The 117821-nt window shown below is 49.5% G+C and overlaps 5 protein-coding genes and 3 non-coding genes across 14 annotated transcripts; 7 read left to right on the top strand and 1 right to left on the bottom strand.

Moving 5' to 3' along the window:
- Window positions 1-12157: 12157 nt before the first annotated feature.
- On the top strand, window positions 12158-12300 carry LOC122695905. The gene has a single exon (XR_006341641.1).
- A 74-nt stretch (window positions 12301-12374) lies between these two features.
- Window positions 12375-12457, top strand: LOC122695885. Its single transcript, XR_006341622.1, has one exon.
- A 5569-nt stretch (window positions 12458-18026) lies between these two features.
- On the top strand, window positions 18027-50562 carry PRPF8 (pre-mRNA processing factor 8). Of its 2 annotated transcripts, none has more exons than XM_043903347.1 (43): window positions 18027-18155; window positions 18344-18454; window positions 18997-19165; window positions 21312-21476; window positions 21563-21781; window positions 21917-22129; window positions 22342-22467; window positions 22562-22667; window positions 23779-23969; window positions 24102-24221; window positions 24305-24494; window positions 24628-24747; window positions 24858-24992; window positions 25336-25465; window positions 25842-26038; window positions 26137-26343; window positions 26470-26633; window positions 27062-27188; window positions 27290-27482; window positions 27736-27923; window positions 28076-28314; window positions 28525-28671; window positions 28850-29060; window positions 29257-29373; window positions 41491-41738; window positions 41838-42017; window positions 42219-42354; window positions 42437-42606; window positions 42942-43071; window positions 43184-43330; window positions 43526-43686; window positions 43994-44185; window positions 44807-45044; window positions 45181-45309; window positions 46124-46237; window positions 46320-46493; window positions 46744-46937; window positions 47898-48137; window positions 48235-48376; window positions 49344-49484; window positions 49609-49748; window positions 49851-50053; window positions 50227-50562. In XM_043903347.1, the coding sequence occupies exons 2-43, from the start codon at window positions 18355-18357 to the stop codon at window positions 50379-50381; spliced, it is 7008 nt and encodes a 2335-aa protein (XP_043759282.1). In that variant the 5' UTR covers window positions 18027-18155; window positions 18344-18354; the 3' UTR covers window positions 50382-50562. The 2 variants fall into 2 exon arrangements, with proteins under 2 accessions (XP_043759282.1, XP_043759283.1); XM_043903348.1 differs by having other exon boundaries at window positions 18081-18169.
- LOC122695780 lies at window positions 30447-30553 on the bottom strand. Its single transcript, XR_006341534.1, has one exon. It is a non-coding gene; the product is annotated as a U6 spliceosomal RNA (small nuclear RNA).
- Window positions 50563-51045: 483 nt separating the features above from the next.
- Window positions 51046-54582, top strand: LOC122694513 (Rab interacting lysosomal protein). The gene is made up of 8 exons (XM_043903349.1): window positions 51046-51553; window positions 51627-51720; window positions 51807-51913; window positions 52002-52247; window positions 52500-52645; window positions 53017-53139; window positions 53765-53854; window positions 54106-54582. The coding sequence occupies exons 1-8, from the start codon at window positions 51317-51319 to the stop codon at window positions 54248-54250; spliced, it is 1188 nt and encodes a 395-aa protein (XP_043759284.1). The 5' UTR covers window positions 51046-51316; the 3' UTR covers window positions 54251-54582.
- Window positions 54583-54985: 403 nt separating this feature from the next.
- On the top strand, window positions 54986-66016 carry SCARF1 (scavenger receptor class F member 1). 3 transcript variants are annotated; one of them, XM_043903343.1, is made up of 11 exons: window positions 54986-55788; window positions 56026-56087; window positions 56357-56458; window positions 57306-57831; window positions 59569-59787; window positions 60167-60295; window positions 61194-61297; window positions 61918-62038; window positions 63333-63457; window positions 63542-63688; window positions 64347-66016. In XM_043903343.1, exons 1-11 carry the CDS (start codon window positions 55400-55402, stop codon window positions 65201-65203), a joined length of 2781 nt encoding a protein of 926 aa, XP_043759278.1. In that variant the 5' UTR covers window positions 54986-55399; the 3' UTR covers window positions 65204-66016. The 3 variants fall into 3 exon arrangements, with proteins under 3 accessions (XP_043759278.1, XP_043759280.1, XP_043759279.1); XM_043903345.1 differs by having other exon boundaries at window positions 63579-63688; window positions 64347-64867; XM_043903344.1 differs by lacking the exon at window positions 56026-56087.
- Window positions 66017-66205: 189 nt separating this feature from the next.
- LOC122694511 (transcription factor BTF3-like) lies at window positions 66206-67067 on the top strand. The gene has a single exon (XM_043903346.1). The coding sequence runs from the start codon at window positions 66340-66342 to the stop codon at window positions 66823-66825; it is 486 nt and encodes a 161-aa protein (XP_043759281.1). The 5' UTR covers window positions 66206-66339; the 3' UTR covers window positions 66826-67067.
- A 5482-nt stretch (window positions 67068-72549) lies between these two features.
- Window positions 72550-115730, top strand: SLC43A2 (solute carrier family 43 member 2). Of its 4 annotated transcripts, none has more exons than XM_043903340.1 (14): window positions 72550-72637; window positions 73513-73726; window positions 81972-82179; window positions 83971-84026; window positions 85148-85224; window positions 97715-97807; window positions 99258-99391; window positions 99475-99677; window positions 100073-100219; window positions 102982-103120; window positions 104756-104885; window positions 107749-107822; window positions 109034-109157; window positions 109842-115730. In XM_043903340.1, the coding sequence occupies exons 2-14, from the start codon at window positions 73567-73569 to the stop codon at window positions 110001-110003; spliced, it is 1707 nt and encodes a 568-aa protein (XP_043759275.1). In that variant the 5' UTR covers window positions 72550-72637; window positions 73513-73566; the 3' UTR covers window positions 110004-115730. The 4 variants fall into 4 exon arrangements, with proteins under 4 accessions (XP_043759275.1, XP_043759276.1, XP_043759274.1 ...); XM_043903341.1 differs by having other exon boundaries at window positions 72603-72699; XM_043903339.1 differs by lacking the exon at window positions 72550-72637 and adding an exon at window positions 72752-73121.
- The last annotated feature ends 2091 nt before the right edge of the window (window positions 115731-117821 follow it).

Genomic DNA, 117821 nt, shown 5'->3' with positions numbered 1-117821 from the left:
TTAGCTAAATTTATCCTGAGTTAACAAGAAAATCAAACAGAAAATATCCATAACTGAGTTGTCAAAGCCTTGTTATATGTAAAATCTGGATTTGTTCTGCTGAAGGTTAGGAGCCCTCACTCTGCAGGTGATTACACAAGGGAAGTTATTCTCTAAAGAGCTGCTCCTTCACTGAAGTGCAGTATTTGTTCAGAATCATTAACGAAAGTCACACCATCCTAGGCTGAACATGTGTCATGAGCCTTCCACGTGAGGCACCTTTGATACCTTCTCTCATTTAACCCCACACAATAGAGACACATCCTATATACATAAATATATATATATATATATATATATATATATATTTAATTTCTGGCTGCACTGAGTCTTTGTTGCTGCTTACAGGCCTCCTCTAGTTGCAGTGAGGGGAGGCTACTCTCTAGTGGTGGTGTTCGGGTTTCCCTTTTTGGGGAGCACATATTCTAGGTGCGTGTGCTTCAGTAGTTGTAACCTGTGGGCCCTAGAGTTCAGGCTCAGTAGTTGTGGCACATGGGCTTAGTTGCCCTGCAGCATGTGGGATCTTCCCGGACCAGGGATGGAACACATGTCCCCTGAAATGGCAGGCAGATTCTTCACCATTGTGCCACCAGGAAAGTCACCATCCTATTTTTCAGGTGGGAAAACCAAGATGGCTTACTTAGGATTACCTAGCTGGTTGGTAACAGGGCCTGAACTCAAGCCCATACATATGTTTGTTTTCTGTTATAGCGCCTGTGTCCAACACCTGCTATTTTTGCCTGCCTAGCTCCTCTGTCCCTCTCCTCTCATTGGGCATGTGACTCAGGGCTAGCCAATCAGAACACAGTATCCTTTTTCCTTGAGATGTCCCTGTGACTTGGGCAGAGCCTCCACACCTTGCCTTCTGCTGGAACTTTTGGCTGAGATGCACTATGTGCTAACATCGTTAGTCCAGGTTGATATAAGATAACTTCCCTGAGCGTGAAGCCAAGACAGAAAAAAAAAGGATTCAAAATACGGAGAGAGATTTCTACCATCATTTAAATATCTGGATCAAGCTCTACCTGAAGCAATAACTCCACCCCCCACCCCCGGACCATTCAGTTACACAACTCTAAAAACTCCCAGATTTGCTTTAGTGAGTATGAACTAATTTCTTTTTCACTTGTAACAGTGAGTCTTTATTAATATATCACCTTCAAGATTATCTTTCCATTTAATTTCTTAATCCTTTTTTATTCATATTTTATTTATTTTTGACCGTGCCTTTTGGCTTGTGGGACCTTAGTTCCCCAACCAGGGATCTAACCCATGTCCTGGCAGTGAAAGCACCAGGTTCTAACCACTGATCTGCCAGGGAATTCCCTTGCAGAAAATTAAAGCCTAGAAAAGTTAAGTGAGGGGACTTCCCTGGTGATCTAGTGGCTAAGATTCTGTGCTCCCAATGCAGGGGGCCTGAGTTAGATCTCTGGTCAGGGAACTAGACCCCACATGCTGCAACTAAGAGTTCGCACACAGCAACTAAATATCCTGAATGAATGGCCCAACTAAATAAATAAATATTTTAAAATTAGTTAAAAACAAAAAAGAAAAGCAACCTATCCAAGCACACCCAACTACTTTGTGACACAGCCAGAAGAATCCAGGGAACATTCTGATACACTATTTTGCCCCTTTCTTTATAGGAAGCCTGAGAAAGAGAGAAACCTGTAGAAAGTTGACAACTGAAGATCAATCAAATCAGACAAATTGCCTCTGAAGTGGTATTTATAAGTCAGGATGCTTCTTCAGCTGGAAAGCCAGACTTCTATTCATCAAGTATGGATCTCTGCACTTTTCAGGAATGCAGTCATTGTGCAGGTCAGAGGTCCATTTCGGCATTCCCCTGGCAACACAAATATCACTTAACTCAGTGTTGAGAGCACGTTCTTCCCCTCCCTCTAACCATGTGAATATCTATTTCTGCTTTATTGACTATCCCAAAGCCTTTGACTATGTGGATCACAATAAACTGTGGAAAATTCTGAAAGAGATGGGAATACCAGACCACCTGACCTGCCTCTTGAGAAACATGTATGCAGGTCAGGAAGCAACACTTAGAACAGGACATGGAACAACAGATTGGTTCCAAATAGGAAAAGGAGTACATCAAGGTTGTATATTGTCACCCTGCTTATTTAACTTCTATGCAGAGTACATTATGAGAAACGCTGGGCTGAATGAAGCCCAAGCTGGAATCAAGATTGCCGGGAGAAATATCAATAACCTCAGATATTCAGATGACACCACCCTTATGGCAGAAAGTGAAGAAGAGCTAAACAGCCTCTTGATGAAAGTGAAAGAGGAGAGTGAAAAAGTTGGTTTAAAGCTCAACATTCAGAAAACTAAGATCATGGCATCTGGTCCCACCACTTCATGGCAAATAGATGGGGAAACAGTGGAAACAGCAGCTGACTTTATTTTGGGGGGCTCCAAAATCACTGCAGATGGTGATTGCAGCCATGAAATAAAAGACGCTTACTCCTTAGAAGGAAATTTATGACCAACCTAGATAGCATATTAAAAAGCAGAAACATTATTTTGTCAACAAAGGTCCATCTAGTCAAGGTTATGGTGTTTCCAGTAGTCATGTATGGATGTGAAAGTTGGACTATAAAGAAAGCTGAGCACAGAAGAATTGATGCTTTTGAACTGTGGTGTTGGAGAAGACTCTTGAGAGTCCCTTGGACTGCAATGAGATCCAACCAGTCCATCCTAAAGGAAATCAGTCCTCGGTGTTCATTGGAAGGTTGAAAGCTGATGTCGAAGCTGAAACTCCAATATTTTGGCCACCTGATGTGAAGAGCTGACTCATTTGAAAAGACCCTGATGTTGGGAAAGATTGAAGGCAGGAGGAGAAGGGGACGACAGAGGATGAGATGGTGAGATGGCATCACCAACTCAATGGACATGAGTTTGGGTAAACTCCAGGTGTTGGTGATAGACAGGGAGGCCTGGTGTGCTGCGGTTCATGGGGGTCGCAAAAAGTCGGGCACGACTGAGCAACTGAACTGAACCAGATGGGGGACAAACCTTCCCTGGTCAGATCTTCCACAGGAAGTAGACGCTGAAATGAAAGTGATTCTCAGACTGAGTGAGCTCTTTTCATTGAGATAAGAATGCAGGCCATGTGGGCTTTAAGAGTAGAAGAATAGGATGTCATTCTTTTTTTTTTTTTTGGTCATGCAGCGTGGCATGTGGGACCTTAGTTCATTGATTAGGGATGGAAGTCGTGCCCCCTGCATTCAAAGCACTGAGTCCTAACCACCAGATCCCCAGGGAAGTTCCTAGGAAGTCGTTCTCACAGAGTGAAATGAGAGGTTCCTGCAACGGTTCTTCCACCCTGTCACCATCCAACCCCCACACAGGCTCTGGCATAGTAGCTGACATTCAAAGGATGGTAAATGATTCCTTTGGATTAGACTCTGTCCTGTCACTCTGACCTGCCAACCTGTGCCCTTGGAAGGGCTCCTTCACCTCCTTGAACTTCACTCGTTGGCACTGCTAATCCCTGGGGCTGAGAGACTGGCACAGAGGCTCGCTGTGCCCCAGATCCCAGATCAGGGCACCACTAGAGGATGGAGAAGCCAAGGAACAAGGATGCCACAGATTCCTGCTGCCATGTTGGCCTAGAAAGATACTGCCCGTCAGCCCTTCCCTAGCTTCCCTAGGCAGCTTGTCCAGACGTTGTTTTCTTCACACTCGTGACCTTCCTTCCTTAACCCCAGCTCTTCCTAGAATCCAAATGTTTCCACCCTGGCAGCAAGCAGGGGTGGGGAGCTGGGAGCATGGAGGAAACAGGGGGAGGGAGAGAGGGGGGCCTAGCCTAGGGTAGCTGCTGCAGGCCTTCCTTGACATATATTGAATTTTAAAAATTCATGTGAACTTTGCAGTCTGCTTCAAAATCTTTTCCCATCTCTTTTAATATAAAATAACACTTGAAATCACTTAAAAGTCGTAATGCTTGAAAAAAAGTTTTTTTTTAAATTTTACTAAATGTCAAGTGAAACTGTTGGTGTTAGGATCCACGAAAATGTGCCATTTTATTTTGTGGCTCTGACTATGATTGGCACACACCACTCTATTTTTCCTTTCAGCAAGTATTTATGAAGGTCCTACTATGTGTTTGGAACATAGGTGATGTAACAGTGAGTAAACAAGACAGAGACCAGGCTACAGGGAGATACAGGGAGGATATCATTAAAGTGGGAAATTGAGGGACTTCCCTGGTGGTCCAGGGACTAAGACTCTGAACTCCCAATGCAAGCGTCCCAGGTTTGCTCCCTGGTCAGGGAACTAGAACCCAGAGGCCGAAACTAAGAGTTCGCATGCTACAATGAAGATCAAAGATCTCGCATACCACAACTAAGACCCAGCACAGCCAAACAATTAAAAAAAAATTTTTAAGGTAGGAAATTGAGAAAGTAGAAGTCACCCAGAGGAGGGAAACCAGAGGTAAGGGATGTAGAAATGGGTCATCCACAGACTGAGGATGACCTGACGACATGTTGAGGAAGGGATTGTTGCATTCTGACATTCAAGGGCTTGTCCAAGATGTTTCCTCCCAGACCTGCACCCTTTGCTGTGTTCCTGGTCTGTGCACAACACTGCCATCAACTCACTGGTTAAGACAGGAACTTAAGAATCAACCTCAAGCCATCCCACTCCCCCACACACACATGTCCAATTAATCATCGAGTTCAGAATGGCTTTCACATTCATTCCTTTCCATTTCTTTTATCCCACCCTGGCTGGAGTCACCATCATCTCTACCCTAGGTGACATGATGATGTCCTGGTGACTGCTTTCCACATAGTGATCAGTCTATGGTTGTTAAAATGCAAATTGGATCATGTCATTCTCTGCTTAATACATCCAGTGTTCCTCCTTTTTCAGATAGAGGCAGAATTTATGATATGACCTGTAGGCTTCTGCATGGTGACCCTTGTCTACTGTCCAGATTTGTGGTACTGTCTTTTTTTTTTAAGATTTGTTTATTTCTGGCTGTGCTGGGTCTTCATCACTGGCAGGCTTTCTCAAGTGACGGTGAATGGGGGCTACTCTCTAGTTGCCATGTGCAGGTTCCTCATTGCAGTGGTTTCTCTCCTGTTGGGGAGCACAGGATCTAGGGCTCATGGGCTTGAGTAATTGTGGTGCCCAGGCTTAGTTGCCCCTCTGTATGTTGCAACCTCCCAGACCAGGGATCGAATCCATGTTCCCTATATTGGCAGATGGATTCTTAACCACTAGACTATCAAGGAAGCCCCATAGTATTTTGTTTCACTCCCCCCACCTCTTTTTTTCCCACCCTGCCATGAGACTTAGTTTCCTGACCAGGATTTGAACCCGGCCCTGGCAGTGAACGTGCTGAGTCCTAATCGTTGGACTGCCAGGGAACTCCCTCTGTGTCACTCTTTGTGTTGCTTTATTCAGTTTATAAAATGTGCCATGCTCCTTCCTTTCTCAGGACCTTGTGCAGACAATGCCCAATGCCTGATAGGCTTTCCATTCTCCCCTGTTTCCGTCTTCCTGGCTCCCTTCCTTCTACTCCACCCCCTTTATCTTATACATTCTCACTTCTCATTGGAAGTGCTTATTACAAGTTTAATAGGAGGACTGATTATGAGCTCTTGAGGAAAGCCTCTAACATGAAAAATGTAGAATGGGAAAAACAAGGGAAAACACAGCAAAGACTATTCATGGAAAATAAAATTTCAGAAAAACTCATTATTTTCCTCAGAGAGATAAGGGAATATATTGTAAGCATGAAATAATGTGCTACCATAATTTTTTAAAATCCAGTCAGAATTAAAAGAGTATTTAGAAGTGTGATATTGGAAATGAAAACTTCATGGAAGAGTTGGAAGATAAAGTTGAGAAAATCTCCCAGAAAGAAGATATTAGGGACAAAAATGAGACAATCATGGTACCCGTCCAAGACACCCAACATCAAAATAATGACGAGAAAGAGAAAACTGAGAAAAAGGAAGGAAAAACAGAAAAGAAAAATGAAATCATGAAAGAAAAATTTCAAAACCAAAGAACATGAGTTGCCATACTGATGGGTCATTGAAATTCCCAGAAGAGTGAAAGAAAACAGATTCACATTGAGCAACAACAGAATTAAATTTCAGAACATTGAGATGAATGCTTCAGAGGGGAAGAGAGAAATGTTACATACAAACACCAGGAATGAAAATGACATCAAACTTCTAAACACCACACTGGAAGCTAAAAGGCAATCAAACAACTTCACCAAAAATTTGAAGGAAATAGAATAAGATATCCAGTCAAACCATCAATCAAGTACGAGGGCAAAATAAAGGTATTTTCAGGCATGCAAAGTCTAAAAACATTTATCTACCATGAATCCTTCTCAGAAAGTCACTAGAAAATACACTCCATCAAAATAAGGAAGTCAACCAAGAAAGAAGACCCAGACATATTAATAGAAAACAGGAGATCCAACTTAGAAGATAGGACTTCCCAGGCTGATGGTGAAAGGGGATCCTAGGAAGACAGCTATACAACAAATAGAGAGGGAAACTTGGATATGCTGCAGCAGTTGATGAAGCTCTGGGAAAGACTTTTTTTGCAGGGGAAGGTGAAATTGATAGACTACCTTATATGTCTGAACATTTTAAAACAGATTTAAAAACTAACAAACAGCCAGAGCAGGAGTTGGCAAAGAATCCATTAAAAAAAACAACAAAGAACTAAGCAAATACAGCTACTAACTATGGGAAAAATAAACAGTTGCTTAGAAAAGGAAATGTAATCAAAGTTTACTACTTGAATAAGTAAGCTGCAAATCTGTGGGTGCCTGTGAACAGAGAGGCATAATAAAGTTTTTGTGTGTAACTGTTTTTATTTTTTTCAAGGCTTTTTTTAATGTGGACCATTTTTAAAGTCTTTATTGAATTGTGGCACTATTGCTTCTGTTTTATGTTTTGGTTTGGTTTGGCTTTTTGGCTACAAGTCACATGGGATCTTAGCTCCCTGACCAGAGATCGAACCCACACCCACCGCATTGGAAGGTGAAGTCCTAACCACTGGACCGTGTTTGTTTTACATTTTAACTTCATATATAGTAGTGACGATAGAAGCCAGCTGGAAGTGACTGCATTTGACAGAGGGGAGGGAGAGAGGACAACTTTGGGGAAGAGGGAAGGAAGGTGCAGTTTCCCTCCCTATAGCCTGGATCCTTAGCAAAAGGGCGATGTCTGCCTAGGAGGTAGGACTGTACTTGAAAACTTAGGGAATAGTTGAGCATCTCAGAGGCTGGGCACTCACTCCAGTACTGCTGAGTCCTTCACAGAAAGCCAGGGTGGGTACAATAGGTCCTGGCTTCTACAGCCAGAATACTTGGATTTAAATCCCAGATTTTCCACTTACTAGTTACATGGTCTTGGGCAAGTTACTTGACCTTTCTGTGCCCCAGTTCCCTTATTTGTATAATGGAAGGACAAGTAATAGGATTATCAGGAGAATTAAATGAATTAATGTTAACGTGCTTAGAAAAGTTCCTGACACAGAGTAAGTGCTCTATAAGGACTAGCTATTACTACTGCATGCACAGTTATGGAACCCTTGATTATTAATCTCACTAAAGTTACAATCATATTGGGAGTATGGGGTAGTGGGAAGCACATACAAGCACATGAGAGGCTAAGGGGAGAGTTGGAGCTCCATTTTTTTATGTGTGTGTGGTTGCTCTGTGGGTTTGCGGGATTTTAGTTCTCCAACCAGGGACTGAACCTGTCCCCCACCCCTCACCGGCATGAAAGTACAAAGTCCTAACCACTGAATGGCCAGAGAATTCCCAGGATCTTCATTTTGTACAGTGGAAAGTGAGTAGATAATGCCTCAAAGTAGAAAGTTGAGAAATAGCAATATAAGTTTATTGCTTGGTGAAATGGAAAAACAGGCCAAAATAATCAGCTAAAATTGGTAAAAATGATTTCTTTTGGGGAGAGAGAAATAGAGGGAGCATTGTTGGCTGTGCTTTGGAACAAACCGTTGGAACAAGTTCTATAAGCCTCTTGTAACGTCGTAAAAACTAAAAATCTTCCCTGGAGAAGGAAATGGCAACCCACTCCAATATTCTTGCTTGGAAAAGTCCATGGATAAAGGAATCTGGTGGGCTACAGTCCATGGGGTCACATGACTGAACACGCACGCTTGAGGAGGGTGGAGGGAGATGGGTTGGTAGCAATAAACTGGTAGAACAACAACAACAACAAAAACTATGAAAATCTTAAATGTATAACCAGCTATTTAACATCTGTGTTCCCATCTAGAATACAAGCTCCCATCACATATGGCCTCTGTTTGGTCTGCTCTCCTCTATATCTGGGCACCCTGGCAAGGCCAGCACCGGGAGGTGTGCATTAAGCCTTTGTAGAATGAAATCTTTTCAGTGTCAAGTATACTTTGCAAAGACATACTGCATTGAACAGGAGTTTGGGCACGATAATCTCTTATGTCTTTGTTGGTTCTATGATTCTAATCTACCTTCTTTCTCATCTCAATTTCTCTTCACCATCTTGCTTCTGGTTTAAATTCTTGTCTTTTTTCATGTTCAAATTTTCAAATGAATGGTGGATTCCCATTTCCTCCATTGTTTCATGATCCTCCTTGGCAACTGAGAAGCTTCCTATCCCCTTATTTTTATGACACTGCTCTCCTAGGTCAGAAAACTCTTATCGATCTTGTATCCTTTCTCAGTCTTCTACTTCGTACATCATTTCACATGACCGAGGGTTTCTTTTTCTTGAAAGTTTTCCCTCCTGTGTGCCTCTTTCAATTTTTCCAGCTGTGCCTTCCCTGGGTTTTTCAGGCCTTTTCTTATTCCAGACCATGTGTTTCTCCAGCCTTCCTCATCACTTTTCTGTTATTCTTTTTTCTATGTACTGATTCTTTCTCCTGGCTTTCTCATGAACTGATGGTTCAACCTCTCTTCTGTGTTCCTAGACTGCCACTTGCGTATTTGAAGCCAGAAGACTCCTTCACCTATATCAGGGGTCCCAAAACTCCAGGATCTGATGTTTAATGGTGGTTCAGATGGTAAAGAATCTTCCTGCAATGCAGGAGACCTGGGTTCAATCCCTGGGTTGGGAAGATTCCCTGGAGAAGGGAATGGCTACCCACTCCAGATTCAGACTTCAATTGAAGAAAGTAGGGAAAACCACTAGACCATTCAGGTATGACCTAAATCAAATCCCTTATGACTATACACTGGAAGTGAGAAATAGATTTAAAGGACTAGATCTGATAGACTGAGAGCCTGAAGAACTATGGACGGAGGTTCATGACATTGTACAGCAGACAGGGATCAAGACCATTCCATCAAGACCATGGAAAAGAAATGCAAAAAGGCAAAATGGTTGTCTGAGGAGGACTTACAAATAGCTGTGAAAAGAAGAGAATCGAAAAGCAAAGGAGAAAAGGAAAGATATTCCCATTTGAATGCAGAGTTCCAAAGAATAGCCACGAGAGATAAGAAAGCCTTCCTCAGCAATCAATGCAAAGAAATAGAGGAAAACAACAGAATAGGAAAGACTAGAGATCTCTTCAAGAAAATCAGAGATACCAAGGGAACATTTCATGCAAAGATGGGCTCAATAAAGGACAGAAATGGTATGGACCTAACAGAAGCAGAAGATCTTAAGAAGAGGTGGCAAGAATACACAGAAGAACTGTACAAAAAAGATCTTCACGACCCAGATAATCACGATGGTGTGATCACTCAGCTAAAGCCAGACATCCTGGAATACGAAGTCCAGTGGGCCTTAGAAAGCATCACTATGAACAAAGCTAGTGGAGGTGATGGAATTCCAGTTGAGCTCTTTCAAATCCTGAAAGATGATGCTGTGAAAGTGCTGCACTCAATATGCCAGCAAATTTGGAAAACTCAGCAGTGGCCACAGGACTGGAAAAGGTCCGTTTTCACTCCAGTCCCTAAGAAAGGCAATGCCAAAGAATGCCCAAACTACCGCACAACTGCACTCATCTCACACGCTAGTAAAGTAATGCTCAAAATTCTCCAAGCCAGGCTTCAACAATACGTGAACCATGAACTTCCAGATGTTCAAGCTGGTTTTAGAAAAGGCAGAGAAACCAGAGATCAAATTGCCAACATCCACTGGATCATCGAAAAAGCAAGAGAGTTCCAGAAAAACATTTATTTCCGCTTTATTGACCATGCCAAAGCCTCTGACTGTGTGGATCACAATAAACTGTGGAAAATTCTGAAAGAGATGGGAATACCAGACCACCTGACCTGCCTCTTGAGAAACATGTATGCAGGTCAGGAAGCAACACTTAGAACTGGACATGGAACAACAGATTGGTTCCAAATAGGAAAAGGAGTACATCAAGGCTGTATATTGTCACCCTGCTTATTTAACTTCTATGCAGAGTACATCTTGAGAAACACTGGGCTGGAAGAAGCACAAGCTGGAATCAAGATTGCCAGGAGAAATATCAATAACCTCAGATATGCAGATGATACTACCCTTATGGCAGAAAGTGAAGAGGAACTAAAAAGCCTCTTGCTGAAAGTGAAAGAGGAGAGTGAAAAAGTTGGCTTAAAGCTCAACATTCAGAAAACTAAGATCATGGCATCTGGTCCCATCACTTCATGGCAAATAGATGTCAGTGGAAACAGTGTCAGACTTTATTTTTTTAGCTCCAAAATCACTGCAGATGGTGACTGCAGCCATGAAATTAAAAGACGCTTACTCCTTAGAAGGAAAGTTATGACCAACCTGGATAGCACATTAAAAAGCAGAGACATTACATTGCCATCAAAGGTCTGTCTAGTCAAGGCTATGGTTTTTCCAGTGCTCGTGTATGGATGTAAGAGTTGGACTGTGAAGAATGCTGAGCACCGAAAAATTGATGCTTTTGAACTGTGGTGTTGGGGAAGACTCTTGAGAATCCCTTGGACTGCAAGGAGTTCCAACCAGTCCATCCTAAAGGAGATCAGTCCTGGGTGTTCATTGGAAGGACTGATGCTGAAGCTGAAACTCCGATACTTTGGCCACCTCATGCGAAGAGTTGACTCATTGGAAAAGACCCTGATGCTGGGAGAGATTGGGGGCAGGAGGAGAAGGGGACAACAGAGGATGAGATGGCTGGATGGCATCACCGACTTGATGGACACGAGTTTGAGTAAACTCCGGGAGTCGGTGATGGACAGGGAGGCCTGGCGTGCTGTGATTCATGGGGTCACAAAGAGTCGGACATGACTGAGCGACTGAACTGAACTGACCCGCTCCAGTATTCTTGCTTGTAAAATCCCATGGACAGTGAAGCCTGGCAGGCTATGGCCCACAGGGTCACAAAGCGGGGCGACAGGGGGTTGGGGGGTCGCAAAGAGTCAGATGCTACTGAGCAACTAACACACATAACACACAATAAATATCATGTGCTTGAATTATCCTGAAACCATTCCCCTCAACTCCGGGTCGTGAAAGAATTGTTTTCCATGAAACTGATCCTGGTGCCAAAAAGGCTGTGGACCACTGACCTAGATGACCCATAGTTCCCTCCAAGTCCAGTTTTAAACTTCTTAAACAATGAGGAGACTGGTTTGGCTGCAATTAATAACAATGGCAGCTAATATTTTCTGTTCTGATCTGTTTCTGGTTGGTCACTTTCCTACTCAACTGAACTTCACAGATTAACTCAAGACACACTGTGTTTGAACAGTTACAAGACATTAAGAGAAGTTCTTAATTCTTTTAGTCTTAGTTTCTTCATTTGCAAATTTTGTTGGCACAAGTGTTTTTCATCTCTAAAAGAAAAAGTTTGGAAAACGTTGGCAATTAGGTAAAAACTCTGTGTGGAATTCAAGACCAGCTTTGATTTGGCCCCAATTTTCTCATCTGTATCATTTATGTTTCTTGAGAAGAACATAGAAGATGATATAGCAGTACAGTTAAGAACAGAAGTTCCAGGGACTTCCCTGGTGGTCCAGTGTTTAAAAATCCACCTTAGAACAGCCCAGGGGGAGGCCCCGGGCAGCTGGACTCGCCCGGGAGGTCCGGGCTCGCGAAGCGGGGCAGGGAGGTTGGGAGCTGTGGGTGTAGCGAGTGGCATAGGGGACAGGGCGCCCCCGGGTCCACGATGCAGCCCCCGGATGAGGCCTCAGTATTTTCCTTATATGATCGGGCCCCGTGGCTGGCTGCGCCGCCGGCCCGGAGCCTGAGAGGATTATGAAAACGTGTCAGGCGAAATGGGGCCAGGGACCCGGGGGCTGGGAGGTTAGGGGGAGGCAGGTAGGCTAAGGTTGGGTGAGGTTAGGGTGGCCCCTGCCGCTCTGTGAGCCCTGGTCGATGATGACGTGACCACTGCGCAATCTGAGTTCTGGGAACTAGGTGATGGAGCGTGTTCTGAGAACGGACTGAGACCGAAAAAAATAAATAAATTAAAAAAAAAATCCACCTTGTAATGTAGGGGACGTGGGTTTGATCCAAGATCCAACATGCTGCAGAACAACTACTGAGCTTGCACACTGCAACTAAAGATTCTGACAACACAGCCAAAAAAAAAAAAACACCCCACAAGCCTCAGATCCATTATTTACCATCTCTATTATTTGCTGTCTGTGCAGCCTTAAGCAAGAAACTCGGTTTCTCTGAGCTTCAGTTTGTTCATCTACAAAATGAGGCTAAATAATAGCACCTACCTCACTGAATTATTGTGACAATTAAATGAACAGTTGCATATAAGTTAGAGAGAGCCTGACACATAGTTTATGCAATTAATCAAGTGCCCCAAGGCAGGTTACTCAACCTTTCTGAGTCTGGGTTTCTCATCAGTAAAATGGAGATATAATATCTATTTCATAAGGTTGTTTTGAGGATTAAGTTAGCTGATTTATTAACTGTTTTGAAATACTTTTTAGGCTCACATGGAAGTTGCAAAAATAGCAGAGAGAGCATAAAGATAAACATATAGCTCAACGGGACAGAATTAAGAGTTCAGAAACAAACAAATGGTCAGTTGATTTTTGACAAAGAACAAAGAGTAGTCTTTTTTAAAAAGGGTGCTGAAACAATTGGATATCTACATGCAAAAGAAAGAATTTGGACCCCTACCTCATACCACATGCAAAAATGAATTCAAAGTGAATCATAAATAGGTAAGAGCTGAAATTATAAAACTCTTGGAAGAAAACATAGGATTGCACTATTGTGACTTGGGTTAGGCAATGATTTCTAAGATATGACACCGAAATCATAAGCAGTAGAAGATTTGATAAGTTAGGCTTCATGCAAATTAAAAATGTCTGTGCTTCAAAGAATATCATCCAGAAAGTGAAAAGATAATCCAAAGAACAGGAGAAAAATTGTGCATATCATATATATAACAGGGAACTTGTACCTTGAATACATAGAGACAGCTCCATTTTAAAACAGGAAAAGGATCTGAAAGGACATTTTTCCAAAGAAAACATATATGTGCTAAAATAAGGATGAAACTCAAAAACATGCTGAGTAAAAGAAGCCAGTCATAAAAGTTTAAAAGTCACTATCTTTTTTTTTTCATTTATTTTTATTGGTTGGAGGCTAATTACTTTACAATATTATAGTGGTTTTTGCCATACATTGACATGAATCACCATGGATTTACATGTGTTCCCCATCCTAATCCCCCTCCCATCTCCCTCCCCATCCCATCCCTCTGGGTCTTCCCAGTGCACCAGCCCTGAGCACTTGTCTCATGCATCCAACCTGGGCTGGAGATCTGTTTCACTAAAAGTCACTATCTTATGATCCCATTTATATGAAATGTCCAGATCAGGCAAATCTATAGAGACAAAAAGTAGATTAGTATTTGTCTAGGGCTGAGGAGGGATTTGATTTAGGTCATACCTGAATGGTCTAGTGGTTTTCCCTACTTTCTTCAATTTAAGTCTGAATTTGGCAAAGAGGAGTTCATGATCTGAGCCATAGTCAGCTCCTGGTCTTGTTTTTGCTGACTGTATAGAGCTTCTCTATCTTTGGCTGCAAAGAATATAATCAATCTAATTTCGGTATTGACTATTTGGTGATATCCATGTGTAGAGTCTTCTCTTGTGTTGTTGGAAGAGGGTGTTTGCTATGACCAGTGTGTTCTTTTGGCAAAACCCTATTAGCCTTTGACCTGCTTCCTTTTGTACTCCAAGGCCAATTTGTGTGTTACTCCAGGTACCTCTTGACTTCCTACTTTTACATTCTAGTCCCCTATAATGAAAAGGATATCTTTTTTGGGTGTTAGTTCTAGAAGGTCTTGTAGGTCTTCACAGAACTGTTCAGCTTCTTCAGCATTACTGGTCAGGGCACAGGCTTAGATTACTGTGATATTGAATGGTTTGCCTTGGAAACGAACAGAGATCATTCTGTCATTTTTGAGATTGCATCCAAGTACTGCATTTCAGACTCTTGTTTACTATGAGGACTACTGAAGGAAAGTTTCATGGCTCAAAATAGCCTGGAGTTAAAACTCCCCTCCAGGTCCTCTCCACCATTCTATGCAAAATAAAGAACTCTCACCCAAAGAAAAAAAATGGACTCTAAGGTTGATTACACCCAGCTCCCAGCCGGTCCAGCCTCTGGCCGATCTCCAGAATTCCTTGCCCCAGCCGTTTAAGAGATAACTACTCCGAACAACCTTGGATAAGAACAGGCCCCCTTAAGACAGTACAGTTCCACATATATGCCTAATATACTTACTCTTTTCTTGGGTTAGTGCAGCAGCTCACTAATCTGACTGCTGCCTCTTCTCACCTCATCAAAGGTGATCTGTTCCTGGAAAGTGCCGGTCTCATTCTTTTTCCAAACCTTGCCTTCTCTAACTCCTTTACCCTACGTCTACTCCATTTCTTCTAAGGGATTCTTGCTCACAGTAGTAGATATGATGGATCGTCTGAGTTAAATTCACCCATTCCAGTTCATGTTAGTTCACTGATTCCTAAAATGTTGATGTTCATTCTTGCCATCTCCTGTTTGATCACTTCCAATTTGCCTTGATTCATGGACCTAACATTCAAGGTTCCTATGCAATATTGCTCTTTACATTGTCAGACTTTATTTCCATCACCAGTCACATCCACAACTGGATATATTGTCACCCTGCTTATTTAACTTATATGCAGAGTACATCATGTGAAATACTGGGCTGGATGAAGCACAAGCTGGAATCAAGATTGCTGGGAGAAATATCAATAACCTCAGATATGCAGATGATACCACCTTTATGACAGAAAGCAAAGAAGAACTAACTAGCCTCTTGATGAAAGGGAAAGAGGAGAGTGAAAAAGCTGGCTTAAAGCTCAACATTCAGAAAACTAAGATCATGGCATCCAGCCCCACAACTTCATGGCAAACAGATGGGGAAACAATGGAAACAGCAAGAGACTTTATTTTTTGGGGCTTCAAAATCACTGCAGATGGTGATTGCAGCCATGAAATTAAAAGACGCTTACTCCTTGGAAGGAAAGATATGACCAACCTAGACAGCATATTAAAAAGTAGAGACATTATTTTGCCAACAAAGGTCCATCTAGTCAAAGCTATGGTTTTTCCAGTAATCATGTATGGATGTGAGAGCTGGACCATAAAGAAAGCTGAGCGCCAAAGAATTGATGCTTTTGAACTATAGTGTTGGAGAAGACTCTTGAGAGTCCCTTGGACTACAAGGAGATCCAACCAGTCAATCCTAAAAGAAATCAGTCCTGGGTGTTCATTGGAAGGACTGATGCTGAAGCTGAAACTCCACTACTTTGGCCACCTGATGTGAAGAACTGACTCATTGGAAAAGACACTGATGCTGGGAGACATTGAATGTGGGAGGAGAAGGGGACTACAAGGATGAGATGGTTGGATGTCATCACCAACTCGATGGACATGAGTTTGAGTAAGTTTTGCAAGTTGGTGATGGACAGGGAAGCCTGGTGTGCTTCAGTCCATGGGATCTCAAAGAGTTGGACATGACTGAGTGACTGAATTGAAGGGCTGAGGAGAAGGAGGTGGGAAGAAATGGGGTGTGAATGCTAATAGGTACATGGTTTCTTTCGAGAATGTTTCAGAAATAGGTAGTGATAATTGCACAACTCCGTAAATATATTAAAAGCCATTGGATTGTATAATTTAAACAGGTGAACTTATTGGAATTCAAATTATTTCTCAATAAGGCCATTTAGAAAATAGTACAGTGAGTCCCTGTGTACACTTCACCCACTTGAGAACTTCTTACATAGCAACAGGACATAACAGTAGTAGGACAATCGAAACTAGGAAGCTGACATTGGTACAATACCATTAACTAAAACAGACGATATTAGAATTTTAGCAGGTTTTAGAATAGTGCCTGGCACACAGTGAACCTTATACAAGTTCTAAGGACTTCATGACACTGACGATGAGGAACATAATAAAGATGATACTGGACTTTCTATTGCAGCCAGGTTGATTTGTTGGTTGCTTTCATAAAATGCCATGTTTCTTTCTTTCCAAACTCTAACCTTAGCAATTACCACCACCTGGGATTCCTTTTTCCTTTCTCTTTCTTCACCTCCTCAAATCCCTTATATCACCCATCTCCAACACATCTCTAATACTGCTCCTCTCTTCTTTGAACTACGTAAACCTTCACACCAGCCTGCAATGGCCTGGACTCTCCTTTGCATAGGTGTCACTTTCTCCTGTGAGTCCTAAATTCCCATCTAGATGAAGAAGCTGTAAGGATTACAAGTCCTCTGCATCCTCCGCAATAAACTTGGTGAGTGTTTGAACAAACTAATCTAAGTCAGATTCAAAGTTGTTACCAAAAATGGAGCAAGAGGGATGAAACATAAAACAAGGAAGGCAAGATGTAGGGCAATTCAAGCAGAAAGACATAACTAAAGAGCCTGAGTTAAGAAGCAGTTATAGGGTATTCATTATGCACTCCATAGGGTTGCCAGAGACAGAAAATAGCAATGAAGAGGGAGGGGGAAAAAATTTTCTGCAATGTAGTTCCCCACCACCTTTTATTTTTGACGGTTCATTGACTAACTCCTCCTTGACAACAAAGGGTTAAATACCCTCCCCTAGGATTCCTATCGCAGAGCATCACAAGAGCTTGGGTTCTTGTCTACCTCAGGGCTACCTTTGAGCTCCTTGTGGTTGGCTTTTCCCTCTCCCCACCCCCCTGATACATTAGTGAGCCTTCAATAAAGGATGGCTGAATTAACGACTGAACGCATGAACAAAAGACTGACTGACTCGGAGCTAATACTGCACGTCAAGTCTAAATACAGAAGCCTAGACACAGAGCAAAGTTCAAATTTCCACGTGCATGCGTGTTCGGTCGTATCTGACTCCTTGCGATCCCATGAACTGTAGCCCGTCAGGCTTCTCTGACCATGGGATTCTCCAGGTAAGAATACTGGAGTGCGTTGCCATTTCCTCATCCAGCGGATCTTCCCAACCGAGGGATCAAATCCGTGTCCCCTGCCAATCCTGCATTGGCAGGCGGATTCTTTACCACTGAGCCACCTGGGAAGCCCCAAATTTCGACAAATTGATTAAAATTCTGGAAGCTTGGGTTTCCAGTGGCCCCAGACGAGTCGCAAAGTTGCTTCCCCGGTAGTTCTGACGGTAAAGAATCTGCTTGCAATACAGGAGGCCCGGTTCGATCCCTGGGTCAGGAAGAGCCCCTGGAGAAGGGAATGGCAACCCACTCCAGTGTTCTTGCCTGGAGAATCCCATGAACAGAAGTGTCTGGCGGGCTACAGTCCGTGGAGTTTCAAAGAATTCGACACGGCCGAGCAACTAACACTTTCACTTTCGGGTCACTAGCCGCTGAAGCCCTAGAAACTGTTCCAAAAAAGCGGAAGGAGGGGCTTGCATCCATTCCGACCACACCCCCTCGCGCTCAATACTTCCGTTCTTGGTCCCGCCCCTTCCTGCCCGAATTCCAACTCTAATTGGTGAGTTCGCCAAACCGCCTCAGTACTTTGGCGCCTATTGGGTCAACCGCTGAACCTGGGTTACGTACTTCCTGGCTTTGGGAACGCGGAGCGGACGTAGGCTTGCCGCCATTGCCTTGCTGAAAAGCGGCCGTCTGTGTGAGGGGCTGTAGGGGTGCGTGGCGGACTGTAAGGGCCAGGCTGCGGGAGGGGAGGTTAGGGTGGGGTTGAGCGGCCGGACGGACTGGGCCGGCGCACTCTGAGCGAGGCGGAACTGCAGGCGGGGGTTTCGACGTGTTTCTGCGGCCCCTCTTGAGGGCCTGGGCCCTGTTCGTTAATTTTTTTTCTTCCGCTGCTCCCCAGATTCTCCGGGCATGGCCGGAGTATTTCCTTACCGAGGGCCGGGTAACCCGGTGCCTGGCCCTCTAGCCCCGTTGCCAGACTACATGTCGGAGGAGAAGCTGCAGGAGAAAGGTGAAGAAAGCATACGGGAGCGGCGCCGGGGGGGGGGGGGGGGGGGGGGGGGCGGGTGTGCCGGTGTGCGCCTGCGCGCAGCGGGTTTGCCCCCTTTCCCTGTTTTGTCAGGTGTCAAAACATTAGATGTTAGTGCACTTATTAGCCCCCATTTATTTTTTCATCGAATCGAGTTTCTGAAACCATCCTTTTTTTTTTTTTTTAAGTGCCTATTACTTGTAGGCATTGATCCAGACAATGGGGATACAATAGTGATGCAGACAAAACCCTTTCCCTTACAGGGTTTAAATTGCAAAGGAACATAGATAGTTTAAAAAAAAAGATTTAATTAGTTGTACCAAAAATACTAGGCATTGATAAATAGCTGGCAAAGATAAAAAAAAGTAAAGCAGAGCAAGTTGACAAGAGAATTTGTCAGGAGTGTTCCTTCTGGATGCCCACCCTCTGTCAGTCATCCTGACAGAAGCTCAGCTTAGGATGAGAGGTGGGGGTGGGATTAAGCTAATGATGTGCAGGTCTTTTAAACTGAGGTGTTTTTGCAGCCCGAAAATGGCAGCAATTGCAGGCCAAGCGCTATGCGGAAAAGCGGAAGTTTGGATTTGTGGATGCACAGAAGGAAGACATGCCTCCAGAACATGTCAGGAAGATCATCCGAGACCATGGAGACATGACCAACAGGAAGTTTCGGCATGATAAAAGGGTGTACTTGGGGTAAGGAACATCCTGGAATTACTTCATTTGGAATTTGGTCCCTTTTCCTTCTTGTCTCTTATGTTTCAGTCCTGGAGAGCTGCTGTCATTTTGGGACTTTTAATGTTCTCACACAGCACATCTGGGTGGCTATACATTTTAAATAAAGTTCATTTGTATCATTTGTTGTTTAATTCAGTCACTCAGGCTTCTCTGTCCATCACCAACTCTCAGAGCTTGCTCAAACTCACGTCCATTGAGTTGGTGCTGCCATCCAACCATCTCATCCTCTGTTGTCCCTTTCTCCTCCTGCCTTCAATCTTTCTCAGCATCAGGGTCTTTTTCAGTGAGTCAGTTCTTCACATCAGGTGACCAAAGTACTGGCGTTTCAGCTTCAGGACCAATGACTATTCAGGACTGATTTCCTTTAGGATTGACTGGTTGGATCTCCTTGCAGTCCAAGGGACTCTCGAGAGTCTTCTCCAACACCACAGTTCAAAAGCATCAATTCTTCTGTGCTCAGCTTTCTTTATAGTCACTCTCACATCCATATATGATTACTGGAAAAACCATAGCCTTGACTAGGTGCACCTTTGTTGGCAAAGTAATGTCTCTGCTTTTTAATATGCTGTTTAGGTTGGTCATAGCTTTTTTTCGAAGAAGCAAGCGTCTTTTAATTTCATGGCTTCAGTCACCATCTGCAGTAATTTTGGAGCCCAAGAAAATAAAGTCTCTCACTGTTTGCATTGTCTCCCCATCTGTTTGCCATGAAGTGGTGGGGACCAGATGCCATGATCTTAGTTTTCTGAATGTTGAGTTTTGTTTTTTTTTTTCTGAATTTTTTTTTTGAATGTTGAGTTTTAAGCCAACTTTTTCATTCTCCTCTTTCCCTTTCATCAAGAGGCTAGTTAGTTCTTCTTTGTTTTCTGCCATAAGGGTGGTGTCATCTGTGTATCTGAGGTTGTTATTTCTCCCGGCAATGTAGATTCTATTTGTTGTTAAATTCCACATATAGGGATGTCATACGATATTTCTTCTTCTTTGTCTGACTTCACTCAGTATGACAATCTCTAGGTCCATCTGTGTTGCTACAAATGGCATTATTTCCTTTTTTATGGCTGAGTGATATTCCACTGTATTAATGTATATGTACTACATCTTCTTTATCCATTCATCTGTTGATTTGCATTCAGGTTGTTTTCATGTTCTGGCTGTTTTAAGTAGTACTGCAGTGAACACTGGGCTTCATGTTTGTTTTCAAATTATGGTTTTCTCTGTATATATGCCCAGGAGTAGGATTGCTGGCTCATATGGTAGCTCTGTTCTTTAGTTTTTTAAGGAACCTCCATAATCTCCTTAGTGACTAACAATTTATGTTACTACCAACAATGTAGGATGTTCTCAGTTATGTTCTTTGTTGTTCTGATTCTTTTCCCTGATCTGGGACAGGAGTTTTTAATTTGTCCTGTTGATACAATGATAAGACATCTCTATATTTGAGTGAAGTAAAGCCCAGAGCAGGACACCTGTACATTCTTGTTGCCTGTAACTCCTAAGTGACAAGAATTTTCAGGTTCCAGGGTAGCTACGTCCTGAGGTTTTTGTATACTTTTGTTTTCCCAAGGTGGGTGAGTACAGGTACAAATACCTTAGCAGATCCTTTTTCATTTTTACACAGAAGTGTTAGCCACTTAATGAACTAATCCAAGACAGCAATGGAAGTTGTGTTTATTTTAAAAGTATTTGCGAACTGTGCTAGGTGGCAGGGATATAGCAATGATCGGGAAGTAACGGCCTTTCTGGAGCTTATGGCCTACTGACATAACAGACAAATGGTTAAAATAAAGTGTAGTGAATATTTTATTATTTAGTGAAAGGTACAGAGAATAGAATGTGAGATAGCTTAAAAGCTGTTTTTAGGGAGATCGCTGGTGATTTAGAGGGACTGAAACCCAGTATTGTGGGACAGTGATGTTTAAGAAAAAAGGTGGCACTGTTGGAGGTGGGGAGGCAGAGTTCCTGGTGACAGAGGGCCTGTGTACTATGTTTAGGAGTTTAGACTGTAAGGCCAGTTTTGTGTGGAATGTGATACCTTGTTACTTCTCTGCATGGCTCAGGTAGCAGAACACCTTGTCATTTCTAATCATCTCTCTTCCTGTTGTTACAGTGCCCTCAAGTACATGCCGCATGCAGTCCTCAAGCTCCTGGAGAACATGCCTATGCCTTGGGAGCAGATTCGGGATGTGCCTGTGCTGTACCACATTACCGGAGCCATTTCCTTTGTCAATGAGATCCCCTGGGTCATTGAACCTGTCTACATCTCCCAGTGGGGGTGAGAAGGACTGGAATGTGGGGTTTGGTGGTGGCAGTTGAGGGGGCACTATGCAGAAATGGTTGCATGACATTGTCGACTTCCAGGTCAATGTGGATTATGATGCGTCGGGAAAAAAGAGACAGGAGGCATTTCAAGAGGATGCGTTTCCCCCCTTTTGATGATGAGGAGCCACCTTTGGACTATGCTGACAATATCCTCGATGTTGAGCCACTGGAAGCCATTCAGCTAGAGCTGGACCCTGAGGAGGATGCCCCTGTGTTGGACTGGTTCTATGACCACCAGCCATTAAGGGATAGCCGGAAGTAAGTGATAGTTGGAGTTACCACTCCTGTGAGGGTTTGGAACTCCAGAGGGGGTCCTGTGAGACCAGTAGGTAGCATGACCTGGCTAGCTGGTACACCTACTTGGACTTACATGGGCCTCTCTTTTTTTCCTAGGTATGTAAATGGTTCCACTTATCAGCGCTGGCAGTTCACATTGCCTATGATGTCTACTCTCTACCGCCTGGCCAATCAGCTCTTGACAGACTTGGTTGATGACAATTACTTCTATCTGTTTGATCTGAAGGCTTTTTTTACATCCAAGGCACTTAATATGGCCATTCCTGGAGGCCCCAAATTTGAGCCTCTTGTCCGAGACATCAACCTACAGTAAGTTGGAGAGAGTAGAGTATTTTTAAATTAAAAAAATAAATTTTAAATTTACTTTTTAATTGAAGGAGAATTGCTTTACAGAATTGTGTTGGTTTCTGCCCAACATCAATATGAAACAGCCATTGTAAAATCTAATCTTGATCCTTTAGATCCCGTTGTAGTTTCCAAACTGCCCAACCCAGCTGCTCACCCTTGATTCTGTGCCCTAGGGATGAAGACTGGAATGAATTCAATGACATTAACAAGATCATCATCCGGCAGCCTATCCGCACCGAGTACAAGATCGCGTTTCCTTACCTGTACAACAACCTGCCGCACCACGTGCACCTCACCTGGTGAGAGAGCTGGAGCCCAACTGGGTGAAAGGGGTGGCAGGCATTTCAGGTGGGCCCGGGAGGAGAACCTTGGCTGGCTCTTGTTTCATTGCAGGTACCACACTCCTAATGTTGTGTTCATCAAAACTGAGGATCCTGATTTGCCAGCTTTCTACTTTGACCCTTTGATCAACCCAATTTCCCACAGACACTCTGTCAAGGTGAGAGGAAGGGACATGCTCAGCTCTTCAAGAGAGATTTCCTGACTGGGCGGAAGCATGACTAGATGAAAGTTCAGCTAGAGGGAGACATGATTTCCATCCTTAAGTGTTCCCCTCGAGCTGTAAGAGGGGAACTGTAATGTGAGAGTTTGACACTTGACTCAAACCAAGTAATTGATATTATCTTGGTTTCTGTGATGACCCATCTGGGCTTTATTGTTTCTCCTCTGGGACTCTAATCTTATTCTGGTCTGTTTCTAGAAAAATTTTTTATTTTTCAAAATATTTTGTTTATTATTTATTTGGCTGTACCAGGCCTTAGTTGTGGCATGTGGGATCTAGTTCCCTGATCAGTGATCACACCTGCGTCCCTTATATTGGAAGTGCAAAGTCTTATCCACTGGACTGCCAGGGAAGTCTCTCCAGTGTGTTTTTAAATCCTTTTTTTGAGCTGTAATTCACTACCACACAACTCATCCATTTAAAGTGTATGATTCGGTGGTTTTAGCTTATTCACAGAGCTGTGCAACCATCACCACAGTTATTAGGACATTTTCGTTTCCTCAGGGAGAAACCCTGCACCCATGGTAGTCAGTGTCTATTTCCCTTGAATTGTCCATGTCTAGGCAATTGCTAATCTGCTTTTTGTCTCTATCGATTTGCCTATTTTGGACATGTCGTATAGATAGAATTGTACAGTATGTGGTCTTTTATGGCTGGCTTCTTATACTTGGCACAGTGTTTTTGATGTTGATTCATGTTCCATCATGTTCTTAACGTAAATAGATCTCCTTCCCCAGGCCCAGTTTTTGGAGCTTGGACAGGAGGTGATTGCATGTTTACCTCTCCCTGGTATTGGGGGCTCCTCTGGGAGGCCTTTGGTAGAGAGCCAGTTGGGGTGAGAGGAGTGCTGCTTATTTGCCCAGTTGGCCCTGCCCTGTTCTCTGCTCCCTTGGCCGCCTTTGCTCTGGCTCTTCAGGGCTTCTCTTGTCAGGCAGCCTAGTTTCCATAGTAGATGTAGCCACTGTGTTTGGCCCCAGAGAGTTTCTCTCTCATCCCAGGTCTCTGCCCAGTTCAGCGGGAGCTAAACCCTTGGGGGTTCTTCTTTCAGAGCCAGGAACCATTGCCAGATGATGATGAGGAGTTTGAGCTCCCAGAGTTTGTGGAGCCCTTTCTGAAGGACACACCCCTCTACACAGACAATACAGCCAATGGCATCGCCCTGCTCTGGGCCCCCCGGCCCTTCAACCTACGCTCTGGTCGCACTCGCCGGGCCCTAGACATCCCCCTTGTTAAGAACTGGTAAGGCTTCTACCTGGGGAGAGGAGTGGATGTATAGGATTAAAGACTCCAGCTTTAAGGGTGGGCATACAGCCTTTAGCAGGGCTGCTGGAGGGAGAGGTGGGCCAAGCTCTAATGGGTGTGTTTTTTCAGGTATCGGGAGCATTGTCCTGCTGGGCAGCCTGTGAAAGTGAGGGTTTCCTACCAGAAGCTGCTTAAGTACTATGTGCTGAATGCCCTGAAGCACCGGCCCCCGAAAGCCCAAAAGAAGAGGTGAGGTGCCCTTGGGGCTCTGCTCAGCCTTCTGTTCCAGAGGTGATCAGGAGGCTCACTCTCACTCCTTATTCCCATCCCAGGTATCTATTCCGATCCTTCAAAGCCACCAAATTCTTCCAGTCTACCAAGCTGGATTGGGTGGAGGTGGGGCTACAGGTTTGCCGCCAGGGCTACAACATGCTCAACCTCCTCATTCACCGTAAGAACCTCAACTATTTGCACCTGGATTACAACTTCAACCTTAAACCTGTTAAGACGCTCACCACCAAGGTACCTGCATTGGACCTTAAGAGGGCACTGGGCTGAGGGATGGACTGGTTTTGCCCTGGCCTCTTGGGAGGGCATGCATCTAGTCCAGAGCATTTCTGACTAGTGTTGTTTCTGTCCTTGGCATTTTTTCCAGGAAAGAAAGAAATCTCGTTTTGGAAATGCTTTCCACCTGTGTCGAGAAGTTCTGCGTTTAACTAAGCTGGTGGTGGACAGTCATGTGCAATATCGATTGGGCAATGTGGATGCCTTCCAGGTGAGGCTAGGAATCCCCAGGCCCTGCCCCATGTGGGGAAGCTGGGTGAAGTCTGGGCTGATCATGGAGCTGGCTCTAGCTTAAAGCCTGCTGGGGCCACTATGTTGCAGCTGGCAGACGGGTTGCAGTATATCTTCGCCCATGTGGGGCAGCTGACGGGCATGTACCGCTACAAATACAAGTTGATGCGGCAGATTCGTATGTGCAAGGACCTGAAGCACCTAATCTATTACCGCTTCAACACGGTAGGAGCCTGCCCTTGTGTACTCTTATTCTCAGATCCATCTTAGTCTTTACATCGGTCAGGGTTCTTTCCAAGGACCTATTTGGAGAGAGGCTCTGAGTGTTATTACTGCTGTTCTGTAGATCTCAACACTTCTCCCCGGACGCTAACAGCGTCTAAATAGAAAATCTCAGTTGCTGGTTTCTTCATTTACTCCATTTTAAATATTGAGATCTTAAAAGAGTTTGCTTTTTTTTCCCCCTTTATTGCCATACCTGTGCTCTTTGCTCCACCTCTGCCCAGTGTTCTGTTGTTGTCTGAATGAATTACTAACTTGTGTTCTTGACCTTTGCTTGGGATCCTAGGGTCCTGTAGGGAAGGGCCCTGGCTGTGGCTTCTGGGCTGCTGGCTGGCGGGTCTGGCTGTTTTTCATGCGTGGCATCACCCCTTTGCTGGAGCGATGGCTGGGCAATCTCCTGGCCCGGCAGTTTGAAGGTGAGTGGTTTTCTCCATGTCTGACTTCTCCCATTCAAGAATAGAGGTCACGTGTGCTCCTGATCCTTCCCTTGTCCTTGTTTGAGACTGAGCATCTCTTCCTGTCGGATCACCTCTAAGGCCCAGTATCTAATGAATCTGACCTAGTGTTCTCTTTTCTTGGGCTTCATTGTGGGGCCTTAAGGCCAGCGAGCATCTACAGGATGGAAATGCCTTAGAAGAATTGTTGTGAATCTTTTCAGACATATTGTGTCTTGCATGTGCTGGGCTTTATTCATGCTTACTGATTTCACTGTAACCATGGTTATCAACGGACATGAAAGCAGAGACTTTAGTAGGAACTACAAGTCTTGCTTTTAACCACTTTCACTTCTAGGCCGGCACTCAAAGGGGGTGGCCAAGACAGTAACAAAGCAGCGAGTGGAGTCGCATTTTGACCTTGAACTTCGGGCCGCTGTGATGCATGATATCCTGGACATGATGCCTGAGGGGATCAAGCAGAACAAGGCCCGGACCATCCTGCAGCACCTCAGCGAGGCCTGGCGCTGCTGGAAGGCCAACATTCCCTGGAAGGTGGGTGGTCTCCCCGGCTCATGGAGGGGCCTGGAGATTACCACCCCTGGACTGTTTTAGCCCCTGTCACTTTTTCATCGTGCCTTTTGCTCTTTCAGGTCCCTGGGCTGCCAACACCGATAGAGAATATGATTCTTCGGTATGTGAAGGCCAAGGCGGACTGGTGGACCAACACTGCCCACTACAACCGAGAACGCATCCGCCGCGGGGCCACTGTAGACAAAACTGTGTGCAAAAAGAACCTGGGCCGCCTGACTCGGCTCTACCTGAAGGCAGAACAGGAGCGGCAGCACAACTACCTAAAGGTTAGGCGGAGTAGGCTGGGCTAGGGGCACGGGGGTGAGCAGGAGGGCAGACTAAAGTTGGGACCATGTCTGGCCCTGGTGGGATGAGGCTGCAGTGGGAAGCTGATTCTCATGTCCACCTTGCAGGACGGTCCTTACATCACAGCAGAGGAAGCTGTGGCAGTGTATACCACTACTGTGCATTGGCTGGAAAGCCGTAGATTCTCGCCCATCCCCTTCCCCCCGCTCTCCTACAAGCATGACACCAAGTTGCTGATCTTGGCTTTGGAGCGGCTCAAGGAAGCTTACAGGTGAGGAGTAGAGTAGACGGTTCCTGTAGGGAGGTGATGGACGCAGAGTGGCATCATCTTTAGAGTCCAAAGAAGGCCTTTCTGGGGATGGCTTCCTCTTGGTTTTCCCATTCAGACTTTTTAAATTTAATATTTGGCTGCACTGGGTCTTCTTTGTTGCCCTTGGGCCTTTTCTTGTTTCAGGAAACAGGGACTGCTCTACTTGCAGTGTGTGGGTTTCTCATCATGGTGGTTTCTTTTGTGGAGCATGGGCTCTGGAGCTCGGGCTCAGAAGTAAACAGTCCATGGGTTTAGTTACCCCCATGGCATGTGAAATATTCCTGGCCAGGCCAGGGATTGAACTCATGTCCCCTGCTTTGGCAAGTGGATTCCTAATCACTGGACCACTAAGGAAGTGCCCTCATTCACCTTTTCTTCTGCCTTGTCAGTGTGAAGTCTCGGTTAAACCAGTCCCAGAGGGAGGAGCTAGGCCTGATCGAGCAGGCCTATGACAACCCCCATGAGGCGCTGTCCCGCATCAAGCGTCACCTCCTCACACAGAGAGCCTTTAAAGAAGTGAGTGAGATGCCCCACATATTTTCTTTTGGCTGTGTGATTCATTCATGGCACCCAGGGTGTTTGGTGGGTTGGTGTGAGCCAGCTTACTTGTCCCACAGGTGGGCATTGAGTTCATGGACCTCTATAGCCACCTTGTGCCAGTGTATGATGTGGAGCCACTGGAGAAGATCACTGATGCCTACCTGGACCAGTACCTGTGGTACGAAGCTGACAAGCGCCGCCTGTTTCCACCCTGGATCAAGCCTGCAGACACAGAACCGCCGCCTCTGCTTGTTTACAAGTGGTGCCAAGGTAAAAGGAAGGCAGATGCCTTGATTTTTACATTGAGATTCTCATCCAGGTAGCATAATTAATTTACTCTCTTGATGCCTGGTACCAAAGAAATGGTGTTGATGTTACACTGAGCAATTTGACTCTGCTAGCAGTCCAGGTGAATGAATGGAGTGGTCGTATGATCTGGATAGGAATGTGATGGCTACTGTAGGCACTAGTCCTGAAAGGGAATTTCTAACCTGCTAGAGCTTTGTGTTTCTTCCCCCCTCAGGCATCAATAACCTGCAGGATGTGTGGGAGACAAGCGAGGGCGAGTGCAATGTCATGCTGGAGTCACGATTTGAGAAGATGTATGAGAAGATTGACTTGACCTTGCTCAATAGGCTGCTGCGTCTCATTGTAGACCACAATATAGCTGACTACATGACAGCCAAGAACAACGTCGTTATCAATTACAAGGTGTGTCTTGGGGCAGGGTGGCAAGGAATTATGGAGGCAGGGGGTGGTCTGGCCCACTGAGTTGGGATTTCCTTGGTGGGGGGAAGGCAAAAGAGAATGGGCCCTGAAAACCCCGAGACTTGGCTGTGGTTAAGAATTGTCTTTCTTTCTAGGACATGAACCATACAAATTCATATGGGATCATCAGAGGCCTGCAGTTTGCCTCTTTCATTGTACAGTACTATGGCCTGGTGATGGACTTGCTTGTGTTGGGGTTGCACCGAGCCAGTGAGATGGCCGGGCCACCTCAGATGCCAAATGATTTTCTCAGTTTCCAAGACATAGCCACCGAGGCTGCCCACCCCATCCGTCTCTTCTGCAGATACATTGATCGCATCCATATTTTCTTCAGGTGAGGACTTGCCTGGAGTCTTACCCTTACAGGGTGTTGAGGTCCATGCCCAGCTTCTGAAGCAGCTGTTGTCCCTTAGTTGACTTGCTGCCGGGTTGGTGCTCTGAAATGGGATGAGGTCCTGTGAGTAGGGTGGGGATTGGGGTGGAGCCGTAGGCCTCACGAGATCCCAGTGTCCTTGGGCCTCAGCTACTCACCTTGTCTGTGTAGGTTCACAGCAGATGAGGCTCGGGACCTGATCCAGCGTTACCTGACAGAGCACCCTGACCCCAATAACGAAAACATCGTTGGCTACAATAACAAGAAGTGCTGGCCCCGAGACGCCCGCATGCGCCTCATGAAGCATGATGTCAACCTGTGAGTCTAAGTTGGGGCTGTGGGAGCTGGAAGAGTGTCAGCTTGAGGGACCAGAGGACGATTAAAGGGAACTGATGAGGGGTGTCCTAGGTGGGAGGGTGTGCTCTGTCGGGACGTCATCAGTCTGGCTGGCCTTTGAAGGGAAGCTCGGACGTGACCCTGTGCGCTCTGTGGGCAGGGGTCGGGCAGTGTTCTGGGACATCAAGAACCGCCTGCCGCGCTCAGTGACGACAGTCCAGTGGGAGAACAGCTTCGTGTCCGTGTACAGTAAGGACAACCCCAACCTGCTGTTCAACATGTGTGGCTTTGAGTGCCGCATCCTGCCTAAGTGCCGAACCAGCTATGAGGAGTTCACCCACAAGGATGGGGTCTGGAACCTACAGAACGAGGTACAGTCTGGAGTGGGGCCGGATGGTGGGAGTAGGCCCACCTCCATCCTCAAGGATGAGGGGTGAGAGACGTGGCACATCTTTTCATCATCAATCCGCTGGGCCTTACTGGGAGGCTAGGGCTTAATGGTGGTCAGAGTTGTTTCTTATTCCTCTGGCATTTCCAGAGGTAGTTAACCTTGAGCTTGTGATTTAGGTTACTAAAGAGCGGACGGCTCAGTGTTTCCTGCGTGTGGATGATGAGTCAATGCAGCGCTTCCACAACCGCGTGCGTCAAATTCTGATGGCCTCCGGCTCCACCACCTTCACGAAGGTACACATAGCAGTCGTGTCCTCTGTCCATCTCATCCCTTCAGCCCTTCCCTGCTTTCTCCTTCTTTTTTCCTAGCTGTGCTCAGTGTGCAATCTCCATGCTTCATGGTACAGCAGCTTGGAGTGTCAGATCAGCTCACAGTGGTTTCCCTAGAATTCCCTGTAGGAATTCTGTAGCCTGCATCTGTGTGGTTGCAATGCTTCTGAGTTAAGGTGAGAGTAGAAGTGGGATTTTTAAATTTGGACAAAAATCACCATTTTTGCGTCTTCCCCAGGCTTGTTATCCGGGCCATACATTTAATCTTTTGCATGTTAAAAAGCAAGTATAACAAGGTATCTTTGTTTATTTCTTCTTCAGTTGCTTCCAAAGCCCCCCACTCCACCCATTTGGAAGGCAGCTGGAATTGAGAAAGAGTAATCTGAAGATTACTTAACTGTGTGTGCTTAAGTTTTTTCAAGGTTTAAAAAGTCGTCTTGCTCTTTCTGCTGTTTTCCCATTCTAGAAATGGTGCACGTGAATGTCCTGGCTTTTGCTCTCAAGAGCATCAGTTATACCAAAAAGAAAGGGAAGTCTCGGTTCTTATTAGGTTGTGTTTCAGAGTCACTGTCCAGTTTCTAACTGTGGTGATGAGGCAGGGTGATACTGGTGAATTTGAAATCACTAGTGATCACAAAGCAGGCAAAATTGGGAACTTCACAGGCAGATTAAACAACTGTCGTGATGTGATCAGCCCCAGATTTGCTGTGCGACTCAAAAATTTAGAAAGACGGCAGAATATTCTGCTCTTGCCCCATCAGATTGGATTCATTATACTGACAACTCAGCTGGCATCGTGGACCACAAAGAAGCAAGACATAAAAACACATGGGGGGATAACCTGGGATTCTTTTTCAATGCATATAATATATACATAGAAATAAAATGCCCCAGTGGATTAAAAAAAAAAATCACCTCCTCCTGACTTGTCTTAGAATAACTCTTAGCTGTAGCATTTTCTCCCCTTCTGGCTTTCCTATCCCTTTAAATATGTAATAAAGAAGGCTTTCAGTTTTTTAGTATACTTTTTTTTTTTTTTTAATATGGAACGCTTCACGAATTTGCGTATCATCCTTGCGCAGGGGCCATGCTAATCTTCTCTGTATCGTTCCAATTTTAGTATATGTGCTGCCGAAGCGAGCACTAGTATACTTTTTTAATAGTTTTGTTAAGGATACTTTTTTTTTTTAATGATAACTCCTTATCTCAAAACCCTCAGGATACATTTTTTTGGGGGGTATAGTGCAAGGTAAAACTGTTTGTCTTCTTAGGTTGGTTTATATCATCTAGAGTCAGATGACAGGAGTTATATAACTCATTCATTCCATGTGTTCAAGGCATACACACACACTGCCTGTGAGAGAGTCTCTGCCTTCCTAGAGCTCACTGCCTACTTGGAGAGACATGCATAGTCAAGAGAACTATAGTACCGTATGTTTTTAGAGCTCTCATGTTGTTTGGGGATCAGTCACAGTCCTCGAGTTCTTGACTCTAGCCCAGTCTGGGAAAGGGAGAAAGACTTCCTGAAAGAAAGAACGTGTGAGAGACAGGTGAGGGAGGGCATTCTTTCAGCCAGAGGTATGAAGAGGTAGCAAGCACAGTGTCTGTGGGGCCATAAAAAGTTTGGGGCAGTAGAATTGTGGAAGAGGTGGAGGCTGAATAGATAAGCAAGAGCTAAATTATGGAGGTCATCACCGCCTCATTAATCCCATAAGGGTCCTGAGCATGGGAGTGACTTTCAGGTTTCTGTGTTAGGTGGTTCACTCATGCAGCTGTGGGGAAGATGGATTCAGAAGAGTAGGAATAAAGATGAGGTTTGGGGACTCTGCTGAAGACCAGATAAAAATGATGGGAACAGTGAATGTAGAGGGACAGAGGGGGAAGAGATTTGATAAGTAGTTAGTAGATAAAAGTCAGCAAAGCTTCATTGTGGTGACATGCCAGAGGGAAAGGAAGTCAAAGTAACATTCAGTTTTTGGTATGGGTGACTGGATGGATGATGGAGCCACCAACTGGAAGACTACAGGAAGAAGAGTGTGTTTAGGAGAGAAGATAAATGGATTTGGTTGAGGGTGTAAGAAGTTTGATGTTCTTGAAAACATCCAGATAGAGGTTCTAGCAGACACTGAAATCACATTTCTTCAGTTCCAAGGTAAATATATCCATATATAAGTGTATGTATTTTGTCCCTCTTAGTGGTATCTCTTAGATTTGATGAAAAAAAGTATTACAGGTTTGAAGCTCCAGGGAGAGAAATGAAACGAGAAAGTAAGAGGTTAGGGGGAACTTAGAGGTTCCTATAGGATGTCCAGGTGGAGATAACTTTGCAGCCTGGAGCTTGGAGAAGATACCTGGATTGCAATGTAGGTTTAAGAGCCTGTCAGCATGGAGAAGGAAATGGCAACCCACTCCAGTATTCTTGCCTGGAAAAGTCCATGGACAGAGGAGCCTGGCGGGCTGAAGTCCATGGGGTTACATGACTGAGCATGTGTGCACAAGGGTGGAGGGAGATGGGTTGGTAGCAATAAAGTGGTAGAACTTAAAAAAAAAAAGAGCCTGTCAGCATAAAGGCGATGGTTGAAAGCTCAAGATGAGCAAGATTATCTGGGGAAAGTGTAAGGAGCGAGAAGAGCAGAGGGATGAGCTTGAAACCTTAGGGAACACGGAGCAGCAGTGTGGCCAGACTGGGCAAGTGCCGGGCTCTGGGCGCCAAGCCTGTCAGGAATCGGGACAGGCACTTAACAGTGTCAGTTGCCTAAAAGTGTTTCAGTCAGATAAGGCCTGACAAGTAGCCATTGGATTTGGCAGTCAGGACGTCATTGGTGACCTTAGGGAGAGCTGTTTCAGAAATAGTGGGGAGAGATGCCAGATTGCAGTGGGTGAGGCTTTATGGGAAGTGAGGGAGTGGAGTCAGCAGGGACTGTCAGTTTGCCAGAGCAGCTGGAGGAGGAGGGACAGGAGACGCCACCTAGAGGGAGAGAGAAGTCACGGCAGGTATTTTAAATGGCAGTGATGGGAGTCTGCACAGTAGGGAGCCAGCAGCGTTCTGAGCGCAGCAGAGACGTGTGATAAGTGATGGAGTGGTGTCCGCTTAGCCGGAATAGGTAGAGGGAAGCATCCTCTGAACCTAGTAGAAAGAGGTCGGTATTGATGTGAACGTAGATAAGTGTAGTGGGAAGCTGTAACAAATCTTGCTTTTTTCAGTTTTGCCAGGGCTGGAGTGAGGGGCATAGGATGTTGGACTTGAGCACAGCAGTGAGGGTGTGATTCAGTTGTTGAAGAAACTGTGCACTGAGGGTTTTAAGAGAGTGAAGACAACTGTGAGTGAGTACCTCTTCCCAGAAGGACTCAGCTATTCAAGCACTCAGCGAGGGGCTGGAGAAAGTAGATCAATTCTAGTGCTGATTTAGGATTGGGGCTTTGTCAGAGGGCTGTTGTGGAGTCATGAGGGACCAGAAACAGGGAGTCAAAGGTGCTGACCCCTTTGGAATCTTAGATATTGGGAGGGGGGAGAAGGAAGAGACCAGAAGAGATGGGTGGCCCTGGGGGAAAAAGGCAGTGTTCGAGGGAATAGATGTGTGAGAGGTTAGAGCCAGAGGTCAGGGGGGCAGTGTGATGTAGTTGTTAGAATAATGGTTTGGGAGTCAAACTAGGTTCAGTCCTAGCTTTCCCATGTTACTAGTTGGGATCTGAGTTAAGTCACCTACCCACTGTGGGCCTCAGTTCCCTCATCTGTAAAATGGGGGACTCACTTGTAATCATTACTGATGCTACAGCTTTAGGTGCACCATTCATTCTTGCTTTATGTAAGGGCAGTCTGCTCGCCCAAGCTTGGAGCCAGGACGCCTTTAGTCCTAGTCAGTCAGTTCAGTCGCTCAGTCGTGTCCGACTCTTTGCGACCCCATGAACCGCAGCACGCCAGGCCTCCCTGTCCATCACCAACTCCCGTCGTTTACTCAAACTCATGTCCATCGAGTCGGTGATGCCATCCAGCCATCTCATCCTCTGTCGTCCCCTTCCTCTCCTGCCCCCAATCCCTCCCAGCATCAGGGTCTTTTCCAATGAGTCAACACTTCCCATGAGGTGGCCAAAGTATTGGAGTTTCAGCTCCAGCATCAGTCCTTCCAGTGAACACCCAGGACTGATCTCCTTTAGGATGGACTGGTTGGATCTCCTTGCAGTCCAAAGGACTCTCAAGCGTCTTCTCCAACACCACAGTTCAAAAGCATCATTTCTTCCGCACTCAACTTTCTTTATAGTCCAACTCTCACATCCATACATGACCACTGGAAAAACCAAAGCCTTGACTAGATGGACCTTCGTTGGCAAAGTAATGTCTCTGCTTTTTAATATGCTATCTAGGTTGGTCATAACTTTCCTTCCAAGGAGTAAGCGTCTTTTAATTTCATGGCTGCAGTCACCATCCGCAGTGATTCTGGAGCCCCAAAAAATAAAGTCTTCCACTGTTTCCCCATCTATTTGCCTTGAAGTGATGGGACCAGATGCCATGATCTTAGTTTTCTGAATGTTGAGCTTTAAGCCAACTTTTTCACTCTCCTCTTTCACTTTCAGCAAGAGGCTTTTTAGTTCCTCTTCACTTTCTGCCATAAGGGTGGTATCATCTGCATATCTGAGGTTATTGATATTTCTCCCGGCAATCCTGATTCCAGCTTGTGCTTCTTCCAGCCCAGTGTTTCTCATAATGTACTCTGCATAGAAGTTAAATAAGCAGGGTGACAATATATACAGCCTTGACGTACTCCTTTTCCTATTTGGAACCAGTCTGTTGTTCCATGTCCAGTTCTAACTGTTGCTTCCTGACCTGCATATAGGTTTGTCAAGAGGTAGGTCAGGTGGTCTGGTATTCCCATCTCTTTCAGAATTTTCCACAATTTATTGTGATCCACACAGTCAGAGGCTTTGGCATGGTCAATAAAGCGGAAATAAATGTTTTTCAGGAACTCTCTTGCTTTTTCGATGATCCAGTGGGTGTTGGCAATTTGATCTCTGGTTCCTCTGCCTTTTCTACACTTGATCTTAGCCAAAAGGCCGAGAAGTGATTCTCTGCCTTTTCTAAAACCAGCTTGAACATCTGGAAGTTCACGATTCATGTATTGCTGAAGCCTGACTTGGAGAATTTTGAGCATCACTTTACTAGCGTGTGAGATGAGTGCAGTTGTGCGGTAGTTTGGGCATTCTTTGGCATTGCTTTTCTTAGGGACTGGAATGAAAACGGACCTTTTCCAGTCCTGTGGCCACTGCTGAGTTTTCCAAATTTGCTGGCATGTTGAGTGCAGCACTTTCACAGCATCATCTTTCAGGATTTGAAAGAGCTCAACTGGAATTCCATCACCTCCACTAGCTTTGTTCATAGTGATGCTTTCTAAGGCCCACTTGACTTCACATTCCAGGGTGTCTGGCTCTAGCTGAATAATCACACCATCGTGATTATCTGGGTCGTGAAGATCTTTTTTGTACAGTTCTGTGTATTCTTGCCACCTCCTCTTAATATCTTCTGCTTCTGTTAGGTCCATACCATTTCTGTCCTTTATTGAGCCCATCTTTGCATGAAATGTTCCCTTGGTATCTCTGATTTTCTTGAAGAGATCTCTAGTCTTTCCCATTCTGTTGTTTTCCTCTGTTTCTTTGCATTGATCACTGAGGAATGCTTTCTTATCTCTCCTTGCTATTCTTTGGAACTGCATTCAAATGGGAATATCTTTCCTTTTCTCCTTTGCTTTTCACTTCTCTTCTTTTCATAGCTATTTGTAAGGCCTTCTCAGACAGCCATTTTGCTTTTTTGCATTTCTTTTCCATGGGGATGGTCTTGATCCCTGTCTGCTGTACAATGTCATGAACCTCCATCCATAGTTCATCAGGCACTCTGTCTATCAGATCTAGTCCCTTAAATCTATTTCTCATTTCCAGTGTATAGTCATAAGGGATTTGATTTAGGTCATTCCTGAATGGTCTAGTGGTTTTCCCTACTTTCTTCAATTTAAGTCTGAATTTGGCAATAAGGAGTTCATGATCTGAGCCACAGTCAGCTCCTGGTCTTGTTTTTGCTGACTGTATAGAGCTTCTCCATCTTTGGCTGCAAAGAATATAATCAGTCTGATTTTGGCATTGACCATCTGTTGATGTCCATGTTTAGAGTCTTCTCTTATGTTGTTGGAAGAGGATGTTTGCTTTGACCAGTTCGTTCTCTTGGCAAAACTTCTTATTAGCCTTTGCCCTGCTTCATTCCGTACTCCAAGGCCAAATTTGCCTGTTAATCCAGGTGTTTCTTGACTTCCTACTTTTGCATTCCAGTCCCTTATAATGAAAAGGACATCTTTTTTGGCTGTTAGTTCTAAAAAGTCTTATAGGTCTTCATAGAACCATTCAACTTCAGCTTCTTCAGCGTTACTGGCTGGGGCATAGGCTTGGATTCCTGTGATATTAAATGGTTTGCCTTGGAAACGAACAGAGGTCATTCTGTCGTTTTTGAGATTGCATCCAAGTACTGCATTTCGGACTCTTGGTGACCATGATGGCTACTCCATTTCTTCTAAGGGGTTCCTGCCCACAGTAGTAGATATAATGGTCATCTGAGTTAAATTCACCCATTTCAGTCCATTTTAGTTTGCTAATTCTTAGAATGTCGATGTTCACGCTTGTCATCTCCTGTTTGACCACTTCCAGTTTGCCTTGATTCAATCCTAGTAGTGGCTTTGAAATAAGACTGGAATATTTAAACAAGACTGGTAAGTGCCAGAAATAACAGAAGGAAAATAGCAATATACCATGCTCAAGCACCTGACCTATGAGGTACAACCTACTTAACTTTAGCTTCTGGAGGACCATCAGAAACTCCTGTCGAGTTCCCTGTCTTCTCTCCCTCACTAGGGAGTCCCTTTAAGCATGTGTAGATGACTTAAAGTCTAAAGCCAAGAAGAAACAAACATCTTTGCCCAGCAGTAGGTGTATTTCGCTGTTCTTTTTTGTTTTGATTTTTATTTTACATTATTTATTTTTAATAAACATTTTTTAGGGCAGTTCTAGGTTTATAATAAAATCAAAAGGAAGGTACCAACATTTCCCATAAAATCCCTGTGCCTGTACATGTAGAGCCTTCCCTATCGTTAGCATCCCTCACCAGAGTGGTACATATTTACCACAGATGAACCTACATTGACACATTGTGACCATCCAAAGTCCCAAGTTTACCTTAGGGTTCACTCTTGGTGTGGTATATATTCTCTGGGTTTGAACAAGTGTATAAGAATACTTGTGCTCAGTCACTTAGTTGTGTCTCACTCTTTGCAGCCCCATGGACTGTAGCCCGCCAGCCTCCGTTGTCTGTGGAATTCTCCAGGCAAGAATACTGGGGTGGGTTGCCATGCCCTTCTCTGGGGCATCTTCCCAACCCAGGGGTTGCAGATGGATTCTTTACCACTAGTGCCACTTAGGAAGCCCGTAAGAACACACATCCATTGCTAAAATAACATACAATTTTCATGCCGTAAAAAACCCTCTCTTCCTCTTTGTCTCCCCTGTCCCCACCCCAGCCATATGTTTAGTTTTAAATAGAAAAAAATTGTTCTCTACTGTATCATGGTTTAAAAGGATACAGTAAAAGTTATTAATTTCTCTAATAGTTATGTTTTCATTTACAAGAAAATGAAATTAAATACTAACAAAATCCAGAAAACACCAACAATCCCATTGTCCTAACATCAGTTTTATTTTTCCCCGTTACACTCCAAGTTGGTCATGTATTATGATGGGCAGGTTATGTACGTTGAATTTATTTCATTTATGAAGACATAATATGTGTGAAGTTCTTAACCATGGTACATAGAACATGGAATCACTCTGTTATTTCCTTTTTGCTTCCTGTCATCCCCGGAAACTTTTGCTGTTCTTAAAGGAACATGACGCTGTCTGGGAATTCATACTTATTCCCTACCGGAAATACAGCACTAGTAGCTACAGCAGAACTGGGGTGTTCTGTGATACAGACCGTGCAGCTTGTGATTCCAAGGGCCAAATACAGTCAGAGAACTTATTACTAAGCGTCAGGTATCCTGTTGAAGTCTGTTTGCTTTACTCCCAGATCTAGCCCGTTCTGACCCCCAGCTGCTTCTATAATGGGTCTATTGCTCAGATGCTTGGTTTTGCTTCTGTGACTTGGTTCAGGCTGTTACCTCACTCTGGGGTCACTTCATACTGCCTGTCCTGAATACTGTTTGCTCAAGGCTGATGCCTATGATGACTCCAGCCAGTGTGATCTTTCCCTTCAACAATTGCCTGACAAACTTTCCTTACCTTAAAACCTTGATTATATCTTTTGATGTTTTGCAGTTTATTCTCCTTTTTTATTGATCTTTTTCAAAAATTGCTTTTGGTTTTGTTTAATTTTATTTTTCTCTTTCCTATTTCATTGGTTCTGCTCTTTGCTTACTTTGGGTTTAGTTTGCTCTTCATTTTCTAGTCTGTTAAAGATTAAATGACAATTTTGGACCTTTCATTTTAATAGACATATTCAATGCTGAAAAATCTCCTTTTAAGCACTGCTTTAGCTGCATCCCTCAAATTTTGATAGGTTTTCCTTTTCATTCAGTTAAAAATGTTTTCTGATTTCCCTTGTGAGTTTTTATTTTACCCATAGGTTACTTACAAGTATGCTGTTTAATTTTCAAATACTGAAGTGTTTTTCCAGGTGCTTCTATGTTATTAGTGTCTAGTTTAATTCTGTTATGGTCAGATCTTTATGATCTTAGTTTTTCAAATGTAGACTTGTTTTATGGTTTAGCCTATATGGTGACTGTCTCCTGTGTACTTGAAAAAGAATCTGTATTCTGCTATTGTTGGGTTTTACAGATGTCATTTAGGTTCTGTAAGTTCTGTTGTTCAAGGCCTTTAATTAGTCTTTTTTTTTTTTTCTTTTGTCTATTTCTGTCAATTACTGAAAGAAGAGTGTTGGAAGTCGTGGATTTATTTTCCCTTCCAGGTTCCTCTTTTTATTTTTGGCTTCAGAGATACCATTCACTTTATTAAACTCATCTAAGCTTATAATATAAAGACACATGACATTTTCCCAGAAATTTATACTTTTTTTGAGCATCAAAGGATGTCTGAAATTCATACTGCTCTGCTATCTTTTAAATATTTAGTGAAAGTTGGACAAACATACTTGGCTTGCAGATGGAAAACCAACGAGTCATCAGGAGATTAGCAGGTTTAGGGGAGTAGGGAGCCATCTCACTGAGACAAACTTTTTTCTTCAGAAACCTGCATATGAGTGATGATCAAGGAGTGTGCCAGGTGGAATGCTGTTATCATGTACCTGAAGATAACAGCTGGAATTAGAAATTAACTTAACAACTAGTGCACACAGACACTTCAGTAGATGGAAACAGCACTGTTGACACTCTCACAAGGAATATATATAGTTCATACCCTTGGGCATAATTATATGCTTTGTGTTTTTTTTTTTGAGTCTTAATGTTTCAACAGGTCCATCATTTTTTTTGCTTCATATCTTTTGAGGCTGTGTTATTAAGTATGCAGTATGTTTAGAATTATCATATCTTCTTAATGAATTGACTCCCTTATCATCATGAAATGTCCTTTATTCCTTGTAATATTCTCTGCTCTAAAGTCTACATTGTCTGGTATCAGTACCACCCCTTTAGCTTTGTTTTGTGTGTGCATGGATGTCTTTTTCCATCTTTTTACTTTTAACCTATGTCATTATAATTAAAGTTAACTTCTTACAGATTGCACTTAGTTGGTTCTTGCTTTTTAAATTCACTTGAACAGTCTTTGCCATATGAGTAGTCTAAACACTCCAATTAAGTTTGAGATAACTATCCATATGGTTGAGTTTAAATCTGCCATCTGTTCTTTGTTCTGGTTTTTTTCCTCTTTTCCTGCCTTCTTTTTAACTTATTTTTTAAACATGAGAAAAACAAAGGTTTCATAACATAAATCTGTGAAAGAGACCCAGGAAAACTTGAGTAACTAATTTTCCAAGTTTCTTTTGGATTAAGTGGGGATTTTGGTATGATTTTCATTTAACTCCACTCTTTGATTATTAGCTACGGTTCTTTGGTTTTTTTGGTGGCTCTAGGGTTTATGGTGTACACCTCTGTCTTACTATGACCACTAGTCTATTACATTACATATTGTATGATAACCTTACAGTAGTTTACTTTCATTTTTCCCCTTATTCTTTGTAGTTTTAACTGTACCTATATTATAAATACAGTGATACATTGTTGCTCTTTTGGCTTTAAACAGCCTTTTAATCTTCTATAGAAATTACAAAATGAGAAAAAAATGTCTTTTTTATCCACATACTGTTTCTGGTGCTTCATAACTTTATGTAGATCCATGTTTCCATCTGGTACTTTCTTTCCACTTGAAGAATTTCCTTTAACATCGCTTGTAGTAAGTGTCTACTGGCAGTGAATATGCTCTGCTTTTGTTTGTCAGGATAAGTATTTATTTTGCCTTCATTATTTTCTTCTGAAGCTTTACAATGTTGTTAATCCCATCAATATATTTTAAATTTTCAGATACTGAAATTTTTATCTCTAGAAGTTTTTTCATTTGGGTCTTTAACAACTATTTCTCTCCTCATTATGTTCATGTTTATCTTATATATTCAAGCATAATTATAAATGCTATAGGTCTTTGTCTACTAATTCCATCATCTGTTTCTGTTTAATTTATTTTTGGCTGTGCTGGGTCTTCGTTGCTCTGTAGGCTATGTTTAGTTGCAGTGAGCGCGGGCTACTCTAGTTGAGGTGGGTGAGTTTCTCACTGCAGTGTCTTCTCTTGTGTGGAGCACAGGCTCTAGGGCCCGTGGGCTTCAGTATTGCGTCATGCAGGCTTGGTAGTTACGGCTCTGGGTCTTAGTTGCGGCGCATGGCATTTGTTGCATCATGCGGGCTCTTCGTGTGGTGCACGTAGTTACATTCTGTGGGCTCTGGAGCATGTGGCCTCAGAAGTTGTAGTACTGGGACTTAGTTGATCCACAGCATGTGAGATCTTAGTTCCCCAATCAGGATTCAGACCCTCATATGCAGCATTGCTAGGTGAATTCTTAACCACTGGACCACCAGGGAAGTCCCTCTATTTTCCGTCTATATGGATTTGTTTATTCTGGACGTTTAATGTAAGTGGATCATGTATATGACCTTTTTCATCTGGCTTCTTTCACTTAGCATGTTTTCAAGGTTTATCCATGTTGTAGCATGTATGAGTATTTCAGTCCTTTTCATGGATAAATATTTCGTTATATGGCTGTACCACATTTTGTTTGTCAGTAGATGGACATTTGGGGTTTTTCTATTTTCTGGCTATTATGAATAATGCCTTTGTGAACAATTTGTGTACACATTTTTAATGTGACTTTTTAATTAATGTATTTATTTAGGCTGTGCTGGGTCTTCACTGCTGTGCATGGTCTTTCTCTAGTTGGAGCAGGTTAGGGCTACTCTGGTTGTGTGTTAGCTTCTCATTGCGGAGACTTCTCTTGTTGCAGAGCTTGGGCCCTAGAGCTCAGCCTCAGTAGTTGTGGCCCATGGACTTAGTTGCCCTGTGGCATGTGGAATCTTCCTGGACCAGAGAGCAAACCCTTGGGCCCTGCATTGGCAGGCGGATTCTTAACCACTGGACCACCAGGGAAGTCCATGTACACATTTTTGTGTGGACATAAGTTTTTATTTCTCTTGGGTATATACCTGGGAGTAGGATTATTGGGTCATACAGTTACTCTGTTTAACCTTTTGAGAACTGCCAGGCTGTTTCAGTGTGGCTATACTATTTCATATTCCCACTAGTAGTATATGATAAGTGTATTTCCTCCACATCCTTGCTAATACTTGTCACTCACTCATCGCCTTTCCAATGGGTGTTAAGTATATCTCATAGTGATTTTGATTTATACACACTTCCCTAATGACATTGAGCTCAACTCTTTCTTGAGAACTAAAAAGAATATAGCTAATTGTATCTAGTGGTTCCCAGCCACACACCCTCTCCCTGCAATGACTTATTGATAATTTACTTTCTTCTCACTGTCTTCAGATTGTGAATAAGTGGAACACAGCTCTTATTGGCCTTATGACATACTTTCGAGAGGCTGTGGTAAACACCCAGGAGCTCCTGGACTTGCTGGTGAAGTGTGAGAACAAGATCCAGACACGAATCAAGATTGGCCTCAACTCCAAGATGCCGAGTCGATTCCCCCCTGTCGTTTTCTACACCCCTAAGGAGTTGGGTGGACTTGGCATGCTCTCAATGGGCCATGTGCTCATTCCCCAGTCTGACCTCAGGTAGGACTTTGCTAAGAATCTTGCTAGACCCTGAAGGAAAGGGGATGTTTATTTTTAGCCTTTGTTTTTCTTCTAATCTTGGTTGTGCCCCCCCAACAGGTGGTCCAAGCAGACAGATGTAGGTATCACACACTTCCGTTCAGGAATGAGCCACGAAGAAGACCAGCTGATTCCCAATTTGTATCGCTACATACAGCCATGGGAGAGTGAGTTCATTGATTCTCAGCGGGTCTGGGCTGAGTATGCACTCAAGAGACAAGAGGCCATTGCTCAGAACAGGTGGGCATCCACGAGGGTATAGCAGTTCTGTCAGGGGAGGAGGGGTGACCTTTGAGCCCTGCCTAAAGGTCAGGGGAGATCATGCCGTATTGTGTGGAGTCAAGGAAGTGGGTTCTATATCTGACCATATTTATCCTTGGGTAGGGAAGAATGCTGAACTTTTCATATATGTATTTAAGTTTGATCTTTTTCCCTTGGCAGACGACTGACCCTAGAAGATCTGGAAGATTCATGGGATCGTGGCATTCCTCGAATCAACACTCTGTTCCAGAAGGACAGGCACACACTGGCTTATGATAAGGGTTGGCGTGTTCGAACTGACTTTAAACAGTACCAGGTACTGGAGGGGACTGTGGCTGTTCTGGGAACCTGGGGCAGTGGGCTCCTGGAAGCTTGACTGGACCTGCCTTGCCTTCTAGGTTTTGAAGCAGAACCCTTTCTGGTGGACACACCAGCGGCATGATGGGAAGCTCTGGAACCTGAACAACTACCGTACTGACATGATCCAGGCCCTGGGCGGCGTGGAAGGCATTCTCGAACACACCCTCTTCAAGGGCACTTACTTCCCTACCTGGGAGGGGCTTTTCTGGTGAGGATTCTGTTCTCTCCTTACAGTTGCTAGTTGGTTTTTATTCGTTAATTTATTTTTTGGCAGTGCCACGGGACTTGCAGGATCTTGGTTCTCTGATCAGTGATCAAACCTGCACCCCCTGCATTGCAAGTGTGGCGTCTTAACCACTGGACCACCAGGGAAACCCCTTTTCTCTCTGCAGTGATCTCTCACATATCACAGCTCTCTTGAGTTCATCCCTCGTGTGCCTTTGTTTCCTACTGTGGTGTTTCCCAGACAGCCACCCCAGGAGGTCAGCAGTGCTCTTGGGGGATGGCAGGACATCACTTTACCTGATCTCTTCTGTTTCCCAGGGAGAAGGCCAGTGGTTTTGAGGAGTCCATGAAGTGGAAGAAGCTCACCAATGCTCAGCGATCAGGATTGAACCAGATTCCCAATCGTAGATTCACCCTCTGGTGGTCCCCAACCATCAACCGAGCCAACGTGAGTGTGATTGGTAGACATGGGAATGGGAAGCTAAAAGCAGGGGTTTCTCCCTCCTCAACTACGTCTTGAGAACCAGAGTCTCAGTCTCTCCCTCTCTTTCTCGCGTCAGGTGTACGTGGGCTTTCAGGTGCAGCTGGACCTGACTGGGATCTTTATGCATGGCAAGATCCCCACGCTGAAGATCTCTCTCATCCAGATCTTCCGAGCTCACCTGTGGCAGAAGATCCACGAGAGCATCGTTATGGACTTGTGTCAGGTGCGCCCGAATTGAGGAGAAAGGATGCCACAGAAAGTCCAGTTTGCTCGCTTTTTTGGGTGTGGAAATCCACCCTTAGCTCCAAGGATGAGACTTCTGTTGTGGTCCCAGCTGCCCCATTATCTTCAGTTCTGTCAGCCCCCATTCCAAGCGGGCTTCCATAATCAGTCATAACCTTTCCACCTTCGCCTCCAGGTATTTGATCAGGAACTGGATGCACTGGAAATTGAGACAGTTCAGAAGGAGACAATCCACCCCCGAAAGTCCTATAAGATGAATTCTTCCTGTGCAGATATCCTGCTGTTTGCATCCTATAAGTGGAATGTCTCCCGGCCCTCATTGCTGGCTGACTCTAAGTAAGTGCCTTCTGACCCAACACTGGGCATCTGGGAACCTTCATTTTACTGTTTTTCTAGCAGCACTACTTTTGAAATTGTCCCTGGCTGCCTTTCTTTCTAATTAGAAGCCAGTGCTACCCCCTGATTCTGTCAACACTTTCAGCCAGGTCTGCTGATTGTCTGGTGCATCTTGCTGATCTGGAATAGAGGAGGAGTTGGTTTTAAGATGTAGACGGAGCAATTGAGAGTTCTTGATTTTCTGGGGATATTGGTTGTGCCAGTGTCTTCCTGGAAGCCTAGACTTCTGACCCCTCTCCACTTTCAGGGATGTGATGGATAGCACCACCACTCAGAAGTATTGGATTGACATACAGTTGCGCTGGGGGGACTATGATTCCCATGACATTGAGCGTTATGCCCGGGCCAAGTTCTTGGACTACACCACAGACAACATGAGTATCTACCCTTCACCCACTGGTGTGCTCATTGCCATTGACCTGGCATATAACCTGCATAGGTAAGTTGAGGCTCAAAAACATGTGTTTTTCATCAGCCCCATACTTTGTTTTAATTTTTAAAAGTTATTTTTAGTTGATGGGTAATTGCTTCACAGCATTGTGTTGGTCTCTGCCATCATCAGCATGAATTGGTCGTGGGTGTATCATGTGGCCCCTCCCTCTTGAACCCCTCTCCCACCCCATTAATTAATTTCTATTTTCTGTTGTAGTCGATGGACAGTGCTGTGTTCATGTCAGGCGCGCAGCAAGGTGACTTAGTTATACATGTGCCTGTGTCAGCTTTTTTCAGACTCAGATTCCATATAGGTTATTACAGTAGGTCCTTGTTATTTATCTGTTTTATGTACAGTAGGGTATATATGTTATCATCAGCTTCCTAATTTGTCCCTCCCTCCACCCCATACTTCAGTATACATGTGCTTTTTGGTTTGCCCAGGTGAGGTGGAGGTTTGCTGGTTTGCTCATCTGGGTCACTGACTCTTCCTTGCCTCTGTGTACATGAGCAGACACTTTCATCTCAGCCTGGCGAACAGTCTTTTCTTCCTCTGTAGTTGCATTTTGCCTTGTTCCTGAGACTTCTCATCTGGTCTTAATCTCTCTTGCCTCTTCCCCCTTTACAGTGCCTATGGAAACTGGTTCCCCGGCAGCAAGCCTCTCATACAGCAGGCCATGGCCAAGATCATGAAGGCAAATCCTGCCTTGTATGTGTTACGTGAACGGATCCGTAAGGGGCTGCAGCTCTATTCATCTGAGCCCACTGAGCCCTATCTGTCCTCTCAGAACTACGGTGAGCTCTTCTCCAACCAGATTATTTGGTTTGTGGATGACACTAATGTCTACAGAGTGACTATCCATAAGGTGAGAGTCAGACGCATGTGGATGTGTGGGGCTTTGTATATGCCTATGGGAGGGTGACTGGGCAAATGTGTGCATACTGGAAGGAAGGCAGGCTGATTGTGTCTAGACTGTGCTAACTGATGTAACCATTCTTTAGACCTTTGAAGGAAACTTGACCACCAAGCCCATCAATGGGGCCATCTTCATCTTCAACCCACGCACAGGGCAGCTGTTTCTCAAGATAATTCACACATCTGTGTGGGCTGGACAGAAGCGTTTGGGGCAGGTGAGCCTGTTAAAGGGTAGAGAGGCTGTAGAACCTTGCTGCCTCTTATTCTTTGGTATTGGGTGGATGTGTGAGAGAGAATCTCCCTATTTCTCTTTTTGCTAATTTGAGGGTATCTCATTTACACTTTCCCCCCTGAATTACTTAACTTGAGAAGTGTTCTTCTTGTAGGAAGTCCAAGAATAATTGGTCTCTAACCTATCTTGAAGAGGGCTATGGGAAATCATCTTTCTAAAGGGAACACACACTCTTAAAATGTCGGTTTCACCAAATCTCTTCTCTACCTCAAAGCCTTTGGTAACCCCTTACTTCTTACTAAGTTAACTCTTTGGTTTTCTAGATCCTTAATATCTAGGTAGGCTGTCATTTGTCCAGCCACAGTTTCTCTTCCTCTGTAGCATGTGCCCTCTGGCAGTCAGTCCAGGATCCTGGTATCCCAAACCCTGGTGAACATCTCCGCCTCTGTGGCTTTGCTAGAATGAACTCTTCTCTTAGCTCTGTTAATCACTGTCTTACTCGTTCCTCAAGACTTCTTTCTTTGTGCAGCTTTTTGTGACCTTTAGCCTTAATTTCTTTTGTTGCTGACATAGTGTATGTATAGTCAAACACTAGGCTTGTGTGAGTTTTGTCTGGCCAGCTAGGTTGAAACATCCTTTGGGGCAAGACAATTGGACAGTTTTCTATAGCTCTTGAGTACCTAACAGTAGCATGCAGTAGAGACATAGGGTAAGTGTTTCAAGATTGGGATGTTCTGTTCTAGCTGACCTAGGAGGGCGGAGACTCAGTTTCCCTGTCCTCCTCTCTTGTTTATTAGTTGGCTAAATGGAAGACAGCTGAGGAGGTGGCTGCCCTGATCCGGTCTCTGCCCGTGGAGGAGCAGCCCAAGCAGATCATTGTCACTAGGAAAGGCATGCTGGATCCACTGGAGGTGAGGTGGTGAATGAGGTAGAAGGAAAGAGGGCTGAGACCTGCTGGCTCTGTTTCTAAACTTGGACTTGATCTTGTCTCAGGTGCACTTGCTGGACTTCCCCAATATTGTGATTAAAGGATCAGAGCTCCAGCTCCCCTTCCAGGCTTGCCTCAAGGTGGAGAAGTTTGGGGATCTCATCCTTAAAGCCACTGAGCCGCAGATGGTTCTCTTTAACCTCTATGATGACTGGCTCAAGACTATCTCATCTTACACGGTATGAAACCACCTTGCTAGGAGCGCCACTCTGAGAGGAGTGGGTTTGGAGTCACAAGAAAGTCCTGTGCCTTAACTTTCTCCACAGGCCTCTTGGGGGGCTGTTTTCACCTCATCCACCTGTGGATGGGCCAGTGCCCCTGCCTGCGGTGAGGGGGACACCTTAGTGTGTGAGTCTCCAAAGGGATGGGCTGGCGGAGAGGGAAGAATGTCCAGTAGCTGACCTCCCTTGCCACCATACCTCTCCCCAGGCCTTCTCCCGCCTCATCCTGATTCTGCGCGCCCTGCACGTGAATAACGACCGCGCAAAGGTGATCCTGAAGCCAGACAAGACTACGATCACAGAACCGCACCACATCTGGCCCACTCTGACTGATGAGGAGTGGATCAAGGTGGAGGTGCAGCTCAAGGACCTTATCTTGGCTGACTACGGCAAGAAAAACAAGTGAGTGGTGGTGGGGGCTACCGATGAGAGCTGCAAGGGGTGAAATAGGTGGCTCAGTATATACTTTCTGGGATTTTCGAAACATTTTAAGCCAAGACGATTCTCAAGAAATTGTCATGGAGATGCCTATAGGTGGTGTCTTCTGATGGTGTAGGAAGTGTCCATGTCTCAGGGCTCAAGCTGACTCTTGGGCACTGTTCCTTAGCAGAGGCACTGTTGGCATTTTGAGCAGGGTGTTTCTTTACTGTCCATGCAGTCCAGGGAGTTCTAATATCCCAGACCCCTCAGTACCACAGCTTATCACACAGACACACACACAGTCCATGCAGTAGAGGGAATTCTAACATCCCATGCCCCTCAGTACCACAGCTCATCACACACACACACACACACACATATGCACGCACGCACGCACACCCACATAGTCAGTAGAGAGAGTTCTAACATCCTAGACCCCTCAGTACCACAGCTCATAACACAACACACACACGGAGTTCTCACATCCCAGACCCCACAGTAGCACAGCTAATAAAACACACACACACTTTCCTTCTTTCTCTTTCCCTGTCATTTTTGCAACCAAAAATGTCCATAGATTTCCAGACATTGGTAAGGGTGACTGACGTGTCAACTCTGAGAACTTGTTCCAGCATTTTCGTTTTTGAAAGTTTTTCCAGTTTCAGGGCACTTTTTGTTGAGGTAGAGTGGGAGGTGTGGATGCTAAATCTGGTTTGAGCATGATCAAAAGGTGTACAGGCATAGGGTCAGCCTGGGATGTGACAAATCTGATCCATATTAGTGTATTTCCACTTCACACTTGCTGTATGAGTATCACTTAGGATTGTCTGGGGTCAGGGTACGTATGGGCTCTGTTTCTCACCCAGTTAACAAACTTGCAGTTAGGGGTATAAGTGACCAAGGGAAGGGATCATTGTGGTGTGACTCACACTGTCCCCACAGTGTGAATGTGGCATCGCTGACACAGTCAGAAATTCGGGACATCATCCTGGGGATGGAGATCTCAGCACCATCACAGCAGCGGCAGCAGATCGCTGAGATTGAGAAGCAGACCAAGGAACAGTCGCAGCTGACTGCAACCCAGACTCGCACTGTCAACAAGCATGGTGACGAAATCATCACCTCTACCACCAGCAACTATGAGACCCAGACTTTCTCCTCTAAGACTGAATGGAGGGTCAGGTAGTGCACAGGGCAGAGGGGTGGGGATGGGAAGGCCTGTCGGTGCTGCATGAGGTGCTTGAGTTGAGAAATGCCAACATTCCCTGCCTGTTTTTAGGGCCATCTCTGCCGCCAACCTGCACCTAAGGACCAATCACATCTATGTTTCATCTGATGACATCAAGGAGACTGGGTACACCTATATCCTTCCCAAGAACGTGCTTAAGAAGTTTATCTGCATATCTGACCTTCGGGCCCAGGTGAGTATGTTTGTCCAACTAAGCCACAGTGTGTGCTAAGCATTTATGAGCCTAAAACTCACCTGAGATTTCCTGGAACTGGAGGTGATGTTTTGAAATTCATGGATGAGTAAAGTATATATAAGGATAGCCAAAACAGGGAGGAAGCTTTTGGCCCCTACCAGATACCAAAGCATTATAAAGCTGTGGCAATGAGAGGATGATGTGTGATTGACCTAGAAGTTATTGGAAGAAAGTATCATATAGTCAGAACCAGATTCATGTGTATACAATAAATCAGGTATATCATTTGAGGATTCCACTTCATCTGTGGGATTGTGTTTTATGACATTGAAATAATCAGCAAAAGGAGACTTGATCCCTACTTTGTAGCACTTACAGAAGTAAAATCCAGGTGGAATAAAAATCTGGATATAAAATACTAAACTCTAGTATAGTATTAGAAGAAAATATTTATTGTCTTAGTGATGGAATAATCTTAAATAAGATACACAGCACAAAAGCATCATCAAAATGATTAACTTGTGTGTGACAAAGAGTACCACAAAAGACAAAAACAGGAAGAAATAAAAGATAACTAAAAGATTGAGCAAAGAGTTTCAAGGTAGTTTCAAAGAGAAACCGGTGGTAGAAACAGTGCTGTGGATTTACAGACATGTACAACTTGTTGAATGCCTGAGCTGTGTGCTTGTGTGCTCATTTGTTTATGGATACTGTACTTAAATACTTAAATAATCAACTGGGGAATGTGTGAGGAGTGCCGATTCCTGGACCCCACTCAAGATTCTGATGTGATTAAGTCTGAGATGAGGTCCGTGTTTAACATTTTGAATAAGCACCCCCAGGCTTTTTTAATGCAGGAGATTCTGGCCACATTTTGAGGAACTCTGTCCTTGTCCTGGAGAAGGGAATTAAGCACAAAGCTGGTACTAAGAATCTCTTTGGTTCCTGATCCCCTTGTCTCCAGATTGCAGGATACCTGTATGGGGTGAGCCCACCAGACAACCCCCAGGTGAAGGAGATCCGCTGCATCGTGATGGTGCCACAGTGGGGCACGCACCAGACGGTGCACCTGCCTGGCCAGCTGCCCCAGCACGAGTACCTCAAGGTTAGTGGAGGAAGTGGGAGGGCTGCGGCTTCCTGCTGTCTATGTGGTGAAGGGAAGGCAGAGGTTTTACTCTCATGGGTGGGATTCCTGGGCCCTAAATAGCTTTCCTTCGCTATTCCTGTAGGAGATGGAACCTTTAGGTTGGATCCACACTCAGCCCAACGAGTCTCCCCAGCTGTCACCCCAGGATGTCACCACCCATGCCAAGATCATGGCTGACAACCCATCTTGGGATGGCGAGAAGACCATTATCATCACCTGCAGGTGGGCTTGAGCCCCCTTGGGAGGAAGGGTGACGGGAGGCATTGCAGGCCAGGGCCCAGAATGGTGGCCTTAGCTCTGACTCTGTCCTCATTCCTCTTCCAGCTTCACGCCAGGCTCCTGCACCCTGACAGCCTACAAGCTGACTCCCAGTGGCTATGAATGGGGCCGCCAGAACACAGATAAGGGCAACAACCCCAAGGGCTACCTACCCTCGCACTATGAGAGGGTCCAGATGCTACTGTCGGATCGCTTCCTTGGCTTCTTTATGGTCCCTGCCCAGTCCTCGTGGAACTACAACTTCATGGGTATGTGGGCCAGGGTGTGCGGTGGGGGCAGGGGTGCACAGGAAAGTGGGGATGAGGTTAGGCCACCACCCTTAGCACTTGGGCCCAGATTCTGGTTTAGAGATGGCCTAGGGGCCCAGGCTGGGTGAGGCAGGTGGACCTTGTCAACGCTGGCCTCTTCCTTCTACTCCAAGGTGTCCGGCATGATCCCAACATGAAGTACGAGCTGCAGCTGGCAAACCCCAAAGAGTTCTACCACGAGGTGCACCGGCCCTCCCACTTCCTTAACTTCGCTCTCCTGCAGGAGGGCGAGGTCTACTCTGCGGACCGAGAGGACCTCTATGCGTAGTCGTCTCCTCATCTCCTGCTCCAGCCTCTGGTCAGGGCTAAGAGCCTTTGACCCCACAGACAAGCTGGTGACATTCAGCAGCTTGGCCCTTTTTTCCTCTCTTTTGTGCTTGTGATGTTGTTGACCTCCTGGTGACTTGTAATTGTGAAAAAGTATAATAATAAATTTTGTATAAATAGGAGGTTTTGAAGCTTCTTTTCCCCTGAGCTCAGATTCTGGGTGTAGGGATGGCAGAGGCTGGACATGTTCACAGCAAGCTGCTGGACTGAGCCCTGAGGCCCCCTGTTCGGAGCTGTGGGCATAAATATCCTCTAAGCTCAGTGAGCTGAAGGGGAGTTGGGTTTTCACACCCCTGCTGCTGTGACCACATTCGCCAGTTTTCCCCCAGATACTTGTAAACCCTCACCGCTTTTCAGCATCTCTTGGAGCAGTCACTCTCTTGAGTGTAGAAGCTCCTGGCTTGTTCTCGGTAGCTGTAGAGCCCAGCTTAGCCCCTTAAGCTTTGTGTCACTCTCAGCCTGTCCTGGAAACAGGCACGTGGCTGGACAGCTGGCTGCCACTGGCTGAGGTCAGTGACAGCCCTCCTACCATTCACCTCTTGGCGGAGAGCTGGCAGCCAAGTCAGGCCCCATGACTCTAGACACAGGGGTGGAGCCTGGTGTGGACACTGGGGAGGGCTTGACAAAAGTGACCACTTACAGACCTGGGCCTCAGCTCCTGGACGCCTGGCCGGAATGTCCTACTTCCTGTGACCTTGGGGGCTTTAACAGGACAGGGTCCAGAGCCCTGAGTCTCTTCCAGCCTTTTCCCTGAATCGCTCCTCCCTTGTCGCTTCTACCCCGCCCTCGACTGTCCTAAGCTGCTTCCTGGGCCGGGACTGATTGGCTTTTTCCTGCCCCAGTTGAGGGAGGAGGGTGTCGCACCCCTGGTCGCCTATGGCGGACATGGAGCCCAGAAGGGCGGTGCCTGGGGCGCATGGCTGGGGGTCTCGGGTGGCCGCGGGGTCGGGGACGGCAGCGGAGCTCGTGTACCACCTAGCGGGGGCCCTGGGCGCTGAGCTGCAGGAGCTGGCGCGCCGCTTCGGGCCGGAGGCGGCGGCCGGGCTCGTGCCGCTGGTGGTGCAGGCTCTGGAGCTCCTGGAAAAGGCGGCCGTGGGGCCCGCCCCAGACTCGGTGAGTCACGGCGCCCTTCCCCAGCCGCCCGCCGGGCCAGCGGGGGCTGACCTTAACAGCGTCACCTCCCCAGCTGCAGGTATCCGCGCAGCAGGCAGAACTCGAGCTGCGGCGGCTACGAGAGGAGAACGAGCGCCTCCGCAGAGAGCTGCGCTCTAGACCACAGGGTGAGTGCCGGCCTGCGGGGCTCCGTGGTCGGGGCGGCTCAGCGCTTCCCCCTGCGGGCCCGCTGTTGAGAACTCCCCTTCCTCAGAGGAGCACGCTCTGCTGCGGCAGCTCAAAGAGGTGACCGACCGCCAGAGGGACGAACTCCGGGCGTACAACCGCGACCTGCTGCAGCGAAGCCAGGAGACCGAGGCGGTGAGGGCGGGGCGGGGCGACGTGCGGGGCGCGGGGCCCTGCCGGCCCTCGGGCGCCCCGCCCACCAGCCCCTTGGCTCCGCCCACAGTTGCAGGAGCAGCTGCAGCGCCTCCTGCTGGTGAATGCGGAGTTGCGGCAGAAGTTGGCCGCGGTACAAACCCAGCTGCGCGCTGCGCGGGACCGCGAGAGCCAAAGAGAGCAGCGGCGCGAAGCGGCCGTGGAGCCGCCTCCGGAGCCGGTGCAGGGCCAGGCCGCGGGGCCCGGGTGCGAGCAGAGGCGGGAGTCCGAGCGGGAGGCCGCGGGCACAAGAGCCCCGGGGACCCCCGAGGACCCGGTGAGTGCCCGATGAGGGACCAGTCCGGCTCTCGGTGGGCACTCGGGAAAGTTCTGCTGTAGGTAGCAGGGCCAACAGGCTAGCTGGAAGGTGGTTACGAGTGTGCGCCGCCAGCCGGCCTCCGCCCCTACTCTCAGCCAGAGCCCCGGCCTGGCACCCATGGTAGCGCCCTGGCCTCCCAAGTCTCCCTGCCAGTCCTCTCGCATCGCTGTCCAACCGAGGAGCCCCCTGACCAAGCCTGTCCTTCCACAGGCGGATGCCCCGCCGCCGCCAGGGCTCCCCGCCAAGGCAGGGCAGTGCGGCTTCAGTCGAGAGGAGGTTCAGCAGATCCTTCAGGAGCGGAATGAGCTCAAAGCCAACGTATTCCTGCTGAAGGAGGAGCTGGCCTACTTCCAGCGGTGAGGGCGCCGGGCAGGGCCCGGAGGCGGGGGCGCCAGGTGCACCTGTTCCCTGGCTTCGGTTCACCCGCCTCATTCTTTGAGTGGTTGATATGTCCAGGGTGTCATGTGCCACCCACCGTGCTGGGCACTGGAGGACGTGAGTCATATAGTCCCTGCCCTCCCGGATCTTCTTCCACACAGGGGAGGGCCAGTGCTGAGGGTCAGCAGCAGTGGCTGTCAAGGAAGAACTCCGAGGAGAGGTGACACCTGAGCTTAGGGCGGCAATGCAGAGTGTTCCCAAAAGGGGCAACAACATGCACAGTACTTGGGTCGAGACCTATTCTTAGCATCCCCACTGCTTTGTCTCTGCCCTTCCTCCTCCTCTGTAGGGAGCTGCTCACAGACCACCGGGTCCCTGGGCTTCTGCTTGAAGCCATGAAGGTAGCTGTCAAGAAGCAGCGGAAGAAGATCAAGGCCAAAATGTTAGGGACTCCAGAGGAAGCTGAGAGCAGGTAAGGCCCGGCCTCCGTTCCCACCGAGCCTGGTCACCTTCTGAACCCACTGCCTCAGACTGTGCTTGTCACCTAGCTTAGCCACCTCTGGAACCTGCTAACCTGGCCTGGTCACCCCCCCAAGCCTGCCGTCCTCAGCCCACCGCCTTCTCCCTGGATCACAGGTGCTCCCACCTGCCCTGCTCGCTACACATCCTGACTCTGCTTCTCCACAGTCGGTTTTCACTTTCTTTGGTTTCTTGTCTTGGCTGCATGTTTATTCTCAGACAGGTAAAGGTAAGGCTGTAGCTACAGGCCCTGTCCGCGGCCTGCTATGTATCTGGCTAGAAAATAAAAGCCTCAAGATGTCCTCTGTCTCCCCAGATTTTACTTCTCTCCAGCTTTCCTTAACTTTTTATGTTGGCGTATAGTGGTTTAACAGTGTTGTGTGATGGTTTCAGGCGTACAGCAAAGTGATTCAGTTTCCCTCACTCCAGCTGTGGGGGCCCCAAAGTCGCTCTGTCCTCCCCTTCCTGCTCCTCGGGGCTACATGGAAGACTGAACACAGTGGACTCCCCTTGGCCCTCAGGGCCTTGATGAAGGACCCTCACTTCTCCTCTCCTCTCTTCTCTCTTCTCTGCCTCAGTGACGATGAGGATGGCTCATGGCTCCTGCTCTCCAGCGATAAGGGAGACCATTCTGAACCCCCAGCCCCTGAGTCCAGAATACGGAGTTTGTATGTTGAGGGAAGAGGAAGGACGAATGTGGTCGGGGTGGGGGTGGAGGGGCCCACCTTCCCTCCTGCTGCCCCAAGCGAGTAGCATGCCCATCCCCTCCTGCTCCTCTGGTGGCCCCTTACCGCCCCCTGCCTCATGCTGCCCTTTCTTGCTCTGGGGCCCCTTTTGACAGCTCTCCCTGCCACCCTCAGCCCCTGTCCTTGACCTCCCTGGCAGCCAGGCTCAAAGCACCTCTTGGCTCTCCCCCCAGCTTTGGCCAGTGGTATCGGGGTGAAGCAGAGGCCCCTGGGACTGAGACCAGCAGTGTGGCTCCCAGCCAGCTACAGGGAGGAGAGGAGACCCCGCAGCCACCCCACCTGGAGCCGGTGGGCAGCCCAACAGCCCCCAACTCCTGATGGGTCCTGCTGTGCTCTCAGTGAACATCTTTGTCTGGGGTCTCAGCTGCCCCAGAGGCCTGACTTTGGAATCTGTCTATGGTTGGATGTGTGACCTCAAATGAGGACTGGGCTTCCTCCTTCCCTGCCCTTCCCAGGCTCTTCTCTAATCCTGGTCTGAGCCGGGGTCTGATGGGAGCTCAGCCTACTTTCCTTCCTATCAGTTCGGCTCAGTTGCTCAGTGGTGTCCGACTCTTTGCGACCCCATGGACTACAGCACACCAGGCCTCCCTGTCCATCCAGGAGTTTACTCAAACTCATGTCCATGGAGTTGGTGATGCCATCCAACCATCTCATCCTCTGTTGTCCTCTTCTCCTCCTGCCTTCAATCTTTCCCAGCATCAGGGTCTTTTCCACTGAGTCAGTTCTTCCCATCAGGTGGCCAAAGTATTGGAGTTTCAGCTTCAGCCTCGGTCCTTCCAATGAATATTCAGGACTGATTTCCGTTAGGATGGACTGGTTGGATCTCCTTGCAGTCCAACAGACTCTCAAGAGTCTTCTCTAACACCACAGTTCAAAAGCATCAATTCTTTTTTTTTTTTTTTCAGTTCTACCACTTTATTGCTACCAACCCATCTCCCTCCACCCTCGTGCACACATGCTCAGGCATGTAACCCCATGGACTGCAGCCCGCCAGGCTCCTCTGTCCATGGACTTTTCCAGGCAAGAATACTGGAGTGGGTTGCCATTTCCTTCTCCAAAAAGCATCAGTTCTTTATAGTCCAACTCTCACATCCATATATGACTACTGGAAAAACCATATCTTTGACTAGATGGACCTTTGTTGGCAAAGTAATGTCTCTGTTTTTTAATATGCTGTCCTTCCTATACCTCTGTGCCAAGCCTCGGGGGCCAGATAAAAGTGCTGCTTCTCTGAGTTTGTTTCCCCATCCGTGACACGGAGAGCTGACTTCCCCCCTCCCAGGTGTTTGTACAGATGGCCTGAGCTATTGGAATAAAGCAACTGCCCGTGATACCAGAAATGGCTCCACATCTGTCTGTCAGGGATCTGCCCCTGCCCAGCTCTGCCAGGACGGCCCCCTTGGTTGTCACTGGTGGGGGGGAGGGGTGCTTCTCCCCTCTCCGACTTTCCTCGGGGAATGTGACCTAATGGATTTCCGTGACTTACCCACTCGCCTGTCCGGGACCCAGGACTTAGAGCCTCACCTTCCTGCCCCCTCCGGATTCAGACCTGCCCGGAAGCCTCCACTGAGCCCATTGGCCTTCCCTTTCCTTTCAGTATTCTGGTGTCTGCGCCTCAGCGCCTCAGGGAGGTGCCTCGTGGCAGCCCGCCCCTCTAGCCTGGTTTCCTCAGGAAAAGCCTGGGGAGGAAGCAGGAAGGGGGTTGGGAGCTGTGGGGGCCAGACTGACCCAAGCCCTCCCGCTGCACTGGCCGCCATGGGGCCGGGGCTGCTGTTCCCTCTGCTGCTGCTCAGGGCTCTGGGGGCCCCGGGGTCTGAGCTGGACGCCGGGGGGCGGCACGTCTGCAATGCCAGCAGGTGGGTCTTGTGGGCGTCTGACGAGGAGGGAGGAGGACAGGAGGAAAGAGGGGCCAAAGCCAGAGGGGTCCGGGGACAGCCTGGAGGGCGGTAGGATGGCCAGGGACAGAGTGGAAAGGGTTTGCAGACGTGGGGCTGTGACCCTTGGCCAGGCCCACCAGATGGGGCTGAGGCCAGCGACAGTGATCCAGCTGCAGGGCCAGGCTGCCCCCCGGCTGACCCCTCTCTGCCCCACAGCCCCTCTGCTGAGCTCCAGTGCTGCCCAGGCTGGAGGCAGAAAGATCGAGAATGCACCATCCGTGAGTAGCCAGGATGGTCCCACCCACCCTATCCCACCCGCCACTGGAGGAGAAAGGAGGACAGAGCCCAGTGACCCTTCCTTCCTACCCACCCTGGGGTCTATTTGCCCTCCTGAGTCCTTGTGCCAGGGTGCCTCCTGTGACCCAAACCCCCCCGGCCCCAAGGAAACAGCTCTTGAGGGAGGCAGGGGCAGCAGGAGCCAGTGAGAGGGACTGAGCGTCCCCTGGCCGCACCCCTGTCCTTCCAACCTGGGTGGGGTGTTTTTCAGCCATCTGCGAGGGGCTGGACGCCTGCCGGGAAGACGAGGTATGTGTGAAACCAGGCCTCTGTCGATGCAAACCTGGATTCTTCGGCGCCCAGTGCAACTCCCGTGAGTCCTGAGTGTCTCCTGAAGGATGAAGGCGCCGGGCAGGACTGGGGGAGAGGGGAAGAGAAGCAGGTAGCAAAGAAATCTTACAAGAGCAGGGCCAGAGTCCTTCCAAGCTTTGCTGAGGAAACTGAGGTCTGGAGACAGGAAGTGACGCACTCCCGGGGATCCCCTGAGTCATCTGGTTTCTACCCCATCTTCAAAGTCCTCCCACAGGTTCAGTTCTGGGCTGTTCATCTTCCCTTTCAACTTCCTGAAAGACGCTGGAGATCCCGGTTAACTGCAAAATGAATGCGCTCTTAGTCTCATACACCTTATGCCAGTCTGGAGGGTGACTGGAGTGTCCACCTTCTCTGACACAAAGAGGGACTTGGCAAAGTGGTTGGTGGCCAGTTTAGCCAGAGGGCAGCCAGCCGCCAGGGGTCGGGGTTGAGAGGAGGCGCTGGGGGGTGTGGCTTCTTCCACAACCCCAAGGGCAGCCTCCAGGCCTGGACAGACACAGTTGGGGGTGGGGGGGAACCCAAGGAGAGGGAGGAGGGGCCCGAATGCAGGCCCACCCACTTCGGTGTGGCTCTGGACAGGCCCTTTCCCACTCTTAAGTGTGTTCTGGAATGTGGAAGTGGGAGGCTGGGCCAGTGCTAAGGAGCCTTGTGGTTCAGAGCCGGGGGCAGGAAGTGAGCTGTGCCCCAGAGGACAGGCCGTCCCGGCTCTTGGAGGGTGGGCCGGCTCCCCCCACACACACTTCCTTGTCCCAGGGTCCCTCCTGGCACACAAGGGGGCGCGCGGCGAGCATCCGTGCCCAACCCCGAGCCCGCTGACCCTCTTCTGTCACCCCCCTGCCCTGCCACAGGCTGCCCGGGCCAGTACTGGGGCCCCGACTGCAGGGAGGTCTGCAGCTGCCACCCGCACGGCCAGTGCGAACCGGCCACCGGGGTGTGCCACTGCCAACCCGACCGCTGGGGCGACCGTTGCGAGTTCCCGTGCACCTGCGGTCCCCACGGCCGCTGCAACCCCCAGACCGGCGCGTGCCGCTGCGAGCCCGGCTGGTGGTCGTCCACGTGCCGCCGCCCATGCCAGTGCAACCCCGCGGCGGCGCGGTGCGATCAGGCCACCGGCTCCTGTCTGTGCGAGCCGGGCTGGTGGGGCCGCCGCTGCAGCTTCCGCTGCGCCTGCCACGGCTCGCCGTGCGCGCAGGAGTCGGGCCGCTGCGCCTGCCGGCCAGGCTGGTGGGGCCCCGAGTGCCGGCAGCCGTGCGAGTGCGTGCGCGGCCGCTGCAGCGCCGCCTCCGGCCAGTGCGCCTGCCCGCCCGGCTTCCGCGGCGTGCGCTGCGAGCTGCCCTGCCCCGCCGGCCGGTACGGGCTCCAGTGCCGCGACAGGTGAGCCGGGCGACGGGGGTGCGGGTGAGAAGGGAGGGAGGAGGGCGTGCGAAGGAGGAGGAGAGAATGAGAGGGCAAGTGGGGGAGGTGGGGGCCGCTGGAAGAAGGTTGCGCAGAAACAGACAAGGGTGGGGTGAAAGGGGGCAAAGAGACCCTCGACGCCCCTGAGTCCAGCCTCGCCCACCACTTTCATCTGGTTACTGTTAAACAAAATACTCCTAGCAAGCCGTAGAAACAAGACGAAAGAAACACAAGGAATCACATGGCAAAAAGGCTATTGCAGGGTCTCTGCCTCTCAGGGGCTTTCAAACTTTGACCAGGTCCACCCACTTTAAGAAACGTTTTACATTCTATCATATATGTATTCAGTTCAATTCAGTGCTCAGTCGTGTTCGACTCTTTGGGACCCCATGGACTGCAGCATGCCAGGCCTCCCTGTCCATCATCACCTCTCAGAGCTTGTTCAAACTCATGTCCATCAACTCGGTGATGCCATCCAACCATCTCATCCTCTGTCATCCCCTTCTCCTCCTGCCTTCAATCTTCCCCAGAATCAGGGTCTTTTCCGATGAGTCAGTTCTTCGCATCAGGTGGATAAAGTCTTGGAGCTTCAGCCTCAGCCTCAGTCCTTCCAATGAATATTCAGGACTGATTTCCTTTAGGATTGAGGGACTCTCAAGAGTCTTCTCCAAAAAAAAAAAAAAAGAGTCTTCTCCAACACCACAATTCAGAAGCATCAATTCTTAGGCTCTCAGCTTTCTTTATGGTCCATTTATTTCTTTATTAATACATATGATATACATATATATCATACATGTATATGATGGGCTATATATTAACTGAAGTAAAAAGTTAAGCTGACAGCACACGCACATACGCATATATATACACCCAAATGTTTTCTGTTCTCTCTTTTTAAGTTTTAGTCAGGATCTGTTAAATTGGTTTTATGAACTCCTCTTCTCCCACTAACGAGTCTGATCCAAGTGAGTGATCCCAGATAATTAAGTCTCTGGAGGGAGAAAGTTCAAATAAGGATGAAGGCGATATTAAGATAAGATAAGCCTTACTGGAAAAGTTGTTAAAAGAGTAGATCCTAAGAGTTCCTGTCACAAGGGAAAAAAAAACTTTTTATTTTTTGGTATCAATATGAGATGATGGGTGTTAACTAGACTTGGTAATCATTTCACAGTATATATATGTCATTATGCTGCACACTTTGAATTCATAATAGTGCTGTATGTCAATGATAACTCAGTAAACCTGAAAAAATCTAAAGATAAAATGCTAGTGGTGAAAACACGCACTTGATGCATTTTTATAACGCATTAAATGGGATAGGAGCTAAACTACGGAGGCCTGTTCATGCCAGACCTCTGAGGTGGCAAGGGTAGAAGGGAGGAAGGGGAAAGGGGAAGGGAGGAAACCCTGGGCAGAAGGGAGGCAGAGGTAGGGGTGGTAACTTGGTTTCCCTGGCTGGGCTGGGAACTCCTGGGGACCCTGGGATCCAGGGAAGGATGGGGCTCAGAATGGGGGGCGGTTAGGAAAGGGCTGGAATCCTACTAGAGCCGCAGAGATGGTCTGTCCAACCTCTTTGTTGTACAACATGGGGAAACTGAGGCTCAAATCTGCCAGAATGGCCCTGCTGGAACCAAGATGCGCTCTAGACCCGGGAGGCCTGGGTGGATGCGACATCCGTCCGCCTCTCAGGGCTCCCTGGACTCCTTCTCTTCCCAGCTGTGGCCACTGCAAGCAGAATAAACCATGCTCTGCAGACACAGGCAACTGCGAGGCCTGCGAGCCGGGCTGGAACGGGACCCAGTGCCACCAGCCCTGCCCTCCTGGCGCCTTTGGCGAGAACTGCAGGCAGCAGTGCCCCCGCTGCCGGCTTGGGGAGGCCTGTCAGCCAGACACCGGGCACTGTCAGCGCTGTGAGCCTGGCTGGCGGGGGCCCAGGTGAGGAGCCAGCCTGCTCAGGGTGGGGCATCCCTTCCTTCTAGATGCTTGTCCCAGCTGCTCCCTCTCCCAAGCATACCCCATGGGGCCCACCTCTGGGTGAAAACCAAGGCAGGAGAAATGGGTGATGATGGGGCCCTGGGCAGGCCCCCCCACTACTCAGGCTTCCCACTCTTACCTCCCTCCAGGGATCTATAGTCTGTCACCTATTGGGTCTGACCTCAGATTCAAGGCCCTGTTTGCACCTGAGCTTCACTGCTGGATGAGTAGATGCTGGGGTCTCTGAATCTAGAAGTATGGGGGGAAGATGGGTGGAGCCCATTTGGGGGCGGGGGTCAGGCCTGCCTCGCTCTCCATTCTGAGTCTCCCCTCACCTCAGGTGCGAAGACCCCTGCCTGATTGGCACCTTTGGGGAGGGTTGCAGCTCTACCTGCCCCACCTGTGTCCAGGGGGCCTGTGATGCTGTGACAGGGGAGTGTGTCTGCACCGTCGGCTACTGGGGGCCCAGGTGAGGACGGGGGGAGGAGGAGGGGCCTAGGTCAGGCCTCTGTGCAGTCTGCTCCCTAAACTTCCCCGCCTGGGCTTCTCCCCCACCCACCCAGCATCCTCATTAACTAGGAAGTTATTCCTCTGGTTGTGGGGTCTGCATCTTCCAAAGGGGGCTCAGAGGTAGAAGTAGAACCAGCTCAGTCGTGTCTGACTCTTTGCGACCCAGTGGACTGTATGTAGCCTGCCAGACCCCTCTGTCCATGGCAAGAACATGGATTTCCCAGGCAAGAACACTGGAGCAGGTTGCGATTTCCGTCTCCAAGGGATCTTCCCAACCCAGGGATCTAACCTGCATCTCCTGCACCTCCTGCCTTGGCAGGCAGATTCTTTACCACTGTGCCACCTGGAAATGTCAGTGTCGCCAATGTCAGGTTCTCCCACCTGTGGGACAGAAGAGAGTATTAACTGGAAGAGATTTCATTTTACAGAGGAGAGGACCAAGGCCCAGAGAGTTAGGGTGGAGCGGGCCTTGCTCAGACCTCCAAACTCTGAGGAAGTGTCTCTGGATTCCACTGGCATCTTGCTTATTTCAACGATAGCGCCAAGTGGACAAGGAATGAAGATCTTGAAAAGTGGACCCTGTCTGAGGCTTTCACCCTGGGGGCCTGGGAGCCAGGGGGCAGTTTGTGGATGGTCTCCCTGGAAGATGGGCTTAGGGGCTAAGGGATTCTTGTAAACACTGCCAGGGGTGGGGTGTTTAGAATGTGGCTCAGAGGTCAGAGGAGTCTGGCTGAGCATCCTTCAGGGGAAGTCTGTGTGGCAGGGGGGAGGGACCAGTGCCCAGAAATCTACCTTCCCCTGCCCACCTCCATGCCTTCTCAGCCACCCTCCCACTTATCTCTCCTGTCCCCCCAAAGCTGCAACACTTCATGTCCATCTGGCTTCCATGGAAACAACTGCTCTGTTCCCTGCGAATGTCCAGAGGGAAACTGCGACCCTGTCTCTGGGGCCTGCCAGCTGGGTAAGCTGGAACAAAGAGTATAGGATGAAGTAGCTGGGGGAAGGGTGGCCTTTTTTTTTTTTTGGCTGTACTGCATAATAAGTGGCATCTTAGTTCCCTGACCAGGGATCGAACCCACACCCCATGCAGTGGAAGCTTGGAGTCTTAACCACTGGTCTGCCAGGGAAGTCATGAAAGAATGGCCCTTGACACAGGCTCTGGGGCTTCCTTACTTGCTAGAAAGGCTAAGCCCACTTCAGAGATGCTCTCTCTACCTGAAATCTGTATGGGTGCTTTGGGGCCCCCCCAAAGACATAACAAAGCCCTGGTCCCCTGAGAAAACAGGCTAGCACCCAGGAGATGGGTACACAGGGCTGGATACTGGGGTGTCTCATCAGGCCTGAGAATTGGGGCAAGAGTTTGTGGAACAGGCTGGGGACCATCAGGAAGGGACAGACCAGTAGGGAGGCTGCCTGGAGGAGGGGGCCTCCAAGCTGAGCTGAGTCTACATCTCTCAGAAGAGGGGGAGGGCCCCACAGGTGGGAGATTCTGGGGAGAAGGCAATGTAGAGCTAGAGATGAGACATGATGTGTGGGAGACAAGAAGGCCCCGAATATGTGTCCGTCACCCGCCCTCCCTAGGATCTCATAGTCAGGACGCCGCCCTCATTGCGGGCATCCTCGTACCTCTGCTGCTGCTCCTCCTGGCCATCTCCTGCTGTGCCTGCTGCTGCTGGGCTGCCCGGCTGGACCCCAAGGACAGGTGAACACAGGCCCCTGTCTTCCCAACCCTACAGCTCAGGCCGTGGGTGGAAGCAAGGTGGTATCTATCGTTTCCTTTCTGGGATGGAGCTAGGCTGGCCTTGTCACATGCATAGGTCAGAGGTAATGAAGTAGCTGGCCATGGCCGTGGCCTTGAGACACCAGGTCAGCCACCTGCCCTCCTCAGATGCTTCTGGGGGTGGAGGGTGTGGGGGAGCAGGCACCAGGCTGGCAGAAGGCAGAAGCAGCAGCAGGGTAGCTCTGGGCAGGGAGGCAAAGAGACCAGGCCTCCGAAGGGAGAATGCCGTGAAAGCCTGTGCAAGGGTTCAGCAGAGGGCGTGGTTTTCCAAGAAAAGGAGAGGTGAGAAGGGATTGAGGCTTGGGGGCTGCTGCGGGGAACACTCTTTGCACAAGAGCTTTGTTCCTTTATGAAATGTCTTCATACTTCTCGGCCCCTTGGAAGCTCAGAGCAGTGTGGATGGAGGTTTTGAGCAAGGCACTTGGTGGCAGGGGATTTACCTTCTTAATTCCCAGGAGGACACAGACCCAAGGTGACCCTGATAGTCGCTGGCCCGCATGAAGCCCGTGCCCAGTTTTCTGGACTCTGTTTTATCTGGTGTGCTGTTAGTTCACTCACTACCCCTTGAGCATATCACTCTTGTCTGTGGGGGCATCGTCAGAGCAGCAGACCTAGGAGGCCCTACCCTGGGGACCTAGATCTCGGGGACAAGGAGAAGCCCCTCACTCAATAACCAGGACGTGTGCACAGTCTGTCTGAGGAATGGCAATGAGTGAAGCAGTTGCTTCCAGCTTGGGGGTGAGGACAAGGGTGGGATTCCCGGAGGTGGTGTCACTTCCAGAAAGATCGGTGAGCTGGGGCTCAATGAGGATGATAATCACACATCGCTGAATTTGGGGGCAGCCCTCTGTGTAGCTGGTGCTATGCTGGGTCCTGAAAAAAAGCTCTGATAGATAGGAGTTGTTGTCCCCATTCTACAGATGAGGAAGTTGAGGCCCAGAGAGGCTAAATCAGAGCCAGATTGCCCACCTCGTGATCTGGAGCCACGCTGCCCTCTGTGTCAGGCTTGGATCTCGAAGTCAATATTTTATATATGTGTATATATATATATCTCCAGATCTCAGTTTGGATTTTACTCTGTAGTCAGAGAGAGTCACTGAAGTAGACATGGTCACTTTGTCCCATGAACCGTGGAATCAGGATGGTCCTGGCCCTTTTCTCCCGCCCCAGTCAGGGCTCTCCCACACTGACCGCTCTCCCATGCCCTTGCCCTCAGGCCAGTGAGAGATGGGACCGCCATGTCCAGGATGAAGCTGCAGGTCTGGGGGGCCCTGACCTCCAGCCTGGGCTCTGCGCTGCCCTGCGGTACCCTAGGCAGCCACAAGCTTCCCTGGGTGACAGGTAAGTGGGTGCTGAGGGTCAGGGGTCGCCAGGACAAGGTGTCCCCTTGGGCGCAACACTTGACCTAGAGCCCCTCCCCCGCAGTCTCGCACCATGACCCGGAGATCCCCTTCAACCACAGCTTCATCGAGCCGCCCTCCGCCGGCTGGGCTTCGGACGACTCCTTTTCTTCCGATTCCGAGTCTGGAGAAGAGGACGAGGGTCCTGCCTATTGCGTGCCACCCCAAGAAGGTAGCCCCCAAACAGCCCCCCCACCCCCTGAGCCAGCCTGCTCATCACACCCTCTTCTTTATTCCTTCAGCAGACGTGTAGCAGGCACCCACTCTGCCCGTCATGGTTCTTGGTTGTGGGATGCAGTCAAGAACAAGAGAGATGCCTGCCCTCCCCAAGCTTATAGTCTACGAGACAGTGGGTGGTAGGACAGAGTGATACGTGCTTTCACGGGGGACATGCGAGTAGGTGCTCGTAATCCAGCACGTCAGGGGTGACAGGGGTCAGAGACGATGTCTAGGTGTTTGTGGTATCGGAGTTGAATCTGGCAGAATCAGTAGGAGTTAGCCCAGGGACAGGGAGAGATGGGAATAACATTCCAGGAAGAGGGGACGGTGTACACAAAGGGCAGTAAGTAAGAAGGACATGGCCATGTGGCGCTGAAAGAGTGTTAGCGTGGTTGGAGTGTGGCATTATCACAAAGTTGGGGAGAACAGTGAGAATGGAGGGTACCAGCGGTAGTCTCTGCCTGAATAGCCCTTTGCCCTGGCTCTCTGCATCCTCACCCTCTCCCTTGCTCCATCTTGGGAGCCTCCCCAAAAGATGCTGAGCTGGGTAAGTAAGATGGACTGGGGAGCCCAGCCCAGCTTCGGTCAAGCACTTCTGTCTCCTCTGCCAGGGATGGTCCCTGTGGCCCCAGCGGAATCCTCAGAGGCCAGCCTGGCTGGAGGTCCCTTCCCTCCGCCCGAGGACGCCTCCACGCCGTTTGCCATCCCGCGCACTTCCAGCCTCGCTAGGGCCAAGCGGCCATCAGTCTCCTTTGCTGAAGGTACCAAGTTTGCACCGCAGAGTCGCCGAGGCTCCGGGGAGCTCTCCAGCCCGCTCCGAAAGCCCAAGAGGCTCTCCCGGGGGACCCAGCCAGGTCCCGAAAGCCAGGAGACTGAGGAGTCCACAGGCCCACAAGTGGAAACAGATGGGGTCCCTCCTGGTACTGCCAGCCCCAGGGATTCAGCTGTTGGTCGCCGCCGGCTCCCACTTGGTGGCCGGACAGTAGCTGAGCGTGTGGAAGCCATCGAGGGCAGCGTCCAGGAAAGCTCAGGCTCGGTCACCACGATCTACATGTTGGCAGGGACACCCCGGGGACCTGAGGGCCCCGTCCGATCTGTCCTCCGCCGTTTTGGTAGCTTCCAGAAAGGCCAGGCAGAACCCAAGGTCAAGAGTGCCATCCCCAAGCCTCCACGTCGGGCCCTGAGTCGGAACAAGGGCAGCCCCAGGCTGGACTCTGGCTCTGCCAATCAGAGCCCCAGCTCAGCCATGAAGGAGGAACTGACTGGGACCTTGCAGTCTGCAGGGACTGGGTCAGAGGAAGGGGCCAGGGGCCTGGGGGGTGGCATCAAGAGCTCAGGGGGTGGCCAGGAGCTGGCCCCTGAGGATGGTCCCCTAGTACAGGATCCCCAGAAGGTGGCTGACGAGGAAGGGCAGGAGGAGCCCCAGTATGAAAATGTTGTACCCATTTCTGGGCCACCGGAACCCTGAGGATCTTGAGTTTTGTGAGTGGTAAGACTGTGGATGGGGCTTGGGCCTCAGATTGCCCCCATCAGATTGTGTTTTGTGCTGGGAAAAGATCCCAGGGCCAGAAAGACATGCCCCCTTTCGCTTTCACCAGGAAATGTCAGTGCTGGAGGCCAGTTGGCTCTGGGTCCTAGCCGAGCTCTGGGAGTGGGTCTGGAAGGCCTGGGCAGAGACCCCACTGGATGGGGTCAGGAAGGGGGAAGAGATGACTGCAGGGACTTTTTCTCTGTTGTCCTGGGCTCTGTTTAGCCCGTCTCTTCTTTCCTTCATTTGCAAAACATTTTTCTGAAATGGGAAACAACCTAACTGATGATAAAAGATTAAAGAGATATTCCTTATGAAAGGTTCCTAACCAACCAAATAAATCAGGTTGTGTAAGAATATGGGAGCTTGTTCATGCTATCCTGCTACATGTAAATCATGTTTCCTTTTTACAAATTTCATTCCTTTTGGCCTCAGAATACATGTTTAGAATTCTTCCATTTTGTGACTTCCATTTATTTTGTGACTTTTTTATAGACTTAAAAAAGAAAAAAAAGATGTGAGGGGGACTTCCCTGGTGGTCCAGCGGTTAAGAATCCACCTTGCAATGCAGGGGACTTGGGTTCCATTCCTGGTCAGAGACCTATGAGATCCCACATACTGCAGAGCAACTAAACCCACGGATCGCAACTAGACAGCCTGAGTGCAGCAGCTACTGAAGCCTGCCCACTCTGGACTCCATGTGCTGCTACTAAGACCCGACATAACCGAATCAATAAATATTTTTTAAAGAAATAAAAAAGATGGATGTGCGTAAAAAACATTTGAGAGGAAGACATCAAATGGCATTTTTCTCCAGGAGATGACAGTGCGGCAGATATTTTCTTAAATTTAGACATAATTTGCAAATTTCCTACAGTGGACATTCTTTTTCACTTTTCTCACTAGGTTGAATTTTTAGTATTATAACAAGCAATGTTGTTTGTTAAAAAGTACTGGGCTGCTCTAGCTGCCATCTTGCGTCCCCGCGTGTGTGCGCCCAACCTCAGCTGGTCTGCCCGAGACCACCTGAGCGCCAACCCTAGTCCCCCGCGCGGCCCCATTTCCGCTCCAACAAGATGAAAGAAACTATCATGAACCAGGAGAAACTCGCCAAACTGCAGGCACAAGTGCGCATTGGTGGGAAAGGAACTGCTCGCAGAAAGAAGGTGGTTCATAGAACAGCCACAGCAGATGACAAAAAACTTCAGTTCTCTTTAAAGAAGTTAGGGGTAAACAATATCTCTGGTATTGAAGAGGTGAATATGTTCACAAATCAAGGAACAGTGATCCACTTTAACAACCCTAAAGTTCAGGCATCTCTGGCAGCAAACACTTTCACCATTACAGGCCACGCTGAGACAAAGCAACTGACAGAAATGCTCCCCAGCATCTTAAACCAGCTTGGTGCCGACAGTCTGACCAGTTTAAGGAGACTGGCTGAAGCTCTGCCCAAACAATCAGTGGATGGGAAAGCACCACTTGCCACTGGAGAGGAGGATGATGATGAAGTTCCAGATCTTGTGGAGAATTTTGATGAGGCTTCCAAGAATGAAGCAAACTGAATTGAGTTAACTTCTGAAGAAGATAAATCTTGAAGAAGTTACTGGGAGCTGCTATTTTATATTATGACTGCTTTTTAAAATTTTGTTTATGGATCTGATAAAATCTAGATCTCTAATATTTTTAAGCCTAAGCCCCTGGACACTGCAGCTCTTTTCAGTTTTTGCTTATATACAATTCATTCTTTGCAGCTAATGAAGCTGAAGAAGCCTAAGAATAAAGTTTGAGACAAAGATAAATAAAATTCTTTGCCTAGTAAAAAAAAAAAAAAAAAAAAGTACTGGGCTTCCCCTAGTGGCTCAGTGGTAAAGAATCTGCCTGCAAAGGCAGGAGACACGAGTTCAGTCACTGATCTGGGAAGATGCCACATGCTGCAGACCAAGGAAGCCCGGTCGCCACAACTACTGAAGCTCACGTGCCCTAGAGCCTGTGCTCCACAATGAGAGAAGCCACCGCAATGAGGAGCCTGCGCACAGCAACTAGAGAGAAGCCCCTACTCGGCACCATTAGAGAAAAGCCTGTGCAGCAATGAAGATCTAGCATAGCCAAAAATAAAAGTTTAAAAATAAGTAAAAGGTACTAACATTATAAACATGTCTAGAGTAAAAATCAGATTTCCCTTCTCCCCAAGGGATTCTGCAGGATGAGGGAGGGGCCAGACTTAATTTTCATGGAATGCCTGTTGGTCTAGTCCGGAATTCTTTCCTCACGTATTTGCATTACCCAGATAGGAAATAAAGCTCAAACCCTCTGTCCCAGTGTGTAGAGAAGCTCATGAACAGTTTAGATGCTGCCTTTCAGATATTTTTCTGTGCACATAAAAACAAAAGAGCATCTCATTCTGCAATTTGCTATTTTACTTAACAATATATCCTGGCTATCTTTTGATGTTAGTTAATATAAAACTACCTCTTTTTATAAAAAATGAGATTCCATCATGGGGAAATAACACAGGTTATTTAAGCCATCCCCTACCTATGGGGATGTGGGTTGTTTCTAATTTTTTTGATCCAATAAATGATGCAGTAGCCAAATCTGTCTACATTTCTTTTTGCATTAGTGCTAGTTTTTCTGTAGAAGAGATTCCTAGAACTGGAATTGCTGGGTTAGGGGGTAAGAATATTAAACATTTGAGTATTTACTCCAAATGGTCCCCCCAAAAGAGCTGAATGGCTTTGTGTTCTCATAAATTATATTGGTATCTGTTTCCCCACACCCAATCTGATAGGTTAAAGGTGGTATAGTTATTATTTTAGCACACAAAAAAACCTCTAAAGCAATAACATGTTAAAGCTTCTTATAAAGTCAAACTCTTTGTACAGATAAGTGTTTTGTTTTAGGAGGTTTTTTTTTTTTTTTTTTTTTTTTTGGCCATGCCATGCAGCTTGTGGGTTAGTTCCCTAACCAGAGACTGAACCTGGGCCCTCAGCCGTGAAAGCACAAAGTCCTAACCACTGAACCATCAGGGAATTCCCCACATAAAAGTTGAGTTTTTTAACTAAAAAAAATGATATTTTGATATGAAAAAAAAGATATTTTGATATGAATGCTATAAAAAACATTATCATTCATGCAGCCAATGTTCATAGCAGCACTATTTACAATATCCAGGGCATGGAAGTAACATAAGTATCCATCAACAGATGAATGGATAAAGATATGTCTACACATACAATGAAATATTACTCAGCCATAAGAAAGAATGAAGTATTGCCATTTGCAGCAACATGGATGGACCTAGAAATTATCATACTAAGTAAGTCAAAGACAAATATATGAGATCACTTTACATGCAGAATCTAAAAAAAATGATACAAATGAACTTATCTACTAAACAGAAATAGACTCACAGACATAAAAAAAACAAAATTATGGTTATCAAAGGAGAGGGAGGGAGGAATAAATTAGGAGTATGGAATTAACATATATAAAATATTCATAGGTAATAAACGACCTACTATGCAGCACAGGGAACTATATTCAATATCTTGTAATAAACTACAGTGAGAAAGATATAACTGTAATAAACCACAATGAAATATATGTAACTCCATATATACATATATGGAGCTTCCTGGCTGCCTAGTGGTTAGGGCTCCATGCTTCTACTGCATGGGGCATGGGTTTGATCCTTGGTTAAGGAACTAAGATCCCACATGCTTTGCTCCATGACTCAAAAAAAACCCAAAAAAACCCAAAAAACAAAAACATATATATAATGGAATCACTAAAAAAATGAAAAAAATAGTATCATTAAAATGTGAATTTCTGGGACTTGCCTGGTGGTCCAGTGGTTGAAATTTCACCTTCCAAGGCAGGGCGTGTGGGTCTGATCCTTGCTCAGGGAGCTAAGATCCCACATGCTTTGGGGCCAAAACACAAAACAGAAGCAATACTGTAACAGATTCAATTGTTGTTTAATCACTAAGTCATGCCCGACTCTTTGCGACCCTGTGGACTATAGCCCACCAGGTTCCTCTGTCCAGAGGATTCTCTAGGCAAGGATACTGGAGTGGGTTGCCATTTCCTTCTCCAATAAAGACTTTAAAAATGTCCCACATTAGAAAAACTTTTTAAGAGTGAATCTCTATGATTATTCTAAGACCAAACTTCTTTTCATATCTTTATCAGTTATTAGCATTTTTTCCTATAGATGATTTGGTTATATTCTTTCCCCAATTTTCAGTTGAGATGTTCATCTTTTTCTCATTGATTTATAAGTGACTTTATATCAACGATATTAATTCTTTGCCCAGTTTGTGATTGGTCTTCTAATGCTGTTTATAGTTTCTTTCTCCTTTTCCCTACAGAAATTAAAAATTTAAATTTAGACAAGTCTTTTTCTTTTTCACTTCTGGGTTTAATGTCATGTGTAATGGAAAGATGGAAAAGCCTTTTTTACCTTAAAGTCAGTAAAATAATCTTTTACATTTTTTTTTAGTACTTCAGTGGTTTTTTTTTTCCAGTGGTTTTATGATTTTTTAATTGAAGTATAGTTGATGTACAATGTTTTATGTTACACGTGTACACTATAATGACTCACAATTTTTAAATTATAATTATAAAATACTGGCTATATTCCCGGTGTTGAGTAACATATCCTTGTAGTTTATTTTAGGTATAATAATTTGTTTACGATCTGCCAGCAGTGCTAACGTGGGGTCTTTAACACTCCTGACAAAAAGACTGGAAAAAAAACCCCAAACCCAGGGAATTCCCTGGTGGTCCAGTGGTTGGGACTTGGTGCTTACAATTGCCCTGGCCCAGGTTCAATCCCTGACAGGGGGACTAAAATCTTTAAAGCCACAAGACACAGCCAAAAAAAAAAAAACCACAGAAAACAAACAAAGAGAAAAAACCCAGAATTTCATTCAAATTAGACCTGGATTCAAATCTCAGTTCTGACATACTTGTTTGGAAATGTTACTTAAAGCTTGTTTTTTCATCTGGAAAATGGGCATGTGGCTATCTTCCAGGGTTATTGTAGGGATTAAATGACACAGTATGTAAAGCACCTAGTAAATTTTTGACCCTCAGTAAAGGGTCGTTATTATCAGCATTACAGCATTCTCCCAGCTTTGAGTCCTTTATTCCTAGAAGCTGACACCTTTCACCTCTTCATTTATTTATGTTTTATTTTTTTTATGTTTTCATTCAACAAACTCATATTATGCATCTACTTTGTACTTACTTCTGTATCAAGAGCTGGTTATAGCAAGCTGAATAACGCATGGCTCATGCCCCCAGAGTTCATAGTCAATGGGAAAAACCAAAGTCAAACAGATGAATAGATAATTACAAAACAGAAAGATAATGGAGACAATCACCGGGAGTAGTTAGGGAAGACTTCCTGGAGGACATGCTGTTCCAAGAGGGACTATGTTTGAGGGTCACAGGTGAGAGAACAGCACCTGCAGGAACTACAGGCAATTCCATGGGACTGGAGCAACTAAGAGCAGGTCAACCACCGTGGGGGAGGAGCCTGTGTGGGTCAGCTTGGAGAATTTGAACTTTATCCTGCAGTGCCAATGGTAAAGTTTCTGAAGTGTTTTAGCAGAGGTCAGATTTACCAAGGTTAGATTTGCATTTCTCAAAGCTCACTGGGATGGAATAGGGGTGGAGAGATGGATTTGAGTGGCTGAGATTAGAACCTCGATGAACAGCAGCTGCAGTCCTATGGGCAAATCAGATAAACACTTAGGAGATACAGATTCTGTGGGTGGGGTCGAGGTGGGATGGAGAGGGACAATAACAGCTGGTGACCAACAAATACTGAAAGGATGTTTCACGGTATCTAACTTCAGTAGGCAGTGATGCTATGATCTGGGAAGTACAGTTTTTTGTTGGGGGAGAAAGTGAATTACTTTACAGGTGTGTTTGCAGTTTAGAAATGTGTATGGAACAACTGCCTGAGACAGCCCTCAAGCAGGTGGCTCTAGAAGGGAGGGAGGGAGGGAAAGATTGAAGTTTGTCAAGTGAGTGGGTGAGATTCTCAGGGTGGGGCAACCAGATAGGCAACCAGCCAGGATCCTCTAAGACCACAAAGTGTCAGGCTTGGTCTGAGCAAGGTTGCCAGGGGCGGGTTGATGGCGGCAGGGGGCGCACTTGGACTCAGGGTCTAGGAGCACTAGGCTGCTGGGGCTCTCTCAGCCCTGGGGTGACAAACCAGCTCCCACAGTGTGTCAAAGAGACCAAGCTGAATCGCCGGGAGACAGAGGGCCCTCCGCCGGGTTGTGCCTTCGATGGGGGAGAACCTCCAACTGGAGCTAAAACTCCTGAGCCCAGGCTCCATCCCCCTGCCCTGGCAATTCCTCGGGGGCTTGTCCAGGTCTTTCATCAGACCAGGAGCCTAGAGCTCTCCCGACCCCACGCGTCTTCCCGGAGGCCTGACTTCTGCTAGTAGTTTTGCTCTGCCCACCTCGTTACCTTGCAGAGAGGCTTCTAACCTGAAGGAGAACAGGGCGAAAGGGAGTAGAGGTGGCAGCCAGCAGTGGGAATGGGTTGAGGGGTCAGAGTCTGGAGGGGGTACCTGACATCCTAGGAGACAGACAAGCCCCACTCCCACGTGGAGACCCCGAGGGAAAACTTCCAGGGACCGGACAGATGACACCCAGAAGTGCGGGCCGTGAATCAGGAAAGAAGGGAAGAAGCACACCACGCCTGGACAGAGCTCTGAGGATCCGGAACGTGCAGACAGCGCTTGGACGGGGTACTGGAGGCAGGAGAGCGAGGATTCAGGACACAAAGCCCAAGGAAGACAGGATGGCAGCATCGCGTGGGGAGGTGGCGGGAGGCAGAACGACCCACACGGAGCCAGAGCATCGGGCGTGGTGCTCGGCACACAGTGAGAGCTGGGGGCTACGAAGCGGGCCGGAGGAAGAACTAAGCCAGGGAGCTAAGCGGGCTTCGGGAGGGAGACCCGCGTGCAGCTAGGGGAAGTCCGAGAGCTGCGGAACAGCGAGCAGAGGGCTCAATTCAGGGACAGGGTTTCCGGGTAAGAGGCGAAGGGGGAATGCCCCTGGAGCTCCCCAGCCAGACTATGACTCCAGTTTTAAGCGCAGACCTACCGCACAGCCGCAAGCAGCCCCAGGCCCCCCCAGCTCCCTTGTTTGTCTCCCAGTCCGGCCGGAACCGGCTTCTGCTTGCCGCGGGGAGGGCGGGTGGCTGCCGATTGGTTAACGCCTGTTTCCAGCCCCAGCTCAGCCAATCAGCGTGCGGCAGTGTTTTCTTCTAGGGGTCGGAATAAAAGGGCTGGAATAAAAGGGGGGGCAGAAAAGGCGCCGGCCGGGCCCGATACACACCAGTAGGAGCCGGGTGAGAAGGATCCTGGGGACCCGGGTCCCGAGCTTGAGTGCTGGGGAGAGGAAGGCGCAGGAGTAAGGGCATAGGGAGAAGATGTGTGCATAAGGGAGGAGAGACTGAATGGATGAGGAACCGCCGGGGGAGAGGTCCAGGAGCAAGCTAGGAGATGGAGGAGCAGGGTTCGCTTCCATAGAAACGAGCTAATTGCCGAAGAAACGGCCCCAGACGGGGGTCGCGCGGGAGCTCGCGCCGCCGGTTTGAACCGGCTTCGCCTCTCCCGTGTGGGGCTCGCGTGGCCGCAGCGCCTAGCGACCTAGACAGCGGCCAATGGCGTGGCAGTTCCTGTGCCGTCAGGCCAATGAACGGGCCGCGGGCGGGCCGTTCCGGAGCTCCGTGCGCTGATCTTGTGGTTAAGGGAGCCCGATCTGGGGAAGGGTCTCCAGTGAGCGCGGGCGGGCGGGCTCCGGTGAGGGTCCCGGGGAGTGGCAGCCGTAAGGTATGCCCCTGCCCAGGTATCTGAACCTCCGGCTGCTTCTCCTGACAGCTCCCAAGCTGCGTCAGTCCTGCTGGGAGCCTGCATTAGTTCCACGTCCCTGAGCACGCGTTTCTCCCTTCGTGTTTCTGTGCCTCAGTTTCCCTCCGAGTGAGCCGAGAGAGAGAAGTCTCCCTGCCTGGCCGGGGCGGCTTCTCCCAGAGCTGCGGGCTGGCGGATGAGCCAGCGGCCGAGAGGGTGGCCCAGGGCCGAGGCAGGGCTGGGGCTTCCTTGCTGCGTGCACATGCCTCCCGCGCTGCGGAGGGGGTGACAAGCTGCGCGCGCTGCGGCAGCGGCCCGGGTTGGCCGCCCCGGCTGGGTAGGGCCGGGCGCTGACGCCGAGGTCTGCGCGCAGGTGGCTGCAGAGAGGAGCCCGAGCCGGAGCCGGGTCGCCGCGTCTCTCCTCGCCATGGCGCCCACCCTGGCCACTGCCCATCGGCGCCGCTGGTGGATGGCCTGCACGGCCGTGGTGGAAAACCTCCTCTTCTCGGCAGTCCTCCTGGGCTGGGGCTCGCTGCTCATCATGCTCAAGTCGGAGGGCTTTTACTCCTACCTGTGTACTGAGCCAGGTGAGACTGATACCCGGGCTGGGGGGTCGTTCCTGGATGGGGGCTTTGGGAGGGGACGGAGGGCGGTGTATACTCAACCAGCAAGACCACCTCACTGCGCAACTCCTCCTAGTTAGCAGAAGGCCCGTTTAAACCTCCTCCCCCCTCCAGCTTTGCTGGGTACAGATCATCGTCCCTGTTTTTTGGCTGAAGACACTGAGGCTCAGACAGATCTTCTGACTTGCATGAGGCCTCACAGCTGGAGACTGTCATAGATCCAGAACCCCCAAGTCCAGGGTGTTCTTTCCACCACCCGGGAACATGACTGGACTCCTCTCCTCCCAGTGCCTGGCACATCACTTGCCTTGCAGTAAACATGTTGCTCTCTGACTGTAAGAAAGAGGAACTCCTGACTCAGTGACTGGGGTGCAGCAAGAGAGAGGAAGTGGCTTGGCCTCCACCCCGTGGAAGGTTCATCTAGAATCTAGATGTTTTTCAGTCAGGCCTTGAGTCTCTAAAGGGCTTGTCGGATACAATTTCTTGTCTATTTTTGCTGCTTTCTAATTTTCCAAAGGACATTTCCTCCCACAAGCTGTGAGAACATCTCAGTGGCCTTCTTCCCCTGTGAGGGGGAGGGGAAGGGGGTATTTCTGGAAATGGCACTAGGGCTGTCCTCTCCCTTTGCCACATGTTGGTGTAACTGAATTAAAGCTGAGGATGCCTGTCTACAAGAAATCTCACCCCCACCCCTGTGGTCACACCCGATGACCTTGTTTGAGGATTCTGATTGCTGAAGGTCACTGGGACTCAGCCTAAGGGTGGGACCCAAGTGGCTCTCACTCTCTACCCTTCTATCCCCCTTCCTCAACAACCTTGATAGTAAATGTTTTGTTCTGCCCTCTGTCACTTCCTAATGGTTGAAGTGAGTAGAGTCTCTCCCCAGTACCTTTGACAGCCAGCCCCCGCCCCAGTTCCCTTGGATGGAGATAACCCAGGTCTGACCTCCTGCATCACACCACCAGCTTGCCATTTTTTTCCTCCCAAGACTGCTAACTTTGAGGGAAGAGAAAGCTTTGGACCGGCTCATGCTGCTTGTAAGCTGGTGTAGAATCCTTGTTTTCCTACTATGATCTTCCCAGGAGGTTGCTGAGCATTCCAGTTACTAGGGAAGCTTCAGCTGAAAGAGGTTAAGGACAGGAGAAAGGGAGGAGATGCTGAGACTGCCTGAGAGAGGGCAGAGTATATTATGTATGACCTTTAGCCTTCAGCCACTCAGAAATATTTCCTAATAGCCTAAGGGTTCTTGGCAGACCTTTCCCCACATCAGCAAGAAAGCTTGGGAGATGGGAGAGTCACTCAGACCTTGTTCCTTGAACAAGCTTTCTGCTTTGCCCAAGAGATGTTAGGAGATTAATGACAGGAAGGGAACAGGTTGGAGCATTTGGCACCTCCTCTCTTCTCTTGGATCGTGACCCTTCCTACTTGCCTCTGACGGCTTCCTTCTGGCTGCATAGAGGGGTTAAAGAACAGAAAAAACCATCATCTCCAGATGAAGCTTTTAGCATCTCATCCAGACTGGAGGACTGTGGTGGTCAATTTTTTTTTTTTGTCCTACTGTGGCGTCAGAAGGTCAGATTCTAGGGTGTTTCCCCCCCCACGTTGTCCACTGATTTAATTTATTTTATGGTCTTGGCAGCGCCGAGGCTGGTCACTTCATTCCTGCCCCAGCCTTGGCTGCCTCCTTCATTGAAGTGGGAGGAGTCCCAGCAGTTGTGCCCACAACAGTGCTGAGTTGGTGTTTAAGCCCTTTCGAGGCTTGCCTGGTCTCTCCTGCAAACCAAAGTGAAGGTGAAGGGTCAGGATTGTGGGTTGAACATCAACTTCTTATCCTGTGCCTTTTGTTCCTGCCTCTGATTTTGGTTTTTCTGACTATCTGGCAAACCCGCTGACCCAGCATCCATGGCGGGCAGGCCTGCTGATCCCACAGGGCTTATCTCTTCTGGCCTCCTTGTTTCTTGGAAGTCTGAGCAGCCTGTTGCCTTGCGGGGCCTGGCATCCCCGTGTCTTGCCTGGCTGGGAGTACCTGGAGGATTTGAGGGTCAAGATTTCTGCTTAGGCCTAATATTGTCAAACTTGGGGGACAGCTGAATTGCAGAGCAGCAGTTTGGCCGTTTATTACATTTATTGAATGAGGCTTGTGAAAAGCTGACCAGTCTACAGCTGATTGAGATGCAAATTTGTCAGCGTTTTGTGGCTTTTAGGACTGATGCTTTGGTTTGTTCCTGAAAGAAAATTTGCCTGAACCTGTTGAAAGGTCCTCAGAACTCTTGCTCGGGACTCCAGCCAGGATCCGGTCACAGACACAGTGTCGGGTTCCAGCGTGGCGAGGTGGGACAAAGAAACAAAGAGCTGGGTTTTCCGTTTCCCCTCAGCTCTTTAATCCCTGTCCACCCGACGGTCAGGGTGGATGACAGGGGCTGGGGACCTGGGCTGGCACTTGGCTTTGCCTCCCCAGTCCCCCTGGTGTGGGCAGGAGACCAGCTGGGTTCCCAGCCCCGGCTTTCCCAGACCTGCGTCCTTTTGGCCTCTGGATGGCCACTGTCACCAGCCCCACTCCCCACCCAACCCCTTTCTTCATTTTTCTCTCAGCTTAGGGGACTGGTGCTCCCTGTGGATGTTTAATCTCTTTTATCTGACCCACACCCTCAGGAAACATTTTCTGAGATGCTGTGCTGGGCGCAGAGTAATCCAGGCCCTCAGGGGGTCTGCAGTCAGCCAGCATCAAAGAGTCACCACACACAGACCTATGCGATCCCACGATCCCACGTGGTGGTCAGACCCCAACAGAGAGCAGGGTGCCGGGGGGCGGAGAGCAGCCGTGGGGATCTGGTTCAGCTTGGGTGGGGGGCTCTCTGATGCTTAGGCAGAAGCGTGGAGGGCCAGAAGGGGTGAGTCAGGAGAGGACAGAGGCAGTGAGCCCCTGGAGCAGGCTGTGTGCTGAAAGAGAAGAGGGAAAGGACAGAAGGGCAGATGATGACTGGAGAGATGGGAAGGAGCCTGCAGGGCCTTGGGGAGATTAGATCTCCTTTTCAAGGCAGGAAGAAGCTCCCGAGGCAGAAGAGACAGTCAGATTCACCTATTAGCTTCTTAGGAATTATTGAGGGTTTGCCACATGCCAGGCGCTGGGTGGGATCATGGGGGGGCGGGGGGCGGCTCTGGAGATGGGAGATGTGGCTTCTGGTCCAGCCCAACCATGGACCCCAAGGCAGCCCCCAGCTCTGTGCTCTTGACCTCCTCAGTGACTCTGTTTCGGTGACCAGGGGCTGTACCCCTCACTGAAACAAAGCAGGAAGCTGGCCCCCGGGACAGTGAGAGGGCAGGGCCAGGTCTGGTCCCCACCAGACTGGGCTGAGGCTGAAGAAGTGGACTTGAGACGGTCCCTGCCACTTCACGGCCCTCCCTTTTTCTGTCTCTCCCACTGGCGGTATGTCTCAGACGTCACTGGTGGTAGCTTTTGCAAACCCGTCCTTTCACTTGTATTGCTGTGAATAGGCCTGTTTTCACTCCCCTCTCCCTGTAACCCCAATTTATTTTGGATTTTTTTTTTTTTAATTCTATACTTGGGGCGGGAGGCCTGCAGGCAGGGGCCTCCAGCCTCAGGATGTGTCACAGAGGAGCTGATGCCCTCGGCCCTCCGCACCAACCGCCTTCCTCCTTCCCGTGACCTAATTCTCCTCCTCCACAGCCGCCTGCCCCACCTGCCTTCTTGGCGTCCCATGAAGGTTCTGTCCAGCTTGGTTGGCTTTCGGGGACTTCGTGGGAGCATCTCATGGGCAGTTCCCGTTCTCACTAGGTGACATGAAGGGCCACCTGGCGTGGTCCCTGACACTGCCAGCCTCGTGTGTCTTTTATTCTCTAAGCATTTTCTCTCTCAACTGCCTCTGACCCAGCTGGTACAGCATCAGTACAGCCTGAAGGTCAGGAGGAGCTTTGAGGTCCAGCCGCCTGGATTCAAGTCCGGCTTCCCCATGTACTGCCTGTGAGACCTCGGGGAAGTGACTTACCTGTTTGGATACTCCAGATATCCAGATGTGAACTAGTGAGTTGAGGGGGAGGTGCTCAGTGACACAGGAACCACTAGCGTGGAACACAGCGGCCAGCGCACACCGGCCCTCTGTGACCACAACTAGGGGGCCAGGCCCTGGCCTGGCCGGTGCGGGGTCCTCTGATTGTCTGTGTCCTGCCTCGGGCTGGCTGTGTGTGAGGCTGACCTCTCGCCTACATACCCCTTGCCAGACGGAGATGCTGCTTCCTGTTGCCGGATAGACTAAGGATTTGAGAGAGACAGGAGATCCTGGGGCAGTGACCATCAGCAGGGAAGTCCAGGGGCCATATTGGGCAGGTGGGGCAGGGGGCTGCTCAAGTTTAGGGGGGCCTCCAGCCTGAAGCCCCTTGCTCCTCAAGAAGCCTCGTCTGATCAGCTGTTCTGGTTTGTTGCCCTATGGTAGGGGGAGCCCCCTTCTTGATCCAGGGCAGTTAGGGGGGCCTGAGTGGGGTCACAGCACCTTCTTTTCTCCCCTGCTCTCTTGCTAAGGGTTTTGAGTGCCAGGTTCTGTGAGTGGGGCTGAACAGAGCAGGCATTGTTCCCTGCTCCCTGCCCCGGGTCTCCTCCTAAGCAGCCTCACGCCCGTTCCCTGCACACTCCGGACACACCAGTTCCTTGCCTGTTTGTTCTTGGTTCACCTTCCTGGGTTGGGCTGGGCCGCTCTGGCTGCATCTGTGATAAACAGGTGCAGGTGAGGCCCAGAGCAGGCTGGGCTGGGGGAGGGCTGAGCTCTAGGCTGGGAGCAGAGGGGCACCCCAGGGGCTCGGCACTTCCTGGGCGCTTATCTGTTTTGTGTCTCTCCGGCCCACAGTGGCCCAGGTGGGAGCAGAATGAGAGGAGCAGCCTGGGTGTGACGGTGTTTGGGCATCTGCTGGATCTGTGATTATGTGTGTGGGCTGTTTACTGCCAACAAAGCTTCGGGCTCACGGAAGGTTTCGTTCCGTCTGGGGCATGGGGCACTCTCACGTTGCTCCCTGGGCCGGTGAGAGGCCGCTCAGGCCTCCCCACCCCCCGGCTCATCTGTCTCCAGACATCACTGCCCAGAGCTTGGAGGGCAGACGGCCAGGTGGCCCCATTGGCAGGGATTTAAGAGAAGGCTGGTGGCCCAACGTGTAAGGGTCCTGCTCTGTTGCAGCGGCCCTAGGATGAAAGATGGGAGGGAAGATTCCCTTCTCTCCACTCTGACTTCTCTCTCCTGGAGCCCCTCCTGTCTAGTTATAAGGTGACCAGATATCTAAACAATTCAAGATGTTTTTTTTGTCCCCATCTTCAAATAAGAGCGAACCAGAGTGTCTGCCTTGAGTATACATGTTGCCTTGGGATTTTGTCTTCCCTCTCTTGGGAAGTATAGCCGTGGTTTTAGGTCCAGCTCTGGGGAAGACAGGAGCAGGGTGCCCTGGTGCCTCTGATCTGAGACAGTGCCTCGCTCCCTCCCCATTCGGTCACTGCTCCCTGCTTGGAACAGCCGAGCCCGCGGCACTGCCAGCCCTAAGTGATTTTGTGTTCTCTGATGGGCTCCAGACCCTACATGGCCACGGTTAGGTCTCACAAGCCAGCGATCCGGGACCCGCAGCTGTCCCCTCCCATCTCCATCCACTCTGTTGCGCCTGGGCTGGTTTGTGCACACCTGCACACCAGCCCGGAGGTGACCGTTGCTTTGCCTGGTCCCTCCCGCTTCACATTCAGTCCCTGTTGCTGCTAGCAGAGCTGACACCTGAAACCAGCGGCGACCTGTGAAGCAGCTCTGGTCTTCCAGAAGTGGGCCCCACCGTGGACAAGCAGCTCCGGCCTGCTGGCCAAGGCCGTGTGTGTGACAGTTCTGAGCTGGAAACTCCTGGGCTCAGATGACCCTGTTTGTCATGTGTTTTGGCTGCCAGTGTGTGCAGACATCTTTTGGGAAGCTGAGAGAAGGTGGCGGGGACGAGGGGATGGAAATCTGACTTGTTAGGTTTTGTTTCTGTGGCTTCAGGGGGTGACACTGTGGCTGTGATCTTCTTCAGTGCCCTCTGGCTTCAAATTGGTGCCATGCATCCTGTTTCATTTCTTCTTTCTGGATCCTTTTGGTCAAGGTGATCTGACGCCACTGTTTTCATTCATTCAGTAAACAGCGACGGTGCGCCAGGACCAAGGGGAGGTGCTGGGGATGCAGGTGACTGGAACACAGTCTCTGTCCTAGCCCAGTGGGAGGCCAGACATGAATTCATGCTATGGATGAATGATCAGTTATGGAATTCTGCTTCCAGTTACAGCATCCGGCTCTGCTCCCCACCAGTTGCATTATTATCCCCGTTCCAAGTCTCCCATCAGAATAGTAGTAGTAACAATAACAATAACGCATGCATACTAAGTCGATTCAGTCCTGTCTGACTCTGCGACTCCGTGGACTGTAGCCCACCAGGCTCCTCTGTCCATGGAATTCTCCAGGCAAGAACACTGGAGCGGGTTGCCATGCCCTCCTCCAGGGGATTTTCCCAATCCAGGGATTGAACCCGTGTCTTTTATGCCTCCTGCATTGGCAGGTGGGTTCTTTACCATTGGCACCACATGGTAAGCTCCTAATAATAGTAATAACTTTTAGCTATTGGTTATGAACACTTCCTATGCTTTTGTGAGCACTAAAATGTTATCTGGGTTTTCTCTGTTACCCCAAATTCTAGAGACGTAGATATTTTTATTACCTTATGCCCATTTTACAGATAAAGAAACAGATAGAGAGAGATGAAGTCACTTCTCCAGGGTGATAAAATAGCAAGTAGAGAAACCAGAATTGGAACCTAGAGCCCAGATCCCAGCACCCCCACCCTCAGCGTATCCCCCACTAGGACCTGTTGGTCAGAGGTTGGCACAGAACATGATTCACCCAACATGCATCTTCTTCCGTGACCTTGGCTCACCCCCCCCCAAGAGAGGCCCAGGCAGGCCTTGCCGACCTCAGCTTTACGGCCCTGGCGCCAGAGGGCCGCATGTAGGAGACAGCACTTATCTGCTGAGAGGTATTTCCTTGAGTCTCCCAGCGTGACCTCCTCGAGTCTAATCAGAGGCTGCTCCTCTCTGCAGGATTAGTCAGCATCTCTTAACTAGCAGTCCCGAGAGGAGGAACGGAGCTCATTCCCCGCTGTGTGCCAGCCCGTCCTCCACCCTCCCGCCCCTCGCTGCCACAGCACTTTTTCCTTCCCTCTTTTTTGCTGTCTTGGGACTGGGTGGACTTTGGAGAGGATCATTAAGGATTAGATTATGGCATAGGTGTGGCCACTGGAGTCAGTGACATCGTGACCCCAGTGAGAAAAAGAAGATAGGTGCCCTTCGATAAGTGAAAGCAAGTTATTTGGCACTCTTTTATTAAACAAAAAACCTTTCCCAAGGGGGTTCCGTGACTCAGGATATGTAGTAGTTGATGCTGTGAGAACATGAGAGAGAATTTAGCACAGGGGATGTGTCTTTGAGAAATCTGATGTATTAGGCATTAAAGGAAGCCTTCTCCTCGATTGACTCACAGCAGCTGAGACCAGCAGCTTGTCCTTCCCAAGTGGTCTAGGGTCCCCCTCCTGTATGCTGGCCACAGACTGCTTCCATGGACAGAGCTGCAGAGAAGTTCTAGCCAGCTTGGGGAACCCACAGCCCAGGCTGGGTCCCAAAGCGTGCTATTCTAGGTGTCGCTTACTCTAGAGTTGGAATCCTGGGACTTCCCTGGTGGTCCAGCGGCTAAGAGTCTGAGCTCTCAATGCAGGAGGCCCAGGTTTGATCCTTGATCAGGGAAATAGATCCCACATGCCGCAACTAAGACCTGGTGCAGCCAAATAAATAAATGGGAATCCCAACCTGGGGCTTGTGGGTGCTGCAAAGGACACAAGAAGGCCCTGAGACTGTGGGCAAGACTTTTCTAAGGAGCAATAGAGGCACTTTCTCTATTGGGTTCTTCAAAGGGAAGGTGACTCCCCCCTCCCAAAAAAAAAAAAAAAGTTAAGAATCTCTGTATTATCACTCCAGGGAGTTTTGGCCACATGGACATCCCAGCCTGCTGGGGGTATTCAGAGCTCTGAAGGGGCCCAGAGCTAGCCTTGGCTGCCTCAGTGGGCTGACTCTGTGTGGGCACCTGCCCCTCTGGTCTTTGGAGATCCCTGCCATGACCCTGTGATCAGGTTCCCCTCCCTCTACACACAGAGAATGTCACCAACGTCACAGTGGGGGCCACGGCAGAACCGGAGCCTGAGGAGGTGAGCCGGATGAATGGCTGGCTCAGCTGCAAGGCCCAGGATGAGATGCTAAACTTGGCCTTCACCGTGGGCTCCTTCCTGCTCAGTGCCATCACTCTGCCCCTGGGCATCGTCATGGACAAGTACGGCCCGAGGAAGCTCAGGCTGCTGGGCAGGTCAGTTCTAGGGGGGAGGCAGGTGGGCGGGGTGGGCAGGGGGCCCCTGAGCCAAGATTCCCCACTGTAGGGGATCCTGGTGTCCTGCGGTGAGGTGTACTGTGGCGCCCCCTGAATGCTCACCTAGGATGGGGCTCCTGCCCCATCAATAGCTGCTGTGATCCTTGTGTTATTCCGATCTGCACAGAAAAGTCACAGGACTCAGGCCTGCCTAGGAGGACCTGCTTGTCATTATGATTTCCGGTCTTTTTCATCTTCCGCCTCTGCGAGATAAAAAGATTTTGAACACAAACCTCTAATATAAGCACATGGAATCATCAATCATATACACATCTGTTGGGCTTCCCTGGTGACTTAGATGGTAAAGAATCCACCTGCAGTATGAGAGACCAGGCTTTGATCCAGGGGTCAAGAAGATCCCTTGGAGAAGGGAATGCAACCCACTCCAGTATTCTTGCCTGGTGAATCCCATGGTCAGAGGAGCCTGGCGGGCTACAGTCCCTGGGGTCGCAAAGAGTTGGACATAACTGAGCAACTAAGCCCACGAGCATATACGTATGTCATTCTTACTGTTTAATGTGCTTAATTTTTTTCTTCCAGTTTTATTGAGATATTAATTGATGTACAGCCCTATGTAAGACTGAGGTACAGCATAATGGTCATATTTACATACATCATGAAATGAATCCCACAGGGAGCTTAGGGAACACATACCATCTCATATAGTGTTTTATCTGCTTTGTGATACATGTACAAAAGAGATAAAATGGCTGAGATTTTAAATTACAAAATGGAAAATTATAAAATTTCTAAAATTGTAAAATAGTATTTCCCTACCCCAGGCACCTTAGTGGGTCATCTAATGCACCTCCTAGTGTGTGTTCCTAGGCTATAAAACTCCAGTCTGCCAGTCTCAGGGTCAGTCTGCCAAGCAGCTGGCCCTGTCTGGCCAGGGTCCTCCCCAAGCCAGTCCCAATGGGAATGAGCATTGTGCAGGGCAGTGTCTGGCCATGAGCAAGGCCCGTGGCCCTGAAGGGAATCGGTGGGGGATCAGTGTCATTCATTCTTTGGAGCTTACAAAGGCTTGGTCCCCAGCTCAGAGCCAAGTAGAGGGGATTTGAAAGCTGCCAGTCATCACCCCTTGCCCTGTGGGGTTCTTTCTGTCCCCTGACTGAGCGGACACAGGAGCCTAGGGATGGGTTGTGTCCTTTCTCGCTTCACAGACTTGACTCTGTCCAGTCTGGGGAATGGAGCGGGCAGTGCAGTGGGGTGTTTACCAGGTCTGGCTTTGGGGCTTGAATTCCAGCTTAGCCACCTGCTAGCTAGGACACCTTGGAAAATTTCATTTTTGTTTCTATGTTGGGTTTTTAAAATTTTATTTATTTTTAGGTATTTGAATATCTGTGTGTGTGTGTTGTTTTTTTAAACTTATTTTATTGAAATGTAGTTGATTTACAATGTTCACTAATTTCTACTATACAGCAAAGTGATTCAGTTACACATTTGTATGTATACATTCTTTTTTGTATTGTTTTCCATTATGGTTTGTCCTGGTATATTGAATATAATCCCTTGTGCTATACAGTAGGACCTTGTTGTTTTATTTTTGTTATTTTGAGTTTTATTTTTCTCATCAGTAAAATAGAGCCAATTACGCTCCTTAGAACTGTTGAGCAAAAGAATGTATGTAAATTTTCTGAAAGCGTCTTGACATGTAGCAAATACCTCCATATAGACAGTATTATCAATAATGATAATAACCAGTAATGTACTATTTCTCTTTCTTTTTAGTGCCTGCTTTGCCGTCTCCTGCTTGCTGATTGCGTATGGAGCAAGTAACCCAAACTGTGAGTATGCTTTTCCTCTGCCCTTTTGTCAGGGACTGGGGAGACAGCACCCAGACGTGCTCGCAGGCCCACCTGCTCTAGGAAGCTGGGCCAGGCCTGCGCTCACTACTCGAGTTAGAGGGACACTTGTTAGACCTTTACCCAGTGACTTAATTCAGATGGTGGCTGGATAAGCAAATGGCCCCAGACAAATGTCTAAGAGAAGCTCCCAGAGGGTGAGAAACACCCATCTCTGCTGAGCCAGGCCAGTCCCTGACGGACTCACTGATGCCAACTTGAGAACCAGGCCAGCTGCAGGAGTGTGTGCAGAGGTCGTGAGCTGAACCGCTCGGAGCAGCCCAGGCCTGCACTTTAAGATGGCCCAGAAACCACCTGGTCCCTAACTCTGCTCAGGTGGAGCTGATGCTGCAAGGACATTTGGAACAAACACCAAAATAGGGCTTGACTTTCACCAAAATCTTGAGGATTTTTTGGCTGCACTGCACAACATGTAGGATCTTATTTCCCCAACCAGGGATTGAACTTGTGCCTCCTGCATTGGAAGTGCAGAGTCTTAACCACCAGGGGAGTCCCGTGTTTCACTAGACTCTTATCCAGGCTCCTCTCCTGATTTGGAGGTACCTGTATTTTTGGTTTCAGCGAACAGCTTTTTTAGATGTCTCCCTTGTGGGTAAAGGGCTTCCCTCATAGCTCAGTTGGTAAAGGATCTGCCTGCAATGCAGGAAACCTGGGTTTGATTTCTGGGTCGGGACGATCCCCTGGAGAAGGAAATGGCAACCCACTCCAGTATTCTTGCCTGGGAAATCCCATGGACAGAGGAGCCTGGCAGGCTACAGTCCATGGGGTTGCAAGAGTCGGACACGACTTCGCGACTACACCACCACTTGTGGATAAGGTTAGTGAAGAAAGGGGGATGGGGATACACCTTTTGCAAGAGCCCAAACTCCATAAAATAGGCAAGAGGAGGATGAGGCAGAGGCTGGGCAAGCTCCCCAGGTGTCCGGCACTAATGCCTGATGACTTGTCATCACTAGCAACATTTGCTCAGAGCAAGCTCCTCGGCAGCAGTGGGTTGGGCTCAGGCGTGGTTCCCCTCTTACCAGCCTTCTGCTTCCTTCCAGCTCTCTCTGTGCTCATCTTCATCGCCCTGGCTCTGAATGGCTTTGGTGGGATGTGCATGACTTTTACCTCATTAACAGTAAGTACCATTTTTTAAAAAGATATTTATTTGGCTCTGCTGGGTCTTAGTTGTGGCATGTGGGATCTAGTTCCCTGACCAGGGATGTAACCCAGGCCCCCTGCACTGGGAGCACAGAGTCTCAGCCACTGCACTATCAGAGAAGGCCCGGTACCAGTTTTTTTTGAGAAGATCTCTGTGGACATCCCTTTATGGCTCAGAAGGTAAAGAATCTGCTTGCGATGCAGGAGACCTGGGTTCAATCCCAGGGTTGGGAAGATTCCCTGGAGAAGGGCATGGCAACTCATTCCAGTGTTCTTGCCTGGAGAATTCCCAAGGACAGAGGAGCCTGGCGGGCTACAGTCCACAGGGTCACAAAGAGATGTACATGACTGAGCAACTAACACTTTCACTTTCTAGTTCAGTCATCTTTTTGCAAATCTGAGGCAGCTTTTATTGTCTCTAATTTGCTTGCCTTCCATTCACCTGCATCTGCTGGGGTATCCCAAGCAGTAGAGGGTTGTTGTTGGTGAAGTTGTGGCAGCAAAGTCTATTTCCGGCTCCCAAGCTGGGGAAGTCCTGCAGGCAGACTGGAAGGCAGCAGAGTCAGTCTCAGAGCAGCCTGTCTCCTGCTTCCTGACCTTGACTCAGGCGCCGAGGAAGCCAGCTTAGTAGCTGTGTGGAAGAAAAATAACCTGCCACCTACTTTCTTTTCTCTTATTTTCTATGGCAGCTCTGGCTAACAGTGAAACCTAAAAACAAACCTCTGTTGGAATCACCCTGCCTCTAACTGTTGCTTTGTTCAGAACTGAATGAAAAACTGGGGAATCATAGAGCCTGCCCCTCTGCTTGGTTTTCTTTCTTTCTTTTTTTAAAAATAATTTTTATTTATTTATTTTATTTTTGGCTGTGCTGGGTCTTCATTGCCACTCAGACTTTTCTCTAGTTGTGGCGAGCCCGGGCTACTCTCTAGTTGCAGTGCTTGGGCTTCTCATTGCAGTGGTTTCTCTTGTTGCAGAGCACAGGCTCTAGGCTGCAGAGGCTTCAGTAATTGTGGCCCCCGGGCTCTAAGCACAGGCTCAATAGTTGTGGTACACAGGCCCAGTCACATGTGGGAATCTTCCCGGATCAGGGATGGAACCTGTGTCTCCTGCATTGGCAGGCAGATTCTTTACTCCTGAGCCACCAGCGAAGTCCTGCTTGGTTTTCTAAATGCCAAGGCGCAGGGACCCCATCTCCCAAGGGAGGGAGATCCTTTCTTGGGATGCCGAGCACTCTCTTCTGGTAGCCCCAGAACACCATAGAATGGGCTTTTTTTGGAAGTGAATGAGACTGCCTGAAGATCCGGGTTGAAAGAAAGTCCAAAAAAGTCCAAAGAATCTTTCCCCAGAAGGAAGAAGGGAGTTGTCTGCAGGTTCACCTGGTCAGGCAGGGGTGCCTTTCAGAGCTGGCCCCTGGGAAAGTAGTGAGAATGCGAGGCTTCCCGAAAGATTTCTCTGTCCAACAGGAAAGTCTCGCCTGCCTTAGTTTCCCCTCGAGAAAGTTTTTAATGACACAGTGCCTCCCAGCCCTGTTTATTTGCAGGGCATTGGCTTCTGCTTTCTCTTTCCAGTAATGAGTCAGGCATCAGGCTGCTGAAGGGCCCTTGTTTAGCTTTGAGGGAGCCCTGGAACCTTGCTGGTCTTCTTCTAAGGAACTTGAGGAGGTACTAACATTCCTGTGACCCCTAGCCTGCAGGCTGTGAGCCAGAGGCCCGGTTGGGTCCAATTCCTCTTCTCAGCCTTTCTGTGCTTTCTCAATTTATTAACTTTATCCAGGTGGGAAGGGTGAACTACCAGGGCCTATGTCCGTGGAAATGGAGCAGTCAGTGGAGTCTGTGTTAGGTTGAGAGAGGCACTGCCCAGGACTGCATACATAGTGTGCTCCAGCGTGGGGGACTCAACTATCCAGGGTCTCTGGTTGCCTTGCCCTGGTAGTGTGAAGGAGATTGACTTTGTACTCTCTTGTGCATTTTTATTTATTTTTTTAATCAGGTAGATTATTTATTTCTTTGGCTGCACCAGGTCTTTGTTGCAGAATATGGGATGTAGTTCCCTGACCAGGAATCAAACCCAGGCCCCCTGCTTTGGGAGCAAGGAATCTTAGTCCTTGGACCACTAGGGAAGTCCCAACCAGATAGATTTTTTTTTTTTAATGGATGTATCTCCCACCCTCTCAAATTCCCGGGGGAAGACACATGTTGAAGCTGTACAAAGCATGTTAGAACTGTCAAACGCACCAATTCCATTCAGCTGTGTCCACTGCGAAGCAGGAGCCACAGTTCTGCTTGTTCTTTGACAGCGTAAACATGACCAACTCTTTCATCAAAATGAAAATCTGGCCTCACCCCCATTATTTGGGCCACACTGTCTATGTCATGGCAGTTCTGACTGAATTTCAGGATAAAAGAAAGAGATGGTCCTTGAATTTGAGTATATGCTCTGAAATACAGAAAGGTGCTCTATTGTTATAAGCCTAAAACAGATTAAGAACCTCCTCACCATGAATCCCCTTTAGGGAAGTCTTCAAAATAAGATCATAGCTGTGGTCCACAAATCCTTTTGGGGTGGCTAGGAGGGTCATAAGGATTCTTTTTATTTTCTTTTCTTCTTAATGATTATAAAACAAAAAGGTTTGATTTTAAAAAGTCAACTATTTGAGAAATGTACAATGTGAACTGTAAAATCCTATAAGCCTAACTTCATCAGTTTAAAATGTAACTCTTTAGTTTTAAAAAAGGAATCTACATATACTGAAGTTCTTTTCAAAAGAAACACTGTTACAACTTGCCTTTTTCACTTGACAGTGTATCTCTTATGTCTTTTCCTGCCAGTCCTTAGAAATCTACCTTATTATTTTAAACTCTAGAGCTCGGCTTCATAATTAGACAGTTCCATGTGATTCTCCAATATAGATTGCCATGATTTATTTAACCAGTTTCCTGCTAATGGACTTTTGGGTTGGTTTCCAATTTTTCTGATTTATGATTCTGGCGAAGTGAACATCTCTGTACATGTATTTCGATAAAATAAATTCCAGGCCCCAAGTTCAGCATGTTTTAAATTTTAATGTAGACTGTCAAATGGTCTTCCCAAAAGGGTATACACAGTTGCTGGCCTTCCACCATATCTGAGAAGTTTTCTTCCACACCCCTTCCAACACCCTGTCCAGATTCTTGTAAACATTAGCCAATCCAATCTGGTGAAAAATAATATGTTACTATTTAAAATTTCTTTCTTTAATTGTTAGTGAGATGGGGCATCTCTCCACCTACTTTTGATGATCACTTGTATTTCTTCTGGGATTGCTCCTTTGTGTCTTTTGTCTATTTTTCTACAGGGTTGTTTCTCTTTTTTTTAAATTGTGTTTTGTAAGCCCTCTTTCATACACACACACAAAATAGTTCTCTATCTGAGTGAACAGTGGTCTTACCCTAAGTTTTTTAGGCCCCTGTGTAGTCCATGAGTAAGCTTCAGGAGGGCTGGGCATTTCTTTGAAATTCTCCAAAAGCAAATTGTGCATGTGTGTGCCCGGACAGGTGCGTTTTTCTAGGGGAGGGTCTGTGACTTTCACCAGCTTCTAGTAGATCTGTGTGAAGCTGAACGCACTGTAGTAGGAGTGTTTCTCTTAACTCCTTGCTCTCCCACAGGGAGGTAAAGGCTGCACAGGCCAGACGGTGACCAGACAAGAAAACCATCTGATCATCACCTGGAGCATTTGGTTAGCAGGCATCTGTTGTAAGATAGCCTGGTGGCTTGTCCCTCTAAGGCTCCCATTCTTGGGTCTGGAGCAGAGGTCAGCAGTCTGCTGCCCCCAGGCCACATCCAGACCACTGCAGGCTTCTGTGCACACAGTTTTATCGGCACAGAACCGCTCCCACTTGATTCTTTTGTACTGATGGCAGCAGAGGGAATGGCAGTGACAGCCTCACTGCATGGAGACCACATGGCCTGCAAAACCTGCAGGTTCTCTGGCCCTTGGCAGGGAAAGTCCGACAGCTTCAGGTCTAGAAGCACCAAGAAGCTGCTCAGTCATGATTCCATCAGAAGGCAGGGGCCCCCCCCCCCCCCCGCCCCCAGCCCTTGCTGACCCTCTCCCTTCTAGTTATGTGACCCGACTCCTCAAGCACTTTCCATGTCATCGGCTTCCTCCTCTGTGCCCTGGCCCGAGGGACCTTCTTGGGCAGTCCTCTGTCCCGCAAGGCTTCAGATAGGAGCCTTTCTAGATCAGACCTCGAAAGGGGACAGAGACGCAGGTCAGTGAGGGCAGGCCGCGGCTCTTGGGCCATGTTCTGGGGCCGCGGGGGCTTCTGCTGAGCAGAGCTGAATCTAGTCCTGACACAGCCCAGACCTTTTAAAAAGCAGAAGCATCAGGATCAGCTCCCGGAGGCGCCAAGCCAGCAGCAGAATGGCACTTTCTGTTTGGGTCTCCCAGCCGTGCTCTCATTCAGGGGACAAAGGAGTCTTCAGGGTCGCCTTTAGGAGCTTCCTAAATCAACAGCTCTGGGGCCATGGATAATCACTCCATGACAACCTAGGAATCTGGGGGGAGCAGGGTTGTGTTGCCAGGAAAACCTTAATTGGGGGACTTTCTGAGTCCCAAGGGGTTGTGGTATAAATAAGGATGACCAGTGACTGTGAACTGCTATCCCCATTGGTGCTAGCAAACAGGCCCTGACTTTGTAGAATGCCTTTTCCCCACCACCTTTTCCCCTTACAGAGCCGGGGAGGTGTGCATACCCATGGGTGATCCTACCCCCATGAGCAGAGGCTGGCTTTCCCTGGTCCCTGCCTCAGAGGGTCCTGGGCGATGCGACACCCTCAGAGGGGGAGGGTGCAGGTCACCGGGGGTCAGGGCACACCCCAAGGTGCCAAGCCTCAGCCTCCTCGTGAGCATCAGCACAGCACACTCAGGTCTGTTTGCTCACTGCCTCGCATTTGTTCAAGTCTTTAACTCGCTTCAGCAGCTGGAGGAAAACAGCGGCCGGCGGCTGAGGTGGCGTCTGGGGGCCACCACCCGACGATCCGGGGCTGGGGTTGCTTAGAGATGGGAGTGGATGCCGCCAACATTGTGAACATGTCTTTTCCACTTCATTACTCTGACCCCTGTCAGCGTGGGCGGGACAGGGAGTTCTGAGCTGTTGAAACCCTCCCAGAAAAGTGATTGCAAAGTGCTGCCAGGCTCCTTAATGAAAAAATTTCTCTGGGCTTTCCCTATCTGACTCATGGGAGTCTTACTTGGAGCCTGAGGAAGAAATGGTCCCACGGGAGTTGGGATCTGAGTTTGAAGAGAACAGAGTAAACGTCCATCTTCGAACACCTGGAAGGAGGGGAGGGAGAGGATTCGGGATATAGCAGTGAAACAGATGGCCCCCTCCAGGGGTGTGTGTGGAGTTTTGCATTCCTGCTCTGGTGACCTGTTTCTATGGCCAGGAGAGGGTCCCCACGGCATCCCACTTGCCCCACGTGCCAGGTAAGCAGGGCTCGCCTGCTGCCCCCAGCCAGCTCTGCCTCTGGGTTTCTGCTGTGTGCTCTGAGAGCCCAAAGCTGTCAGCCCATCACCACTGGCCCGGGAGAAGTCCACCCATCAGAGGGTTTCCACCTCGTGAAGTTGCCCCAGCACATGACTGGTTCAGGGGTGGACTGAACGTGTCGTTGGGGCCTTGGGAGGGCTGGACCTGGCTGGGAAAGTGGACGAAGTGGCTAGGGAAGTGGGGCTCCGCCTCCCCACCCCTTCAGCAGTGAAGCGGAAAGGTGACCACAAGGGCCTTTACCTGGCAGCATGTGCTTGGAGCTGCCGGTCGTGCAGGGTTAGAAAAGAGCCCAGCTATGCTGAGTCCACTTGTCCAGACTAGCACCTGGATCCTGGCCTGTTCAGGTTGCACAGGGCTCTTGGGTGTGTGCACCAGCCACTTGAGGACAAGGGTCACCTCTGAAAGGGGCCCTCCCCATCCCCACCCTGGATGGCCCGTGGCATCTCCCCGAGAGCCAGGGTGAGCCCCCCTAGCTGGTGGGCTCCGGAGATAACTGATTTGGAAAGCAGGTGTCAGATGGCTCTTCTGTCCCTGCCTGCCAGCAAGCCCCAGGCCTGTCCTGGGGGCTCCTGGGAAGAGAGACATCGTAAAGAGGGTCCTCCAAGGAGGGCTGCCCATCCTCACTGCTGGAGCCTAGGCTTCTGGCGATTCTCGGCCAGTAGCCGGCTCTGAGGCCAGCACTCCAGGGGAGGGGCCGTCTGCAGCTGCTGTTTTCCCCTCTGGGAAGGTCACAGAGCTGGGGCCTGTTTACAGTGCAGCCCAGGGGCTGAGCGAATGAGTCACCACGGCTCGCGCAGGGATGGCATTCCGAGGCCAGCTCGGAGGACGGGTTTTGCCTGGCTGAGCCCACTCCAGCCCCCATCCTACCCCAGGGGCAGCAACAGCATTAATGGTGGTGGTGGTGGGAAGCCCCCCAGAGCCAGGAAGGGGGCCAGTGCGCTGCCCCCCACACCCAAGCTGCGAGCGCAGTTGGGAACCCAAGGTCAGGAAACCGCCCCTGCTGAGTGTTTTCCTCGCATCTGTCTCTGCAGCTCGGCTGCAGCTTCCTACTTGGCAGCAGTCGTGGTTCTTCCCCCTCCGCCCGGCCCTCCAGCCGGCACTAGGCGCTCTGCTCGGTCCTCAGCCGCCATTCACTCCATCACCAGGGCTTCTGAGTGGCCATTCTGTGCGGCTGAGGTCGGGCAGAGGCGGGAGGAGGGAGGGAGGAGGGGGATGTGAAGACCAGTGGGGGAGGAGACCCAGAGAAGATGAAAGGAGAGTCTGCGGCCAAGGGCAGATCCTCCTGACAGTGTGCCCCGGACTGTGGGGAGGTCGGCTGGGGGAGGTCAGGGAGGGAGGAGGCAGGTAGGTCTAAAAGCAGCTTTGGAGAGGGTGTAAGAAATTTCCAGTGGGGAGAGCAAACAGAATGCTTAATAAGGAACAGAAAGAGGTGTGAGAGGTAAGGGTAACTGCCTTGATCCTCCAAATCAAGTGTGGACCCTTCAGGGGCCACGTGTGTGTTTTCCAGGAGACAGAGTAGCCCAGTGGCTATGCACATCAACATGACCTGCTTTGAATTCTAGTTTTGACCCTTACCAGCTTAGGGATCCCTTGACTATTTTTTTTTAAGAGCTTTTATTTATTTTTGGCGGCGCTGGGTCTTCACTGCTGTGTGCAGGCTTTGTCGAGTTGCGGCACGCGGGGCCCACGCTTGCAGTGGCTTCTTCTGTTGCGGAGCACAGTCTCTAGGACAGGGCTCAGTTGTTGGGGCACACGTAGGCTTAGTCGCCCCATGGCATGTGGGATCTTCCTGAATCAAGGATCTAACCTGTATACCCTGCATTGGCAGGCAGACTCTTAAACTGCTGGACCACCAGGGACATCCCCTTGACTTTTCTAATCCTGATGTCTTGTAACCATTAAGTGAGGGTACGGAGTGACACTTTCTTGGTAAGGATGTTATGAGGGTTTTTAGCATAATAATAGTTTCTGTTATAATAATAATGCTACTATATTATTTAATATATTAACATAACCGTGTATGCTGTCATATATTATAACTTAATTATCAGGAAAAATCCTCTGATCAAGCTGCTCCTGGGCAAAGTAAATGGGGGAAATTTCCTCTAGCGGGCATGACAGCTTTGGGAGGAAGGGAAGGAAGTGGCTTAAAGGATAAAACACAATTAGTGTTAACATTTGAAAAATAATTAGTGCCCCCAGGGAGAACTTCTCTTCGCCTGTGTTTGCTGTTTTGTGACCACACACTGACCGCTGCCAGGATGTTTATGCTTTAGCTTTCTCTGGTCAAGGTCATCCTTGATACTGTTTTCAGAGAAATTTCATCTGACACAGATGTTGTTGTTTAGTCTCTAAGTCATGTCTGATTCTTTTGCAACCCCATGGACTGCAGCCTGCCAGGCTTCTCTGTTCATGGGACTTCCCAAGCAAGAATACTGGAGTGGGTTTGCCATTGCCTGCTCCACGGGAGCTTCCCAACTCTGGTATCAAACCTGTCTCCTGCATTGGCAGGCAGATTCTTTACCACTGAGCCACCAGGGAAGCCCTGACACGAATGTTAGGTAGTCACTAAAAGCTGAAATATTTTGACTACCTATTTAAACACTTAGATTGGTCAGAAAAACCCTACCATCAACTATGACATTAAAGGACAAACTGGGGAAACATACCTACTGTATAAGAACAAACTGTGAGGGTCTTCATTTTATTTTATTTTATTTTTGTGTGTGTGAGGGTCTTTAATGTATAAAGAACCTATACCAAATTAATATGAACGAATTAACCTCCTCTTAGGAAGAAAGGACAAATGAGGAATGTAAGTGACTGATTTTAAAAACTATAGGTAAAAAATGTTCAAAGTCATTAGCAATCAGTAAATGTAAGTTTTTTCAATTCCAATTGGTGTAAGTTTTCTGGAAGGCAATTTGTCACAGAGTATCACAAAAAACTTCAAAACATGGATTCCCTTTTGCCAAATGATTCTACTTTGGGGAACTTACCTTAAGGAAATAATAGCTATTTGCATATATGTTTATCTTCAAGCATGTTCTTTAAAAAATTTTATTTATGATAAAAATCGAAAAGGATCTGAGAACATAGAGAAATGGTTGCATAAATTATAGGCCATTCAGACAGTTGTTACAAATTATGTGAAGATGAATACAGGACTAAACTAGGAAGTATTTATAATATACAAAGTAAAAAAAAGAAAAAGTTTATAAAATAATATGTAGTATCTGATTCCAGTTTGGTTAAAAATTATAGGTATTTATAAGAAAATGATTGAAGGCAATTACACCGAGATGATAATGTGGCTATATCAGGGGAATTCTTTTTTCCCCAAGGGGAATTTTTATTTCATTTTTTATGTATACTTTGTTCTAGATATTTTACAATGAACATGCATTGCTTTCCTAATCAAAAAATAACTAAGGTAAAGTATAAGATGTACACATTCCTGAGGAGACTGTATAGTGTCTTTTGCCCTGAGGCTCTGTACACCCTGAGAATGTATACCGAATGCTTACCAAAAGAACATATTAAGGAGGGGGAGGATTTTCAGGGTGTTGTAAAGAATGTTCCGGGCAGGGAGAGGCAGAGGAGCCAGGAGGGCAGCTGGGAGGCCCTGGGAATCTATACCAGTGCTTACCAAAAGAACATGTTAAGGAGGGGGAGGATTTTCAGGGTGTTGTAAAGAATGTTCCAGGCAGGGAGAGGCAGAGGAGCCAGTAGGGCAGCCGGGAGGCTACCGCCCTTGTTCAGACATGAGGGTGAGGATCTCATCCAGGGTCAGATAGAAGGTCAGAACCCTCTCCCAGATTCCCATCTTGCCTGTCCCAGATGCAGTCTGGGGAGCAGACTCCGGGAAATGAGGTCAGAGTTGCCCACTAGCCCCAAGTTCTGTGGTTCTGTTGGCCTCTAGCTTGGGTTCGGGAAGAAGGAAAAGGGCTGGTAAGCGAGCTGTCTGCTTTTCAGAAGTATCCCCTCGCCCTGTCAAAAAGTTGGAACGCGCTTTGCACCCAAAGGTGACTACCATGACGGAAGCGTTTCCTGGCCTGACTGCGGAGTGGCTGTTGTCCCCCATCTGCTTTTCTGATCGGGTTCTCAGCCCTCTTTGTTGCTGCTGCTCCTGTTTTGTGCTTTGTTTCTTTGGCCATACTTCCCTACCTGTGGGATCCTAATTCCCCGATCAGGGATCGAACCCATGCCCCCTGCGCTGAAAGCACAGAGTCTTAACCACGGGGCTGACAGGGAAATCCCTCTAAGCCATCTTTGATCCCTTCTTTCTTCACCTGCATTCCAGGCTGGAACAGTTTCCTTCTTCCACACAAGCGAAACTAATCTTTGGATTCTCCTTGGGGCAGATACGGGCCTGGAGATGCCTGAAGCTGCCTTGGTGGAATAGCCAGTGAGGTGCAGCCCAAACACGTGAGCCCAGGATCCAAGGGGTGTCCTCTGAACCACAGCATACCTGGGAGGCAGGTGTGCAAAGGGTGAAATTGGGCAGCTTTCATGCTCACCTGGGTGTGCTTGGGTGCCCATGAGCAGGTCACCTTTCCTCTGTCTCCTGCTGGGGAAGTTTCCGTATGCTCCTTGTCTCCCTCCGACCCTCTCTGAGAAGCCTGAGTGGGCAGAGGGGGCTGGAAGAAGAGCTCCTTGTGTGTGGCGAAGCTGGAGAGGCACCCTGGCCTCATCCCACAAGATGGCTTTGTTGGCCGCACACTATGGATTTATTCATGCTCCTTTTTAATCCTGGGATCTCAAAACATCTCAAGTCTCTTATTCATGTTTTTTTTTCTTTAATAATGACGCTCAGACATAATCCACATACCATACAATGCACCTAAACTATATAATTCAATGGTTTTTAGTGTATTTATAGAGTTACCAAGTCATCACCAGAATTAACCATATCACGCCAATCACAATTCTGGACCATGAGCATTTCCTCCCTGTCCCTCCCAGCTTCTTCTATCCCAGCCCTAGACAACCCCTTGTCTAGTCTCTGTCTCTAGGGATTTGCCTGTTCTGGACATTTCACATGAATGGAATCGTACAGTTATGTGGTCTTTTGTGACTGATGTCTTTCACTCAGCATAATTTTGCAAAGTTTATTCATGTTGTAACATGTATCAGTTCTTCATTCCTTTCTGTGGCTGTGTAATATTCCATTGTGTGGATATACCACAGTTTGCACACCCAGTCATCCTTTGATGGGCATGAAGGTTGTCTCCACTTTTTGTATATTATAAAGAATGCTGCTGTAAACAGTCATGTACATACATGTTTTTGTGTGAACATATGTTTTTATTCCTAGGAGTGAAATGTCTGGGTCATATGGTAGCTTTGTGTTTAAATGAGGAGCTGCCAGACTCTTTTGCAAAGTGACTGCACCATTTTTCATTCTCACCAGTAGTGTAGGAGGGTTCCAATTACTCTGTATCAGCACCAGCATTTGTTGTTTTCTTTTTTAAAAAATTGTTATTTTAGCCACTTAGCATGCACAGGGGGTATGAAGCAGCATCTCATTGTGGTTTGATTTGCATTTCCCTATGATTAATGATACTGAGTATCTTTTCATAACGGTTATTGGCTATTTGTATATCTTCTTTGGAGAAACATCTATTCAGAAATGTCTGTTTGCCCATTTTAAAAATGATTATGTTTTTATTACTGAGTTGTCAGAGTTATTTATATATTGCAGATATGGGTGCCCTATCCAATACATGATTCATAAAAATTTTCTCTCTTCGTCTCATCATCTTTTCATTTACTTGATGGTGTCCTTTGAAGTGCAAACATTTTTCACTTGGATGATGTCCCTTTTTCATTTTTAATTGTGGTCAAAACAGGCAGAAGTGATGAGGGGCAGGTAGGTAAATACATTCACGCTGCCTGTGTTCAGCAAACGGATTAGCTTGCAGGCAGCCATCACGTGGTCCATGTTTGATAAAACCCCAGTATGATTCCAGACATCTTGGGGGAGGGAGGTGTAGTTTAGGTCCGTATAAACAGCCTGAGTTCAATAAAACAGGTTGGCAGATCCAGAGAGTGAGTCTCGGTGCCAGGGACCGTGTGGGTGTGGATGGAAGCTCAGAGCACGTGGTGCGAGCTCCCCCGAGGTTAGCGAGAGCATGGCAGGCTGCAGTTAGGGGAGGATGCGCTTCGCCCCATGCCTGTCTGAATCCGTGACCTCGTGGTCATAGTTTACCATGCCTGAATTTGTATGGAACCCACTGAGGGTTTTAGCTTTGTAGTCATGTCGAATGGGCCCAGGACAAGCTCCTGTGAGATGGGAGCAGTGGCCTCACAGGGAAGAAAGCCTGAGCTTTTCTTGCCACTGATCTTTCCAGGTGGGAAGAGAAAGCCCTCCTTGAACCTAGAAATTGAGAAACAGGACTCCCAGACCAGCCTCCTCATCCACACCAGAGACTGTAGAATTCTGATTGGCACCTTCCAGAGACCTACTCTTCTCAAAATCAAAAGCAGCTTTTGCTGACATCTGGTCGTTCTGGGACACTGATATTTTTATTTATAAAACGATTCTTTCATCCTCAAATAGATTCTTATTTTTAACAGACTTGCTCCCTTTGAAGGTTGCCTCACTTGCTGGCATCTCCTTATAACCCTGCAGAGACCAAAGGCCCTAGCCTGTGCCAGAGCAGAGAGGAGGGTCGCTTGCCAGCCAGGAAGTCCTGTCTGCACGTGCAGAGTCTGAGTTCTGTATTACTCTCCCCTTCTTCCTTAATCATCCACAGTCCTGAAAGAAAAAATGTGCAATTAGCAGTGATTATCCCTGGACTGATGCCTCGTGAATTACGCAGGGAGGAGAGCAGATAAGACGAGGTGCCCGAGGATGCCGTCATGCTCTCTTCCCTTCCTCCTTCATCCTGTCTGTCCGTCTTTCAGCAGAAGTTTCCCTTGCTTCTTGTCTTTCAGCTGCCCAACATGTTTGGTGACCTTCGGTCCACATTTATTGCCCTGATGATTGGATCCTATGCCTCCTCGGCGGTCACCTTCCCAGGAGTCAAGGTGAGGGTGTGTGCTGGCATCTGAGCAGAGGCCTCTCCCGAGACTCTTCTGCCCTCCCTGAAGAGGGAAGTCACTGTGGGCGCTGGGGCCCTCCCTTCCCCCCACCCACATCTGGGAGGATGCACCTGGGCACCTCTGGGAGTAAGAAAAAAGACCTGCTGGGCCAGGGGTGGGGTGGAGTGGGGCGGGGTGGGGTGGGGGTGGAGGCGTGAGAGTGGGGATGGTAAAGTCAAGCATATCTCTGCAAGGTGTGACTGCAGGCTGCCTTTGCATTTCAGGGCTCGGGGGGAAGAAAGGGGCTGAGAGAGTGTCCCCCGTCCTGAATCCAGCTCCAGTCCCCCCCCACCCCCCCAGGTCTGTTGTCATTGGGCTGTTGCTCCCCACTGCCAGAGCGCTGTTCGAAGCCAAGTTGGTTCAGCTGTTTCCCTCCCAGGCAGGATTCTGAGCCCATGGAAGTCACACGGGGTCAGGATGGAGCAAACACCTCACTGCTCATCAGTCCTGGTTCCTGCTCTAAATCCTGTTGTTCCTGAACGGGCTTCAGAACCAGCTTTTCTCTGCGGTGGCCCCGGCTCCAATAAATTCCCTTTCCTGAGGTCCAAGGGGAAGAGGCTGCAGAGCAGGAGGAGGAGTCAGAGACATGGGCCGGCCACTTGGGCATTGAGGTGTCCGGAGAGGCTGGGGCCACTGTCCCTGGATGTTAGGGATCCTCACGTTCCTGAGGGCAGAGGAGCCCTCAGGTTCCTGCTCTTCCTCATCTCAGTGTCTGACTGCTGGTCCCTTCCCTGGGGAGCTGGGCAGCTGTCTGCCACTGCCCTGGGGACCCTTGGGCTGGAAATAAATGGCAAAAATTACAATAACAGTCTGGCAGGCTTCCCACCTACCATGCCCTGTACTGGGCCCTCTACTGGGGTCACATCCACTGAACCGCACCTCAATACCAGGAGGGTACATGCCAGTGTCAGACCCATTTCACAGAAGAGCAAAGTGTACCGTTGAACTGTTCATTCCCCGAGTATTTTTTTGGCACCTACCGGGTATACACTTCAAGGTGTTAGAGAAACATCAGTGGACAAATCTAGAGATTCCTATCTCCAGGGAGCTGGACTGATAATGGATGAGGAAATGAATCATAAGTCAAAAATCTCAGCCAGAAAAAAAAAAAAAAAATCTTAGCCAGGACTGTTCACTGTGACAGTGATGGGTGGTTGGGGGAGGCCTCTCCAAGGAGGTGACGTTTGGTCCAAACTGCAGGCATGTGGTCCAGGGCGAGCGGAGAGAATTAAAATGCAGGTGCCTGGTAAGCAAACATCCAGGCTGACGGGCCGTGTCCACCCCTTGAAGCTCAGCACAGGGAGACCGGGACTGCCGGGTGCCCCCTGCCCACTCCAGCTTTTCTCTGCTAACTGCCCCACCCTGACTGCGACCCCTGCCCCTTTGTGCCTCTCAGGTCATCTATGACTTTGGCGCCTCCTTCATTGTCATCCTCGTGGTCTGGGCTGGCTGCTCTGGGCTGGTTTTCCTCAACTGCTTCTTTAATTGGCCCCTGGAGCCCTTCCCAGGGCCAGAGGACATGGACTACACGTAAGTGGACCTGCAGTCTGCCCCCACTCCCACTCCGGCCAGGGGCCTGGGCAGCATGACAGACACTCTCCCGTGGCCTCCAGGGTGAAGATCAAGTTCAGCTGGCTGGGCTTCGACCACAAGATCACAGGGAAGCAGTTCTACAAGCAGGTGACCACGGTGGGACGCCGCCTCAGCGTGGGCAGCTCCATGCGGAGTGCCAAGGAGCAGGCGGCCCTGCAGGAGGGCCACAAGCTGTGCCTGTCCACCGTCGACCTGGAGGTCAAGTGCCAGCCCGATGCCACAGGTACCCACCCGCACGTGGCCCCTCACCTCCCAAGCCTGCCTTGAGCCATCAACAGCCTAGTGACAAGGAGGGGGCGTCCAGTCCAGATGGGGCCCCCGATGGGGTCCAGCACCCCCTGAGGGCTCTCTGGGTACCGCCTCCCTTCATCCCCACGTCATCCCACAAGGGCAGGCAGCACCATCCATCCTGCCTTATAGACGAAGCTCAGAGAAGGTGAGGGATTCACCCAGCGTGTTTCGTACAGCTGGGTGACCCCACTCCTGCACCCAGCCGTCTGCCTCATCTGGTGGGGGGTGACGGGGGCCTCCCGGCCCCACGCGTGCCCTGGGTGGTAGGTGGGCCGTGGGCCCTGGGGGTACCGCCCGCTTCTCCCTGACCCCCGGTTCTCCCCGCAGCGGCCCCCTCCTTCATGCACAGCGTGTTCAGCCCCATCCTGCTGCTCAGCCTGGTCACCATGTGTGTCACGCAGCTGCGTCTCATCTTCTACATGGGTGCCATGAACAACATCCTGCAGTTTCTGGTCAGCGGCGACCAGGCCGTAGGTAGGTGGCCCCTGAGCCCTGGGGCACAGCCCACGCGCGGTGGTCGCTTCTGCCCGCCTGAGGTCAAGTCCACCGCCTGGCCAGCCGGAGGGTGTGGGGCTCGGCTGGGCCAGCGGGGCAGTGAAATGGCAGAATCCAAGGGCCTGATGGTGCGTCAGAGCCGTTTCATCACAGCCGGGCCCAACTGTTCTTTCACATCCCCGCCAGAGTTTCCCGGTTTAGGAGGGAGGAGAGGACTGAAATAACTATGTGTGTTTGGGGTGTGGGGTGTGTTTTTCGTTGCCTGAGGGGGACGGTTGACGTGTGTGTTTATAAGAGAAGACACTGCACAGAACACGGTACTCCACCTGAGAGCCTGTTGAAAGACAATCCGTCAAACCCAATGCCAAGAATCCTCCGGGAAACCACAGGGGCAGCGCGTGGAGAGGCTGGGGACCGGGGTGGGGGCCGGGCCGCTGCGGCTGGACACGGGGTCTCCCGGGATCTATGTCCTGAACTGGGAAGCGAGGCCAGGTGGAGCCTTCCTCTTATGTAATCCGGTCCAGGCTTGTTACTTCTGGTAAATACAACTGATAACCCACCTGCCCACTTTTCCAAAAGAACACACAAGCTGATTAGAGGTTTTGATTCTGCAAAGAAAGTCGGCACTTCCTCAGGGCCTGAGCTGAGTCAGCTTTAGTCATCCGAAAGCAGGATAAACACATTGGGTAAATCCTTTTTATTGGCAGTCTCATTGGTGTGCAACTTTTGGAGTTGGCTTAATTGTTTTTCTTCATGGAAAGATACTCCAGGCAATGCAAGGGTTTTTGTTGTTGTTTTCTTTTTAAATTTACTTTTGGCTGCACTAGGTCTTCATTGCCGGATGGGGATTTTCTCTAGTTGCGGCAAGCGGTAGCTGCTCTTCCTTGCAGTGCAGGGGCTTCTCACTGTGGAGGTTTCTATTGCTGTGGAGCACGGCCTCTAGAGCGCAGACTCAATGGTTGTGGCACGTGGACTTCATTGCCCTGTGGCATGTGGGATCTTCCCTGGCCAGGGTTCAAACCCTTTTGCCCTGTGTTGGCAGATGGATTCATTACCACTGGACCACCAGGGAAGTCCTGTATGTTTCTAAAAAGGATAAGAAACTCAGCTGTAACAAAAGGGGAAGGAGACTAAGGGACACAGACAATGCAGGTTCTATTCTGAAAATGGGTGTTCGGACATGAAGCAACATGGAAAATCCCTATTATGTGCCCTTGCAGAAATTCATAGCAAACACGAAGATGGGGGGAAGGAAAAATACCCTGTTTGGCTTCATTTCATTCAATGATATTCCCCTAAATTTCAACTGCTGGAACCGTTTTATTATGTAACATTCATTAAAATCTGTCCACCGTACTTTGAGGAGAGCTGATCTAGACTGCCTAAAGGCCCTTTATTACAAACCCTGAGGCCCAGACAGGCAGAGATGAGTATAGAGAAAAGGCTCTTACTGGCCCTTGGAAGGCAAATCTCCCTGCTGCTGCTGAGTCATGGCCTTCTCTTTTGCTTTCTCTGAGAAATCTTTTGCTGCCCAAGAGGCATTTTTTTTTTTCCTTCTGTTTCCCTCTTTCAAAAGTCAGTTTCAAGAAGTAGAGGAAGTTGGGCCAGGAAATTCAGTCCACAGCTGACAGGGCATTGGTTTTCCCCATCCTGCTTCTCTGAGCACTTGTGCCTGAGAGCTCACACACATACACCCACACGCACACACGGACATCTGGACGTCAGGATCAGGGGGCTGGCAGCCCTGGCTGGTCAGACGCTCAGGCTGGGTGTGGGGTGGATTCTCAGCCCTCGTGCTGCTGGATCTTCTACACCCCCGCCACTTCCCCATCATGGTCCCCCCACAAGTGCCACAGGCCTGATTCACAGCCCATCTGTGACGAAGCCCCAGCCGCACATGACCGAGGCCCCAGCAGGCAGGAAACCGTCAGCAGACACCCATGCAGGGCACTCTGAGAGTCAGGGCTCCGTGGGAAGTGGTGTGGGTGCTGGGCCCGGAGCTCGCTGCCTCCACAGCCCTCTCTCTGTGACAACCTTTGACATTTCTGCTGCTAACCTCACTCCTCTCTGCTTTGTCACTTTTGCTTTCTCGGTGCAGTGATGGCTACTGGTAAGCCCGTGGAGGCCGGGGGGAGGGGGTCATCAGGGAACACAGGCCGTCCGCTCCTGGCCAGAGCTTTCCCCACTGAGACGCACCTGTCCTTGAACTCCAGACGCCCCCCTGAGCTCCGCACATCCCCCCTCAGCCAGCCTTCAGCTTCTGTTTGAGAAATCTCATCATAATTTTAAGGCTCTCTGATGACCGGAGCCCTTACGTCAGGGCCCCTGTGAGTGGGGCCTTCTCGGTGTGTTGAGGGGCAGGACACGGCCGGCCGGTAACACACGAAGCCTCGCTCTGTCCTGGATCTCGGTAATCTTGTGGTTCCCAGAGTCATAGAGACCTCCTGGAGCTTCTGGGGAAGGTCATTGTGACATACTGGACTTTGGTAGCTGTTTCTTGGAAATAGCCGAGGGATTCGGAGGGAAGAATAGGGTGTCCTGCCCCTTTCTCAGACTTTGATTTCAGAGGTTGTCTCCCATCATGACTCATGGTGACAGGGATGGGGTCGGGGGGGGCGGTTCTGGGGGAAAAAAAACCCAGAAGGGCTTGTGGAGTCACAGACTCTGCCCAGCCCCCTCGCCAGGCCTCAGCAGGCAGGCCCCCCACTCCACTCTGTGACCCGGCCCTTCTGTCTCCTCAGTGAGCCTCTACACCTCCATCTTCGGGGTGCTCCAGCTTCTGTGCCTGCTCACCGCCCCCGTCATTGGCTACATCATGGACTGGAGGCTGAAGGAGTGTGAGGATGCCTCTGAGGAGCCCGAGGAGAAAGACACCAACCAGTGCGTAGGCCGATCCCATGCCCCGCGTCCCCAGAGGGAGCAGCCCACCGGGCGGGTGTTAGGTGGCTCCAGGGTGGGTGGGGCGTTGGGTTATAAAGTCAGGAGGAGAGGCGAGAAGGGGCCGTGCTCAAAGCCACTCTTGGCCCTTGCTCAGCTCATCACACGATGTACTGGTCTGTCGCTTCTATCTGGAAAAGTCTTTTGTATATAGAAGTTTGGGAAGCGCCAAGCTAGAAGAGAGGAGAGAAACCAGACTGGTAACTATCAAACACCTGCCTTTAGGACCACACTCAGATCCTCAGCACAATTAGCACAAGGGCAGAGAGCCTTAGAGCGGTCCGTTTGCCTGCAAGGCCTGTTTCACTGGGCGTGAGTCGTAAACAGCTATAACCTTAAGACGTGTTAATAGCTTTGTTCATGACTGTGAGAATTAAACGAGGAACTGGAGCCCTTTCTTTATAGAAGGGTTGGGCTGTAAGATCAGAGGATGAGTTAAATGCTGCCTTCTCTGACTCCACCTTAATATAATAAGCTGCTCTTGATTGTATCAGGCCTTGTGCCAAGCACTTAATGCACAATCTCTCAGGGAAGCCTCCCAACACCTTGATGAGTTATACCCATTTTACAGATGAGGGAACTGAACCTAGGCATTGGAGTGGCTTGCCTGAGGTCACACAGGGAGAAAGTGGTGGGTCTGGGCCTCCCTGCACATCTCTGAGCCCTTGGATGTCAGGCATCTGTGTGGGTGGTGAGACTGGAATCAGTAGTAGTGAATTCACAGGGAGATAATTACAGAGATGCTCTGTTATCTAGGTCAGGTCCTATAGCCAGAAGGTGGTTGGTGCCCATTCCAGTTCCATCTGCCGCATGCTCGTTTCTTCTTCACTCCTTCCTGCCCCCCAAGGGGAACCCCACTTGCTCCCTTATTTGGCTTATTCTCTGGCTTAGCATCAGCTCCCTGCAGGATTTGGGTGAAGCTGGAGCCAACAGTGAAGGAGGCTTTTCCACATCCTGACCTGGGCGCCACCTCCTCCTCCCTCCCCATCACTGGGGATCTGACCTCAGTCTTCACTGAAATAGTGCAGGGTTCAGTTCAGTTCAGTCACTCAGTCATGTCCAACTCTTTGGACATGCAGCAACCAGGACTGCAGCACACCAGGCCTGTCTGTCCATCACCAGCTCCCAGAGTTTACCCAAACTCATGTCCATTGAGTCGGTGATGCCATCCAACCATCTCATCCTCTGTTGTCCCCTTCTCCCACCTTCAATCTTTCCTAGCATCAGGGTCTTTTCAAATGAGTCAGCTCTTCGCATCAGGTGGCCAAAGTATTGGAGTTTCAGCTTCAACATCAGTCCTTCCAATGCAGGGTACTGATGCCTATCTTCTCATATCTGACCTCTCCACTGAGGTTCACACTCCGCGCTCAGTCCAGAGGGTCGCTGTGGGGAGTGTTCCTCATGATGGTCTAGCCCCACAGTCCCCAGCTAGCACTTGCTTGGCGGTGGTGTCTAGGTCTTACATTGTCCGAAAGCTGTGACTCCCCAGGCCTGACGTCCTGGGAGAGTCTGTTCTCCAGGGACCCCCACCCCTCAGCCCACCCCAGCTCCTATGTTCCGTGCTCTGTGTCCCCACAGAGGTGAGAAGAAGAAGAAACGGGACCGGCAGATCCAGAAGATCACCAATGCCATGCGGGCCTTCGCCTTCACCAACCTGCTGCTCGTGGGTTTTGGGGTGACCTGCCTCATTCCCAACCTGCCTCTCCAGGTGGGTGTGGGGGATGAGATGATGAGGGAGAGAGGGCCTGATGTCTCATGGGGGAGCCATTAGCAAAGAGAACAGTGACTTTTCATTCATTTAATCCAACCAGCCAGACCAGTCAACCAGCCCACCCTGGTTTATCAAGGGCCTTCTATCTGCTAGGCTCTGTGCGCAATGTGAAGTTGTTGTTCAGTTGCTCAGTCATGTCCAACTCTCTGTGACCCCATGGATTGCAGCACGCAGGCTTCCCTGTCCTTCACCATATCCCAGAGTTTGCTTAAACTCATGTCCATTGAGTTGGTGATACCATCCAACCATCTCTTCCTCTGCTGCCCCCTTCTCCTCCTGCCCTCAATCTTTCCCAGCATCAGGGTCTTTTCCAATGAGTCAGCTCATGGCATCAGGTGGCCAAGGTATTGGAGCTTCAGCTTCAGCATCAGTCCTTCCAATGAATATGTAGTGTTGATTTCCTTTAGGATTGACTTGTTTGATCTCCTTGCAGTCCAAGGGACTCTCCAGAATCTTCTCCAGCATCACAGTTCTAAGAGCAAGCTGTAAATGGAACTGAGATTTCCTTTCACAGTAGACCCTTCCCTATGAAAGTGTATCATTCTTCTTGGTCTTGGGGCATCTTACACACCATGAATACCATCATCTTACCATTTCTGGGGTCATGTGGTATATTTGTGTAGCTAATTGTTTTGCCTTTGCTCAAACAGCTGTGATCTAACATCCTAAGAGGTCTGGCCAGTCTGTGGCATTGATGGGAGCGTTTGCTCTTCTGGTTCAGGACGGCCACAAGAGAAAGCCTCTGATGATGAGCTCTTGGTATCCGGGTTCAAAAGTTTAATTCCTTTGCACAAGATTTCCAATGCTTTTGGAACCTGACTTTTGGCAGAGAGCTCGAGAAAGGTAGATTGTGTTACCTGCCTGGCTCCACCCTCAGATCCACAGAAGGGTTCTAGTTCCAGTCCTCAAGCTGATGAACTTTGAAGGAAGGGATACAAGTGACGGCATTGCTCCCGGATGGGTGTGACCCGAGTCCAGGTGGTGTCTTGGACCAAGTCCAGGAGGAAAGCAGGAGTCCCTTCCTTGCTGCAAGTGGCCACACGTAGCAGTTCAGGGCACCCCAGGTGCGCACCACCCACGGGTGCTGTCTCGTGTTTGAGCCCGCACTGCGTGCAGCTGGAGTAAACCCCCGAGACCGACGCCAGTTCCAGATGGGAGTGCCGTCACACCCCTGGTGCTTTCCCAGCCTCCTGGCGGTGGTGGCCCTCTCTGCAAGACCGGCAGACCCTTGCCTTGACCACCTTGTCCAGTCACGGGGCAGTGGTCAGTGAGGACTGCGATCTGCTTTTTGTTTCAACCAGTTCTTACTGAAAGGCAAGTTGGGAAAAGGCAGCAAGGCATTTGGGGTGGAAAGGGGGAGCCTGTAAAGGGTGTGTGTGTTTTCGGGCGCAGCCCTCTCACAGCTCCACAGAGAGCAGTCCCACTGCCTCCGCCGCCCACATTCCCGGAGACTGGGCTTGGCTGCTGCGCCTGATGACAGGCTGTGTGCGGAGAACAAACAAAGGGTCCCAGCAGCAAAGTAGACAGCTCGTGGCTCTCAGGAATCGCTAACAAGGGCCTGCTCGGCCTGCCAGCAGTGGCCTTTCCTTAGGAAAGCAGAGTGAGAGGAGAGGGGACAGCCATCTGCCAACAGGGCCTGGAGGACCAGGCTGGGAGACCAGGGCACGGCCCTCGGGTCCGAAAAGGCGGGAGTGATGATGAGTGCTTCCTACGGCCTAGTGACCTACACGGCCTAGTGCCGTGTCCATACATACACTTAATAGCAGACTCTAGATAGGAGTGGGGTAGCGGGAGCCTTGGTTTGTCACGTTTGGTGATTTCCATGGTGTAAGTGTATTCATCATCGCTAGTATCAAATAATACATTGTCCATTGTCACTGACTGTGGAGTTGGAAAGACATACAATAACACTCCATCATATGTATATTATGCATGCTTGGTTGCTAAGTCATGTCCTACTCTTCTGAGACTCAACGGACTATAGCCCACCACGCTCCTCTGTCCATGGAATCTCCCAGGCAAGATACTGGAATGGGTTGCCATTTCGTCTTCCAGGGGATCTACCCGATCCAGGGATCGAACTCGCGTCTCTTGCATCTCCTGCATTGGCAGGTGGATTCTTTACCACTGTGCCACCTGGGAAGCCCATCATATATTGGATTGGCCAGAAAGTTTGTTAGAGTTTTTCCTTAAGATGTTCAGGGGAAAACCCTAACCAACCCAATATCTGCAGTAGACTCAAGAAACCTTAAGACTAGAGGTAATAGTAAAACAGAATAAAGTAATTAAGGTGTGATGGGCTTTGAGTATTCACGAACTTTGTTTTCAGTGTACAGTTGATCCTTGAACAACACAAGTTTGAACTGTGCGGTTCCACTCGTACTTAGACTGTTTTCAATTGTAAATACCTACCACATGGTCCATGGGTGGCTGAATCCGAGGACATGAAACTGTGGATATAGAGGGCAGACTATAAGTTTAATGTGGATTTATGGATGCATAGAGGGTCAGCACCCCTAATCCCCCACATTGTCCAAGGGTCCATTGTAATTAAATTGTACCTTTAATGCAGTGGAATTGTTAGTAATGACTGTGTTGAACACTTGGCTCAGAATTCTTGGCATTCAGGAGTTGGCCGTGGCGAGCTGGCCAAGCCGACTCCAGGTGTCAGCTCCACGACTCAGACACTTGGCTCCCTGGGCCAGTGCTCCCACCACTCAGGACCCTGGGAGCTCTGGGGCAGGGGGACAAAGGGAGACCCTCCATGACTCCTGCTCACACTCTGCTCTCCCCACCACAGATCCTCTCCTTCATCCTGCACACGATCGTGCGAGGATTCATCCACTCGGCCGTTGGGGGCTTGTACGCTGCAGTGTAAGTCCTAGGAGCTGCCGGTGGCCTGGTGGCCGGGGGTGAGAGGATGGATGACCTGAGGGAGGTTCCAGGTGGGGCTGAGGGCCTGAAGGGGACCATCTTGTCCACCTGAGATTCCTCCTCTTGCCTTAGATATTAGGGTTTCTGTTGGGTGTGTCAGGAGAAGGCCATACTCAGCGGGAGCGGGTCAGTGGGCAGACGGTTGGGTGCCCACAAGCCTTGGCGTTTAACACGAAGTCAGTTCCCCTGGCCAGGGTGCAGCTCAGTATCGTTATGGCCTCAGGGGCTACTGCTCAGCTGATCCCTGCGGCTGCCGCTGACTGCTCACGGGAAGGGCACGGCTGAGTTCTGGCTGTGTACACCTGAATGTTGACCTTCAAATGGCCTTCAGTGGCAGCGGCGACATAAATAACTGAGCCCAGAGTGTACCTAACAGAGCCCACCTAGGGCCTCAAAGGGCTGGCCTGCCCGCAGTTTTCTCAGGCCTTGGCTAAAATGAAACCTGCCTCCTTTTCCAAGAGGCCACACACACCTAAGGAACCGTAGTTGTTCCTCTTCCTCAGGCTGGGGCTTGGCTCAAACACCAGAACCCAAACACCATCCGCTGTCTCTCTCTGACCAAAGACAGGCTCATTCCTGCAGCCATTCCTTGCTAAGCCACAATGCCTAATGTCCTGAGATTATGCCAAAACTCTCTCCCGGCTCCCAAGAGCATCCCATGGGGGTCATTCCAGGTCTGCATGCTCCACCCCTGCCTGCGCCACCCGCCCCCCAAGGCCTAGAGGAAGTTGAGGCCACCCTGGCAGAGTCTGAGGGAGTCGGCCCGAGGGCTGTGATACTGTTTCCGTGATTATACAACGCTCCTCTGGATGAGGGTGCAGCCAAGCCCCGCCCAGCCTCCCACCTGCTCCCTGGGCCTACTTTCTGAGCCACAGACTCCTGCCAGCTTGTCCACTCGGCTCAGCCAGACACCCGTGGGCCCCAGGGGCTTCATGCTGGTCCAAAAGGGAAATTCTCTGCGTGGAACTGCTCAGCACAAAGCAGTCCAAAGATGGACACCCGACTGTCCTCTGAAGCTGTTCCCACGTCTCCTCTGACACCGCAAGTTGCAGCCTGGGGGCACCGGCAGCTGGGGCCAGGCCGAGGCCGAGGAGCATCTGGGAAGCGGGAGAGCGGCCCCCACGGTGACAGGCTCTCTCCTGTCCTGTCAGGTACCCTTCCACACAGTTTGGCAGCCTCACGGGCCTGCAGTCCCTGATCAGCGCCCTCTTCGCTCTCCTGCAGCAGCCCCTGTTTCTGGCTATGATGGGTCCCCTCCAGGGAGACCCTCTATGGGTAAGAAGGGTCAGGGGGGGCGCTGGGTTATGGGCATCCACTCTACTCTGCTGACTGGGAGCCGGGAGGCATCACAGCGTGTTCCAGAACCCCAGGACAGGCAGTTTGGAACTTTGATTAGGGTCAGTTCAGGGATCCCTGTGAATAAACTGGGGAGCAGAAGAGGAAGAGTATCCTTTCTATCTGTTTCTTAAAAAAAATTATTTTGGCTATGTCGTATGGCATATGGGATCTTAGTTCCCCAACCAAGGATCAAACCCACACTTCCTGCAGTGGAAGCTCGAGTCTTAACCACTGGACCTGCTAGGGAATTCCCAAGAGTGTCCTTTCTGGACCTGATTTTGGGGTAAATGGAATCAAGTTGCTGTCCCTACCCCTCCTGCCAGAGGCTGGGATTCATAACCGGGTGCTGTGAGCTTGTCCCAATCCCACCACACCCCTGGACCTTCAGATCAGCACGTTGGTGTGGCCCGTGGACCACTGGGGAATCCTGATGTGAGAATGTGGAATGACAGGCCCTCGGACCTCCTGAGACTCCTCGTTTGTTTTTCCTCTCCCCTCCTGTGACCTTCGCCTCAACCCCAAACCTGAGAGCGAGGAAGGGTCTGGCGCCACAAGGAAGGCAGCCGCACGTGCTGTGGTCCCTGCCCCTCATGACGGCCACTCTCGTCCCTGCCTCTCCAGGTGAACGTGGGCCTGCTGGTGCTGAGCATGCTGGGCTTCTGCCTCCCCCTCTACCTCATCTGCTACCGGCGCCAGCTGGAGAGGCAGCTCGAGCAGAAGAGAGAGGATGACAAGCTTTTCCTCAAGCTCAACGGCTCATCCAACCGGGAGGCTTTTGTGTAGCGCCTGCCGTCTCGGGATCATGGGCTCCCGCCCTCTCGCTTCAGTGACTCGCAGAGTCCTCGTCCCCCCCCCCCCGCAGAGGACCTCCACGCACTCCTGCCCACCGGCCCCCAACCCCAGGATCCTGTCCTTCACTGTGTTGGAGTCCACGCTCCCTCCCAGGGCCCTGGTCCTGCCTCGGAGCTCTGCGGTGGACAGACGGATGGGAGAGGGCCCAGACACGCACTTCTCCTCCTGCTGGAGGCAGGGAGGCTCTGGACTTCACTCCACCACCCTCGAGGGGCCCTTGAGCCTCGGGGCTCCGTGGTGCCTGCGGGAGGAGCCAGGAGGACCCCCCAGGGCTGGCAGACCCTCTCTCCTGAAGTGTGTCCGGATTCTGCCTCTAGCCAAAGCAGAGGGGTCTGCCATCCACTGCCCACCTCCTGCCCCTCAGCTGCATGTCCACTGACCACGCCTGCCTGAGGACAAAGGCTTGCACTGTCTGCACACCCCCCACCCCCACCCCCGGCCTGGCCCCTCACCTCCTCCCCTGGCCAGTCTGAGCTGCCTGAGGAAGGAAGGACCCGCTTCCTGTTGTTGGTGCTAACTCCTTTGTGATTCCAGCCCCCTGTGGCCTGTCCATGGCCTGTCCTCCTGTTCGAGGCCTGTGGGGAAGCGCCCCCCCCACCCCGCCCCCTGTCCCCTCCGGCTTAGCCTGGGAAGGGTCTGGAGGGCGGGATGGTCATGTGGGAGCCATGGACAAGGCCGGGGAGCGGTCCTTTCCCTCTTCCCTCAGGGCTTGAGTGGGGGCATGTCTCCACCACCACCCTCTGTCCAGGCTGTGACCTGAAGGGAATTAAGGGGGCACCAGCTGGGCATCACACACACACACACACACACACACACGCAGCTGTTTTTGTAGGGGGTGGAAGGAGGCTGCAGCTGACAGTCCTGGAGGTCCAGGCCTGGGAGGGGAGGTGAATTTGTGAGAGGCCTGGGGGTGTGGATGTGTGGGCTGTGTGTGCATGTGCTATGTATGAGAGATGTGTGGAGGGGTGGTGGCAGGGTGGGGCTCTGGGTGTCTGCACTTACCCTCCCAGAGCTGCCCCCAGCTGGCCAGGCCCGCAGCAAGCCCAGCGCTCGGGAGCCAGCCCCGCTCAAGGCCCAGAGCCTGTCTGAGGCTGCAGGGCCACAGTGCCCCCTGCTGGCAGACTCTCCCAGGGGCCCTGGAGCTGTTAACGTGGGCGAGGCCACCTTTCCTCTGCCAGGCAGGCCTGGCTTACCAACTCACCCACCTTGACTGCGCTCAGAAATGTGTCTGAGGCTTCCTGGGAGTTCTGAGAGGGGTGGGTGGGTTTTTAGGTTATTTGTTTTAAGTTTTATCAGACTCCTTTTTATAAAGCAATAAATCCATTTCCCTACTGGTAAGGGATGCCCCCTTCTAGCATATCAATTCATGACTCCATGTGCCTGTTTTGAGCTTGAAAAGAAAAGGCAGGACAAAGTTTTCTGCCACTGGCCAGCCCCAGTTGTCCCCAGCTGCCGACTCTGGGTACCGTCTCTCTCTGGGTGTGATTGCCGTCTTGGGGGGGCAGTGGGCCAGGAAAAGACCTTCCTCCCCTGCTCCAGCCCTAACACATCAGGCCTATGCAGACACCTTAGAAGTGTGGCCACCCCCTCCTCTGCTGCTTATCCTAGCCAGCCAGGCTAATCCTGACCCCCTGTCATCCCTGCTCAGGCTTCTTGTCACCACTCAGCCACACTTGGGATTCCTCCTGGGTTCAGGACGCAGGGTGACCCCAGACCAGCCGCAGCCTCAAAGACAGCAGGAGCAGGATGTGGCAGGAGGAATGGGCGGTGACAGGAAGGGGCAGACGCAGGCCCCGACCTGCGCTGCTGGTCACAGTTGAGCCCCTGAAATTCACCTCATCTCCCTAGGCTTCATCCACGCAAATACTCAAAAGCAGGTATTTGTTTTAAACAATTTTTTTTAAAAAGGAGAGAGCATAAAATGAACATTTCTCCCAAAACATTCCTAACAATGCTCATTCTGGGAGATGTTAAGGTTATTTTAATTTTTAAAAAAAGTTTGGGACTTCCCTGGTGGTCCACTGGCTAAGACTCTGTACTCCCAATGCAAGGGACCTGGGTTCAATCCCTGGTCAGGGAGCTAGATCCCACATGTCACAACTAAGAATCCAGTGCAGCCAAATACATAATTTAAAAAAAGATTTGTAGTCAGATTTGGGAAATGCTGGACAAGGTCACGTTAGCTCAGTGCTGGTGGGCTATGCTCTCCAGAGGGGTGTGGTGGGCAGCTGGGGAGTGGTTTTAACAATCCCAGCCACGCCCCAGAGTGGGGCCCAATGACCACCTGCAGCAGGAGCTTTTGGGGTGCTTGTTAATAACATAGCCCCTGGGTCTTGCCTCTGACCTAGAGGGAAACTAAAGTCTATTCTTTACTAGCCCCACCTGGTGATTCTGGTGCCCCCCCCCCCCAACATTTGAAACCCCCTACCAATGGAGTGCAGTTTGGGGCCAGGCTGATTAGTAAGGGCCCTTCCCACTGGGAAGTGTGCTGAGGCCATGCGGACACAGCCTGTGTTGTGCCCAGCATTCCCCAGCCCAGCCGAAGTGGGAGCTTCGGCCTCTCTCGGCCCCCTGCCTGCAGGGTGTGTACACGTTGTGGAAAGAAGCAGGCATTAAGAAACCAGAGTTCAGGGTGGAAAACAGTCCGGAGCCAATAGTGTTTGGGGCTTAGAGACATGAAAAGGAGGGCAGGGTACCAGAGGGTCTGGGTCCACATGTGCCGCGCACCCGCCACACACTACTTGCCAGTCATTTTACTCTGCCTGCAGGGTTGATGGGCTACATATTTCCCCATTGCCATCACTGAGGCATGCTAAGAAGCCCAGAGTTGATACACTCCCCTCCCTATTTTACAGCTGGGAAAATTGAGGCCTGCACAGGTGGAGTAACTTGCTCATGGTGAAAGCCAGCACTCGAATATGGTCCTAATCATTGGAGCAGCCACGGCCCTCTAGATCAGGACAGTCCACTCGGAGCGGCAGCCTGGGGGCCGCCAGGCCTTAGGATCAAGACGAAACAGCCTGAGGAAGGGAAACACACACAGGCGAGGTCTCCTTTTCTTGGAGCCAAGAGCTTCCTCAGAGAGAGTGGGGTGAGCTGTACGTAGTAGAGTCATCTTGGCCCTAGAGGCTGACGGTAACTTGGGGGAGGAAGTCTCTGGTCACCCAGCCATGAGAGCAGTGCCCTGGGATGCGGAAGGGACCATGGGCTGGTCAAAGGCAGCGGTCATCAATGGCCTGGGCCTTCCATCATCCCCCGGGTTTTCCAGGTTCCTGGTGGGAAGGAAGGAGCAGGCAGTGGTGCCCGGTCCAGGGCGTTCAACTGGAACAAGAAGCCGGGTCAGGCCAGCCTCAGGAGTGTTCCCAGGAGCCCCCTCCTCTCTGTCTCCCGGGGCTTGAGTCCAGGTGAGCCTTTGTGGCTGCCTTCCTCCAAAGCCTCTGGCCTCTGCCTGCGGCTCTCGCTGCCTGGGCCTGTCGTCAGGAAGGTTCCCACCCTTGTGAAGTCCACAGGTGGGGTTGCGGGTTGCGGGTTGCGGGTTGTGGGTTCCTTTCTGTTTTGCTCCATCTCGTGTTCCCTCTTGTACTCAGTGTCAGCCTGGTGAGAAGAACTCAAGCCCTCTTTGTTCTGGCCCCGGGCTGAGAAGCACGAGGGCCTCCCTCTGCCCTAGGCCCCAGGCACGCTGAGGGTGGGGAGGTGGCCAGTGTTGGGAGTGCAGCACCGTCCCAGACAACCGCACACACGTTCAGTTGGCCCAGTGGAGTTTTGTTTCTTCTTATATCACGATAATGCTTTGAATTTTTCAGCTTCTTACAGTACTCACGTAACAGAAACTGACAAATCCATGTTGTTGTTTAGTCCCTCAGTCGTGTCCGACTCTGTGCGACCCCATGGACCGTAGCCCACCAGGCTCCTCTGTCCATGGGATTTCACAGTCAAGAATACTAAAGTGGGTTGCCATTTTCTTCTCCAAGGGAGTTGGTTTTTGTTTTATCTTTTGGCCCCGCCATGCAGCATGTGGAATCCTAGCTCCCCTACCAGGGATTGAACCCACACTGCGTGCACTGGAAGCTCGGAGTCTTAACCACTGGACCACCAGGAAGGTCCTCGGGTGGGGAGTGGGCGGTGGTTAATGCATTTGCACATCCATCCATCTGTGTGACTTTAAACAGATATGCACCAGGGGCATGTGATCCAGAGGGGTCAGGCTGTGGGCCCGCCATGGCAAGAGGCTCTGGTCTCTGAGCTCTGAGAAGTCTTCTCAACAGAGTCAGGCTTCTGGGGCTGTTTAACCCACAGCTTCCCTCCCTCTGAGGGGTAATACAATGGATTTTCGTGAGTTCTGGGGCAGGAAGGCGTCTTAACTGTGGGGTTAGCATTAGGAGCCCAGGACCCTGAAAGTGAGGAGGTGGGTTTTCCACAGGCTGTGGGGCTCCCTGGGATTGGGGTGGGGTCAGGGTGAGCGGGCCGGTTCTGGGAGCCTGTCCCCGACCCAGGCCCTGACTCACCCCAAACCCTGGGCTGAGGATGTCTGGAAGGAGATGCAGCGTCCTCCACGTCGGTGGCCGACTGCAGGGCAGACCTCTCCCATCTGTGCCCTTGGTCTCTGCAGGCAGCACTTCCAGCCCTGGAGTCAGACTTTCTCAGCCTCCCAAGCAGATCCAAGACCAAACCAGGGCTTCTGGCTGCTTAACCGTTCCCAGAGTGAGACTCTATCTCCCTGTGCTGAGGAGGTGATGAGGGAAGGGCAGAGGTTAGAGGCCCCACCAAGCCTATTATCTCATGACCATAGACAAATCTTGAGCCTCAGTTTCCTCATCTGTAAAATGGAAGCATTACCCCGCCCCGGGAGATTCAGTGGACATGGACGTCAAGCAGTTGCACGTTATTGTACCTGGTACTTAGTAGGCACTTGACCCTGGAGCGGGGCAGAGAGCACGGGACAGGGAGCACCTCCACCCCCCTTCCCCCACCCACGTAACAGGACAGACTTCAGGCAGCTCTGACTGGGACTTGGCCAAGTAAAGGAAGTGAGGTCCGTTTCTTCTGATCCCTCCCCCTCTCAGGACCACCCTCTCTCAGCAAAAGCCTTAAGAAGTTGTCCCCCTGTTCACTTTGACGTCTTTCACGTTTTGGTAAGAGACTTGGCCAAAAAGCTTCTCAAGATAATCTCTAAATGGGGGTGTTCGGGCACTCTTGACAGTTTTATGTTGAGGTGGGTGACTCAGAGCACGGCTTGTGGACAACACCTTCACGCCACCTCCTTGTAAAACCGCTCGGCATGCCTCTGTGTGCGTGTGTGTGCATGTGTGTGTCGAAGTCTGGGGTGTAATTCCAGGCACATCGGGTGTGAATGTATTTAGAGGAGCGTGTGGGAGCTTACCTCTCCTTGGACAAAAAGAGAGAGGGTCACACCTTGCTGAATCTCTCTTGGTGGGTGGGAAGGTCCAGGCTCTGTCCGAGGACCCAGCCTGGCCCTCAGAGTGGTGCCTGAAGGGTTAATCTGTTCCCGTGTCAACCGGGGTCAATGTGTTGTCACTGACAGCTCGGCAGCTGACCCTGACTCTTCCTGGCCCTTCGCTGTTTCCAGCACCTGGCTTACTTCCTGGCACACAGTAAGCACTCAATAAATGTCTGCCAAGAATGGCTAAGAACTGCTTCCTCCTTGGCCCCTGTGTCTCTTTCTCTCCGAGTCACACATTCGCTTGCCACTTGTCTCTTGCCTGTCGCCTGTCTGAAATGTGCTCCCTGACCCCCACCCCTCCTCTAGGTTGCACTCACCTTCCCCGGAGCTGGGGGAGGGACCGAGGAGGGGACCTCCGGGTGGTGGGGGGAGCCCAAGGCAGCTGGGAATTCCAGTTCTAAGGCAGATGCTCACCCTTGACCCTCGGCTTTTGTCCTGAGACAGCGGTCATGGGCACACCTGCTCCTCCTACGGGTTTCCCACGAAACTGGGCCCTGGGCAGAGGCAGCAGGAAAGAAGAGCCACTGGGCTTCCTCAGAGAAGCCCCAGGGAGACCCTCACCTCCAGGGAGGCGAGAGTACAGTCTGGTTGTCTGAAGCTTGTTTCCCAACCCTCTAGGGTGGAGGGTATTGAGGCCCGGGGCAGGGAGGTAGGTGGCCTCGGGGGCCAGGTGGGGATGGGGTAGGACCCCCGCATGGCACACAGGGCAGAGATGGTAAATGGAGGTTCGTGAGGGCATCTACTCATCAGGACTGCAAGCTCAAAAGCCACACTCTGCCACATCCCTGCTCTGCGACCTTCATTTTCCCACTTCTGATGCAGACACAGTGGAGAACTAGTTTTCCAGTATAAGTAGAACCCCAGCTTGATGACATAGGGGCCGCTGGACAGTGACCTCTCTGCCAGGGACACAAGAGGACTTGGGGCCACCACAGGGACCTGGAGGCCACAGCCCCAGCTAAGACGACAGCCCTGACACTGCTCTAACCCTTCAAGGCCCTCTGGTAACGAGCCCACTATTGCCCGATCTCCTGATTTTTACAACAGAAGCTGGGAATTCTGAGTTTTATGTAAAACATCCCCATTTTCAGATGTTGGCTCAAAGAAACTTATTTTAAAGATCACAGCTGCTCAAATGGCTTTTCACCATGTGTAGGCCAAACTCTGCTGGAGGCAGGGAGAGAGGGAGAAGGTCAAGTCCAGGGCACCGCTGTTCCTTCCCTACCCCTGGTACTGTGTTTGTATGGACTGTGCCCCACATGGGCTGGGACTTTCTCTTTCTACCTGTGTCTCCCCCAGCCTGGGGCATCATGAATGCTGTCCAATGAGTAAGTGGTTAAACCCTCTAGTCTGGCTTCTAGAGCGACCGTCAGGCCCTGTTTAGGGGCAAGGAATCGTCAGGCCCAGCGCAGGGCACAGCCCGCCAAACTCACAGGCCCAGCCCGGCCTATGCACTCCTCTGCTCAGGGGGGCAAGGCCAAGGCAGGGCCTCGCTTTGTCTGCTTTCCTGTCTATCTGTCTCCCCAGTAACACAAATGCCCCCTGAGAGCTAGCATGGGTGCTGCTTTGCCACGATAACCTCTAGTGTCTTGAATGGTGCCGGGCATGGAACAGCTGCTCAATAAATACTGGAGGATGAAGTTTAAAAAAAGAGAGAGAGGGCTTCCCTGGTGGCTCAGTGGTAAAGGATCTGGCTGCCAATGCAGGAGACAAGGGTTCAATCCCTGATCTGGGAAGATCCCACATGCTATTGAGTCTGTGCTCTAGAGCTGGGGAAACACAGCTACTGAAGCCCGTGCTCCCTAGAGTCTGTCTCTACAAGAGAAGCCATGACAACAAGAAACCTGCACACAGCAACTGGAGAGTAGCCCCCGCTCACCACAACCAGAGAAAAGCCCGTGCAGGAACAAGACCCAGCACAACCAAAAATGAATAAATGAATAAAATTGTTTAAAAAAAAAAGAGTGAGCAAGAGAGCAATAAACCAAAAAGAGACAGAAACTGGCTGAGACCAAGGTTGGGAGAAGAGTATGCTTTCAGCAGGCAGGAAGGGACCGAGCCGAGGATGGAAACAGTGAAACACAGTCTCCCCGAGATACCCGGAGATGGGTTACAGCTGTGGCTGCGACCGAGGCGGTAAGAAGGGCCAGCCAGCCAGGAGCATCCTCACGGGGGGCCAGGACTGTGAGAGGCGCAGACACCAAGACAACGCAAAGGAGACAGAGGGAGGCCAAGAGAGAGCGGATCACTCCCCAGAACTCAGGAACACAGACCGAGATGGCAGAGAA

This window comes from Cervus elaphus, chromosome 5 (assembly GCF_910594005.1).
Source record: "Cervus elaphus chromosome 5, mCerEla1.1, whole genome shotgun sequence".
Classification (NCBI taxonomy): Eukaryota; Metazoa; Chordata; class Mammalia; order Artiodactyla; family Cervidae; genus Cervus; species Cervus elaphus.
Note: the sequence above shows the minus strand (reverse complement) of the source record. Positions and strands in the feature narration are given on the sequence as shown.

Excerpts from the sequence above, each read along its gene's own strand:
- PRPF8 (XM_043903347.1), top strand. The coding sequence starts at position 18,355 with ATGGCCGGAGTATTTCCTTACCGAGGGCCGGGTAACCCGGTGCCTGGC. Across the intron at positions 22,468-22,561 it reads CACCACGTGCACCTCACCTG|GTACCACACTCCTAATGTTG; the intron begins GTGAGAGAGCTG and ends GTTTCATTGCAG. Across the intron at positions 43,331-43,525 it reads TCGTTATGGACTTGTGTCAG|GTATTTGATCAGGAACTGGA; the intron begins GTGCGCCCGAAT and ends CTTCGCCTCCAG.
- LOC122694513 (XM_043903349.1), top strand. The coding sequence starts at position 51,317 with ATGGCGGACATGGAGCCCAGAAGGGCGGTGCCTGGGGCGCATGGCTGG. Across the intron at positions 51,721-51,806 it reads GCTGCGCTCTAGACCACAGG|AGGAGCACGCTCTGCTGCGG; the intron begins GTGAGTGCCGGC and ends CCCCTTCCTCAG. Across the intron at positions 53,855-54,105 it reads GAGTCCAGAATACGGAGTTT|CTTTGGCCAGTGGTATCGGG; the intron begins GTATGTTGAGGG and ends CTCTCCCCCCAG.
- SCARF1 (XM_043903343.1), top strand. The coding sequence starts at position 55,400 with ATGGATTTCCGTGACTTACCCACTCGCCTGTCCGGGACCCAGGACTTA. Across the intron at positions 61,298-61,917 it reads CTCTGGGGCCTGCCAGCTGG|GATCTCATAGTCAGGACGCC; the intron begins GTAAGCTGGAAC and ends CGCCCTCCCTAG. Across the intron at positions 63,689-64,346 it reads TTGCGTGCCACCCCAAGAAG|GGATGGTCCCTGTGGCCCCA; the intron begins GTAGCCCCCAAA and ends CTCCTCTGCCAG.
- LOC122694511 (XM_043903346.1), top strand. The coding sequence starts at position 66,340 with ATGAAAGAAACTATCATGAACCAGGAGAAACTCGCCAAACTGCAGGCA.
- SLC43A2 (XM_043903339.1), top strand. The coding sequence starts at position 72,984 with ATGAACGGGCCGCGGGCGGGCCGTTCCGGAGCTCCGTGCGCTGATCTT. Across the intron at positions 73,727-81,971 it reads CTACCTGTGTACTGAGCCAG|AGAATGTCACCAACGTCACA; the intron begins GTGAGACTGATA and ends CTCTACACACAG. Across the intron at positions 99,392-99,474 it reads CCAGAGGACATGGACTACAC|GGTGAAGATCAAGTTCAGCT; the intron begins GTAAGTGGACCT and ends CGTGGCCTCCAG.